Source organism: Microtus pennsylvanicus, chromosome 4 (genome assembly GCF_037038515.1).
Source record: "Microtus pennsylvanicus isolate mMicPen1 chromosome 4, mMicPen1.hap1, whole genome shotgun sequence".
NCBI lineage: Eukaryota > Metazoa > Chordata > Mammalia > Rodentia > Cricetidae > Microtus > Microtus pennsylvanicus.
This window is the reverse complement of record NC_134582.1, coordinates 108,901,862-109,023,757: the sequence shown is the minus strand read 5'-3', so window position 1 is coordinate 109,023,757 and position 121,896 is coordinate 108,901,862. Positions and strand designations below refer to the sequence as shown.

The 121,896-nt window shown below is 41.1% G+C and overlaps 1 protein-coding gene and 2 gene segments (V, D, J or C); 2 read left to right on the top strand and 1 right to left on the bottom strand.

Moving 5' to 3' along the window:
• Positions 1-13,182: 13,182 nt before the first annotated feature.
• Positions 13,183-31,413, top strand: LOC142848311 (T-cell receptor gamma chain C region C7.5-like). The segment is given in 6 exon segments: positions 13,183-13,342; positions 13,451-13,758; positions 26,087-26,153; positions 28,487-28,816; positions 30,262-30,303; positions 30,855-31,413. Coding segments are annotated over 6 exon segments (996 nt in total).
• Positions 31,414-47,367: 15,954 nt separating this feature from the next.
• LOC142848312 (T-cell receptor gamma chain C region 5/10-13-like) lies at positions 47,368-65,002 on the top strand. The segment is given in 8 exon segments: positions 47,368-47,679; positions 47,786-48,078; positions 54,219-54,285; positions 56,042-56,371; positions 59,107-59,154; positions 61,615-61,662; positions 62,615-62,659; positions 64,430-65,002. Coding segments are annotated over 7 exon segments (945 nt in total).
• A 4,355-nt stretch (positions 65,003-69,357) lies between these two features.
• On the bottom strand, positions 69,358-101,100 carry Stard3nl (STARD3 N-terminal like). Its single transcript, XM_075970138.1, has 9 exons — positions 101,001-101,100; positions 83,739-84,021; positions 80,539-80,616; positions 79,985-80,062; positions 78,166-78,219; positions 77,949-78,066; positions 75,155-75,250; positions 70,711-70,784; positions 69,358-69,824 (listed from the first exon to the last, which is right to left on the bottom strand). The coding sequence occupies exons 2-8, from the start codon at positions 83,961-83,963 to the stop codon at positions 70,726-70,728; spliced, it is 708 nt and encodes a 235-aa protein (XP_075826253.1). The 5' UTR covers positions 83,964-84,021; positions 101,001-101,100; the 3' UTR covers positions 69,358-69,824; positions 70,711-70,725.
• Positions 101,101-121,896: the final 20,796 nt, after the last annotated feature.

The window sequence follows — 121,896 nt, the reverse complement described above, 5'->3', positions numbered from 1 at the left end:
CCGTTCCCCTCCGCATCTGCCAAGCTGGCTCACTCTGAGTGTCTGGAGAGTCTACCTCCGCCTCCATCTTGCTGTGCTAGCACTGGGGTTACAGATGGAATATGTGTTCCACCTGGTGCCACCGGGGGTGGGAGTGGGGGGGGCTGGGATTCAAACTCAGGTCCTCGCACGTGTAAGGCAAGCGCTTTAGTAGCGATCGCTCCATCTCCCCTCTCAGTTTCTTCCCGTGCTCCTGGAGCCTGACATCAGGGAGCTGGCTCCTGGAACTCTCTGTGCCTGAGCTTTATCAGGAAAACCGCAACAGGTACCACCAGCTTTACTCTTGCTGGGAAAGGGGAATTACGTCCTAAAGAGTGTTTGTTATCACTTAATGGATCAAGAGTTAGTTCTTCAAAGAGTGCCATTAATTATTGAAATGTTGGGGGAAATGTCTACCGCTTTTTTGGGCTCCCATAATTGTCTACATGATTTGAGGAGACCTTGTGTTCTTTACTGACTTTTTTGTTTTGTTTTGTTTTTGAAAATGTCTTTCCATCACTCCCTCACACTGTCTAGTTTAGGACAGAAGTTCTGTCTGTACCAAATTCTTTATATGTTAAATGGCAGTGGCTTCTGCTTGGGAACTTGCTACACTTGTATTTAGTCCAAGCCTCCTTGTGTCTTAAGTGACCTTGGGCAGGTAAAGCTTCTTAAATTCCAATTTTCCTACCTGTCAAATGCGGTTTTTATCTCTCTTGAATGATTGTTATAAGGATTGAAAGGTTATAAAATTTTAAATGGTCCCTAAAACTAACCTATTTACTTCAGCACCAGTAAGTTGACATGGTTCCCAGTACATCATGTGCCGAGGGGAGGAGTTATGACTGCCCGCACAGGGGACTTTCCCAAGGACACACTCTTCTCAGTGTGACTCCACTAGTCACTTTGCCTTTTCAAACCAATCTGTCCAATGAGATTTAGATTCTCAGTCAAGCTCTCTAAAACGTCCTTCCAGAAGTCCCATTCTGAGAAGTCCCTGGCCCCAGGGCACCATGTGCGGATCACACTCTTGGCTGCCCTTTTCCAGTGAGCCCCACAGCCTGACTGCGTTGCAGCCCTATAGCCGGAGGCAGTGTTTGATCAGAGCTATAGGCTCCCTGACGTCCTTGTGCGCATCTAGATACTGTGACCGGGAAGTGGAGCTTTGGCTAAAGCACTCAGCTTCCCTGAATGCGGCCTCTGGCCCAGACTGCCCATACTTGCAGGAGATGCTACTGCAGCCCGAGAACCAGCAGGCACTGAGAGCTGCACAGGCAAGTGGACGTGAGCTAGGATCCCTCTGTCTGCCTCCTCTTCTGTCTCCTCCACTCTCAACTCCTGATTCAGTCTCCTAGGCCAGTAATGGTTTGTTAGTCACTGCTCCTGCCCAGGACTCAGCCCAGGCCGGCAATATAACTGTTAGTGACAGTTTTTCAAATCTTCTGTGGAGATGACACACAATTTAACTTCATTGATCCCTTATCTCTTGAAAGCTATATTATATGATGACTTCCCCTGTACATACATACTTAATGTCTGTGATGTTTCTTTCAGACGTTGTAATGAGTGTTCTTAGTCACTACAGACATTAATGATCTACCTCACTGTGCCCAAAATATAATGCAGGGAGATCACACACCTATTTACAGGCCATGAAACCATGGGAAATGCTATAATTATAATAATTCCTGGTAAATAAACTAATTTCTATTTCATTGCTAGGTAGAGTCTCATAGGGGCTGAAATAGAAATAGAAGATTAATGTGTTTACTAGAATCTGCTCCTCAGGACAGTGTTTATTTTTACAATTCTATCACGCTAGTGATTCAGCTCTGCTGAAATGTGACCTGTACAATGACGAGGAAAAGCAGAAGTGTATCTAGTTAACAAATTTGGACCTATCGGGAGGAACTGGCCAGACTCACAGTCTCCAGTTCACAGGCAACAGGGGAAAGAGGGGAGAAAAGTTAACAAAGAGAAAGAGGACAATTTGGGGGGCACAACTGAGAACAGAAACCAGCAGTGCAAAGAGATTGGAAGAGGCACAGGGGACGGAAAGACAATAGAGATTGGAAGAGGCACAGGGGACGGAAAGACAATAGAGATTGGAAGAGGCACAGGGGACGGAAAGACAATAGAGATTGGAAGAGGCACAGGGGACGGAAAGACAATAGAGATTGGAAGAGGCACAGGGGACGGAAAGACAATAGAGACTGGAAGAGGCACAGGGGACGGAAAGACAATAGAGAACAACGGAGACTGTGACATATGTGGATAAACTATAATGTAGAGGGACACCGCGATAGTAAGACTGAGAGGTTAAAAGAGAGCTTGATAAAAAGATGCAGAAAAGGCATGATAGTGTAAGAACAGGAAAAAGACTTGGGGAGGGAAGAAAGGAAATAGACTTGGAGGGCAGACATGGAAAGACTGCGAAAGGAGTGGGATTGGGGCACATGATGTGAAATTCCCAAAGAATCAATAAAAATTATGCTAACAGAAAAATAAAATAAAGAATGTCATATACTGGGAAAAATATTTATTGATTTTGTGTGTGTGTGTGTGTGTGTGTGAGTGTATGTATGTGCAGCCCATGTGTCCAAGAGCCTGCACTAAAGTCCCTGTAACTGGAGTTAGATAGTTGTGAGCTACCACGTAGTCACTGAAAACTGAACCCAGTTCTTCTGCAAGAATAGGAAGGGCTCTTAACCGCTGAGCCATTTCCCCAGCTGCACAGGCTCTATCACTGAGATATATCCCTAACGGTCCTTTCATGGTTTATTTTGAGACAGTATCTTGGTAGGTTTCCTAGGCTGACCTTGAATTTACTATGTAGCCAAAGCTGGTTCCTAATTGCAGACACCTGGATCAGCCTTCTTGGAAGTAGGATTACACTCATACCCATCATACCCAGCATGAAGGTTTTGTGCACACATGCTCACATGCTTACACACACACACACACACACACACACACATACACACACACACACACACACACACACACACCTATTCCTTTGGGCTTGGGAAGGTGTGAGAACCAAAGTTACATTTTAAGTTTTAGTTACTACGCCTAAGAGATCTATGAAACAAAAATGCCTCTGATCTGCCAGCCCCTTGCCCTAGGACAGATGGTTACTGAAATGCTGGTGGTTGTTGTTCATGGGAGATAACAAGCTGCCTGTTTTTCACTCCTCTTAACAAGTTCATTTGATTCATCTGCCCAGAATATGCTTGATGCCATGTGGGCGGGAGGTATGAAGGCAGGAAACTGGATACATGCTTGTCCCTAATTGGACCTGATGGGAAATAAAATGAATTAGTAATTTTATGTCTTAAGCCTTTGCCATACTTGATTCTGGGCCATTTCCTGAAAACCTGGGCATGGAGCTGGCCAGGGCCCATCTATCTGGCCAGTATTTAGTTAAAGCTTCTTCAAATTCGGCTTTAAACTGTGGTAGTGGTCTTACTCTCAATCAGTGGGATTAGCAAAGGGTCAAATGTAGCCATCGTTGAAGAGATTCTGGCAGGCCTTGTCCTTCCCCCGTTCCCTCTGCCTTGCTTCAAACCATTAGACTATATTCTTAAGATAGCTACAGTAGTCTATTACCTTATTTGGCCACCTCCTCCTCCTGAAGCAGACTACCAAGGTCCAGCTCTAAAAGTATTAAAGTTCAACAATCAAAAGCCCCCTTTTGGCTGCCTGAATTAACATGTCCAATCAAAAGTAAACACCTCATCCTAATATGGAATTTCTCTTTTTCCCTTTATAAACAGCCTTTTGTTTGTGGGCCATGTCTGTTTCCTCTCTATCCAGAGGTCATCCTCCAGGACAAATATCCCTTCCCCTTCCCCCTCTCCCTGTTCCTTTCCCCTTCTCCCTCTTCCTCTATCTCCTGCCTTTGTCTCCTATTCCCTGCTTTTTGTCTGTCCGAGGCAAATACATTGTGTTGAGAGTTGGTCTTGGCGTTTCTTGCGCCAATGCTGGCTCTTTCAAGGATGATTGATTCCAGTTACTTTTAATATACTAGATTCAACCTTATCAGATTTGCTGATGGTGGGTGCTTCAAAGTCCACTCACATGTGTTACAAAGATGACTTTTCTCAAGACAAGATCACAGCAACATTCATCTATGATATGGAGGGTCTGAGTTGCAGGTACTTTCCAGAGTGGGGCAGGCAATTTCATCCAGAAATCTGTCTCCAAATGCGTCTGTACTGAACCTGCTGCAGTTCTTTCCTCTCCATGTTACTTCTTTGAACAGTCCCTGCTCTCAGCCACCTCAAGAGGGTGCTAAATGACCACACAGAAGCAGAGAGGCTTGGCTGCTCCCAGACACCCACCTCTTCTAGTTGGACAGCTGGTTGATTCTAAGGGAGCTCTTCAATCAAGTCTCGCTGCCTGTGACGCCTGTGACTCATTCAGCAAGACCAGCTTTGAATCAGAGTTCTAGAGATTCCTGTCTAGGAGGGGTGTTTGCTGCACCTAGGCTTTGCCAACCCACAGAGCAGAAGGCATGCTGAGGGTCCTGGCTCTACTTTTAGCTTGCTTGCCTGCTGGTGAGTATATGGCATCGATGCTCATGAGATTTCATTTGTTTTTAAGTGGGAAGTCATGCTGATGAATTCCTATTCTGCTATTCTTGCTCTGTTGCTGTTACCGCTGTAGGCAGACAAACATCCCCCAACTTGGAAGAAAGAATAATGTCAGTCACCAGGCCAACAGGATCCTCTGTAATAATCACTTGTGATATTCGCACAACATACAGTTATATCCATTGGTACCGATTCCAGGAGGGGAGAACCCCACAGTACCTTCTCTCCTATAACATCTTCATTTCCACAATTGTGGTGGATTCTGAACTCAGTTCAGAGGAGTACCATGTTTATGAAGGCACAGACAAGACTTACAAATTTGTACTTCAGAATGTAAAGGAATCCGATGCTGGCCTGTATTACTGCGCAAGCTGGACTGGCACAGTGATTCAGCCTTGCCCTTGTATGTACTGAAACATTAGCCTGCAGCTGTCACTAGGGCACAAACAGACCAGCTCCCCTCTCCCCTCTTACCGCTCACCTCCTCTGTCCAGAAAAGGACATTCTGTATGCCATGCCCTATCATCACCTTGTAGTCATCCCTCTGGCCAGCTCAACCCTGGTCCCTAACAGTACCACTAGACATTCCTACAGACCAAATTCCCATCTCGAATCCTTGCTCAAGAACCCTTGGCTGAAAATATGTTTTCAACAGCTCTCTTAGGGACTGTTGGAGGCCCAGCCAGTTAGCAGTCTAGGATAGAGAAGTTTGCTTAGGAATGATATTTGCCACAGCATATTTATTTAGTAGAGCATTTTTGGGAAGGCTAGTTAAGTTGACCCAAATATGTGATCATGATACAGAGAAAATGGCAAGAACAACAATTTTTCATTACCTAGACTGAGAAATGGTAGAGTAAGATCTTTGGACTTTCTGATGTACTTTATGCTATTGTACATCATTATCTTATGAACAAACAGATTTTTCCATCACCATAACAGCCATAATATTGTTTGTGGTAATGATAGTATAGGAAAGTATATGTAAATATGCCAACTATTGTGTCTACTTGAAGAACACAACTTTAACACACCACGTTTCAAAGATATCATTGGATTCTTTTAGGGGCTCAGGACAAAGGTTTCCAAGCTACCAAACAAATGGGAGCACTGCTGGAGACAAGAGAGATGTCAGCATTTGCATAGCAGATTGAGCCTAACAGGAGACAGCATAGTTCATGGAGAAGATTGTCAGCATCTGATGTCTGTTGTTGCCTGGGTTAAAGTAGAGGATCTTGGTTACTGTGCTACCTCAATAGGACTGTTCTCTCCTGAATTTCCTTGCTGTTATTATCTTCAGGAATTGGAAAACTGGCTTATTTCTTTGACTACTAGTTGTCTCTGTTCCTGGAGAAGTAAACAATTTGGGTTTGGTTTGGAGACACAGAACCTTCAACCGACAGCTACATTTCAGTTTATCACGTTGGTCCAATGGAATCAGAACTGAATCTCTACCAATGGCCTCCCATAAACTTTATTTGACACACAAACTGAAATTCATCCCAGAGACAGATCTGCTGTAGAGAGCTGCGTGGAGCCACACCTGATAATCAGCTCTTGATATTGGCAAAGGCCTGATCACGCAATGATTGTCAGCTGCTTGCATATGCGTGGACCTATGGGCAGTGCCCATCTGGCAATTTGGGGTGGCCCGTGCCTTTTTAAGGGCTGGGAGAGATTTGCCCAGAGAGAGAGAGAGAGAGAGAGAGAGAGAGAGAGAGAGAGAGAGAGAGAGAGAGAGAGAGAGAGAGAGAGAGAAAAGAGAACAAGGTCCTGAATAAACTGCTAGTGAGAAGAGCTCCGGTGTCGCGTCATCCTTGCGGGTCGAGGTGGGCGTGACAATCTGCTTTGTTTTAAATAAATAAATCCAAGTGCTCTACCATTGAACTATATAGCAGTAAGTGCATGGTAGAATACTTAACTCTTGACCACGAGAACAGGCCTGCTGCATTTATCTGCTGTTGCCTTAGCTGACGTCTCTCCTTTAGATTTAATTCACCTCCTGGATGTTTTTGACTCACTCTTTTCACTGCTTCATTTACATACCAATCATTACTATTTTAGCCAAGTTTCATTGATTTCAGGTTTTACCATAGAAAAGTTGCAATTGCCAGAAATCCATACTTTCACCCTGAAAAGGGATGTATCAAAATTTGCATCCTGTAGGGTTTACTTGGTTTTTATTATATATGTTACTTAACCAAAACAAATTTGAAATATAGGAATATTTATACTGCAGCCTGGAAAATTATTCAATGTCCACACAATTGAATGAAGAGTGTTCTTTTAAGAGAATAAGTTCTGTAGGGGAGGAAAGAATAAAAAAATCTTCACGTAAAACTGCAGTGATAACAGCTGCTGTCTTCTGATAACTGGGCATTAGCTATGGCTCCAAGGGCTCTGTCTTTTAATCCTAATTAAAATATCTCTAAAATTAAAGATATCCATTATTGTTCTCACTGTCTCAATTTATAGATAAATTGGAGATAATAACTTGGTGCGGGAGGTCCTTCTGTCTATGTGTTGCTTTTATTGGTTAATGAATAAAGAAACTGCTTTGAGCCTATGGCAGGGAAGAAACAGAATGAGGTGGGGAAAGCTAAGCTGTATTCTGGGAAGAACTGGGGTGGAGGCAGAGAGAAGCCATGGAGCCGCTGGAGACGCTGGGAACTTTAGCTGGTAAGCCAGTATCACGTGGCGATACAGAGATTAATAGAAATGGGTTAAATTAAGATGAAAAATTAGCCAATAAGAAGCTAGAGCTAATGGGCCAAGAAGCTTTTTAATTAATACAATTTCTCTGTGGTTATTTTGGTTCTGAGCAGCCGGGATGAACAAGTGGCTCCTTGCAACAATAACTTGAGACTTTCATACTTCTTCGTTACCGATACTTGAGGCCAGTTTAAACTGAAAACTTTATTTCTTTGATTGTAGAGTCCTGAGCAAATGTGAACCAATAAACTAACCCCCCAATCCTTTAATACTGCATCACTTTGAGGTGAAATAGAGTATGTTTTTACCCATTATAAGGATAGGCTATACTTTCCTGAGTCACCTGACATCATGCAAATGAACTTGAATTCGGTGCCTGCTTAAAAATGATATGTAGAAACATTTATTAGGCATTCAGTTTTCCTGAACTTCAGTGTTTAAGATCTCTCTGAAGGAATGAAGAACACAGTGAGAGCATTGGTTTTTATCGCAGAAGAGCAAAAGAGTGAATCACTAAGATATGTCCTAGAGCCCCGTCTTGGCCGGGGCTCTTTCACTATCATTCTTCTGGGTAGATGGAAACATTATTGAAGGCACATGCAAATCGGGCTCAGAGTTTAACAAAACTACGGCCTTACCTGCAATGGCCACCCATGCAAACTTTGCACATAGCCATGCAAGGAGGACCTGTCATGTCTTAAGGCCAAGTGGGCATCAGATGTTGAAACTTACATGTCTCTTCTTACATATATAAAATCATATTCTTAGCTGGGTGGTGGTGGTGCATGCCTTTAATTACAGCACTCAGGAGACAGAGGCAGGCAGATATCTGTGAGTTTGAGACCAACCTGGTCTACAGGAGCTAGTTCCAGGACAGGCTCCAAAATTACAGAGAAATGCTGTCTCGAAAAAACAACAAAAAACCATATTGTTTTGTGTGTGCATTTGCATCTGTATATGTGTATAGGCGCTTACAAACACATGTGTGCTCATTCGTGTCCAATAGCATTGACGAAACTGTAAAGATTACTTAAGTAGATTTTCTGTCAAATTCTCAAATACCCAAGTGATATGTATTAGAAAAATGATATTCTATGTTTTCCAATCTTATTTGTGTATCTTTTATTTTTAAATAGAATTTTGTGTTAATTTTTCCAAGTATCTTCCAGGATTGAGGACTCCATAGTTCTCTTCTCATTCAGGATGCTATCAATAACACTTGAGCCAAAAAGTTACAGTCACACAAGAGCATACCACAAATCTACCTCAGGCATCCCCTGAGCTGTAGCTCTTCAAGAAAAGAGGCATAGGAGAGAAGAAAGAAGCGAATGATGTGGAGGTCAAGAGTTCTGAGTCACTGCGTACCCTGCTTTTCTCCTTCCTTAAACAGAGGTGGGGGCAGGAAGTTTTATTTGGTTTTCATAGCTGAGGGTCAGGCAGGACCTGAGACGCAAGGCAGCGGTGCTTCATGCTCCCTTCTGGACACCACGGACTCGGATTAAAGAAGCGGGACTGAGCTTCAGCATCACCCTTCACTAGTTCATTTCCTCTGGGATTATCTCTCTGCTTGAAGGTATCATCATTCAGATGAAATAAACCAATGCACAGTAAATGTTTGAAAAACTGTAAACAATCAAACAAGGAATTTTGGTTTTATTTTAACATTTTTATTCATTATTCCAATGTGGTCCATAAAAAGAATCATCCATGATTTATATATAAATGTGGAGAACTTGAAAGAAAGAATTAAAATTCGGTTTGATTCCACAGAAACACTTAAGCATCTCTAAAATAGCCCAGTACAGCTGAAGGTAGAGTAAGGATGTGGAAGTAATAGGGAAACAGCTGGTCCACAAGCATCAGTGTTAAACGCTGAGCGACAGTTATTGTGCAAGCTCCTCTAAAAAAAAGAGGTGGTCAAAAGATTAAAGGATGCTCTGGGTGAGAGGGAAATTTTACATGCTGGTTGTTCATCAGGGGTCTCATTTTGTCCCCATCTCAGCTAAGACCTTATGACAATCATGTTAGCATGTGCCTCTTCCTAAACATGTGGCTAAAACAATGATTCTCAGCTGAAGGCCATCTCCTCTAGGAGACACTGGCAATGTTTGTAGACATTTTAAGTTGTCACAAAAGGGTGGAGTCTTACTGTCCTCCACTGGGTAGAGGCTACAACTCAGCTAAACATTCTATAGTTCATAGCACAGCTCTCTCCTCATACCTCAGGACCAATGACCACAACCAAGAAGTTCACAGCACCAGGCCAAGAACTCTGGACTATTCACATGTCCCAAAGGCTTGGTAATCATTGAAATCAATAAAATAGTAATGTTGATGAAAACCAACAGGGTACCGAACTTGGTAACATTTGTCTCAATAAATGGAATAAACATTTTGGTGTCATGCAGAACTGAGCAAAGCTGACCAGTTAGTGATCTCAGGTCTGGCTGACCTGGGTGTGTCTATTTTCTCCCTAAACACTAGAGGATCCAACTCTTGCTCCGTCATCCTGGTTTGACACCTTCTGCTTCAGGAACCTGAAACATGACTTCAGGAAACATGACTCCCCATGTTTCTCCTTAGGGAGTTTAAGTCGAAGGCTTAGACACAGAGCCCAGGCAGGCTGGATGTTATAGCTACAAGTATTCACTTTTCAATCTAAGAGTGTATTCCTCTATTCCTGAGATTGGTTGAGGGAGACTTTTAAATGATGTTGGGTGGTTTTGTAATTTTATGGTTCTCATCAAATGTATTCCACTACAGAAAGGAGGCATACATTTTCTCTGGAGTTACCCACATGCAGTTTTTCATGTTTACTCAGTTATGGAACAACACCAAATGAAATTTTTTTTTGAGGATCTTATATTTACTTCAGAAGTAGAAACACGTTCCAAGGGCTGTTGAAGGTAACATGCGACACATGTGAAGTATGCAAACCCTCTCTCCCTTCCTTGGTCATTCATCCGCATTTCCTGGAGAAACAAGACATGATGGCATGCTGAGCCCTGGATGAGAATCACAGTAATGAGCACATACACCCTCAGCATGTCTGCAACCACTTCCTTCCTAACGTAGCGCAAGCCAATCCAGCCCTGGGCCCTGCTCACCCTCAGCCCTCACCTGCAGCTCGTCTATCAGGGGAAACCAGAAAGCAAGTCTGATGGCTATCGACTGTGTCAGGAACTGTGCCCATCTTTCTGGGTCAGCATCATTTCCTGTTGACTTAGTTTAGACATTAAGTGTATTAAGACAGTCTTACTCTCTCAGTGAGAAAGCAAGGTCCAGGGTTTCAGTTGCCATGGGCTTCCAATAATGTTGGCTCCTGGGAGAGGTGCTGAGAAGGAACACCGAGCAATGCATATATTTTCAGCTCCCTCTGCTCTCACAGTATACAATACATAAACTGTGTGTTTAGAATCTAGCTCAGTCAGCAGATCAATATAGTCAGACTATCTACAGAGGCATAACTACTTTTGATCAGTTGTACCACTAAAGAAATTAAAGTTTAGATAATTGAAGCCTAATAAATAAGTAAAGATAAGAAGCCCTGTTTCCCAGACTAAACCACAAGGCTACTGGAAGAAGCGTAAGGATTACAGTTCTGAAAGTGAGCGCTAGGATATCTCCAGTACATTCAGATGGAAGAAGGATCATTTACTGGGAGATGGGGCAGGAAAAATTTCAGGATGCTGAAATCAAAAACCAACTGGGGCCACTTTGGCCATTAGATGAGCCCACAGCGTTGTATGCTTGTGAAGGACAGGCGAGAGCTGGTGAGGCCCTGTTAATCCCGTGTGTGAGTTCTCTATGGGTGCTCTCAGTCCTTTGCATGTATTAGTTCCTTTAAGTCACGCCACCTAAATATCTATTTTTCTTTTTTCACTAACAGTATCAAATCAGAAAATATGTGAACATTCCGTGATCCAGGCATTTATTCAGGCAAGGGTTCATGATAGATCAGGGTAGAGACTCAGTTAACATGGAACCTTTGGGCTGTTACTAAGATACTTCATCTCAGGGGGGCATAAAAGAATCAATTAATTATTGCCACTCCATAGAGGAGACAAATTATAATGCAATTTTAATTGATGCAAATTATTACTGTACGTTGAAACAATCCTCAGGACTTGAGTAATTACATTGTTTTGTAGAATAAGTAATATGCCAATAAATTCCCAGTTAGTTTTTTTCAAATAAAACCTTGTATTTTTTTTTGTTTTTAACAATAACACTTATAGTAGTCTTCTAGAAAAAATTCTTCTAAAAAGAAGGTACAGAAAACATCTATATCTACTTTTCAACCTAACTAATCTTCAAAATTACATCAGCATGTTCATTCCTAATGTTCTCTGTGTCAAGAAACCATGATCTGTTGGTGAATTTAAGGAGTAGAGAGGGGTTTGCAAGGTAGGCAAACACAGAAGGTAGAATAGATAAATGATTCATCCATTTCCCCCCATCTCTAGTTAGGATCATGTTTCTTTGATTCCAATCTAGATCTACATGCAAGGAATATTATTTAGCCATTGGAATTAATGCCTTGTGCATTTATTAGTAAAAATTTAAAAATACAATGGAATATAATGAAATTTTCATATAGCAATAATCTCTGAATAATACAAAATTTTTCTTGACATATTAGAAAAGGAAATACATTTTCCCCACTTATTAAAGGGCAATTATTTCCAAAGAAATAGGTGTTTTAAATCGTACATTTATTAGTTTTACTTGTTCTTAAATGAGATATTGTGGTTTGTAAAAATGTTTAGGAATTTTATTTTTTACTGTTTGATAATAGTTAATGACATCATAGAAGACTTCTCCTGTGCAGGACATGCATATCTGAGCATTTAGTTCGGTGCCTTTGTGTAGCACAACATTATCAATTTCCTAACATTTCAAAAAGCATATGTGTAGGCAGGCAATGCACACATGCAGAAATCAAAGCCCAGAATGCTTAATTACCTCAGCTAGTTTCCTGCAAGATTGTGTACTGTAGAGGTCATTTAATTGTCATTGGTTCTTAAAAATAAAGTTCACATAAATATAAAGACCAGAACTATTACAGTATGGAAAAATCAGGAGGGAATTTAAAGTCAGCTGTGCACATCCACTTAAAGTTATATGCATACATATGTAAATGTAAATGATACTCAGCAGAATTATTTCCAATAATGAATACAAAATAAGTACAAAACATTCAAACTATTTCAGTGATTTTATTTGTCAGAGATGCTCATAACATTGCAAAGCTATTGAGAAGTTGAATTCAATAAGAATACAGGTTGAACAGAGTCTGACAAGAACCAAGTCTTCCCTGAGTGTTAGATACTAAATTAAAGCTAAAGCTCTCATTACATATTGAACTTTAACTGATTTAGAAATTTTACTGCACCTGACATCTGTTCATGAAAAGCTCCATTACCCACAAAGTACAAATATTAATTTCCACAGCTGGTCTGTGATCCCCCAGTAACTGTCATCTGATTAATTCTTAAATGGACCAAGAGTATTAATATGAAGTGATTTCTCTTGCTCACAGTTTGTTTAGGGAAATCCAACTGAATAAAAAGAACTTAGAAAGTACTCAGAGTTTAGGTATTTGGCATGTTAATTAAAGTCAACAAAACATTTCAAAGGCTTGTTTGTTGTTGGACAATTAAGGTCAGATTTTTTTTTTCCCTTCCAGGCCTGAACATATAGCAAATCACAGATAGGTAAACATGGTTATAGCAAGTATGTCTTCATAGCTTCTGCATAACATCTCGGCAGTAAGCAATGGAAAGGGGAACAGATGAGAAGGTTGCACCCACACTGCCCCACCCCTAGAAGAACAGTTACAACTTACGTGCTAATCTGACCAGCTTGTGTGGGCCAGGAAACCCAGAGCCATTCATAACTACAGCAGACCATGAAGAAATTTGGCTCACACGTCCTCTTTCCTTTACATCTTCGCTGGGAAGCTGGCCTGAGACATCCACTCCTGAACATGGTCGTTCTCTCATGCCTCATGACTTGTGAGTCACCACTGTCCTTCCCCTAAAAAGCAGAGACTAAAGTATACCTGTATTGCTCTTTCTTTGCCTGCCGGTTAATCACAGGAAATTTTTCTGCTTTCCTTGCAGTTGGACTTGGGAAGGTGGAACAACCTGAAATATCAGTTACCAGAGCAACGGATGAGACTGCCCAAATATCCTGTAAGGTCTCCATCAACAGCTTTAAAAGCGTAGCCATACACTGGTACCGGCAGAAACCAAATCAAGGTTTACAGTTTCTATTACATGTCATGGCAACTCCCACCCATATTCTCTTAGACGAGACCAAGAAAATGGAAGCAAGTAAAAATCCTAGTGCTTCCACATCGACATTGACAATATATTCCTTGAAGGAAGAAGACGAAGCTATCTATTACTGTTCCTACGGCTAAAGCACAGTATTTGAGCTTCCGGAATAGCCTACACAAGAACCATCCCCCAGCCATGTGTTCCAACCCACATCCTTCCCAGCATGAGCAGCCACCTGTTGTTCAGCTGGGGGTACCTCCCAATCTTTCCCTCCTTACAGCACTTCTGCAGCTTCCCCTGCAACAATGTGGGTCTCCTATCCAAGTGCAGCCCCAGGAACTATGTTGCAGTTGAAGCCTGGCTTGACACCGTTCCTACTAAATGAGAATATCTGGGAATAGTTCAATACGGGATGGCAAGCCTGCTGACGACATGATTTGGTTCTTTTATAACCGTACAAAAGAAGTGGACAAAGGGGTGGAATCAAGCTTCTGGTAATCTATGAGTTAAGCCCTTGTTACAGATGACTCACTTGATTCTCAAAAGAACAGTGGAAAGCCTCACAGCTTCAACTTTTGAATAGATGGATGGAAACTTTATGGATGCTCAAGCCATGGAGAGGAGAGGAAGTGGCACCTTATCTGTGGGTCTAAAGCGACAAACAACACAGAACCACTAAATACATTCTTTGAAGAATTGTTAATAAAGTGGAAAACATTCACTACATTTAGTGGGGAAGGAAGGGACCTGGACCTGAGATGGTTAAAAGAAAGGAAAACAGGGAGCAACCACTTGGGCTAGTCAGTGTCGTGTGTGTGTGTGTGTGTGTGTGTGTGTGTGTGTGTACATGTAGGCTAGCCTCATGTGAAAGGGCAGACTGATCACATCTCTCTTTCAGCCCCTTATTTCTGCCTCTATCCTCATTCTAGCCACTACTTCCTAGTACTTTAAAACACACAGGCAGAATGTATATTACCATATATAGGAGACAAAGATGCTAAAAATTCATAAAAGTCAACCTTGTGACATCAGCGGCCTCTAGCTTTTGTCTGGAGGTCTACAAGTGCTTGTTAGCATTGGAGTCTTGTGTTTTTAATTAAAAAGCCTGCGACATATTCACTAGGACTATCTTGGATGTAGAGATGATTTTTATAAAGCTTTGAGATAAAGGATCATATTTATTGATAAAAATGATTAAACAGAAAGGAAATTTCCCAAATTTAAAAAAAATGATTGTAAAAAAATAGTGATTTAAAAACATTTCTGGTGCTAGCATACTTTCCACATGCCAACAGAAAGCTTCTGTTACATAAACTATTATGTATCTATAATAGATTTAATTGGCATATGTGTCTGATGATAAACTATTTATATAATATAATCATATGCATCATACACTTGGAGCCTTTTTCTCTTATTATGTTTTCACACTCATTCCTGTTACTACTCTTTAGTTCTAAGGACAAGACCAAAACAGAATAACATGACAGGAACATTACAATGGTGACAGTCAGTCACTGAACTGCAGAAACCCCATAGATTGTGTCGTGCCCACAAAGGTTGATGGAGATACAGCTTCCAATTACTCACAAGGTAAAGATGAAGTTTCAGTGAGCAGCCGATGCTAGTGGTAGTAACCAATGCTCACACAGGCTAAGGTAGTTATTACTTGGCTATTTCAAAAATATATTTGTTCCAGCTGAGTCTATAGCTCAGTTAGTAGAGTGTTTGCCTGGTGCAAGAGCCTGAATTCCCTCTCCAGCACTACATAAACCAGGTATGATGGCATCCATTCTTATAATCCCAGTATTTAGGATGCACCAAGCCTGTCTAGAAATAAACAAGTAAATAAATACAATAGATTTGTCCTTTGCTACAGTGAGTGATAACAGATGAATAACACATATTATAATGGTATATTATTTGTCTTTTAATAAATAAATCTTGCCTGAAGACCAGAGGCAAAGCTAAAGCCACTAGAGGTCAAGTAATGGTGACACACACCTTTAATTCCAGGATTTAGGAGACAGAGGCAGATGGATCTCTATGAGTTCAAGGCTACCCTGGGCTACACAAGGTCAATGCAGAAGCAAATCCAAGTGGTAGTGGCCTAACCTTTTAATCCCAGTACTAGGGAGTCATGCCTTTAACCCCAGCACTAGAGGGAATATAAAATGGGAAAAGAGAGAGGCTTAATCTGCTTAGTCTATGGTCTCTCAGCCTTGGTAGAGGTAAAACTTCTCTAATAGTTTGGCTACCTTGCTTTTCTGGTTTTTGGGTTGAATCCCAATTTCTGTCTCTGGGTTTTTATTAATCATGCTACAATTTATGATGTTATTTTAATTTATGTTTCTGTTTGTCATCATTCACTTAATGATTGTTTGTTATACTTCCAACCTTCCAATATTAGTTGGTCAACTTTGGTTAAATTACTTCACCTATCTTTGACCCATTCTCTTAACTTCAAATGGATAACATCATAAAGTTAACTTGAACTAACTTTTGCAAGTATTATCTTAAATAATGCACAAAATTTTTACAAGTATGTAGGCCTGAGTGTACCTAATGTTTACTAATGGGAGCTGATCACATTGGTGATATTGCATATCAAAAAATGCAATTTCTATCATTTTGGTTCATATCCTGAGCCCTGGGCATCTGCAGCATGTGATTCCAAGAACTGTGTTAGGCATGAAAAAAAAATCAAGTCTCCATCTGGATGACTGAGTCTGAATCTCATTTCCCAAGAATCTGGATTTCTCTGGGATACTAACAATCTGAGTCACAGAAGTCTAGATGCCAAGCTGTTCAAGGGGTGAACCCACAGCTCAGGACAATTAGAATCTCATCCACCATCCATCGGCTGGTCTGGTATCTTCTTTGATTCCTTGATAGAAATAGTGCGTTGTTACTTGGTTTTTCTATAGCAACTTTCCAACCAATGCACGTACAATGTAGCTTGTAGCTCACATATATTTAGAAAATATGTAACTCACATATATGTACAAAATCACTGCAAATTTTCAGTAACTACTTTATGACCCAGAAACAAGATTAATTTTTGCTTTCAACACAAAATGCTTGTCCTCTTATCATTAGCTTCATAGTGCTAATGAAAAATCAGCAGGGATGGGGAAAGGAGAGTAGAGGTGACTACATTTCCATTGTCACCACCTCCTTGCACCCCAAGATTCCTAGGAGAAGACTCAGGACACAACTGCACTCCCTGACAAGGCAGGTTTCTAACATTTCCAGAGAGAGATTGTGTTGCAGCCAGTTCAAGTCCCTTGCTCAGGTTTCCTATTTTTTCCAAGGATTGTTGGGATTAGGTGATTTTACATGGAGGCCTCTGGGTTTGTGTTTATGAACCTGACCGTGGTGCTGTGCTCCCCAGCACCACCACTCACACCATGAAGCTGAGTGCTTTGTCTTCTTCTTCTGTGCTTTTTAATGATCCCTATCAAACATGCATGCATTTGTAATGGGGAATAATGGCCCTTCTTAAAGGTTGTATTTAATCTAGGGAGCCAGCTGCTTTAACATGCCTATTTAATTGATATATTCAAAAGTAGAATTAGAAAGGCATTTCCTGTGTCTTGATCACCTAGAAGAGCTGTACTCAAAACTGCCAGGTGCAGGGTGAAAATAAACAATGAACAGCTCCTCATGATCCACCCTGGAAGGAGATTTCACTTCTCTCTCCCCTCCTCTCCTCTCCTTCCTTCTCCACCTCCTTTTTCTTTTCTCTGTTTCTATGCCTCTTTTTCCCCTTCTTCCTTTCTTCTCTTTCCTCTTTGTCTTCCTCTCACTCATCACTAAATCTGTCTGTATTTTAGGAGTAACCTAACAAAGAATGTTAATCTTTCAACAAGACAATCAGTTTTGACCAGAAAAGAACTAAAAGTTCTCTCTCATACATGCAAGTTAAAAGTGTCAACCTGAAACTGAAATCATGATTCACAGGGCTTGAGAAGGGTGGAGAACAAACACTACACATGTCTAGTCTTCCATACTCCATTGATATGTACAATTGAGGCATGCTAAGGGGACAAGAAATTGTGTCTCTAAATTGATCGTTTGATAAACATCTTCCATAAGGACAATAGAGAAATCCGCTAATAAGTGAGTTAGGTAAACCAATTGCCACAAGCAATCTTGATAAAACACCATGTCCGCCCCCCTGTCAGTCCCCAGAATGCCACTTCCTCTTCCTGCACTAGTCTCTTTTATTCTGGGCCTGTGTAGCCTTAGTGTTCAGTTTCCCTCAGGACAAAGGCCGCAGAATGTGGCTTCTGCTGTCAATCTTCACACTGGCCTCTCTCAGGATCTGTGAGTAAGGTGTTCTTCACTCTCGGGATACAGAAAACAGGGACAGTCAGGTCACACCACATTTCCAAGCAGTACACTCACACAGCTGTTCAAATTGAACTGATAAATTCCACTATGATTCTGAATCCCTCAAGGCACATGAGGGGTGGGGGACCCACAAAACCCAGACACTGACTGGAATTGGACTTGGACACCAAATTTGTATTATCTTAACGGAATTCAAAATTCACAATTTTGGATTTTTTAAAGTTTTAGCTTTTGTTATCTTTCAGATACAGGAGGAAGCATTCCCACTTCACATCTAATGTCATATATCACCAAGAGAAAAGGAGATACAGCGTTTCTCGAATGTCAATTTAAAATCATTTTGAAGCACGATACATATATACACTGGTACTGGCAGAAGCCAGGCCAGCCTCCAAAAAGAATGCTGTGTCTTAATTCAAGAGGAAATATTATCTATGAAAAAGGTTTTAGTGAAGAAAGATATGAGGCAAAGCAATGGCAGAATGACTTATCTTCAAATCTCAGAATATACCGAGTGACAGAAGAGGACACAGGGATATATTACTGTGCGTACTGGGCTCCACTCTATTAAAATGCTGCTCTGTTGACAAACAAAAACCTTCCACAGGAGGCTCGCCTACACAGACACACACTAAACCCTCCACAGGAAGCTCATCTGCACAGACACACACTAAACCCTCCACAGGAAGCTCAACTGCACAGACATACACTAAACCCTCCATAGGAAGCTCACCTGCACACAGACACACACACACACACACACACACACACACACACACACACACACACACCTCCCCCTACACTGCATAGGATGCTCACCTGCACACACACACACACACACACACACCTCCCCCTACACTGCATAGGATGCTCACCTACACAGACACACACATGAAACCCTCCACAAGAGGTTCACGTGCACGCACACACACATGAAACCCTCCACAGGAAGCTCACATGCACAGACACACGCCTCCTCCTACACTCCACATGGACTAGACCACTGTCACTCATCAGAAGCCTTCTATGCTGATCTCACCTGGGTGCTGAATTACCTCCTCCTCACCACTCCCCAGAGAATTAGGACCAAGATTGCTGAGCATTCTGATGCTGTATTTTTGCCCCAAGTTTGACCCACCAGATGCCCGAGTGCAGTGTCTCCTTCCTCAGAACCCCATCATGTCTTCCCATCCCATCCCCGGACACCTTTCACCAGTGTCCAGGGTGGTTTCTGTTTCCCTTCATATGGAAAGCTTCCTGGGAAGGAGATAGAAGTACAATGCTCAAGAAAGCTTGAGGACTTTGTGATGAGAGAGATAGACCTGGATGCCCTTTCCAATTCAGTCACTCACTGAGGAGAGTAAGCAGAGCTTCTCAGCTCAAAGCCACTGTGGTAAGAAGAGCATAGGACACTCAGGACTTCCTGGCATCTCATTTGAAAGTTTTATGTGTGTCTGTGCATGTGAGCATCCTGTGCAGTGTAGGGGGAGGTGTGTGTGTGTGTGTGTGTGTGTGTGTGTGTGTGTGTGTGTGCGCGCGCGCAGGTGAGCTTCCTGTGGAGGGTTTCATGTGTGTGTCTGTGCACGTGAGCCTCTTGTGGAGGATTTCATGTGTGTGTCTGTGCTGTGATCATCCAGCCTCTGTCTTTCCATATCACAACACAGCATGTCACAGAGCTCTCTCGGCTCAAGTGAAAATACTCCCAACCTCAGCAAAGAACATCTTTCTTGTTTTCCCATCAAAATTAAGCAGAGCTGTAATTCTGAAAGTCTAATTATGAATGGGTCAAAGAAATGATGTTTTTCCTTAGCAGGAATAAAAGGTTGTTGTTTGCTGTCTTTCATTACACTGTTAAAGTTTTCAAGTCAAGCGGACTACTAGTGTATCAATTGTGCGGACACCTAAGATTGGAGGATCTCGCTCACTACGATTCTTTCATGTCCCCAAGATGATTCATAGTTACACTCAGTAGTTACCCAAAAAAAAAGAAAAGAAAAAAAAGAAAAGAAAAAGGAAAACAATTTAAAATCTAGTGAGTAATAAAAGATGTCAAAGAGAGGTGTACTGGAATAATACTTAAGCTTGACAGGGGTAGGGTTTTGGGGGAATGGCTCCCAATGAGAAAGCTAATATTGTTGTTGTAATGGGTGTTTTGATGACATTGTCTGGCACCTGATAGATCCTTTGCACCAGGAACACGATAAAGTGACACAGCTCACTGGGCAGGACCTTCATAAGCTCAGAAACTAGTATTGCCCTCCTCCCCCATCCCTTTTCCACAGAGCTGGGGCTGTGTCTTAATCTGCTTTTGCTCAGGTTCCAGTCACTGTCTCTGGTCTCCATTCCAGCTGCCACGGGAAATGCCAATCCCGTGGATTTTCCTTCTGTTTTTCTCTTCAGTTTGTAAGTTGATGTTGTTCCTTTCCCCCTTTCATTATTTTTTGTATACTGAGCCAAGTGAGAATAATAATTATTTGGAAATCTCTGATTTCTCTCCCTCATTATTCAGATGGAGACTACTGGATATCTCAGGATCAGCTGTCTTTTACACGAAGACCAAACAAGACAGTGCACATAAGCTGCAAGCTGTCTGGGGTCCCCCTTCAGAATACCATTGTGCACTGGTACCAACTGAGAGAAGGGGAGCCCATAAAACGAATCTTCTATGGCTCAGCCAAGACTCAAAAGCAAGACAAACTCAACTCCCGCTTGGAAACAGATGAGAAGAGCGACGGTATCTTTTACCTGATAATCAACAATGTTATCAGAGCAGACGAAGCCACATACTACTGTGCCTGCTGGGATCTCACGGTGTCTCATCATCTGAGGGAACCTGTAAGAAAACCTTCTTCTCCCTGCTCCTCAGCTGCACTCATGGTGGCTAAACCACTGAGGACCCTCAGTGTTCTCCTTCACAGGTTCACAGGTGCTGGGACTGGCTGGGTCCTTAGGACTCAATTTGGTCAGAGCTGTCACTCCAAGTGAGGAAGCTAGAGCCCAGAAAAGGTGAGTGGCTCGTCCCAAGCCACTGATGCTGTAAGGCAGCAACAGCCCTGTTTCTAGTCCCTTTGCCTGTTTCTCTTATGAGCACTACTAAGATAAACTTCTTTTAGCAAGATGGCATTTCATTCAACGGGATGTGGTGACAAGTATGCCTGGCAGACCGATGCCATTAGACCCCCAGTGTAGGCTGGGTGCTATAAGCTAGTTATGACATTATCACACAACTGAAAGGGAGAGGGATGCATTTGGCAAGTGTGCTCCATGCTCCTCATCCCCGTGCTATTTCTCCATATCTACCTGGCCATCTTCATTCCTGCAGCTTTCTCTTGTTTCTGGTCTCAATACTTGGAAGGGCTTCTGGGGCATAAATAAGGTGCAAGGAGCACAGCAAAAATCTTCTTCATGAATATATTGGTAAAGCCTTTGCCAGTTCTGGCACGACTGTTTGGCACAAGCGTATATTTCTTACTCTACACAGTGAAACCATGGACCTCTCGTTGCTGAGTCCATACGTTTGACTCAGATTTGGTAGCCATGGCCTGATACCTGTCTTGCCACAGAGATGCAGACTGTGTCCAACATCCCATAGTTCTTACCTGGAGAATAAGAACAGCAGCAACAAAACCTAGGCAAACGCTTCTCTGCAGAAGTCTCAGTAGCAGCCAAATGAAGTCATTCCAACTCCAGCCTGACTCCAGTGTCCAAAGTATTGGTTATTTCTTTTCAAACTTGTTTCCATGTCCTCGATGGCAAAGATATGGACGTGTTATGAAGAGGAAAACATGGCTTTGTTTAGGGATTTGTTTTATTTTATTTTTTAGCTTACACATACTATCGCTCCTCTGGTCAGAATGGTTGAGATAAAAAACACCAATGAAAGCTTATGCTGGAGAAAATGTGGAGTAAGGGGAACACTCCTCCATTGCTGGTAGGAATGTAAACTTGTACAACCACAAAGGAAATCAGTATGGTGGTTTCTCAGAAAATTGGAAATCAACCTATCTCAGACCCGGCAATACCACTCTTGGGCATATACCTAAAACATAGTCAATCATACTACAAGGACATTAGTTCAACTATGTTCATAGCAGCATTATTGGTAATAGCCAGAACCTGGAAACAACAAAATGCCCCTCAACTGAAGAATGAATAAAGAAAAAGTGGCATATTGACACATTAGAGTACTACTCAGCAGTAAAAAACAATGCCATCTTGAAATTTGCATGCAAATAGATGGAACCAGAAAACATGATTCTGAGTGAGGTAACTCTCATCCAGAAAGATGAATATGGTATGTATTTACACATAAGTGGATACTAGCTCTGAATAAAGGATATTGAGCCTATAGTTCATGATTCTAGAGAAGATAAGTAACAAGGTGTACCCAAAGAAAAACATATATAGATCCACCTGGAAAGTTGAAATAGACAAGATAGCCAGAAAAAATTGGGAGCACAGGGGTGGGGGGAGAAAGGAGAGTAGACAGGGAAAAGGAAAGAAGAAGGGGAGGGGTGAGGAGAATTTGAGGGAATGGGATAGTCAAGATAGAGGAAGAACAGAGATGAGTGCAAAGAAAGAGATATTTTGATTGAGGGAGCCATTATGAAGTTAGCAAGAAACCTGGCACTAGAGAAATTCCCAAGAATCCTCAAGGATGACCCCAGCTAAGACCCTAAAGAATAGAGGAGAGGATGCCTGAACTGGCCTTGCCCTGTAGTAGACTGATGAATATCTTAAATAGCACCATAGAACCTTCATCCAGCAACTGATGGAAACAGAGGCAGAGACCTGCATTGGAGCACTGGACTGAGCTCCCATGGTCCAGTTGAAGGGTGGGAGGAATGAGAATATGAGAAAAGAGATAAAGACCATAATGGGTACATCCATTGAAACAGTTTGCCTGAGCTAATGGGAGCTCACCAACTCCAGCGGGACAGGGAAGAAACCAGCATAGTATCAAACTAGTCTCTCTGAATGTGGGTGACAGTTAAATTGCTGGGGAAGACTGAGGGGCCACTGACAGTGGCACCCGGATTTATCCCAACTGCTTTTATAGGCTTTTTGGGAACCTATTCTTTTTGGATGAATATCTTGCTCAGCCTAGATATGATAGGAAGGCCTTGAACCTTCCCCAAAGCAATGTGCCTTACCCTCTCTGAGGAATGGATGGGGAGGTAAGTAGGGGGAATGGGAGGAGGGAAGGGAGTGGGAACTGGGGTTGGTATGTAAAATGAAAAGAAGATAGTTTGTTTTATTTTTTTAAAAAATAAAGTTGTGCCCTGTGGTGGTAGCGCACGCCTTTAATCCCAGCACTCGGGAGGCAGAGGCAGGCGGATCTCTGTGAGTTCGAGGCCAGCCTGGACTACAAGAGCTAGTTCCAGGACAGGAACCAAAAAGCTACGGAGAAACCGTGTCTCGAAAAATAAAAATAAAATAAAGTTGTCATTTTCCAACTTGAAAATGCAATACAAAACTTTGTATGTCAATGTTCAAACTTGAGTTTTATGATGCTTCATTTGCTCATGATTTACATATTTATTTATTCAATCTTTGCTTTGAATTAGGATTTAAGTTGTCTTCACTAGCCATCCTCAAGACTGTTCCATAATGGCTCCTTACTACCACCCCTGCAATAATTTTTGAAGTTGTTGACTCTTTTCTTGATGCAAGTCATTCTCACTAGAAGGGGATGCAATTTTTATTTCTGCTTCACCAGTGGCTAAGGATTTTGAGAGCACTTCAACTACTTACTGGTCATTTAGACTTTATTATTTAAGAAAAGCCTGCAATTCATTGACCGTTACTGATTGGACTGGGGAGTGTGTGTTTCTGTTATTCAGCTTTTGAATTTTTTATGTATCTTAGATACTAATCCTTTGTCAGATTAATTTTTGGCAGAGACTTTCTCCCATTCAGTAGGCCATCTCTTTACTCTAAGTAAGCCTTTTATTTTGATCCAATTCCATTAATCAAAACTTGATTTTGTTCCCTGAGCTATTTAGAGCTTTATTTTCGAGACAGGGTTTCTTTGTAGCTTTTTTTTTTTTTTGGTTCCTGTCCTGAAACTAGCTCTTGTAGAGCAGGCTGGCCTCGCCTGCCTCTGCCTCCCGAGTGCTGGGATTAAAAGCCTGCACCAACACCACCCGGCTCAGGAAGCTATTTTCTATGTGCAGAGGGGAAGTGTTTGTGAGAACCCGTGGTCCTCACCTTTAGTAAGAAGACTGGAGACTGGAGCGTGGAAGATGAAGCACTTTCATTTACTACGCTGCAAAGCTAGGTATCAGGCTGGGATCCAGGCTGCTCATTTAGTGCAGGGAAGAATAGATAAAAACTGGACCTGTAACTCTTTCCCTCCCTTTGAGATAATCAGGAAGATATACTTTTATATATCATCTAGATCTTAAGTTTTCTCAACAAAAAAACCATGTGTGAGGGCATCTCTATATTTTACATAGTTTATTTTAAACTTAACGTAGACATGACTTTGCTCCGGTACTTTTCTGCTCTGAACGACTTTGGGTATGGGGAAGGATTTTAGTTGGCAACTACTAAAACTTGATGCTGCTTTTTTATATAGTCCTTATATTTTATGCTTTCTTTTTTATTTACTTTTGAAATTTTAATTTAATTACATTTTTCCCTTCCCTTTCCAACCTCCAAACCCTTTCATATATTCTTTTCTCTTTTCTGCTCTCCTTCATGTTCATGGCCTCTTTTTCATTAACTGCTATATTTCTAAATATAACCTTCCAGTCCATATAATGTTACTTTATGCATCTTTCCACAGTTGATTGTTTGGCACTGGACAACCAACTGATGTGCTCCTCTGGGGAGGACCACCCCTCCCACTCCCAGCCTTACTCAGTTTCCTGTAGTTCTCTGTGTAGGGTTGAGACCTTGTGGACTTTTCCACTTCCAGTTTAGTTTGTTCGTTGGTTGTCATCTTTGCTCTGCTCACACTTGGCCAGGCATATTGGTGAGACTTTATGAACAAAACTTCTGATGTTACTAGGAGATACAATCTGACAGCAAATACACTGATCCTCTGGCTCCTACAATATTTCTGGCCGCTCTTCCATAATGTACCTTGAGCCATAGGTGTGGGAGATGTATCCTTGTAGATGTATCCACTGGGATTTTGTCCCATAACTCTGTATGTTGACTGGCTGTGATTTTCTCCATCTGTTACAAAGAGAAATTTCCTTAATGAGGGGTGATGACTACACTTATCTGTGGTTGTAAGGACTAATGTTTATAGATTGTTGTTAGTGATTATTCTGGTTTAGCAAATTAGTAGTTAGAGATTCTCTCCCAGTAACCATTAAATAGCTAGCTAGGTTTCTAGTACTAGGCATGGTACACTGTTTGTTGAGAGGTGTTAAATTCCATTAGAGGCATGTGTACCACTATTTTTTACAAATGCAATGAAACACTTTATAACTCATTAATTTTTACAATTATTTTACAGTAAGGCTTGAAAGATTACATTTTTTTCATTCATAAAGCTACAATAACAGTTCTTGATTAATGACAACTAATAATGGCAGCTTTTTCAAATATAGAAGTTGGGTCGCATTTTTTATATGTGTTGGCACATTTTATTTTAAATTACTAAAGAGCTTCCTCTTTTCAGAAATATTTCCCCTCTTCCTAAGAAGAAGCATTGGTGCTTGTGAGAACCAAAACGCATTCTTTTGATGTAAACACTGAGTAGTTTCAACACAACGGAACTCCTGGAATTAAAAGCAAAACAATTCTTAGAATAATTTTCCTAGTTACTTGAAAAAAAATGCAGTTGATGGACAAGTTAGCCCAGCTCTCTTCTTCTCCAATTGTACCTCCTCTATTTTCTTTATCACCACCTCACAGTTGGTGGACCAGTTAACCCACCTCTCTTCTTCTCCCACTGTACCCCCTCTATTTTCCGTCATCACTTCCTCCAGGGAAAACAATGTATGACGTTAGTTTCTGAAAAAACTTTCAAGTAACCAGATGTCACACAATTTATAATCAATGGATTTCTAAGGAGACCACACCAGTGTATCATGACAAGACTTCAGCCTGCCTGTCGTGTCAAGAAAGTTTGGAGAAGGTTTAGATTTTTGTAGAAGCTGTGAGCACTGTGATAGCTCGGGCTGGAGCAAGGTATTTGCAGAAGGAACAAAGCTCATAGTAATCCCTCCTGGTAAGTAACTTTTTCCTGCTTCATTCCAGTGATGAAAAGTATATATATATTTGTAGAAAAAGACCAGAAACCATGATGAGCTACTGTACCTGATTACAATGTTCTTAGCCTGAGTCATTTTCAGAATAGATTATTGAATATGACAGCAAAAACTACTTTATAAATGGTTTCTTCTTTCCACCCATAAGACATTGAAATTATATTTAGAATAGTAGCACATACAAAGAGTAAGTGGAAGTCATTCTGAGGATCATGTGCATAGACGATTGGGGTAAATTATTGCTTCGGGATAGTGTTGTCTTTTAGCTGAATCCTCAGAATGAAGGTTTGTTGATGGCTTGTCTCTGTAGTCTGGAATACAACTAGTGCTCCATTCTCCAGACAAACTGGAGATCATTATTACTGATTTTGATCATAATTCACAGCAAATTACTATAGAACATGAGTAAATCCCTTTCTTATTTGTCTGACTTCAAGTTGGGTCACAATTTATGTCACTCTGCTTCTTGAAATATTACCTGGAGCTTTCTGTAAGAATTTGTAGTTTGTGCAAACTGTTTCTGCCCAGTGTTTATGTAAATGGCCTTTCACGGTTTTACATCTTTATGTGACCATTATTTCCCTCAAGGAAGCTTAGGATAGTTTTATAGTCCAATTTTTTTCCTGTGTCTTTACTTTTTGATAAGAACACATTTGTTGTCTAATTATTAGTAGTTCTGCCCAAGCACATGATTATTGCTTTTATTTTTCTTTGAAAATTTCTCTCTGAAAAAAAAAGTCTCATATAACTTGAAATTGCATTCTAGACTGAGAACTGATTTATAAATGACAAACCTTTAAGGGAGGAAATAGAGAAACAGCTGGAAAATCTTGTAAAAAATAAAATAAAACTTCTCAACCTATGGGAACAAGACACAAGCTGCAAGGCAGAGTTAGATTCCTGGTTGGATATGGGTTGAATCACTTTGGAGTTCCTTCATGTTTGGTAGGAGAATGAAATATGTTGTCACAGGTAGATTTGGAATGAATATGTTTTCAAAGTAATTGAAGGAAGGCAAGGCATGGCCATAGTGAAGTGGAGGTGATGATGTTTAGAAAGAAGAGGGCTGTGAGCGGGATTTCCTGAAGCACTTTCCAGGAGATTGCAATTACAAATGTTGATACGAAGAACACTTGTGCAAACATCTTATATAATGCTTGCAGATATTCAGACTTCCATAAAACATTCATATATCATGACAAAAGTCATTATTAAAGCATTTGACACTGGTGTGGGGTTTATTATTACAGACAAGTCTATGATAGACTCAATGGACAGTAGCCTTCATGTTTTTCCAGGTCTAGTGTACTGTGAACAAGTCTAGGTTTTGAACACAGTTATGGAACTATAACTTCTCTACTTGTTCCATGTGATTTTTCACTTAGTGTTAGTTGTCGATACTCATACTCGGCTTTTCCATCCTCCTCCCTATTTAATCTCATTCTAGTTTTCTCTTTATCCCTTAATAGCATTATATTCTACTTTTCCTTCCTTGGAAGATCCCCTCTTTCCATGGCCCCTTACTAGGTAGTTATCCACTGAAGCACCTACATTCAACACACTAGGAATAATTTGGAGGTGTAGCTACAGCTACATGCTCAACTCCAAAACTAGGAGTGGTTCTCATGTGAGGCTGGGATGCTTCCTAAAAGTAGAGAGCAATTAGGAGATCCCTGAGAACTTCAAACTGAGAAAGTGATCCACAACCTCAGCTAGCAGATCTATTCAATTGATTGCAATTACACATGGAAGGATATTTCCATTACGTAAGGGACCTCATACAGCTACAATGAAAAGTTGAAAGCTACCTCCTGACATCTATTCCACTGAACTCTAAGGAAAGCAGGGCACATAATTTGACAGTGGATTGCACTAAATTGCCAGAGAACAAAGTCACAAAGGATGGGAAGGGAAGCATGTTAGGAATGACAAGAAACCTTCATCTGTACAATGACCATAGGAGCAATTTGTCTCCTCACCCTACCATCCATCCTCCCAGATGAATGGATATTTCACCACACCACGAGAAAACAGGTAGTGTAAAGACAGAAGTTGTTCCTAACCATTCAATATTGTGTTTATAATGATATGTAATAATTATTTTGAGTGACTGGATTTAGTGGTGCACTAGCACTTGGGAGGCAGAGGCAGGAGGACCAGGATCAGAAGGAGGCCATCCACGGGTACATAGCAAGTCGGATGATACAATGGGCTACCTGAGACTCTGTCTCAGAAATAATAACTACTATTCTCATGATTATTATTTTTATTGATTTTCCATTTTATCTTACAGACAAAAGGTTTGATACAGACATTTCCCCCAAGCCTACCATTTTCCTTCCTTCCGTTGCTGAAACGAATCTCCATAAGGCTGGGACATACCTTTGTCTCCTTGAGAAATTCTTCCCTGATGTTATAAGTGTATACTGGAAAGAAAAGGATGGCGATAAGATCCTGGAATCCCAGGAAGGGAATACACTGAAAACCAATGACACATACATGAAGTTTAGCTGGCTTACCGTGACTGCAGAGTCAATGCGTAAAGAGCACAGATGCATTGTCAAACATGAGAACAATAAGAAAGGAGTTGATCAAGAGATTTCCTTTCCTCCAATAGAGAAAGGTATGTGCACATAACCTTTGAAATATAGCTTTCTAGAAAATGTGTTTGAAAATATCCAGGTTTTTATCATGTATTAATAAAAATCAACATAAGACATTTAACAGGGCCACTGCATGCATTTTATCATGTACTTTACCAAAAATACTAAGACGGCAGAGGCTTTGGCTTAGGTTTTTCTAAATCTATCATTATTATCCAAAATATCCATATTTGATTCTTTCTTTCTTTTTTCCTTTCTTCCTTCCTTCTTTCCTTTCTTTTTCCTTCCTACCTTTCTTTCTTTTTTCTTTCTTTCTAGAAATTGTCGATTTTATTTAATTTAAATTTAATTTAATTTTAATTAAGTACATGATAAATGCTAAAATGGAGGCTCTGCTTTGGATGACTTAATTAAGAATATTCTGCCAAGCAAACAAAATCATTTACTTTAATCTTATTGTGTACAAAGTTCAGGTCTCCAACACTGATGCCTTAGAAACTGGTGCCTTAGTTAACGACATATTCAAATGAAAGAGTTAAAGCTTATTACAAAAAAAGAAGTGAACTTAGCAGCCTTGAAATCTTCAGATTTTGGTTGCTGCTGTATGTATAACTGTCATATAGGATATCATAATTAAAAATCGAGTAAGGATACTGGTTGCAAGCATGCTTCATAACCAAGGCATCTCCTGACATTTCAATGCATTTCAGAAAGCCCACATAGGCCTGAACAGGGATGTGGATGGGGAGACCAGGATTAGCATGTCAGTGTCCCAACATGGAGGGGGCTGTACAATGATGAATGCATACTCTTTCCAACTTACTCAGAATAAATCAGATGCAAGGTCCCAAAGGATCTCTTAATTCAGTGGGTACAAAGCTGCACGTCCAGGCAGAGGATTGAATGTACAAAGGGCCTAGAGCTGGTCTTGCAATTAATGTCACAACTGCTGGCATTGAACAATAGTCTCAAGTCCCACGGACCTTCTGAACTTACGAGGAATGAGAAATGAGAACATTTAGAACCTGTGAGCCTCTTCCTGGTCACTGTCTAGGTTTCTCCTCAGGGATTCCTTAGTCACCAAAATGATCAATGAACTTTGAGCAGTTGTTTTGGGAAGGTACTTGATTTGGAAGGTCATGGCTGTTTTTTTCTGAAGACCGTTTTAGACAGCTTGATATGTTTTTTAGGGTAAAAAGGGAAAAATATTCTTTCTGAATTTCTGCTTCTCTGTATACAGAAACAAACCAAGTGAAAGATGTGCACTGAGTAATATATAATGAGACTCTTTTCTATACTGTATACAATTATATGACTATGGAGCTCATATTTTAATAGACTTTTGTCTATGTGAGGACATCTATGTATTCATTGACATGTAGATATATACATATTCACAAACACAGCGAGAACTGTCAAATAATGTGCATATTAATTAACAAATTCTTACTGTTATTTCTTGTAGTTGCCGTGAGTGCTGAGCCTACACCTTGCTGGAATGAAAATGGTAGGTTTTTAGTATGCTTAGCTAATATTACAGCACTCTTCCTTTTGAATATAACAATATTCGAACTGCCTTGGATTAATTTAGAAATATCTACATGTCTGGGTGTTACAGAATAGACAGTGATATTTACAGCTACTGTGTCACTACACACATCACAGCCACACAGTGAACAACTAATTCAAGTAAAGTGTAATTTAATGACGGGTACAGTGATGTACCCCAACTTATTTTAACAAAGGAATTCACTTACTCATATGTCTATTATTTTTAACCACCAAAAATAGCAGGATAAAACTTAAGTCTAAGTCTAAGTCATCTAGTTACTCATTAGTTACTGGCATTGATGGGTTCAGATTAACTGACTTCCAAGTTCAAGGGCCCTCTTAGTGGTTCTTTTTGAGAACGGTGAGTATTGTTTTAGGTTTGAGTGAGGAGAGCTGTTAACTCCATGTAGGTCCCCAGCAATCAGTACTCACTACTCCCTCCGCAGTTACCTGTACTACGCTGTCGCTGTCTAACAGCAGGTGGGACTAATACAAAACCTCTTTTAGCCGCGCTGCAGCTTCAGCTCACGAGCACCTCTGCCTACTACACCTACCTTCTCCTCCTCCTCAAGAGTGCGATCCACCTGGCCATGGTCAGCGTCTCTCTGGCTAGAAGAACAGCTACCTGTGGCAATGAGAAGAGGTCCTAAGGAAGTGAACGGTGGCACAACCAGTCAGCTCCTGTTTAGCCTCCCTGTGAAATTGTGCCTTACGGGGCCCAGCTAGATTTTCTTGCTAACTTTGACCTCTGTAAAATCACATGCATTTCATTCTGTAATCACTCAAAAGTTTTCAGACTTTCATAAGCAATTCGAGCAACTTCTCTCTCTAACCAAGGATAGCTCCCTTCTGATTCTATCCTCTTCAGTAGTTCAGGGGTTCTCCTAGAGCCTGGAGCATCACAGCTCCAGTACACATAGCTTGCAGCTTCTACCCGCAGTCCTTGTTGCCCTTGAGCCAGCTAACTCCCAGAAAGCCCCCATGCCAGACACCCTAAAGAGCCTTCTTTACTGCTTGAATTCTTGTACTTCATATTAGAGACAATAAATTCTTTTGAAAATCAGAAGTCTGCTTTTGTCAGTCTTTCCTTTCATTTAATAACCGTGAAGGACACAGTATGATAACAGAGCCATGGCATTCAGTGACAGTTGGTAACAAGAGTCCAAAATCACGTCCCTAATCTTGGTCTACAGTCTGTGGTTATGACATTTCTTGTGACAGCGGGTGTAGGCGGAACCACAGGCCATTGAATGAGCCATGTTATTGCTCTTAAAGGCCATCACATTTTGGGTATTTGGTTTTAGGCTTTCTCCTGACCATGAGCAGATATCTAACGTGACTCAAACTGGGCATGCTCAACTCTGTGCCTGTTTTCATAGCAGCATGTTTGCTGACCCTTGGGCTGCTCCCTGGAAGCCACCAGAACTCCAGAGAGGAAAAGGGATGGAGGAGAGTGACCGCAGATACCGAACTCCAGTACCACAGCTTCCCTCTTTGAAATGAAGTCAGAATATTCTATCAGCTAGGGCTTTACACGTTAAATGAATTAGTAATAGCAACTACAAGCAAACTCTTGAGAGCTCTAATATAGGCCCTTGACCTTACCTTAGAGAGTGGATACCACACTCACACAAAAAAGCACCAAAATTATTTCTAATTTTCTCCATGGGAAGGGTGACAGAGTACAATAGGATCATGTCTTGTACTACACAACAAGCAACCCCTGATCCTCTAACAGTCATTTGCAATAGATACAATCATGGACCACAGTTTAGAGATTCCAGAACTAATCTCACTACTGAAGGTCACTGTTTTTAATCAGTACTTGTAACTTAAAGCCAGATTTCTCTGATCTTGTGTGTGTGTGTGTGTGTGTGTGTGTGTGTGTGTGTGTGCGTGTGTGTGTGTGAGAGAGAGAGAGAGAGAGAGAGAGAGAGAGAGACAGATATAGAGAGGAGTAGAGAGAGAACATCATTGTACTACATATCCTATATTTTTCAGTAATATTAAATCAAGACAACCTACAAATTATAAAAACACGCATTGTTTCCTTAGTAAAGTTAGTGATAATTTCCTTAAGGACTTGTGAGTTCATCTCTTTATTCCTCATGATCACTCCAGGTTACTGGTTTGTCGTTCTTTCTCACTCATCCTTCCTCTAGCTAGAAGCACAATCTGCTCTAGAATTGTCATAATTGTGCCACTTTCTGTAAGCTGGAGCAGCTATTCTGCTTTCCATTGAGCATTTGTCTTTGGTTTGAAACTGCTCTTCTAGGGAGAGCAATAATATAGTGTACTGTGAGCCTCAGGCACCGTAGATCCCTTAATGCTCTTATGTGGATATGAACAGCATCCTGAGACTCAGATTCATCCACAGACAGAACCATTTGTAAAAGGTTCTTGGAATCTAGGTAGTTTCTGATGCAGGAATGAGGTTATGCAACTTCCTTGGTCCATGACTTTTATCACAACATAACAGCCTCAAGCAGGTAAGTACGTGATTGATTTTGTGGGAGAACCCTGAACCAGGACCCACATTTCAGATAGAATACTGGCTACTTTGCCTGGCTGTTCTTAGCTTTATCAACTTCTTTTCTGAGTGATAAAATCCGTGCCTATTTATGGAATCCTATGTAATGTTGAGTCCATACACATATTGAGTATTCTTTAAATCAAGGTCAGCACAGCTTTTTATGCCATGAGAATATTTGAACGTCTTTTCTTTGCTTTTTGAGATATACATCATATTATTATTTTCTAATGCTTTAGTCCCACACTAAAATTTATGTATCCTTAGAACAATGCTTAAATTTGAGTAATTTCAGATTTGCATGCAAAGTTACAAACCAAGCAGATGACATCTGAATGAATTAATGGTGGGAATCACAGATGTTGGTATTTTCCAGGCAGGGGACTAAGTATGTACCACCTCAGGCAAGCAAACACAGTAAGATAGACAGAGTGTCAGTGTTTCGTACAGGGAAGCGATGGCAGGGAGGACTATGGGATCTCCTAAAGCTCCACACACAATGGCAGGTCTTGGACCTCACGAGATTGGTGTGAGCGGTTCTGCTCTTATCCAGCACAGCGTTTCTTTGTAGGATGGAAGCTAATCTTCAAGAAAACCTTCTTTTGCTTTTAGTCTCAGAGTGAATGAAGGGAATCACCTCCTTATCTACACACATGTCCTCAAATTAGAGCTTATATTTTTAACTTAAAATGAAAAGGCTTCAGGATTTGTCCAATTAACTTCAGTGTCTGTAAAACCAAGCAGAGGTTCCCATGGAGAAGGCGGGGGGAACAAGAAGAGTCAGGCCTTTTAAGAAGATTAAATTTAAGTTAGGCTTCCTCCCCAGTGTTCCTGAACTGACTAGACTTCTTTAGATCCAGCATCTAACCTCTAAACAGAGACACTATGTCTGCCCAAGGAAACAGATGTCATGACCGGAAACTGACAATTAGCAACAGCCTTGTGGAACTGACATCACTGGCCAATAGCACCAGGCCTGTCTCATTTGGTGTTAACCCCCTTACCCCCTCCTGCTGGAGTCCACCTGGGCAGCCCCAAGCCTCAGCAGTGTGCAGAGAGAATGCTGGGGCAGGGGGATGGTGAGAGAATGTCCTGTGGCAAATAGCAGTTTTACTTTCTCAAGTTTCTTTTGTTTACCTACTCTGTCAATGTGGTTGCTTCCTGGAAAATGTTTAAACACAAACCACCAATGTTTGGGGCAGCACAAGGTGTGGCTAAGGTGTTAGAAGACAAAATAGCAGCAGTTAAACCACAGCTAGCTCCGCTTGCTTTCAAAAGACCACAGCTATTGGAGAGAAAAACCTCCAACTCCACATTCCGGAAGTGGACCAGAAACTCAGTCTCTGTGCTGATGGACGCTGGGCTTGTGCTTGGTGCTCACAGAGCTCAGTTGCAGTGGGGATTGGAATCTGTTCCCAGAACTGAGTAGACACTTTATCCAGCAGAAACAGAGGAGAGATGTAGCCCCAAGATAGTTTTAGCGTTCCATCAAAGGTCTGTTCTTTTCTCCAGTGCTTGATTTAAGATTCCAAGGAGATTTTTGCTTCATTTTCTTAGTGGAAGAAAATGAAAAAGGCTGTGTCCTGATCCAAGTAGCATAGGAAAATGAAGATGTGGCAAGAACAATGTACTCTAGGAAGTCACAGAAGGCCCTGAGCTCAGTTGTGTTAAAGTCATCCACTGCTTAGTAGTTCCACCTCGGGAGAGAAACGTTATCAGAGTCACCTGAGAAAGGCTTAGTTGAAGATATTAGCATGAGTATTAGATAAACAAGAGAGTAGACTCAGATGCTCAGAAATATGAACTCAGAAAGAAAATATCTCCAACCCTGGCCACACAGGCTGGACACAGAGTGGGCAGCAGGTACTTGGCCTCATTTGTCCAGTCCCAGGAAAGCCTAAGTATAGATGGAACATCCGAGGCTAGCTTTAACAGTCTGATGTCATGGAACACTTGAATCAGATACTGCCATAATCTTGTGTGTAATCAGAGGCACTTTTTAAAGCAGGCTGGGTGCCCCCTAGGAGGATTAGCTTCATCTATTGGCTCTGCACAGCTGTCTAGGGAGCAAGCATTCATCTCAGCTTAAGCTGATAAAATGGATGATGTCTTGCTTAGCCATAGCTATGGGCTTTGAGTATGTGCAGCTCTATTACTGAGACAGGAAATTGTCATGGAGCCTAAGTTTCTGAACCAACACAAACACTGGGGAGGTCCCTCCACTCTTTTCACTATGAGTAGCCCTTGCCTGCCTTCCAGCTTCCCAGTGGGACTGCTGATGTGGGCTCACACACAGAACAGCAAAGACTCAGGACGGAATCTCCACCCACACATGCATCATCTCTGCTCTTCAGTTCTTTCTAGAAAGACAAAGCTAATGGTGGAGACTCACAGGCTGCTTCTCTGGGACGCAAGGGGTGAATTGCACATTTGGAAAAATAGTTCATGATGTATATTAGTTCCCCTTTTAATCAAATGAGTTAGACAGTCAGAAAACTGATAGTGCTTTTCTGGGACTCTTTTTTCCCAAATAACAGGACTTGGAAAACTACAGGACACATCATATGGTTTTACATTAAAAATAGTATGTTAACATTTTACATTATTCTCAATCTCTCTTCATCCCCATTTCATATTTCTTTTTTATTTTTGCATTTAGTATTTCTATTGTTTTTCTTGTGCTATAAATTTTTTATCTGCTCTCTTTCCTTCCTCCCCTCTTCTTTTCTACCCTCTTCTGTAACCCACATGCTCCCAATTTACTTAGGAATTCTTGTCTTTTTTCCCCTTCCTATTTAGATCCATGTATGCCTTTCTTAGGGTCTTTTTTGTTGTCTAGGTTCTCTGGAGTTGTGAATTGTAGGTTGGTTTTTCTTTGCTTTATGTCTAAAAGCCACTTATGAGTGAGCACATATGATATTTGTCTTTCTGGGTCTGAATTTACCTCACTCAACATGTTTTCTAGATCCATTCATTTGCCTGAAAATTTTAAGATGTCATTATTTTTACCTCCAAGTAGTACTGCATTGTGTAAATGTACCACATTTTCTTTATACATTCTTTTTTAAAGGGGTATCTAGGTTGTTTCCAGCTTCTGGCTATTGCAAATAATGCTGCTATGAACAAAGATGAGCACATGTCCTTGTGGTATGAATGAGCTTCCTTTGGGTATATGGCCAAAATTGGTATTGCTGGGTCTTGAGATAGAATGTTTCCTAATATTCTGAGAAATTGCCATAATGATTTCCAAAGCCACTGTATAAGTTTGCACTCCCGCCCCCCGCAATGGAGGAGTTGTCCCCTTTCCCCACATCCTCTCCAGCACAAGCTGTCATCTGTATTTTTGATCTTGGCTATTCTTACAGGTATAAGATGGAATTTCAGAGCTGGTTTGATTTGTAATTTTCTGATGACTAAGGATGTTGAGTATTTCCTTAGGTGTCTTTCAGCCATTTGAGATTTGTCCATTGAGAGTTCCCTGTTTAGGTCTGTACCTCATTTTTTCTATTGGATTATTTGTTGTTTTGATATCTAGCTTCTTGAGTTATTTATATAGTTTGGAGATCAGTCCTCTATCCATTGTGGGGTTGGTGAAGATATTTTCCTATTCTGTAAGCTACGATTTTGTCTTGTCGGCTATGTCCTTTGCTTTACAGAAGCTTCTCAATTTTAGAAGGTCCCATTTATTAATTGTTGTTCTCATAGTCTGTGCTACTGGGACTATATATAGGAAGTATCCTCCTTTGCCAATGTGTTCAAGTGTACTTCCAAATATCTTTTCTATGAGGTACAGTATGGTTGGTTTTATGTTGAGGTCTTTGATTCATTTGTACTTGGGTTTTGTGTATGGTGATAGATATGGATCTATTTGCATTCTTCTACATGTTGATATCTAGTTATGCCAGCACTGGGTGTTGAAGATACGATAGAAGAAATAGACTCATTCATTGGTCAAAGAAAATGTTAAATCTAAAAAAGCTTAATACAAAATATCTGGGACATCATAAAAAGACCAAACCTAAGAATAATAGGGATAGAAGAAGAAGTCCAACTCAAGGCACAGAATATGTACTCAACAAAACCATCGAAGAAAACCTTCCCAACCTAAAGAAGGGCATGCCTATAAAAATACAAGAGGCTTACAGAACACCAAATAGATTGGACCAAAAAAAGTTCCCTTGCCACATTATAATCAAAACACTAAGCATACAGAATAAAGAAAAAAATATTAAGATCTGCAAAGGAAAAGGCCAAGTAACATATAAAGGCAGACCTAGCAGAATTACACCTGACTTCTCAATGGAAACAATGAAAGCCAGAAGGTCATGGTCAAACGTTATGAAGACTTTAAGAGGCCATGGATGCCTACCCATTTCATATTTCTAATACTTTGTGCCAAATGAATTATACTAAGAGAAATACAGCTATCATTTAATATGTTGAACTTATCACATTATAAAATTATGCAAAGTGCATGAGCATGAGTTTTAAGAAAAGGGTTATATAGGGTTTTAAAAGAAATACTGGAGAAATTGAGGCTGAAAATCAAATAATTTATCCTTTAAAAGGGCATTTCACTTACATAAAAGTGGAATTTCAATACATTAAGAAACCTTCCAATTCCAAGGAAATATAAGATTATCAGGTACTCATTACCGGGTCAGTCTGAGTTTCACCAAACAGTTAAAAAGAAAAAAAAATATGGCATGATCTGACGACCACAGTAGGAACTGAGTGTTAGTGGAGGTGAGGCAAATGTCCATGGGGTATTACCATGAAGAAATTCATTAATTCACCAACAAAATCATCAATGAACAAGCGTCACCATTTTATTGGTCATTGGAACACCCCATTTCTATCAGCAGTCTTGTTCCCTTTATCTATTTTAACCCATAAAACTTAAAAAGTACCCCAAAACTATTATATAACCATATTCAGATACTGACAGACTCAAAACATGCATTCCAAGGGGCGGCAGATTTTTCTGACTCAACACACTTCCTGTTCTTAACGAAACAAGCAAACGCATCAAAATCTTTACTTATGTGTATAGTCAAATACACAGAATATTCTGTCGAGGGTGAAGATCATTGTAAATGGTTCAATGAGTTTAGTTATGATGCTCTTGTTTCTTAAGTAAGGCTTCTGTGGCAGATCAATGTTAATCTATCATTTAATCTAATAACCAATAGCATCTCAGCTTTATAATGAAAAGTTTTAGACTTTGACAAATGAAGTGACTTTATAGGTAGGATTTGAGCTAAGTTCTGTTTGATTATGGCCCACAAGCACTTGATCCCTAAGTGACTGTCAGAGAAAATAATTTGTAAATGAAGATGTTTGGAGGGGCAATAAGAAATTTAGCCAATCCATTTTATAACTGACTTTTTAAATTCTGCACTAATAGATTCTACTACTTGGGACTACATGGAAATATTTAAATTGATATAAAATAGATTGTTTATTTAAATCATTCTGCAAAATATTTTCCTCTTCATATTTGGGTTCTAAAGACTTCCTCGAAAAATAGAAATATTGACAACAAAAACTGTATTAAGCAACAAAAAGATGTTCAAATGGGACAGTAAAATAGGACTCTGACTGTGACTTTTGGCTCTGTCAGTCCCAAGTCTTTACCCTGGGGCCATGGAAATACTATTCAAAGTTTATGTAGAAGATAGACAAGCTGAAGTAGATGGCCATGCTCTTTCCTGTTCTGTGCTTCCACAGAGGGAGCATCTAACTTGGGTTAAGACCAACCTTAAGTTGACTGATGTGGATATTATCACCCCTTCAAAACATTTGGAACTGAGGACTCAAGAACTTTGAAGCACAAAGATTGTATGGGTATTACTAGTATCCGTGGAGTGTATTAAACCCAAGTGTGATCATCAGTAAAATATAGTTTGCCCATATCATACTGACCTAGACAGAAATAGAGTAAAGGACAAAGAAGTGAAGACAAGACTAGTCTTCTCTGCATCTTCATGAAGATTCAGAACATGTTTCTACAAGCATGCTCGAGTAGGAACTATGGCCGTTTAATGAAAAAGAGTGTAGCAGGGACAGCTGTAACTGATCAGATGAGGCAATGAAGCAAATGAAGAATGAGGCAATCTGGCAGCCTGAATACAGGGGTATCTGCAGAACCAGCATCCTGCCACTGGCTATGTACTCAAGGGAATAAAAGGCAAACCCAGTGTTCCTAGATGTCATGATGTCTACAAGTGTCCTAAATGAAGAGGAGGAATAATAACATAGAAGCAAAGGCAGCTTCTCTCCAAAAGTTCCTCCTTTTGACTAAATACCTGGTAGAGTCTAAGATAAACCCTCAGCCACTTTGCTCTGTCTCTGACTCTGTCTGGAAGATCAGCTCTGCCTTAACTTGGCAGGGATTATGTTCTTTGAGTTGAGAGGATTTTCTGCTTAATTGCTGCTCTCTTTCCTTCTGCGGTCCAGGAATAGAAGGCATGCTGTGGGCTCTGATCCAATTTCCATCTATTCTGTGTAGTGATATTTTGTTTATGTTTTAACAAATAAAACTTGCATGAAGATCAGAATGCAGAGCTAAGTCACTGAGAACAGGAGACAGAGGCAGAGGGAGCTCTGTTGTTCAAGGCCATCCTGGGTTATACAAGATTGAAGCTGTCTCAAAGAGAAACAGAACTCCCAACACCTGGGATCACAAGCCTTTAATCTCAGCACTAGGGAGGTGGAGACAGGAGTGATTTGGCTAGGTGGAGAGAGGAATTTAAGGATGAAGGAGACAGGAGTTCAGAGCAGTCTGAGGTTTGGTGGTGACAGATGGAGTCTGGAGATGCAGTCTGAGGACAGAATTTCCCATTCAATCTGAGCATTGGTAGAGGCAAAAGAACTCTCTAGTGACTGGCCTCTCTGCTTCTCTGATCTTCAGCATTAACCCCTATATCTGACTCTGGGTTTTTATTATTAACACCAATTAGAATCTGTGCTACAGTTCTGCCTCCTGGTAGGTGACATAGCTACCACACTAAAGAATTTCAATAGAAATTTGTTGTTTTGTTGTCATGGTTGCTGTAATCATTGCAGTAAACCTATTTTTTTTTCCAATTTAGAAGATATATTGGTGTCAGTCACCAGGCCAACTTGATCATCTGTTGTGACTACTTGTGACATTCATGCATAAAAGCAGTACATCTACGGGTACTTATTCCAGGATCTGAAAGCTCCTCTGCTATATCTTCTCTGCTATGATACATCCAAATCCACAGCTGTAGTGGATTTATAATTCAATCCAAATAATAGGATGTTTTTATGAGAATGTGTGTGTGTGGGGGGGGTATTCTCATTGTAGATGTGCCAACCACTGCACCTACTTAAACATACTGAGTTTCAAATATCTAATTAGATTCTTTTAGGCAAGAGGCTTGTGAATCAGGGGCATCTAATCTATAAAAGAGATGGGAACTCTACTAGACAGCTTTCCTTCCTCCCTCCCTCTCTCCCACCCTCCCTTCCTTCTTTCCTTCCCCCCTTCCTTTGTTCCTTTCTTCCTCTCTTACTTTTATTTTTGTGCCTTTTTCCCTTTCCTTTTTCTTTTTTCTGCTTTTATGTTTTTTCTTCTTTTTGCAGATCATCTTGCTTAATTCTTCGGCTTTTATTTCACTTAATAACTCCTTAGACTGAATATGAGACTGAATTCGGGACCACGAGGGGTGCACCCACCCACTGAGACAGTGGAGCTGATCTACTGGGAGCTCACCAAGGCCAGCTGGACTGTTACCAAAAAAAGCATGGGATAAAACTCGACTCTCTGAACATGACGAACAAGGAGGGCTGATGAGACGCCAAGGACAATGGCACGCGGTTTTGATCCAACGCAATGTACTGGCTTGGTGGGAGCCTAGCCAGTTTGGATGTTCACCTTCCTAGATATGGACGGAGGGGGGAGGACCTAGGACTTACCACAGGGCAGGGAACCCTGACTGCTCTTTGGACTGGAGAGGTGGGGGGAAAGGGAGAGGGGTGGGAGGAGGGGGAGAAGAATGGGAGGAGGGGGAGGGAAATGGGAGGCTGGGAGGAGGTGGAAATTTGTTTTTTTTTCTTTCTTTTCTTTATTCTCGTTTTATCAATAAAAAAAAATTAAACAAAAAAAATAACTCCTTAGAAATTTCAATCTTGCAGACACGTTTGATGGTTTGGATTTATATGAAACCTTAGTGTGAGTCCATTTGCAGTAGGTTGTTTAGATTCCTAGAGCCACAGCTTGGTCTCTAGCAATGGCATCTCCTGAACTCCATTCAACAACCGTTCCAAACCTCAGCCCAGCACCATATCTGCTTTCTATAAAAAATTAAGCTCATGTTCTTCTCTGTCCCATCCCTCCTATATTGCTACACTAACATTATCTTTGCTGTCTGTGATATTATTGGGTTTTCTCAGTAAATTGGAGAGCACATTGATGGCTGGATCCACCCCATTCCTTAGCTTTCTGAGAGTCTAGCCTTATGACAGAGGTATTGGCCAAAGCCATGTTTATTGCCACAACTCTATAGAGTTTCATGGTCCCTGACACCACCAAGAAGCATGCTGTAGGCTATTTATAAAACCATTTAAGTGTTTCATAGCAGGACCTCTTAAAAGAGCTGCAAACTTTTGCAGCTAAAGCTGAGTCAGGAAGCCTCTCTTAAATGAGATGTACTTGCCTCTAGCAAAAGAGAGCAAACCTGAGAAATTGCTGCCAACATGAAACCATGCTTAACACTGTTATTTTGTGTCTAGGATTACTTCCCAAACTCTCTCAGGTTTTAAGTGGATTTAGCTGTCTATGTAGGCACCATTTGTTGACTGAGATTTTTGTTCCACCTGGTCCCACAGTCGTTAAGTCCCAAAGAAATACACAGAGGTCTACATTAATTATAAACTGATTGGCCTATTAGCTCAGGCTTCTTATTAACTCTTATAACTTATATCAACCCATAATTCTTGTCTGTGCTAGCCATGTTGCTTGGTACCTTTTTTTGGCAAGGCAGTCACATCTTGCTTCCTCTGTGTCTGGGTTAAGAATGCAGACTGACTGTTTCCTCTTCCATAATTCTCATTGCCCCATCTCTGCTTCCTGCCTGGCTACTGGCCAATCAGCATTTATTTAAAACACAAGTGACAGGGTACAAACCATTGTCCCACAGCACTCTGTCTTCTCTCTTCCATTTGAAACAGCTTCAACACAGAGAATTTTTTTGGATTGGGTATATATTTTTATCTTATTTTAGTTTCTTGATTTTAAGGATGTCTATATAATTTCTAGATTAAAAAGAATCTTTATCTTTCATGTTCTAGTAAATTCTGTCTGTGATGGAGCTTCATGTTCAAAGTTCTGGAAATGCCACACTTTTTCCCCTGTGTAGAGGGGCAACAGTCCCAAACCTTGAAACAAAGACCAATAAGGATGAATTCTATTTTCTTATGTCAAGAGTAAGAAGAAAATTAGTTAGATATTTTGATAAATAGCCAAAGTCTAATGTGAACTGACATTATTAGCAAAGAAAGCAGAGAAGCTGACCCAAGTTCCAGATGCTCCAAGTCCATATGGCTACAGTTGGTGGTAGAACAGAGTCAGAATATCACTGAGCAAAGCCAAGATACCTTGGGCTGTTTTTAGTTCCTTTGAAGGTCATTTATTACTTTTTACTACTATGTCGGGCGTAACATCTTTGTGACTATCGAAAACCCCTTTAGGATGTATTCTTAGCAGGCCATTAGCTCCCACCAATACAAAAGCTAGGAATGTCGCCATGTAGACTATGAGAATAATACCAGAGATGTCCCTGCTTTGCTGCTACCCACCTGTCTGTTGTTTTCACCAACTTTCACAAATGTTTACCTTTATTTATTTGTTACTGTAACAATTTCTGAAGATGCTGGCACACTAGAGATAGACTTTGAGGTATTCTGAATCCATGTCCCCATATTTAGTTCCAGAATAAACTGTTGCTTATTTCCTTTGAGGTGAGTGAAATGCTTTTGTGTTGACATAACATCTTACTTTAAACCAGGCAGCTGTGACACATGCCTTTAATCCCAGGACTCAGGAGGCAGAGGCAGGCGGATCTCTGTGAGTTTGAGGCCAGCCTGGTCTACAAGAGCTAGTTCCAGGACAGCTCGGGTTGTTACATAGAAAAACAAAAACAAAACCCAAATAAAAATAAAAACAAACAAAACAAAAAACCAATAAACATTTCCCTTTTAGAATTGTGATGCTAGGGTTGTTTGTTTGCTTGTTTTGCTCTTTTGGAGGTATACCCTGTATGAGTCAAAAACTGGAGGGAAAAAGGCTGCTAATAATTATTTCAACAAGACTGTGTGTGACAAAAAGTGGTCTTTCTCATCTTAATCAGCAATAACTTTAAGAGAATCTTGTGCTCCATAAAACCTTCTCAGTGATCCATTAATTTCTGCAGTTTGGAGAGATTTACATTCATCATAAAATCAAAGAATACTGTAACTTTATTTCCTGAATGGCAGAGTGATGTTCTTATCACTATTTCCCCAAATATGCAATTGATTGTTTAATTTGTTTCTTCAAATAAGTTAGGATTTTGTATTTTGAAGCTTTATGTTGGACACGTTTGCAGAAATGACTTTTGTGCATCTTCACAGGCATCCACAGAAGCCTCTGCCCCGCTGTCTCCTGTTCTATGTTCTAAATGGTTTCTGGGTCAGTGATGGGGAAATGGTTAAATTTAAGTCATACTTGTTTTAAGTAATCCTGGATGCTTCAGAATCTCTATGAATCTTCAGGGGTACAAAGTTCATTGTGTGCCACTTACCTGAAACTTAGCCCATGCTCTGGGTGCTCCAGGCAATTACTGAAGAAGCAGGGCTGAACAGAGCCATCTGGCAAGGCTCCGTCCAGGCAAAAACTCTCCTTTCCATCAACCTTAGATACTATTTCTCTGTCCCTAACAAGATGAAAGCTGGACCACACTTTGTCAAAGGCGATAAACAAGGAGCTTATTGTAGTGTTCAAATGGAACCTTGATTGATAATTTGCTCTAAAATTAAATTTGGGATGACTTTTTATGAGATTTTCTTCATATGTAAGTGTTCCCTCCACAAACAGTAATAGCATCACTGGCAAAGATATGATGATGATGTGTGTGTATGATGTGTGTGTGTGTGTGTGTGTGTGTGTGTGTGTGTGAAGAAAAGAGGAAGAAGAAAAATGTGTTTATTATAGATATAAAGGTAGTACATTAGTTTTATGTTAACTTGTCACAAGCTAGAGTCCTTTGGAAAAAGGGACTCTAAGTTGAGAAAAAGGCTCCATGATATTGGCCTAAATGCAACTCTGTGGAACATTTTTGGGTGAATAATGGTTGATATGGGAGGGCCCAGCTCACTATGGGCAGTGCCATCCCTGGGTTGGTGGTCCTGGGGCCTAGAAAAAATCAGGCTGAGTGAACTGTGTGGAGAAAACCAGAAAGCAGATTTCCTCTGTAGCCTCTAATCAGTCTCTGCTTCCAAGCCTATCACTTCCTCTAACAAATTCCAGAGCTGCCCCTTCAAAATTAGGCATAATTTCTAGATCACTAGGTTCTTTTTTTGTATGTTTTTCTTTCTAACCCAGATCTCTGTAAGGGCACTTTGAAAAACTGCTCTTCAAAATCTACCCTTGAAGAGTTGTCTTTGGTTATCACCTCACGGACTCTGAACAGTCGCTTACCATCCTTGGCTTTAATTATCTTTGAGCGGAGGGAGGAGAGATTCGGAAACATTTCAGGACGGTTCTCTCTGGAGCTCCCTGTGAACATATGAGGCTGCCCACAGACTGCTGGAAGTTAAACACAGGGCCTCAGGTAACACAACGTGGGGTGTGTCTTCCTCTAAATCCACAGCCTATCTCTGATGTCTGCCTTGCCCACCGCAGAGACACGAGTGTCCGCTCATTCGCTCCTCACTATCTCACACTTTGGTTCCTAGAGATCCCATCCAGGGCATTTTTCACTGCCTCCTGCTTCCCACTCTGAGAGTCAGACCCTCCAACCTTGGTCCTCTACCGGTTCCCTCCACCTGTGACAGATTTCGTCTGCTCACATCTGCTTTCGAATTCTCCTGTTATGAGCCTGAAGTCAAGTTTCCAGAACCCTGGCACTCTGTAGCGCATCCCCTCCTCCTGGCCTTTTCATCTTCAGCAGCTCCCTACCCAGAATTTCATGTTTTGATCGTGGGGTTTGGCTGGCGGCTTTTCCTAGGTGCATGCTACATTACCAAGTCTTTCTGGTTAACTCCACTTCCTCTCCACGCTCAGATCAATCAAGGTCTTCCCCACGCAGCTGCTCTCTCCATGAAGTCAGAGGGAGAAGCCTCCAATTGCTGGATAGTGGCGCCCCCTTGTGTCCTCTTCTGTCACAAACTCTCCTGACCATTGTTTTCTATTAGGAACTGTTTCAGGAGATGGAGACCGTGGTTTGTGTTTGTGAAGTAGATGATAAAGAAAAGGAATTAGTGAACTAATGTAAGTGGAGGTATTTTTATTTATTCTGACGCCTGATAAACATAATCATTTGGGTGTAATTTTTGAAAAAAAACTTAATTAAGTAAAAAACAAGAACAAAGTACTTCATTCATTAGACTATGGGACCCCGTAAGTATAAATCCCATGGAAGAGGCTTAAAAGTAGATTAGTGTTTGGCAGCCCTTTAGCGATATCTTTGAGCCGATTTTGCCTGTCTACAAGGTCTGTGTCCTTTAAACGCTTCCTGGCTTCTGTTTGCTCATACATCTGATACTACTAAAATGAGGAACACCCTTCCCACCAATACACATGCGCGCGCGCGCGCACGCGCGCGCGCGCGCACACACACACACACACACACACACACACACACACACACACCACTCACTGGGTGTCTGTGACTCATTTATCAAGCCCATTTATGAAGCGTTCAGTACAGTGGCCTCTAAAAACCGATGGGGACTTCTGACAATGTGAGCTGCACGGGTCAACTGCAGAAGACATCCCTCTAAGCTGGTCATAGGACATCCCTCAGGCAGAGACAGGCAGCGGGAGGCTCCCTGAGAAAGGGGCAAAGAGAGTGAAACAATGGGGAACCATCCTTGTGTGCAGGTGTTTCTGAGCTGTGAAGGGTTACTGTGAAGGAGGGATACATTAAACCACGCTTGTGAACATGCCTTCAGCTTAAATTTCAAGTACAGAAGGAAAGAGGGAGAGAGGGAAAAAGGGAGTGAGGGAGAGAAGGAGGGAGAGAGAGAGAATCTGAGGGATTGGCTTCCTTCAGAGTAATTGGGTTAAAGATTTTATTTTACTGACTTTGTAATAAATGTCGACTCCTCAATTGGAAAGGCATTGACATACAACTTCAATATCAAAGAGTCTGAGAAAGTACTCCATGTGTGTTGTCTGTTGCTCTACGTGTATTTTGCATACACAGAGCACCAGAGGGCTTTGCTCCGTAGTGCAGGAAGGTAAGGAATGCTCATGCCTTTCTTTTATGTTTATTTGCTTACTTATTTGCTGTGGATGCTCATGTGTGCATGTACCATTGGAGGGCAGAGGACAATCTTTACTACTAGTCTCTATGCGCTGGCCATCTGAGTTGAGACAAGACCTCTCCCTAACCTGGAACATGCTCATTTATCCAGGCTAGATGGCCAGGAAGCCCCAAAGATTCATCTAACTCCATTTCAGCACTAAGATTATAAGGAATCTCATGTGTGGAGCAGAAAGAGCCCATGTTTACAGTCCGCTGAAGGAGAATTTCTGTGCTGCAAAGGGTGACAGCATTCCCAAGGACTAGACACACTGAGAGGGGGTGCAAGAGGTGACTCTCTTCAGCTTACTTAGATATTCATTAATAGATCTTTGCTTATCTGAATCATCATAGTTAAGAGTTCTGTATTAGGGAATGTGTGATTTAACCTCTCTTTACCACTCTCTCCATTTGTCAAAGGGAGAAGAACACAGCACCCACTGCATAGGGCTGTAGACAGGGTTAAATGAAGTCATGTAATGAAGCTTGTCAAATGCCTGAGAAACCTCCAGTGGGTATGAAGCACTAATGTTCACTAACATTAAAGCTATCATTGAATGTTAATCATGGCTGTTTCTACCTAATGTATTTGACTCCATGCTTCACTAAGAGGAAATGACACTTTGTATACATGGGCTTGCTTATACCTGTCAACAATTTTAATCTAGTTTTTCTTCAAAGTTCCTATATTAGAAATGAAATATAATTATCCAAGTCACAATCTACTGCGTGACTTTGGAGTAGATAGAAGAAAACACAACATATTTATGTCCTTATACACAGAGTGTCTGCCAAATACAGCATCTGAGGGTTTTTTTTTTTCCTTCCTGGTGCAGAACATCACAGTCAACTTTTGTATCTGGGTCTTGGATCAATAGCAAACCACAAAAACGTAGACGGAACATAACAGATGTCTCTTTTTTCTACCCAGGCAACATAATTACAGTAGAGTGAGGGACTGACCGGTGAGTCTCCCTACTCTGTCAGATGAAGACATACAGACAAAGGATATTTCTTAGGCCTTTAACCTACATATGCGTCTGACCTGCTGCTGTGGGACAGGAAACCCCAGAACTGCTCAGAACTGGAATAGATCATGACCCACCCTGGGGAATCCACGGACCCTGCATTTCTCTGAGGCACTGGGACAGCCCCACCCTCCTGCTTGTGACCTGAGACTTCAGCTCACAGACTACTTCCTGCCTCTTTCTGAAGCGGCCTGACAGTTGGGATGTTGCTCCTGAGTGCGTTCACCTTCTCCTGCCTCTGGGTGTGTAAGTAGACATTTCCACATGCAAGGGACAATGAAGTCCTCCTCATTTCTGTTTCTTCAAATGCCGCTTTTTTGCTCATGAGAATTTGCTCTTTGCTTGCAGTTGGACTTGGGCAGTTGGAGCAACCTGAGATGTCAGTCACCAAAGCCATAGGCGAGAGTGCCCAAATAGCCTGTAAAATCCCTCCAGACCATAGCGACACAGATATACATTGGTACCGGCAGAGAGAAAATCAACAGTTCGACTACCTAATAAATGTCAGGCAAAACTATAATCAACGTCCCTTGGATGGGATAAGCAAGAAAATTGAAGTAAGTAAAGATCGTCAAACTTCTACTTCAACCTTGAAAGTAAATTTCCTGAAGAAAGAAGATGAAGCCTTTTACTACTGTGCCGTCTGGACTTAGCACAACATTAGAGTCTCCAGAACAGCCTGCATAAGAACCGTCTCCCAGCTGTGCCAACCCACATCCTTCTCAGCAAGCACAGCCGCTTGCCACTTGATGCTCAGCTGAGAGGCCACCTGAGCCTTTCCTCGCAGTGCCCAGGGGCTTCCAGGCAACATCTTGGGTTCTATTTCTCCAGTGAGGTTTTGGGGACAGGATGGCCCCCCACTGTTTCCTACTCAGTTAGGGTGTCTGAGAGCTATTCAAATACAGGAAGGAAAGCTTGCAGCATGATTTGGTCTTTTGTTAATTCATTGCACAGAGGTTTGCTGCAAGTGAATGATTTAGAATTAAGTCAGGAGAGGGCAAAATATAAGGAAAGACCTGCATCCCACAGGGATATTTCCCTTTATGGTTTCCTAGATCCTTTGCAAGCACTGGAGATTTTCAGAAACTGAGAGGTCTGTCTTTAATTACAATCTATAGTTTATAGTGCAGAAAGCTAGTGGCCATTACATCTGAAAGTAAGTAATCAGTTTACAGGTGTATATTAGAGACCAAGTACAATGCTCGGGAAGTGGTTTAATGTGACAAAGCTTGGTCCACAGCCTTGGAATCACAGCTGAATCAAAGCAAGCTCTACCCCTATACTTCATTTGTCTGCTAAGAAAATAATGAAAAGAAAAAGCAATAGCATCAAGAAATGCAGTAGGTCACAGAGCAAAATAAAAAAAAAACAGCATGCTATAGTTGGTGGATTGGTAAGAAAGGAAGGGATTAGGATGAAGCAGATAATTGAATGGGTTGGTTAGTGTGACCACAATGTGTTATATACATGTATGAAAGTCTCAAACAATAAATTAACAAAAACACAGTACTACATCTCCTTGCATCTCAGAAATCAACAATATAGAAAACAATAGTTGATAATTAATGTTTATTCTGAGTTTAGTAGTGGGATCATTGAATACATCCAAGGAACAAACACTAAAAGTATAAAACTAAAAATTCCTCTCCCATGCCCTTGAAATCTACTTTCTATAGACTGAAGTTCCAAGGGGAAAACTGCTAGAATCTCCATCATGGTGGTGAGAATTGAAATGTTGTAGTTTTGAGGTCAAATTATCCTGGACTATCATTAACTACTTAACAATTGTTTTTTTTTAAATTTATTTATTTATTAAAGATTTCTGTCTCTTCCCCGCCACCACCTCCCATTTCCCCCCCCTCCCCCAATTAAGTCTCCCCCCAGCCCGAAAGGCAATCAGGGTTCCCTGTCCTGTGGGAAGTCCAAGGAACCCCCACCTCCATCCAGGTCTAGTAAGTTGAGCATCCAAACTGCCTAGGCTCCCACAAAGCCAGTGCGTGCAGTAGGATCAGAAACCCATTGCCATTGTTCTTGAGTTCTCAGTAGTCCTCTTTGTCCGCTATGTTCAGAGAGTCCGGTTTTATCCCAGGCTTTTCCATGTTAATTGTCCTTGATAGTGTCTGAACAAGTATCTTTGTAACTAACAGATAAATCTTTCTGGAATATGTTGGCAGATCACTAGCTGCCACTAACCCATTCTATAAGATATTACCTGTTGTCTATGGTAGAGATTTATGTGGTGATATTTTATTTGTATTTTAATAAGTAAAGCTTTCCTGAAGTTCAGAGAGTAAAACAGCTGCACCAATCAGCCTTACTGATCAGGCAGTGGTGACACACACTTTTAATCCCAGTAGCCACACTAGTTTGCCATAGAAACTGGGTGGTAGTGGTTCGTGCCTTTAATCCCAACCCTGGAGAAGAATGTAAAACGGGAGGAGACAGCTTTCAGACACAGTCTCATTCTGAGATTCCTGGAGGCCGAATCACCATTTCAGATTGAGGTAGAGGTAAGAGCCAGTGGGTGGCTGATTGTTTTGCTTTTCTGACCTTCAGGTTGAACCCCAATTTCTGTCTCTGGGTTTTTACTAATCGTACTACAGATTTCCCCACTTTGCTATAACCCACCTGCTTAATATTTTCACAAAAGTATTTGAAAAGTGCCTTGATTGATGACTTTGTTTTGTTCCATTACCACAAAAATTTCATTAAACTGTCCCATGTTGGAACACAGCATTTGTGATCATCTCAACCCATGTTCCTGCGCAATGATCACTTATAGTTCCCTCTGAAATACTTCATCTTTTATTCCCATTGAAGTGAGAGCTATGTTTCACAAAGATACTTCAAAGAATTAATGGGGGAAAATTCTGATCTCAGAAAGTATATTCTAATCACAACATTTGGAAGGTCAAGGAAAGAATGGCATGGTATTGTGGACAGCAACATAGTAAGATACTTAGTTCAGAGGGAAGGAGGGCAGGGAAGTGCAAGGCGGAAGAGAGTTTTTGATATTATTGATGTAATTAGTATTAATAATACATGTACTTACAATTTGGGCCTCTCCATGGTTTTGGTAAAGTTTTGGTAAAGTTGATAAAGATACATCTGCATCTTTGGCTTGTAATTCTCCTCCATCTTCTATACATATTTAGGCTTGTTCTTTCTGCATGTCCCAAAGGCCTCGCATGTTGCATTCTTATGGCTAAGATTCATTGTTTTCTTTGACCTAATGATCCAATTCTTTCACGTTGCCTCCAAGTGCTGATATTCTGTTCTCCACATGATCATGCATTGTTGACACTTTCCATTCTGCTTTTCACAATGTGACCGACTGAGTTCTACACTTCCAGCATCTTTTCTGATTGAATTTTCTTCCCTCTCTCTCGCTTTTGTCAGCTGTATTTTCAGGTTCTCAATTGTCTTCATCATTTTTTGTTTTGTTTTTTTCCTGAGACAGGGTTTACCTGTAGCTTTGAAGCCTATCCTGGAACTAGCTCTTTTAGACCATTCTGGCCTCGAACTCACAGAGATCCACCCGCCTCTGCCTCCCGAGTGCTGGGATTAAAAGAGTGTGCCACCACCGCCTGCCTTTCTCTTCATTATTTTATTCAGCTATTTGTTTTTATCTCTTAGAATTCATCCAGGACTTTTTTTTTTTTTGAGACAGGGTTTCTCTGTGGTTTTGGAGCCTGTCCTGGAACTAGCTCTTGTAGACCAGGCTGGTCTCGAACTCACAGAGATCCGCCTGCCTCTGTCTCCCAAGTGCTGGGATTAAAGGCGTGCGCCACCATCGCCCGGCTCAGGACTTTTTTTTTTTCTTAAATTCTCTATGTAGCTCTGGTTGTCCCGGAACTTGCTTTGCAGACCAGACTGGCCTTGAACTCAAAAGATCCACCTGCCTCTGCCTAACAAGTATTGGGATTAAAGGCATGTGCCACCATGTGTAGCTCAGGAGTTTATTCTTCTTTTAAATTTAAATGATTTTATTTTATTTTATATTCCATCCATAGTTCTCTCCCTGCCCTCCTCCCTCCTCCTTCCCACCTTCCCCCAAGTCCACCACCTATCCATTCCTAGCAACGGGTAAGGGATCCCATGGGAAGTCAACAAGTACAGTTAGTTGGGGCAGGACCAAGCCCCTCCCCCCTGCATTAAAGTTGAACATAGCATCCAACTGTAGGGAATGAACTCCAATAAGCTAGCTCATGCACCAGGGATAGATCCTGGTCCTATTGCCAGGTGCTTCACAGATAGTCCAAGTTTCACCACTCTCTCCCACATATGGAGGGTCTGGTTCAGTCCCATGGAGGCTCCACAGCTGTAGGTCTAGAGTTCATGAGTTTTCACGAGATTGGTTCAGCTGTCAATCTTGGGGCAGTCTATCTGAAGAAGGCTTGCTCTTGTGGCTGAGGCAGGTGGGAAGGCGGGCTTTTGCCCTGGGGCCTTGGGCCTAGAGACTGGGCTGTCCAGCTGAGAGGCTGGTCACCCACCTCTGGTCCACTCTGTGTAGTCAAGGGTATATTTTTATCCATTTGAGAGTTAATTCATATTAACTGAATTCTCAGAATGTATTTATAATTAAAAAAACATTTTTCTAGAGTTTTGTGTAAATCATTCTCACTGGGAACTGCATATTTGGTAATTTTGGAGGAGACACAGTCTCAGCTTTTCCTATTCATCATGTTTTAACACTAGATTTGCAAACCTGGAGGTAATTTGCTGGTTCAGGTTTTGGTGTAAGTTTCTGGCCTGCCTTCACTGTGAGTGGGTGTTTAGATCTCTATGCTTGATATTCCCTTGGCTTCGTTGGTTTTATATCAGTTAGATGATGCTGAAGGTCAGCAATGGAGGCACTCCATACGGATTTATGAGTAATGAAGCTGTACTAATGCCAGCACAGTTGGGAACTACACTACCTCTGACCTCACCAGTTGGTGTTCTGCTTGAGTTGGCATGGAAATAATGGGATGCCATAGTTGTCAGGGGTGTTGTCTTTAGAATTTGGGGAGCAGGCAATGTCTTCTGGTGGTGGGAGTTGGAGTACCAGAGATGAGTAGTGTGGTGTCCTACCTGAGGAATGGGCAGCTTTTCTGGAGGGTTCTGTACATGATGGGGTAGTTTGGGATGACAAGAGTTGGCTAGGTATGTTCAATTTATCTTTATTTTCCTTTATTTCTTAGTGCTTACTAAATCAATCTTTGTTACATACACACTCCCTGACATTGTGTGACTTTGGTTAAATTACATATCTTTAATTAATTTTCCTAATTTTCAATGGAGAACAAAACAATATTGACCTTAATGAACTATTAAGAGGGCTCATCAAATAACACACAAAGTTTTGTAATGCCCGTACTAATCCCTCATTCGACAATTGAGGCATTCGACTGATGTTCTGGATTGTTAGCACCATATTAGTGCAGGTAATTATTTAGAAAACTAAATATATGCGACTGTCTAAAATACACAGGTTTGTTTTTAATGCACATTAAAATGGTGCAAGGACATGTTATGTCATCTTTAAATTGTTCACTTAATGGAAAAACTTAAAAGCAAAACAAAGTCTAAAGCAAATTTCTATGGCTGGGTGGTCAGAAGCCTAAAGTTGAGATGGATGTAAATTCTCCCTGCAGCCTATCTCCCCAGTTCTAGCAGAGGTCCTGGTTGGCTCCCAGCACTCACACAAAGGCCCACAACTGACTGTAACTCCAGTTCCAGGGCATTCATGCCCTCTTCTGGCTTCTATTGGCACTGAGCATGCACGTGCTATGCAAAACATATATGCAGGCAAAATACTGACATGCGTAAAACTAAAATTTTAAACATTTACATTTAATACCATAATCAGGACATAATTTCTTCTACAGTTTTGTCCTCCCATCTGCATTGGTGACTGTGAGTGAACTGTTCATGGATGGTTGTTCTGATTACCAACCTCCATCTTTAGGGACAGAGTTCATGTCTGCTCATGTAACTTAAACGTGGGCTCCTGGACCTGGAGATGACATGGTGGCCAGGTATGCCTTTTAGGAGCTTCTCTTGTGCTCCAGGGGTTTCTGGCCATTCCTCTTCTCCAGAGGTGAGTTTCAGAAAATCACAGAAATGCCTTTAGGGTTTCCCCAACAGAATTACAGAGCACTGGGTATTAATTTGCTCTTTCCAGTGTAAATAAAGGATTTATAATTTTATGGAAGATAGAATTGTATAATTTTATTTTCCTATATGAGGGAGATCAAGAAATCATCAAAGAAACCATTTCCTAGTTGCCACCACCCTGATAATAAATCATTTTGGCAAGAGATCGTGTGACTTCCTAGAGCGTGGAAGGCTTGGCTCAGCATCCTCGGTTGCCACATTTCCATTGCCATGACTGGAGAGCTTTCTCCCTTAAGAAGTCCCCAAATTACTGAAGTCATAGCCTTGGTACTTCTGAGAATAGAGGCATATTTGATGAATTACCTTAGCAGTTTCAGCAATATTAAGCATCTGGGAGTTAATTCTCAGAATGTTTCCTGCTAACATAGGAAAGCTGTTGGTTTGTGGCATGGCCCAGCCTTCTTCTGCTTTTAGCCTTCCCATTGTTTGTTGGTACTTTCCAGTAGCTGTTGCCTCAGAAGAGAGAACAGTTTGTGAGGTCAGTTCACACAGAAACTTAAAAACTCCTGGATAACAGAAAACTTTCCAAAGGAATCCAGGTCAACTTTGTAAGACAGAGTTTCTAAAAGACTCATCATTCTGCAGCTCAAGAGAGGGCTCATGTTTTTGTAGAAGGTCTGAGCAGTGTGACAGCTCAACATGGATCAAGAAATTTTCAAAAGGGACAAAGCTCATAGTAATTCCCTCAGGTAAGGAAGCTGCTTTATTTACTGCTAACTTAGTAGTGAGTAACCAATGAGATTTTTCTCATTTTTAGAAATTGAAAAACAATTTATCAACCGTATCTGGCCATAACTTCGCAGTTATGAGTTATTGAAAATAGAAATAAAGCTACGTTGTAAGCAATTTCTTCTTTCTTTGTTGGTCAGCAAAATGCGATCCTGTATTTAAAATACATACACATAAGTAGAAGTTAGAATTCGGTGAAGACTATTCACTAATATTGCTACTATATAAAGCTACTTTTCTATAGAAGGTCTTTTAAGCAGTACTCCTCAAAGAGTAATTTGATTTGCTCAGAGACACAATCTGTCATACACCTATGTTGCCAACTGAACCTCAAGAATCAGGAACTTTAAAGTTGTTTTGTCTGTGTTGAGTCACTCTGGAGTTTTTAGCAGAAAATCTTCAGCCCAAGAACAACACTTGTCAGTGATTTTACTCTTTCTAGGGTTAGAGGGAAGAAAAAAGACAACCAAACCAGAAAATAGTAGGAGTACCAAGAAGAAATGAACATGATGGATATGGCTGTAGAAATTTTACAAGAATTTTTGATACAAACAATTTTATTAAAGAATATGAACATTGTACAAATAACATAATAGGATTTAGCTTTATGTATGTATGAACTATAAAATGCTCATACACGAACTATGTAATACTTACATGTAACAATCAAACGTATGTGACTATTAGTGAAAGCTTATTTGGACAAGTAGATAGCAAACCACATCATATTGACAAATTCTAGGAGAAGCATAGAGTTTAAACTTGGATGCCAGAGATGGATCAAGTGTCTCTTAAATCAGATAAATTTATATTCAGACACATTTGAGAACATATTCCTATTTTTTTCTTAGTAATGCTTCAACTCTAAATGAAACAAAAAGTTAAAGTTTTTTCTAAAGCCAAACAGAACATGTAAGTGTATAACTCTGTAAGATTGTTTAAAGAAGTCCCCAAATCTACAGTTTTAGACACTGTCAATCATTGGGAAGGGAAAGTTTAAAAACAGTCCGGCTCTCAAGCCTAGAGTGGTTTAGATGTAGAAATGAGATGCTGTGGGATGACAGAGAAAGAGTAAGAGCTGCAGAACTGGGCAGAGATCCACAGGCACAGGCAAGGGATCAACTCAGTGCATGTTATTGTACAATGGAGGAAACGGCCACTAAAACAGGCAACTTGCCTCGCGACGTCTCATATGTGAGATCATACAAAAGAAGCACATTTGAGAGTCATCTAAGCGAAGGGTGGGCTAATTGAATTGCTAATGCATGGGAGAGTGATTTAGCCAGACAGTCTAAGGGACAAGTGGGAGGGAAGCCTAGCCATTAGGGAGTGTAGATCCCAGTCCTCAGAGACATCATATAGTTATTCTCAATACTCCTTCATCCATCTTGAAAATGTGATCTAATCTGAAAAAAACACAGGAGATGTAGCAAAGAATCCGTGCTGGCTTGTGGAATAACAAAAGACATATTTCAATTAGGCCCCTCCAGTCAACAACTGACTTCTAGAAGACATGCAAAAAGCTCTACTAATCATGTATCTCTAAAATGAGGACAATAGTAAATCTCTGCAACCTAATGAAGGGTGAAAGTCTACAGTAGGTGCTAACTCAGTCATAATTTGTCTTCCTAGCACAGTGTTCCAGATTCTGCCAAATCCATGTAACAGTTGAATCTCCATGGTAATTCTCTTTTTATATTTTATATTTTCCTACAGGCAAACGCTTCGATTCAGACATTTTCCCCAAGCCTACCATTTTTCTCCCTTCTGTTGCTGAAATGAATCTCCATAAGGCTGGGACATACCTTTGTCTCCTCGAGAAATTCTTCCCTGATGTTATAAGTGTATATTGGAGAGAAAAGGGTAGTGATAAGGTTCTGGAATCTCAAGAAGGAAATACCATGAAGACTAAAGATACATACATGAAGTTAAGTTGGCTGACTGTCGCTGAAGATTCAATGAATAAGGAGTATGGATGCATAGTCAAACATGAAAACAATAAGGGAGGAGTTGATCAAGAGATTCTCTTTCCTCCCATAGATAAAGGTATGTATACATTAATGTAAATGTGTTTCCAGAAAACATATGTAAAAGGGAATGATCCTATTGTTATAATATGTATTGATAAAAAATGAATCTTTCTTAAATCTTACTACATATATTATAAACATAAAACCAGGCATGTCTCACAGAATGTTATAGGAAAAAATAGCAAAATGTTTGTTTTTAATTTACTCAGCCTCAGTTATACTATGTAAAATATGTAAATACTAAACAAAATATTTTTTAGAATTGATGCATGAATTAAATGAAACAACATGTCTAAAGGCGTTTAGCCATTCAGGGCATGAAATGTTGAAATGCTGTTTCCACTTTTGCTGTCTGTACTTGATTCAGACACAAGAACAATACACACCTTCCAGAAATGTCCCACCATGTAAAATAAACAAAACTTCCAAATTCAATGTAAATGCACTAAATTTTGTCTTTAAGTTCATTTAGTTTTTAACTGACAAGATAGTGCTCATATAAAACATTTATATTCAATAAAAAGTAGAACTATTTGGCCATTGAAGATTTACGGCAGTCCTGAGAGTTCTGATTTTTGCTTTACATGTCACTGTTGATAGCATTCCTAATTTAAGTGTGGATGAGGCTCACATATACAACACGTTTCTGTTTTCCATGGTGAGTTGTTCTCTTGCCATTTGGGTAAACAATTGCTCAGCCACCTGCATGCCAGCTCTGAGTGAGGTGTGGGTGAATAGGATGAGGTAGTGACCCAGTGGCTTCAGTGAAGAGCTCGTACTCTGTTTCACATCATTTAGAATTCTGCGTTATTCAGGAGCCATGTCCTAGACACAGCTAGGCAGAAGAGTGAGTAGGCAAAGACAGGTAATGGGACAGTAGCTAGCTCTCCATATGGGTGTGTTCTTATCCTGAGTCTTGAAAGCATACCGAAGGACCCAGAATGAAAAAGAAACAGAACCCATTATTTTTTCCCATGTGCTTGACAAAACCCTATTGATCTAGTAGAGAAATACACAAAGGACAACACATGGGGACATCTTTGCCATTCAGCCGTTACATGTTCTCACTAAGTCTTCATCCTCTGGAAGACTTTATTTCAGCAGCTGCCAGTGAAGTCTGTAAAGATGCCCACCTTTGCGTAGGGTTTTTATGAAGAGAAAACAAATTAGTGGCAATGAAGGAAGTTGTTGTTTGCCACAGCGTAGCAAATCATTACGAGAGAGTCCCCATGTTCAGTTTCCAGCTTAAAGAGATAAAGGCAAGACAAATATACAAACTGGAAGTTAGCATAGACATTATATTGGTTTAATTATGTTGGGACTTTTCTAGTGGTCAAGGAAAAATAAAGGGTAAAACCATTGGTGATGAATGCATGCAGTGGAGAGGTTCCCATTATTATAATTTACTTACAATGGACTCTGAAAAAAGTGTTTGCCGTGCGTGCCTCATGCAGGAAAGAAATCAAGGCATTTTTTTGGTAACAGCTTTCAGCAAAGAACTTCTAATGCTGTCACTGAGAAGACGTTTTGTTTTGTGTAGTTTGTCTTGATAAAAAAAATGTTAACGACATGATTATCAAAGGACATGAAGTTGATCGCTCTCCTTAGTCTGAGAGAGTTTAGAAACTCATAGATTATATTCTTATATTCTTAGTAACCCTATTTATTCTTTCATACCTCAATAAGTTCATGCTGGTAGAGATTTTATTTATTTTTTAGATAATAAAGTTACTAAAAGGATAAAAAATAGATTTTTAGAGCCATTAAAGCAAATCTTGAAGAGAGAAAACAAACATGACTGTATTTACATTTTTGCCAAACACACCCAAATCCATTTTAATGCACATAGAACTTATTCTTCAGTAACATTCCACAGTAAAAGAAATCCACACCTATGAGAACACTTTTAGCAGAAGAATAAGCTTAAAGAACGGGTGTGTGCTTCTCTAATACTATTTAAAATAAGCAAGCACATTATTTTTGTTTTTTGTTTTTTTTTAAAAAAAACTCATAGGTACCCCTGTCTCAAGTTCCACAAAGGAAACTAGTAATATAACTTGGATTATCTGTTCATCCCCAGAAATAACTGCACTGGGACCTTCAGACATTATAGTAAAAAGAATTGAAATCTTAGCAGGTTTTCCTTTATCTCTTTTTTCTTTCTTTCTTTCTTTCTTTCTTTCTTTCTTTCTTTCTTTCTTTCTTTCTTTCTTTCTTTCTTTCTTTCTTTCTTTGACAGGGTCCTACTCTGTAGACATGGCTGGCCTGGAATTTACTGGATAGACCAGGCTTGATTTTTTTTTTTCACAGTGCGACACATCAACACATCAAGTCAAGTATATGCAAGCCCACATGTCAACCAATATTTTGCTTATTTTTCTATTGAGCATGAATTTGTAAATCCTCTCTTTTGAAGCAGAAGCTTTTCTAGTACCTATGAGTACACAAGAAAAGTGGGTCTGGGAGAGAAGTTTTAGGAAGTTTTACATTGAGATTATGATAATGGTGCAATCTTTGTAAACTTCAATGTGTTTACATGTAGAAACATCTTTTATGAATGTCACCCACAGAATTACATGCAGTGCAATTAATGTTTCTGGGATTGCAAGGCTCATATTATAATGGATGTCTTTCTGTTGACATTATATTTAATATGCAAATGTGTACAAATAGGTATATGAATATATTCACACACATATATATTGTGAAGTCATAGCCATAGTTGACTAATGTTTGCTTTTTCCCCTTTAGTTGCCACCATCATTGATCCCACAGAAGCTTCTTTGAAAAGTGAAAATGGTAAGTTTTAGATTATATTGTCTTCCTCTTAATCATCTAAACATTTGAATCCACCTTGCTTTCAGTAGAAAAACAGAACAACTGAATTTTGCTGAACAGACTGAGTGACATTTATAGAAATCAGTCATTCCCTTGACATCATATTAACGTAGCAAATTAACAAATGAGAGTTCAGTGAGATGCTCTGAACAACTACAAAGAAGACCCTAGTCCGTCCGTCCGTCCGTCCGTCCGTCCGTCCGTCCATCCATCCATCCATCCTTCCATCCTTCCATCCATTCAATCAACCACCCAACCACCTCACCATCCACCCACCCACTCATTCATCCATCTATCCATCCATCCGACCACCCCACTACACACCCATTTGCTCATCATTTAATGACTGGGAAAACTGTGATATCAAGTTATTCTAGCATTGCTTATAAACATTGATGCCTATTATCAATCAACTTAACTATCATAACATGTCTGTCTATTAAAGCTATAGATATTGAGTATTTAAAACATATATGCTTTTATCAACAAAAATCTGAAAATAACATTCCTGAAGATCATATAATTTTCACTGAAAAGGTATTAATGTATGTTATAATTCTTCATAAAATTTTAAAGTACAAAAAAAAAAACCCAACACCTCAATTTCAATTCAGAAAACCAGACACTTAAAAAAAAAACTACACAGGCTTCTCTTGTCTATCCTCAGAATGTAGCTACAGAAATATGCACAGAAATGAAGAGAAAACAATGTATTCTTTATAGGATAGTTCATTTTGGAGGATAATAAATTCAGGGCTTGAGGGCAAAGGGTTGCTCATCTAGAAAAAGATGAAGTGCCACGTATCAAAAGGCATTGTAGCTGTAGTCCATGCCCTGCAATTACACACAATTCAGAACCCCCCTTTTTGTTAGTGTACAAACAATGGGTTTCATGACACCACTTTCATGCATGTGTACTTTCACTTTGCTCCTCCTTGCCCCTGGTTACCATCACTAACCCTTCTTCTCCACTCTTGCTGGAATCCACAATTCCTCCTTCATATTTATGTATTCATAACCTCGACAACTCAGAGACATCATGCAGCATCTGTCCTTGTAAGTCAGTTTTATTGTTTTACATGATAATCTCTGCATCCTTTATTAACCCTCAGATGATAATTTCTTCCTTTCAAAATTATTTTTAATGCTTTTACCTGAAAGGGAATTATATCTCACTTCCCATTTACCTTTCTTCCCTCCAGCACCTTCCAGTTATTCTCCCCCAATCTCCTCCAGTGCCCCAGACTTCAAAGTTGACAGCCTCTTTTGGAATATGTGTGTGTATGTGTGCGTGTGTGTATGCATGTGTGTGTCTCTGTGTGTGTGTGTGTTTGTGTCTGTGTGTATTTGCAAAAATATTTAAGTAGAACCTGTGGAATCCATTTTTATTGTTTGTGTGTTTTTGGTTTTAAAGCTGACTACTCAAATTGGACAATCAATAAGGAGTTTTATCCCTGAGAGAGGCTTATTCTCCTTTCAGAAGTCAATAGCTTCCTGTAGTTCTTTGTGGGACCCCAAGTTTTCTCCCTTCTACATTAACATGTCCACTGATATTGTTGCTGTTTCCATCTTGTTTATGCAGCCTTTTCTGGGACAGATTGTTTCACAGAAGACTTCCTGGTATTGTGGCTACAGTCTGTCTTCTTCCTCTTGCGGGATGTCCCCTAGTCGTAGGTGCAGGAACTGTGATGTTGATGTAAATGTATACATCAGGGCTGGGTTTTCACAGCTCATTGGTCTCTGCACTGTGTCCAGTTGTCCTGTTCTGTTTTGGTCTTCATTTGGTGAAAAAGGAAACTTCTTTGGTGAGGGGCAAGAGCTACACTTATTTGTAGGTATAATGTTTAGAAAAATTGTGCCGATCTAGTAAATTGGTGGTAGTAGATTCTTTTCCTAAGGCTTATGACTTCACTATGCTGGGAAGCTGGCTAGTTTCCAGTACCAGCTAGAGTTCCACCTATAGAATTGGCCTTAACTCCAATTAGTAGTGAAATAGTGTATCACAGGTGTGGTGAAAAATAAGTTATGTAAGCCGGGCGGTGGTGGCGCACGCCTTTAATCCCAGCACTCGGGAGGCAGAGGCAGGTGGATCTCTGTGAGTTCGAGGCCAGCCTGGTCTACAACAGCTAGTGCCAGGACAGGCTCCAAAGCTACAGAGAAACCCTGTCTCAGAAAAACTAAAAAAAAAAAAAAGTTATGTACACTTCACTAACTTTGAAATTTTTGTGTACAAAAACAGGTGACAACTGTTTTCTATGGAATTTCAGAGTAACATCAATTATTCTGGGAATTGCAAGCTTTATATTTTTTAATATGGCTTCTCCAGTCTCTGCATCAATTAATGCAAACTGCATTTGTATTAATACACACACTTTCAAATAATAAGCATGAATAACTAACTAGCACTTTAATTTCTTTCAGCTTTCACAAGTATTAATCCCAGAGAAAGTGTTCTGAGACATGAAAATGGTAAGTTTTAATTTATTTTTGCCTTTGTCTCATGAGAAACTGTTTTTCTACGCTCTATTATCTTGCCTTCTGGCCATCTTCGGATTAATGTTAAAAAGCAAACAAACAATTAAGCTAGACTGCCTGGCCAGTTAGCCTAAGGCAGCTCTTCTTTCTTTGCCTATATAGTACAGTGACTACCAGAATGTACCCAAGTCTAACATTTTTACATGTGTTATGAGGATCAAACTTAGATTGTTATGTTTTCAAGACAAGCACTTTTAGCAATGAATTTATTTCCCAAACAAAGAAACTGTCATAAAGAAGTCATGTAAGATTTTGACTATATCTTTAAAGCCTAATTCTTTCTTCCACATGGAGCCATTCAGAATTTAACTCATTTAAGTCCTACTGTGAAATTAAATACAATGAATGTGTATCATTTAATACATTGCCTGGTATAGCAATAATCACTCTACAAGTATGAGCTTTCATTATCACTTCTATCTGATGAGATTAATCTCTCTCCCCCCACCCCCTTTCTCACACACACATTTTGTAAACTGAGACTGCTTTTTTGTTTCCCAGCCACCCAGACCCAAATAATCACCCAGAAACGATATTAATTACAACACTGTTTGGCCAATGACTCAAGAGTATTCCTAGTTCGCTCTTATATCTTAAATCAATCCATTTCTATTAACCTATATATCACCATGAGGCTGTGGCCGATCAGTAAGGGCCCGGTATCCTTCTCTTTTGGCAGCTACTTGGCGTCTGCCTAACTCCATCTTCTTTCTCTATCTCTGCTTTGATTATCTGCCTTGCTATATTCTGCCCTGCCATAGATCAAAGCAGCTTCTTCATTAACCAATGGTAATATAATATATTCATGGAATACACACACACACACACACAAACATGTCAAATAATAGCCATGGTAACTCACTAGAACTTTTCTCATTTCTTCTAGTTAATAATTCTACTGATCTGGAAGCTTGCTTGGAAAGAAGAAAGGGTATGTCTTATTGTTTGCTTACCTTTATTTTATTAGAGAGAACATGACCTTAATCTTTGTAACTTTGAACTTCTCTGATTTAAAGAAAGTCATAATGACTGGAATTGCATGATAAACTGAGTGATAGTGTAATTTGACCCATTACTTCCTAGTCAACAACTGATCTTCATACAGTATGACTTTGATTAGAGGCTACAGACTCTTTAGGTTTTTTTTTCCTCCTAGTACTCATCACATTTCCTGCACTTACAGAGTTCATTTTAGACAAAAGGCTCTTGATTTGGGTGTATGTGTATATGTTGCATACTTCATTTACTTTTCTCATACACTGTAATAGTTTCCTCCATTTTTCAGTTGTGTAAGCAAACATGAAGTCCTCTGGACATGTCACAATCCATATCTGGGGGGTGGGTTCCAACTCGGATCATCAAATGGCAATTTGATCATTACTCAGTTGTGTATTTTCCCTCTAATTCAGTGTAAGGAATTGCCTATGGTGCAATATCACACGAATTGGGAAGAACATAGACTTCAGACTGACACCTATCAGACTAGTGGTCCAGTCATTTTAACAATCAGTGTGCACAAATATGCATGAATGACTTCCACTGTGTAAGCAAAATGTTCTTCATGTGACAATGGAGAATAATACCTCAAATTCACAGTTATTTCAATGAGTGTCTAGATGTCACATGTCCAGCATAGTTATCATATTTAATAAGCATAGTGAGTAGTAGTTTCTGGGTCCTTTATCCCTACATATGCACCAAAAGGAGACTCATATATTTATTATAGGGCTGACTGTTCATCCATATTCTCAAAGCCATGAGCTAAGAATCTGAGGTATCACATGAGGAATGGACCTGAACAAGGACAGAGTTTGCAATATTCAGTATTTGCGATCTCTTATGCAGAAAAAAAAAACCATGACCTTGACTCACTAAGTGGTTACTGTGGTTTTCCAATTCCATCATTGTTTTAATTGATGACAACACATATTTCTTATAAAACTACAAAATATTTTGGTTCCAATTGCCCATTATAAACTAATGAGAACATTGAGAGAGACCGGTGAGAGTCTTGGGAAGTCTGGATTGACAAGTTCCTTCAGGCTTTTCTGAAGTCTAGAACCTCCCATGTACCCTGCTGTGCTGCTTTTCTATGAACAGCGCCTCCTGATAGCACTGCAGGCAGTGTCTACAACGCTGCAGATGCTCTGCTCTGTATTCATGTTTATATTCTACATCTGGGGCGATAGTTACACTTGGAGATGTAAAAGTTCTTTAAAGTCACTTCTGTGGACTAAGACTTCAGCTGTACTTACTCAGTACCTTTTAGGCAAACTACCTTCCTGTGCCCTCTGCAAATGGAAATGAAAATAATTCCTTCACCAATAGCTATCAACTTATTGAAAAGACTAAAGTTTCATGGGCAAAGATGTCAGAATATTGTTTATAATTTGCTTTGTACATGATGGATATTATTTGCTTTATTTAGAAACACTGAAAGTGAAGAATTCTAAACGTATTCCCCATTTAACCTTCAAAAGGATCCATCTACCCCAAGTGCAATTTCTCTTTTCAGTAGTAGTAAGATTATAAATGAACTTATCAGGGGTTGTTATCAATCTGACTTCCAAGATGAGTCCTCTTGCTGGTTCTGGTAAGAGTGCTAGATGTTGTCACTCAATTTAGGTCACCAGAAAAAAGTCCCCTATCTGTTCTATTCTGTCAAAAGAGCAAATGGGAACTAACTACAGGATTCTCTTAGATCAGCTGCAGCTTCAAGTTACCAATACCTTGGCATTCTACACCTACCTCAGCCTGTTCTCCAAGAGTGTGGTCCACTTGGCCTTCGTTATCTTCTGTCTGTGTGGAAGAGCAGCAGTGCATCGTGATGGCCGAAGTTCATGATGGATGATGCAACAGGAGGGTCATGTTTTTTGCATCCTTTTTCTGCCCTCGATGTCTTATGAGGGTCTAGCTGGATGTGCTTGCTGCTTTGAGCTCCTCAAGGTCACATATGAGGAATTTAGTATCCTTACTATACAGATGTTTTCAACAGAGAGGGAAATGATCAACTTTACAACAAATAGTAGCCCATGAGAGCACCCAGCCATCCTGACCCATCTTCTCTCAGTGCCCAGTGCCCCCCACCCACCCAACAGCCCAGAGCATCACAGGCCCAATGTAGACAAACTGCAACTTTTAGTCAGTCCACTTCATGTCCTTCAACCAGATAATGCCCTAAAAGCTTCTACATCATATGCTCTGAAGAACCTTATTTGAACTTGAACTCTGTGCTTTGCTTGCTAAATACAATAAAAATCATGTCTACCTTTGATATGATGTGTGCTTTTATTTGTGACAGTGACTGAAAGTTCAAGGTGCAAAGCAACACGACAATCTAGTTATGACATGCAATGCTTGTTCATAACAAGGTCCAAAACTATATTCCTAAGTTTGTCCCTAAGATGGTGGCTGGGACACTGTTCTGGAGCTATGGGTCCAAGGAGCTGCGGCCAAGTGGAGAAGCCCAAATGATTGTTCTCCCAGGGAAAACTAAGCCTGGCTCATTTGGCTTCAGCCATTCCCATGGAAACAGGAAAAGGTCTAGTAGGATGTGAGCAATGTGGTCAACTCTGTCCCTGTTTCACAGTATCATGCTTCCCAATCCTCACACTGTTCCCAGGACAGCGGCCCAAACTCCACAGCGGAGTTGGGGAAGTGAGGCAGAGATGGGTATAAATTCTCCTACAGCCTATGCAGCTTATAAAAACAGCAGCTAGGTTTGAGCCCAGACTGCCTGGCTTCAGGAGCCCAACTATTTCCTTCTAAAGCATTTGGTTATAGAGCAGAAACAAGGTATTCCTCAGGAAAACCTTCCTCACCAGACTAGGAACTGCTCAAGGGAATTGTCTCTTGTAAGGAGGGAGGCAGCTTGTTGGTTCCCAGCTGCTTAGCCTCAAAATAATCATGCAGAAACCAAATGATTTAAATCACTACTTGGCCCATTAGCTCTACCTTCTTATTGGCTAACTCTTACATCTTAATTTAACCCATTTCCATTAATCTGTGTATGGCCATGTGACAGTGGCTTATTGGAAAGTTCCCAGAGTCAGTTTCTGGTGGTGGCTCCAGGGCTTCTCCTTGACTCTGCCCTACTTTCTCCCAGAATTCAGTTTAGTTTTCCCTGACTACCTCTGTTCCCCTATAGCTCTGCCATAGGCCCAAAGCAGTTCCTTTATTCATTAATGGTAATCACAGCACACAGAGGGAAATCCCACATTAATTGTCTGTCTACCTTTGCTCTCCTGGTTTTATGTTGGTCTTAAAATTACAGAGCTGAAGCCCAGCCTGTCATTGGGTTGTCCAAGCAAGGCCAACTCCAACACAGACTTTCTTTCCACCAAACATGCTGGTATTGAATAGCTCATGTTGGGATAAAATAAATTCGGGAGCGGAAGTCTGCACCCAAGTGCACTCAGTAGAAAATGAAGATCCATATAGTCCACACAAAGTCTGGTCTTAGTAGTAGCCTTTCTTGCAGAACTTCGAATATTTTGTGTATAATTATCCAGTGTCTAGCTCCCAAGGGCAGGCATTTAAGAACTAGCTGAATGTTCTGCACCCACCTCACAGCTGGGAAAACCTGGCTGTCACGTGTCTTTATGTTTTTCTATACACACCATTGTGCACAGGAAAGCAGTACGCCAAACGCCTCTCAACTATAAATACAAGTATCTTAGAAACTCCGTGTTCTAATTACAAATCAAAGTGAAAACTTTTAGGCAACACACCCCAGAACTTTCTCCAGTACTAAGGACTGTCAGTTTGTATTTCTTTTTCTCACAAAGAAAATTCACAGTGAGGAAGGCCAAAAGCCAAGGGCAGAGTGGACCCCCAAGCCACAGAGGAAGCATGACTACAGCAGAGATGCCCTCTCCCAGTCTTAACAGACAAGGTGGACAGCGCCTGAGAGTCAACACCTGCGGCTGTCTCCATGTGGACATGCACACAGCTGCACATACGTGCAATCATAGACCAAGAGTCTTATACAAGTTCTCTAGTGACACCGAGAAGGTCCGCCTAGTCACCCTTCATAGACAGTCAGCCCACTTAGCTCTGGAGACCAGGTGTATGTGAACACCCACAAGAGGCCTGTCAGATTTGAGCTATGCTAACTTTCCCAGTAGAAAACAAGGTCTCACTGAGGCAACAATTGATTTTTTTTCTGAAGACAAACATCTCATCTGGTTGAGGTCTGTTTATGACCTGTTTATGGGTCTGTTACATATATCTATTCAGGTCCTTTTCCCATTCTCTACCACCCTACCATGCAGGAATACCAGCAGGCATGGCACCAGTTAGCCATACCTGCATTTCTGTAAGCAGAGATACTAAACAAAATGTTCTCCATGCGGTAGTTGGATGAAAGCTCAGTGAGTATTCCACACCTTTTGTCATGGGCACGTGCAAAGTTAGAGCTTCTACATTTGAATTAAAATGCTATCTAACTTTCTTGTTGGAAAGACTGTTTACAATCAGCGTGAGTCTACAAAGCTGGTTCTGTTGGAAAGCACACAGAGCCACTGCACATTTGGAACAATACATGAACAAGATTCAGAGATTAGATTTAAATTACATTAACTCCTCGATGGAGGAAAAGACCTGCTCAGTCGTCCTCATCAACTTAGACCATGATACCCAATATGGACAAGTTCAACAGAACTGCCATATACGGGTTGCCCATGCATGCGTCAGCATTGTCAGGGCATAAATTGCATTTTGTTCAACTCCTTGACAGTCCTGAGTTGATCAGTCCTTTCCAGGCCGAGCTCCTGGGCCCGCTTTACAGACATGGAACTGTATCTGCAGTGGAAGAGCAGATGCAGAGACCGGGAACTGACAACAGGAGGCAGTAGCTTTGTGAGACAGTGGGTAGCCAGGACACAGGCAGTACCGCCTGTGGTCTCAGACCTCCCAGCACCCTTCTTCCGGAGTCCACGTGGGCTCTCACGTCTCAGCCGTGCCAGGTGCAGGGGAGGGGGGAACACTGGAGGTGGATGGTGTGCAGGCTGCTGCTCTGTGGCTGATGGCTTCATTTTCTCAGGCATCTTTGTCTACCTGCTTGGTCAATGTGGTTGCTTCCTGGAAAATGCTCAAAGTCAAACCCACCTACTCACTGACTGGGGCAACACAAAGGCTAGCTAGGGTGTTAGAAGAGAAAATACGGGCAGTTAAACCACAGCCAGTTCTGCTCGGTTTCAAAAGGCCATGGCTAGTGGAAAAAAAAAAAAACCAAACAAAAAACAAAACTAGTCTCACTATGTGGGAGATGGCTGGCTGTCAAACTAAAGAATTACACTAGGGGCAGCAAGACTCCTGGGGCGCATAGGCAGCGCTCATTCACTTCGGTGCAATCTGATGCCCAGGACCATACAATAGGTCTCTGATCATCCCCTTGAATGCCAAGGAACACAGCCGGTTCTTGGTGGCTTCAACACCAGCTTAGCCTCCTGCTGTGGCACTGAGGCACTTCATTTACAGATACTGATGCTTTAGTCTATTTTAGTCAGAATATAGAAGGTGTAGCTGTGCATTCTGATTCTGGTTGATGAAGATGTGGGCCACAGTAATGTGCTTTATGAACGAATAAATGGAAGTCAACTCGGTGCTACTTAAAAAGTCATCTTCCCCAAGTGTGTGTGTGTGTGTGTGTGTGTGTGTGTGTGTGTGTGTGTGCGCGCGCATGCGTGGTGTGTGTGTGTGTGCGCGTGCGTGGTGTGTGTGTGTGTGCAGACCCATGCGTTTACCTGTGTGTGATATCAGAAGCTGATATCAAGAACAACTGTAGGCTATCAGTATGCAGTAATGAGAGGTCAGAGAACAAACAAGATGAATGCAGAGTGGACACGCAGGCCGCAGAGGAGTCATGACTGCAGCTGAGATGCCCTCTCCAGGACCTCAGTGTCTGATCTCTTAGTCTCTGATTTCAATCACATACATATGCTGCCCACTGGTGTCTCATCAGTCAGCTTCTTCGCATGGCTGCACTGTTCCCAGGAGAGGACGGCCCACATCTACTGCTCCTGTCAGTACTCTAGGGGTGTTCTCCATACTGACTTATAGCTGGAAGCATATACTGCTCCACTCCTGACACAAGAAATTGTCGTCAAGTTTGTTCCATCAAGTTCCTGAGGTCTTATCCCAAGAACAGACCTAGAGCGTTCCTTCTACTATCCCTACCCCTGAGTACCCTTCTTGCTGCACCCCAGACTCCCTGCCAGACTCCTTGTGGCACTGCTGAGGTGGACATGCTCTCAGAACAGTGTAGATCCAATCTGTTTCCAGCCAAGCTTCAGCATCACCGAGGCATTCAGTTAACTTTCCTAGGATGACACAGCCAGTGATGGAGACTCATGGTCTGCCCCTCTGGGAAGTTGAAAGTAAAATTGGAAAAACAGCTGATAATGTAAATTAATTCATATTACACGAAGCTAAGTAAAAATCCAGGAAAGTGACAGCAAAGGCATCCATGCCCTTTGCCGGTAGCCGTGTATGTCGACTATCAGACCCCCAGCTCAGAACAAGATATTCCAGTAGGATCATACAGAACACAGGACAATGGCCTCACCTTTTTCCTCTCGTAACCCTACCACTCCTGGTCAAATATATAATATAGATAAAACAAAACAGTCAATTTCGTATGTTGGATTTATTATTTTAAAACTGTATAAAGAGCACATGTGCATGAGTTTAAAAACACAAGTGAAATGTAAGGAGTTAAAAAAGAAATACAAAAGAAATCTGAGACATGAAACAAAAAAAATACATCGTGTGAATTGAAATAAAAAGGTATCTCACTTACTACAAAATCGTTATTTCGATATATTAAGCAGTCTTTTGATTCGGATGCAGCCCAAGACTGAGTTATTCATTATCGGGTCAGACGGAGACTCACAGAAGAGAGCAGGCGCACAGCACGACCCAGCGGTCACAGGCGGGGATGATGTGAGTGGAGGTGGAGCACTGTCCATGAGGTATCGCCATAAATAAATCCATTAGCTCATCACAAGAGCAGTGAGCAGATCGGCATTGCACTGTCAAGGGAACCCCATCTCCGCCTGCTGTCCTTGGACTGCTTGCAGTGGGGGTTCTTCACACTTGGGAGAGAAAGGAGACAAATATTGAGCAGTGACGGGACCCAAGTGCTATGCTGCCTACCAGTTTCCGAAGTCTGTACTGAGGGTGACAGACACATAAAGGACGACATGACGACACAGCGCTTTAATGTAAAGGTTTCACAAAGGGCTGATTATTGCCTGTGTGTCCAGCTGCTCTGCTGTGCTGGGTGCTGACACTGAGGGACACAAGACTCTGCTGCTGTACGGCCTGAGCCAGCAACCTATCTGCTGCGCTGGCTTCGAGAACCACAGTCTGCTTCTTCCCTGGTGGCTACGGCCAGAAGTGCTGCTGCCTTTCTCTTGCTGCTTACTGTCCTTGCAGGCAGGATGTTGGAGACACTCACCAATGTCCAGGCAGGAGCTTACAGCTTTCCTATCAGAAGCACTAACACCCTTGAGAGGCAGCCCTGTAGGAGACTGCACAAGTCTCCAGGGTACAAGCAGGTGGACCCGAGTTCAGGTCCCCACTTCATGCTGTGCCACCGCAGATGAACGCCTCACTCACGCTCTCCACGCTAAAGTGTGACATGGAGGTACCAGCAATCCCATACCTCACAGGACAGCGGACCTGAAGACACTAGGAAGTGGTGGTTGCACCAAGCCAGCACCTGGCGCTGACATGCTGGTTAAGTCAATGCTCACTTTCTTAGAAACGTTGGGTCTCTGGGGATCTCTCAAACTATGCGGTCACAGCACAGAGTGTGAAGGCCTCCGCGTGAGGAAAGTGCAGCTGTTACACACGCACAAGCAGAACAAGCCTGGCCCTGCATGGCTGCACACCCTGAGACGCTTCCTTCAAGTCCATCCAAAGGAAATACCCACACTTAAACACTTGGCTGGAACAATTTCACTTATGAACGCTTACTTCATAGAGCAGAACTCATAGTTCTAAAAGCGGTTTCTCGCTGTCCTGTTTTTCCTCAGTTTCTTCTTCAGATCCTAGGAGGTGGGAAAGAAAAGGAAAAACAGGGTTTCGTATTAATATTACAATTTTTCACTGTAATGTAGACATAAAGCCATAAAATTCCATGTAAAAGATACACACTTAATCCTCAAGAGACTGAGATTAATAAATTGCCATTTTAAAGTTTGACCTTAGCTTCTGTAGGGAAACTTCAAATACCACCTATACCTGTAGCTTGGTGAAATAGATTCACTTACGTACTAGTCAAGGGAACTAACACACCAAGAATTATTATTGGTCGTTAGCCTTTATCTCCCTCTTGGTTAAGACTTGCGTGTATCCTTTAAACCCTATTTTATATGTACAGGGGTTTTGTCTGCATATATGTCTGCGCAGCACACGCATGCCTGAACAAGGTATTTGATCTCTGAGAACTGGAATTACAGACAGTTTGGAGCTGCTCTGTGGGTGCTGGGAATTGAATCCAGGTCCTCTGGGAATGGCAGCCAGCGAGGCGTCTCTCTAGCCCCACTGTGTAAGCATTCTTACGTGTAAATAATATTTAATCTAGATGCTTTTAAAAATCACTGCATGCATTGAACCGTGAACAATGATGACTCCTAATGCTTCAGAAATGCGGCCGGGTGGTCACGTGTCCATGGACTACTGAGCAGCTCTTCTCAACAGATGGTTTTTAGCCTTAGGTTTTTCAACAACTGAGCAAGTAGTCTAGTTTTGAAATCCCTTCCTTTGGATCTATACTAAATAAAAATACTATTTATCCTCAAGACTTTTTCTCTAAAAATCAGAAATCAGAGCTACCTGTCTTGAGTTATATTTCAGTGAAATAACTTGCACTCATTTAAAACTAATTTATATGTAATTTTTAACAAGAAAATTATTGCAAAAGCAAATTCATAACAGTTAGTAAAGTTTGCACATTCTAAGCTTGAATATGCCAAAACTTAAAAGCCAAATGAATATATACAAATGAGAAAAATAGAAAACAACCATATAACACTTACATATTTTTGAATATTTCAAAATGTCCACAGTAAAATGATAGTAACTAGTTTTTAACTCATAGATCCACAAACAGAATCTTGCTTTTACTGTAGGGCAGAGAGGCAGAGTGGTGTAAAATTACACACACTGCTGGAAGAGAACACCGTGAGCTGTGAATGCTGACAGTGCTTGTGATCTGATGGGCAGGGCAGCTCTGCGTTTTTATGGAAGTGTGTAGCATTCTGGTAATCACGGAGGGAGTCTAAGAAGGAGAGCGAGAAAAGTAAGGCTGAGGTAAGGAGGCGGAGCCTCGTGGGTTGCAGTGTGAGAGAGGCCTAGTCCAGGAGCTTGAGCCTGGCTTCTGTCGAGTGTCTGATACCACTAAGCACGGCAGAGAGCAGAGACTTCAAACGGAAAGCAAGAACGGAAGAGCCAGAGGATGGGGAGGGGTGGTGTGAAATTCTGCCCACTAGCATGAAATTTCACACACAGGAACTCCCAGCACTGCTGTGACCTGCACGAGGTCACACAAGTGAAAAGTGCTCCTGTGGAGGGCGGAGGGGCACCTATGGGCCTGCCCTAGAGGAGCAGTGGCTGCTGGGGCAGGAGAGTCACTCTTTAGGGTTGACCACTGGTAGGCTGTCCATGCCCCAATGGAAAGCCCCCACACCCCAACACCCTGCACATATAGACAGCACTGACTGGACTCAGTGGGTTAAAGACAAAAGAGAACACCAAGTTGCGAAGCAGATGCGCTAGAAGTGCTTACAGGGACCTAGAACGAGGGAGTGCAGATACATTTTATACACATAGGAAGTGTTCAAAGAATAAGTGAACATTTTCTTAAAATTTCATATATAAAAGTATAGGATTATCAAATAACGTAACTGAAAATATGAAAAAACATATAAAGTGAAAAGACATATCCATCATGTGGAACAGGACTGAGGAAAACGTGTCAGGATCACGAGGGACATGTAAGATCAAGCGCAATGGGCCGTCTTCCATCTCGTTAGACTACCAAACCCCCAAAATGGGCAAACAGCATCACAAAGATTCAGAGAGAATTAAGCCAACATCCATTGCTTGAAGAGCATAAGAAATGAAGGAATTCAAAGAGCAGCACATGAAACATTCTAGAGATATTTACCATACAGTTCACTAAATCTTTTAAAAATATCCATCCAAGAAAAATAATAAATTTCAAATTTCCGAACACATATGGGGTTGCTCACAATTTGATTACTTACAACTGCTCAAACTGAAAAACTTGAGGTGTCACTGGCTAATAAATGGTGTAGCGTCACATGGCTTGCTGGAGTACTACCACTTCCTAAGACTTTACACTGAGAAGGCAGCTGAATGCAGAAACCACACAGCATGACCACTGCTAGCCAATGTCCAGGAGACAAAGTATCAAGGCAGGAAGAAGAACAACAGCCACCTTAGGGCAAGACGTATAGTCGGGGGGTGGGCAGGAGCTGAGGGCAACCAGGCCTAGAAAGTTTACTGGTGTAAGAAAATGGCCTAAAATTACCATTAGCCATAACCTCATGGTAATCCCCCAAGGGACCACTAGGTGGTGGCAGACACCACAGACAGAGGCCCAGTGTCTACCTGGAAAGCTTGGTGAGGAAGGACTTCATTTAATTACACATTAACAAAAGATGAATCTATGTATAGTATGGAAAGTTACACACACCTCCATTGAGTTTAAAACATCTATTAAGTAATAACCCTGGGACTGAGTTTTAACTGCATTGACTATATTCCCTATAACAGGGGTGACCGCCTAATTTGGAGTCCTTCTGAGGGCTAAAGGATTCTAATAGTCATATCTGGCCAAATTTGCCTCTGTTGGCCTCTCTCACTCCCTGCCCACCTCTTGCCCACCTTCTCCTCTTCCTAACATTCCAGAAAGGCTGGGCTCCAAGGCCCCCAAGCTGTCATGCATCTTGCTGCTTCTGTTCTGAATATGCTAGCTCTAGCTGAAGCTCTGAGCATCTCCACTCAGCCTTTCCTCCCTGCCTACCCTCCTGCTCTCCTGGAGAGGGTACCGTTCTACACCACTCCAGTGTTTTAAGTTGCCAGGACTTTACAGGCACTTTTTATATTGTACAAAATAATAAAAATCAAGTATTTTAGGCATTTTTACCTCACCCACTATAACAATTTTAACCATTTTGAAGTGTCCCATGCAGTAGCATTGGGGTCACATTACTGTGTAACCATCAGCGCAATTCATGGCACAACTTCCTCCATCGTGGGCAGCCACTGTTACTGACTCTTGGGATCTGCCCTCAGATAACCACAATCAGGCTAGTGTTAGCTTTTTGCATCTGGCTTATTTTAGTCCACATAGTCTGCTCAAGGCTCACAGATGCTGTGGCATGGGTCAGAATTTAACTCCTTTTTAAGGCTATAGTACGTCTCAGCGTGAATGCAACATGTTCCGTGCTCGCCTGCTGATAGCCACCAAACACAAGGCTGCTATGATTACAGGGGCTCACTGTGTCTTGAGAGTTTGCTTTCCTTTCTCTTAGTCAGACAGCCAGAGAAGCAATGGCTGAGTGATAGCATAATAAATTCTAAGTTGAATTTTGCTAAGAAACACCACGCTGTTCTCTACAGGTACCATTTTGTCCTCTCATACAGGTTTGACCTGTTCCGTGTCCTCAGCAAATGTAGGGCATTTTAAAAAAAATACTTACATTAACAGGGTACACTGGTACCTTAGCATGGCCTTGTTTGTATTTTTCACAAAGACTATGGGTGTGGGCATGCTTCTACACAGAACTGGCTTTCTGCACACCTTCTTTGGAAAATATTTATTCTATTCTAGACCTTTGTGCATTTTTGGTCAGGGCCTGTTGCTTCTACTATAGTTAAGTCCATTGCTATTTATTTTTAAGAGCACCCTGGCAGCTGGTTATTGAGAAGCAAACCCAGTAGCTATACAAGAGAAGAAGTGACAGACAGTAAACCCAGGACAGTAAACCCAGAAATGCTATTTGTTTGGAACCGGTAGAAATGGTGTGACTTGAAGCAGAGAACACAGGCCAACCAAAAGCCTATGAATGGTGAGGTATTGGCCATGAGAGAGGGAGGCAGTCCTGAGACACTTCCGGATAGGAGCACTTAGATGGAGCCTCTCTCAGCCATGAGCAACCCTAGAGGAAGGCTGGTTTAGGGATGGAGGCATGCTATCCCAGGACTCCTCTTTTTAGATCTGTCTCACCAATGGTCTCCTGGGAGACGCTCCCTACTTAGTTTTAGACCAGTGCATGCTCAGTATCTGCTGAACTGACTGGGAAATAGACAGTGCAGGAGACAGAAGAGGGAAAAATAGAGAGGCTTCAAGACAAACCAAACACAAATGGCAAGGGACTGCTTTCTTTACCTGCTTCCGACTCAGGAGGGGAGTAAAACTGACCATCAGAAAGTCCTGCAGGGATGAGAACAGCCCTCTCCGACGCATCCTGAACGAGCAGGAGTCCTGGGAGAGAAGAAATGCAGATGCTAAGAGCCACACAGCCTTCCTAGTATCTTCCTGGCAAGATTAACTGCTATAAAAATGGTATTTCAGTACATCAAATAAGCTATCAGCAAAACAAGGTACTTTGAAAATCTTTCAACCATCAAATAAAGATTTCATTAATAAACTACACATCAACTCTGGGAAGATTAAAGAAAAAAGTTTTAATAATCATTTCCAATTACTCCTGGGTTGAGTATTCAGAGCTTCAATCCCTTGAATATTCTTATTTCATACAAACATCAACACCAATTTTAACATTAATTTCACAAAGTGAAAGCAAACCTAGTCGGCATGGACAAATGGTCTACCATCTAGACTTGGTTAGAGAAACGGCAGATGCCAACTGTGAAGCCCACATGGTCTTTTACCACCAACATGTAGAGAGTGCTGCAGACAATAGATTGCTATTTACTTATTTTAGTTTTTCAATATTTTTTAATTATGTGTGTGCATGCACGTGCTCCAGGATGCCTGTGTGTCTGCAACCATGTTGGAGTACGGTCATGTGGGTGCAGATATTCATAGGCCCAGAAGAGGGCATCTGGTCCCTAGGAGCAGGAGTTACAGTCAGTTGTGAGTCACCCTACTTGGGTGCTGGGAACCAGTCTCAGGTCCTCTGTAAGGAAGGACGCACTCTTAAAAGCGGAGCTATCGTTCTGGCCCTGCTGTTTATTTTATTTCATTTTTCTCATTGAAGAGTGGAGTGACAGAGCCTCAGATGAGGAGGGAGACCATCCATCCTTGAAGCTTTCTTGCTCAAATCAGCGTCAGCGTTAGCAACTGTGGTAGCAAGGACCTCATCACAGCAGGTGCCTGGTATGTGTCCTCTGTGTCACTACAGTGACGGAAAATGCTGCTTTGAACTTCATGGAATGTGTTTTCATTTTTAATGCAAAAATCACTTTACTGCAGTAAACTCACAAAACATCACGCAGTTAGATGAGTGTAGCCACTCAGCCAACACTTGCCCGGTACTGAACGCTGCATCTCTCTATGAACTGGTATACAGTTAGGACAGCCACTTTCCGTGTCAGTAACATTTTAACGCATTTATCCACCACCAGAAAAGAAGAAAAAAAGTTAAAAACCAGAGAGACAACTATCTTTATATCCTCTTTCATGAGTCATGTGTCCTTTACCTGCATCGTCCTTTCTCAGCACCTAATATTCCTGCTCATCTTTCTACGTGGTATATTGTACCTACAGATGTGTGTGTGTGTGTGTATTTAATATATATATTATAGACTAGACTCTATGTGAGGATAATACTGGGTGACTTTGCTTTACTTCTAATTTTGTTCATGTTTATTTTTTGTGTATGTGTGTCTGTGTGGTGTGAGCCTGTGCCACAGTGTCCAATCAGAAGACCATTTGTGAGAGTCAGTTCCCGCTGTCTACCATGTGAGTCAGCTGGCCCCTCAATCACTGAGCTGTCTCTCCAGCCTTTGTGTCCAGCTTTACCAGATACTGTGAAACAACTTTAATCACAAAGCCATTCAAACTTCAGTCATGTGAGCACTTGACACGCTTTCAACAATGTTCAGTTTGGTGTTTGTAGATAATAAAAACTGGCCTCCCTATGCTAACTCGATATTCCCCATCTCTGCTAGGACAATGAACACAGAATAGCAGAAGAATCTTGTTACACTGTTTAGTATACTCTATAAATTCACTCTTGAATTAGAATTCAGTTTGCCTCTCTCTGTGAAGAAAGTTTTTCAAATCAAAGTTCATGTAAAGTGATTCTTGATCCTGTTGCTTTTGGAGCTATAATTATGTTTAATTTTCTATAAAACACAAGTTTTTTTTTCCTGTTAGGGCAAACTGAGCCAGATTCTGGGAAAGGGTCCAACAGGGATATATCAGAAACAGCATGCCCAGCCTAACTCTCTCCCAGAGGGGCAGACAGCACTGTGTCTCCCTCCACTAACGGTTTCAACAGAGAAGAACCCAGGCCAGGAACCAACCACACAGCTCCCAATGGACCATTTGACCTTCCTCCTAAACACCCTAGTACACTAGATACCATGTGGTTATGTAATAACTTGGTTAGATTTTAGAAGAATATAGTGCCAGATGTCACTCAGTCACTCAAAGGAGGATAGCAGGAGTCTACTCTGAACTCTAAATGAACCACCATGGTCCCACTGCCAGGCACTTAACTGTCTGTTCTATCTGTGGCCCATCCTAAGCCTGCTGTATACACTGCAATAAAGCACTTTACAGAGCCACTGGCTCTGTTAAAACTGCTGCTCCCACTCACTTAAAATTGGCTCACCATTTTTTTGCCCCTGAAAGGAAGAGTTCTGTTCTGTATAAAAGCTTAGCGACCTACAAGGGCCCTTATAGTGAGTGAAGATAAAGTCACCCAGGGAGTAGGAAGGAAGCAGGGACTATTTTTGTTACTTTATGATTGTCTGTTGGACCAGGGCCATGCCTTCTAGGGGAAGCCTGGTCCAGCAGCCAGAAAGAGGAGCCACTCCGCCACTCTGTGCTCACCTACCCACCCTCTTCCCCAGTTCTGACACAGCCTCTGAGGAACAGGTGCCTAACTGCCTCAGTTTGGTCCCCGAAGCATCCCTCATGGTAAGAAGTCACAGCAGTTCCCTACAGTGTGGTGTGTGCAAGCCTGGGAGGCTGACAGGAAAAAACTTACTGTTTTCTTCTTCTGCCTCTTGAGGCAGCACTTTGAAATCCAGGAACCAGGTCTCAATCCAGGCGAGGATGAAGGAAATGATGGGGAGCACGTAGCCGAACGCCCCTTGAGAGAAGAGCTGGAGAACAGGAGTGTGAGGGAAAGGGGTCACCGTCAGCTCACACATGGCTTCACCATGGCAGAGGGCAACGGTGCAGGGAAGGAGGGCCACACATACCTTTGAGAGGATCACTTTTGCTAATAAAAAGGCACTGGTCACTGCTGTCGTCAACTGCAAGACACACAACATAACACTCCTGAAACAGGGCACTTCCTGCTCTGAGGGTTCCTCCCTCAATAAGAAATCTGGGCCAGGGGCAGACAGTGTCTCGGCAAACTGTGCTAAGCCCGGCTACTTCCCACATTATCTGTGCTCTCCCAAACACCCCTTCTGGGGAAAGTGGATTTCCTGTGGGACACGATCTGGGTGGATGTTTACTTCCCAACTAATGTGCTGGGACACTTCTTGTCAGTGCGAGGTCCAACTCTAGTACACGTCAGAAAGGATAGGTGACATGCTTAGAGTTGTGACTCCCAGAGCAACCCTGACATGCTGAGCACTGTTCCAGCTGAGACCTCAGCAGGGAGAAGCCTAAGGAGAGCGACCGGGCAGGATGGAGGCCAGGACACACTGAGTCTTTGTCTATAAGAACTAAGCAGACACACATGCCAAGTAATTCATTGCGAGAAACACTTCAATAGCAGACAATAATTTACTTTGAAGACTGATACTGATTGCTTGTCTTAGCTGATTTCCCCTTCCTACAAATAAATCAAATAATCAGAAACAAAAATAGGATTTGGCCATTCCTTATTTAGACAGTCTGAGATGAAACACAGCACCATTTGAATCTAAGTGGAAATCTATCTGAAAATAAAAGCAGGTGCTATATTGTGACGCCCTGCACAAGTCTGTGCCCATCTCTCCATAAGAAATGCCCAGACGGGCAGTCTGGCAAACATGACTCTACATGGAGACTCTGTAACTGAACGTCCCAAATGCAGAATGTTCTGGCAAAATGGAAAGGTATAATGATCAAAATCACCACGATGTTAGCTTAAGAGATAGGACTCAGACCTGCTGAAACAAAGGTCAGCTACGTCCTGGAAATGAGACTCCAAGTGACCGCGAGTCTGCCCTGCACCCTGTGGTGTGGAAGGCGGCACAGGCAGAGCTGTCCTGAGGACTATCGCCTGGGCAGTATTGCTTCCACACACACCAGCCCAGTGAAGACTGTTACTGCATTGCTCCTGAGCGCCCTCTAGTTTAAGAAGCTCAACAGCTCTGCACCTGTCCACCGGCCTCACTAGGTGTGTGGAAAGGGATGAGCACCACTCAGGACACCACAGACATGTCAAAATGATGCAGACAGCCAACTGACTCTAACATGCAGCTTCTTTGTATTAACTGAGAATGAAAAGAATGCACCCCGTCTCTGTGCTAGATGCAAGGGAAGAGACTGCACCCATCTCTCTGCTTCCTGACCGTGAAGGCCATGTGACCAGCAGCTTCACACTCCATGTATGCCTTCCCACCTCAAACTGTGAGCAAAAGAAACTCTTCCCTTCTCAAGTTGCTTACACCGATGTAGCAATTACACTGAATTAATTAATTCAGTGATAAAAGTAACTAATATAGACCATCGGGTGGGGATTGAGGGCGGGGGGGTGTATCATCAAAAGCAAGGCATTCTCCACATATCTCAGTTGGAAGCGCTGCCCTTCTCTTATCTGAAAGCTGAGAGGGAGAAGGAGGAGCCTGGCCGGTGTATCTTCCTTGGCTGCTAGACTCCTTACTACAGACCATGCCAGTAACTGAACCAACTGTCTTCACTGCAGCAAGGCCGGCAAATTAAACCTACTCAAGTGAGGGAAGAAGGGGATTTAGAAAAAACTGGTAAAATTAGAGCTCCTTAAAATCCTGTCTCCTCTCAATAGTCTGCTGGGAGCAGCCTGGTCACCAGGCCTGGAGATGACCCACAATGCCACACACTCACCGCTATTGCCCACCAATGGCGCAGTCTGCATACAGCATATCCAAGTATCAGCACTTTAAATCGAAACACTGCCAAAAGCTGAGGGGGAAATGGTAAGAAAAGTTACAATTTACAATCGTTTCTGTTGGCTGTGAACAGCCCAGAGAGACATCACATGGAAGTGTGGAACTGCAACCCTAGATCCTTCTAGCCAAGGTTTCAAATCAAGTCCTTATTATCAATATAAATAGGAAGACAGAAAAAAAAGAGAGGGACTTGTTCTTCCTTCCAGGGACCAGGTCCTGTCAGTGTGTTCTACTTCTATTAGGGGGAGGATAAGTGTGGGGAGGCTCCTGCTGCTGGCTTTTCTTGTCTCTCATTTACCTTGTCTCTTCTTGCACCATCAACTTCTTGGTGAGACAGAGAACACTGAGGGGGCAGGTAATTCAGGGAAAAGAAACAGGGCCAGTGCTCAAAGGAAGGAAAAACAGCATGGCATTTATGGCCTATTTCAAGGGACCTCGCCTCTTGGTGTTCGTTTTATTATATCTGAATTAAGATATAAAAGTACTCACGAATATATCAAAGTAAGAAGAGTAGTAGTCATAATGAATCACTTCCCTCTTCAGTGTGTTCTCGATGCCTCCATTCACCTAGGAGAAGGCAAATGAGGGTGAGAATCAAACAATAAGGTTTCTATATACTTCCCTGCAAACCTCCTTGGAACCCAGAAATGTCCAAAGATGAAACAAAAATAAATTCTATCAATTTGATTTGTCTTCACAGATTTCTTGGAAGAGCCAGGGACCCTAATCTCATAGTAACCATCCCCAAGGCCAGTTGCCATGACACAGGTCATATGTGCCAACATTTTCTCTGGCTAGTTTTGTTTTCATTTGCTCTTGACATTTAAAAATTTGACACTCATAGATTCTCTTGTATTAAAATAGGAACAGATTTGATCTACACTCATGTATAACACAGTTATAGTGAATGAGGACAATAAAATCCAACAGGATAAACTTATTTGTTATTCATACTACCAAATTGAATTTTAAATGGCCAAATAAAGAATTATATAGATCAAACTATGCAGAGCCATATTTAAGGTAATAATCAAGTAGGAGACATATTCCAGGCCAGTTATGCAGCCCAGGCTGGGTCTCTACAGCCTTGAGCTGTGGCTCAGCTGGTCAATATGAATTTTTGATTACAAATGCAGTCTTAAGGACAGACAGTCTGAAAGAAGGATAAAACAATTAAACAGGCAACTGGGTAAGAAGGGGAATTAATGAAGAACTGTTTCACAAGGTTCCAAAATTGTTCAACGTGGAATAAAAATAAATGGTCACAAAGAAAGAGGGGGCCTTAGCTATTTCACTGACTTGCATTTGCTACAAAAACGGAGGCAAAACATGACCACTATGCCATGCCTTACAACTCACGAGGCGTTTAGGGCTCTGAGTGACAAGTATTGGTCAGTTATAGACCTAATGGGCTACTGATCTGTACACGCGAAGCGTAGAAGAAAAGAGATCATATGCAAGTAGTCACCTACCCTCACGCTGTGCTCTGCAAACTACAGAAAGTTGCCGCCCGGAATACTGAAAGAATAGTTACTTCCAGCGGCCCAAGCAAAGAAGGTTCTCAAACACAAACATCTCCCTCCTGCTTCTGTTTCCTGGGTGCACACTTGTCAAGGGAAAAAGCTTTTCTTTGCTATCCGGTGCACTTTATCCTTGACTCTCTGCCTACAAGTAGAATTCTTACTGTTTATGTCTGTAATCCAAACTTGTACTTTAAATTTTCATTTAACAATCTTTGGCTCAGGATTTTCAGGAAGACCAGCTACAGTTCAAATCCCTTTCCAATCATCTTTCTAGAATAAACCGAGTATCCCTTACCCACACATCTGAAAACTGAACTGCTTCAAAACCTGAGGATGCCTAGAGTACACACATCCTACAAGTGGGAACTTCCACATCTGACCTCATGTGAAGAGTTACAGTTCAACTTCATATCCACTAAAGGGTATAGCCTGGTCATCAGACTATGTGAATAAAGTATAAATAAGTAAATTTGTTGTTACATTGGGTCTCATTCCCAAGATATCCTGCTATATCTATGTAAATATTCTAATACCCTCAAAATCTGGAGTCTGAAGCACTTCTGAGGCCAAGCGCCTTGGGTAAGGGACAGTGTGTCTATACTGTTCTGGGTTCCATTAACAAGTGGTCTTAAACACGGGGTGGATACAAATGGACTTTCAACAAGTCTGCCACCGCTTCTGACGGTGTACTTGCTGCCAACCTGCCTCTGGCTCAATCCAGCTGCTCTCCACTGCTACAGCAAGCTTCACTCATTCACAAAGTATCTGTCAGGAACCTACTGCATGCCCAGCATTGTTTTAGATACAGGAAATACTTCAGAAAGTAAAACAATGTCTGTCTTCAGGAGCTTGCCAGTGTGTAAAAGACAACAACAACGAAGAATCACAACACACAGATTCAGACAGCGGCAGGACAGACAGAATAATGGTGTCAGTTACATTGGCACCAGCACGATAGGTTCTCACAATCTCCAAGAGGATACAGGAAATGAATCAGTGTATGCAGAAGGAATACTGCTATAGTGGTCTTAAGGTGGGTCGTAGTCTGTTCTGGTGTGAAAGCAGGAGGCCAGACTGGCAGGAATGAAATGAACCACTGACAAATAAGGGAGACGGTGTGTGCACAGAGGCACATCTTCCAGAAGGGCTCGGGTGAGGAGTGGGCGACACGAGCAGACAGACCCAAGGCTGTAAGAATAACAGCACCTGGTTTACACAAGTGTGGTAGTACAATAACTCTGACCTGTTTGTTTTAATTTTATTAATGCAGGACTAGCGAATTTAAAACAATATATGTTAAAATTTGCATTATATGTATATTTGATAATTAATGGGCAACATAATTACATAGTTCTCCAAATTATTCTAGAATTTGTTCAATAAAATATGAAGAAGTAATCTCTTGCAAAATCTTAAACAAGTGAATTAAAGAGCAGACATAATAAAGAACGCGTATTTCAGAAGCATTTTATACTTATATTTTAATATTAAAAATTATCTATGTATACGGGTGTTTTGATGCCAGAATATATGTTTTTGCACCATGTGTTTGCCTAGTGCCCTTAGAGGCCAGGAGAGGGCGTTGGGTCCCCTGGGACTGGAGTTAACAGATGTGTGAGCCATCATGTTGGTGCTTAGAATAGAACCTGGGTCCTCTGGAGGAGCAGTCAGTGCTCCTAACCACTGAGCCATCTCTCCACGCCCAACATTTCGATTTGATTTTAAGAGGAAGATCTTACGGTAAATTTTCATGTAATAGGCCCAGGAAATGGTCATTTTTGCCTTTGAAGTCAGGTTTTCCTCCACTACTCAAGCCAGAGCACAGACGTGGATAACAGGCCTCTGTACAACGAGCAGAGCTGTGTCCCAGCGAAGCTTCCTACAGACAGACAGCTGAATCTGTCCTACAGGCTGTGTGGCTTCCAGCTCTCTATTACTAAGATAAGCACCAGGAATTCAAATTTCATAATCCCAGAGGAAGTGAACTTGAAGTTCACCAGGTGTGTTTGCAGTAACACTAAAAAGAAAAGATTAAGTCCGCTGGACCAGGTTACACTGCATCATTTGAAAAAAGATGGAATTCACTAAATAAGACAAAAAAGAAGAGGAAAAAATGTAAACTTTTCTATCTCTGGAAATAGGAAGTTATGAACAAAATCAACTTACATTTAACTCTATTATCCACAGTAATGTTACAAACAAGAGGTCAAAGGTGACAAACAGGCAGAAAGTCCTCCTGACGTCAGATATCCCCTTCTTTTCCCTTCCTTCATAGGACTCAATCCTAGCCATGAGCTGCGCAGGGTTGATGGAATGGATGTCACGCAGAGAAGCGTGTGAGCTCTGGCTCCCAGTCAGAGCATTTTCCATGTCTTCTGGCAGGTGGTTCATCCTGGAGGAGCATTGAAGGAGTCTCCATTCAACTCCACCATCCCTAGTGGGAAGCAACCTGCAGAGGACAAAAGAGAAAATCCATATTAAATCCATACTGGGGTCATACAAGCAGGCTATCCTCACCCCTGGGAGATTCAGTCTAACTGAGCCATGGTGCTTTGTCATAAGACACTTACGTTTGGAGAGAGAAAAAAAGAGGAAGTAAAATAAGAAGCAACACTTGTATGCCATATTACTAAGTGGCTGCTTTAGAAAAGAATGTCAGTAAAGGAGAAAACAAGGTTACAGTAGGAAATGATGAAGTCGGGGTATTAAGCACAAACGCTAAGCATTTTCCGGACCCTGGAGCCAGCTCTTTGCCACACCAGTAGATAAAACGCCATGGTCTTGTCATCATCCATGGGCCAGATGGTGGAAGCGGAACACAGAAACTAACTATAACATAGTTCCCAGTGAGGAATCGTTTTCTACCATAAAGACATCATTAAATTTGGAACTTCCCCATCACCTCTTCATAAACAAGTATGTTTTTCTGGACATCTTCTTAGGAAGGTAGGATTTATATCCCCCAAAGTCAAACATTATACAAACACCAGATTGATAATTACATAAGTTATGATTCCACATCGGGGTTCCCCAAGACCTGGAGTGACTCATTCTGGAATCAGACTGCAGGAGTCATCTAAATGAGCAGAGTCCTCAGAGATGGGGTGAGGTCACGGGATGGAAACAGTGGGAGGCTGCACGGCTGGGCACCCCAGCTTCCCATCCAGGGAAGGACTACGCTCATGCTTTAGGCCCCGCTGATACTCATGTTTTGCTTTGACCATAAATGTGGACAGAAAGCTGAAAGGTACCTTTTGTCCAAATTCATATGCCCACTTTCCTAACTATCACAGACTGACAGGCAGCATTCAGGCCAAGGTCATTTTTAGGAAGAAAGAGAACTTAAACAGGTGGCTAAGATTCCCCCAGGCAATGTGGTCTCATTCTGTCTAACTTGCTTCCCGCATTCTCCCCCCTTCCACCTGTCGCTGCTCTCCACTTTCCCATGCTCAGGCACAGATGTCCTCTCTGATACACATTTGTATCACATGCTGGCATGATATAACACTGTTTTTAAAAGCAATTTAATAATATGAACTGGTATCTTACAATATACTTCTTGGTATAGTAACTCTCCTTTCAGAGGTTTAAAGGAAATTAACCAAACCACAGACATTTAATGGAAAGCTAATCTACTGTATGGGAGGTCAGTTAGTAGCTGCCTCGAAGGAAGAGCTGGTGACTGGACGCTCAAAGCAGGACTGTGTCTAGGGAACTTGGTAAAGTTCTACCTTTTGACCCTGTGTTCACTTGATAGTTTTACATTCATAGACATGTATGTGTAGCCTTTCAATAAAATTGCCATTAAAATTTTTAATCATAGCCAGGCGGTGGTGGCGCACGCCTTTAATACCAGCACTCGGGAGGCAGAGGCAGGCGGATCTCTGTGAGTTAGAGACAATCATAAAATAAATATTTGTAATAGTTTCAATCAGAAAATTAACCTGCTATCTAAGAGAAAAGGAACAAGCAGATAAGGATATTCCTGGAATAGCCATGGAAGACTGATTCAAAAGGGTCCTTTATCAAGCCTTTATAATAAGTTAGGACAGTGCTTAGATTGTAATAACTATAATAAAACTCTAATGCTAAATGAAGCACATACATGTGTATATACATGAGTATAAAATTAATTTCTTAAAAGATGTATTCATGACATATCAGAATCTAGAAAATCTGATACGTAAGTGAGATTTTATTTTTCTCCTTTTACGTTTGCCTCAGTTTTCAAATGTACTTTGTACACAGTTTGTTTAAAAGAGGAGGAACTATGACCACATGTCATGCTGTTAGGATTCAGAACAGAATCGGCCAAGAATCTCCAAAGCCCTCCAAACTGGGTGATATTAGTTCACGGTGTTTGGGTTACTTTTCTTCTCAGAATCGGCAAATCAGCAAAAACATTCTGAGAATCTCTGTAGGAATCAACTTCAGCGTGTTGTAAAAAGAAAGCAATGCTTTAAAATTTGAAAATATTTGTGTATTTTCCATGTCAGTAGGGTCAACAACATTCTACTATTGGCTGAGCAGGTTAATTATATAAAACTTAAAACAACCTTTATTCATTCTGAAGTTCACAGGTCAAATTCACAGCTAAGCAACTCTGTCTCCCACACCTTGATTTCACACTATGTTACAGCTAGGTTTGCCCTGTCTGCCATCTCCTTGGACCATGTAAACCATAGGCATTTTCTTGTCATGAAAGGTGAAGGAGCATAAGAGACAAGGCAGACCATATCCACACATTTAAAGTCTCTATACTCGCTATTTTTGCTCTCATTAAGTCAGCCAAATCACATTTCTGAAAGTTTTACTAGAATTCTGCTATTCTATATGTACTGTCTTGGATACTGTAACACCAGGAATGAATATCAAACATCTGCAGAAGAAAATCGATGGTCTACAAAGCTGAAATATTTGCTTTGCTTTATTGCATTCTTTTTCCCCCAGAAAGGGTTAATGGTTTCTTCTCAAGGGAGATCTGGCTGAGACATGAAGTGACAGGGTCAATGTCTGTAAACTCTGAACAGGTTAAAAGTGACGAATGTCAGTTTCAAATGGCTATTCTGATTCAGGGGACAGCAAAACCATGTGAGCATCTATATTTTCCCCCAGGTTATTCTGTTAATACATGCGTTAAACATGGTGGTCCTATCTGATAAAGATACAATGCCAGCACACAAGTGCACCCCTCACCAAGGAAACATCTCTGCAACAGATGGAGACCACTGCTGAAAACCACAACCAATTACAATGCAGAGTTGTGGGCCCAGTCCCAGTGGATACAAAACACTCTCAAGGACCAATGCTAAAGAGGAGCAAGAAAGATTGTAAGAGGCTGAGGATCAAGGAATTGCTGTGAGATGGTGTCCCCCATGAATGTCAGAAGCTACAGCCACAAAGTCTAATGACTCTGACTACCTTGAGGGGAATAAGGACAATAACAATGGACATGCCAACATGGATAGCATGGATGGGGAAAGCCCACGAGGCATCAACCCTACACAAGTAAATATAGAAAACTAAAGACTGCTGAGAGCAGGAGACTAATCTTCCCCAGGGAACAGTACACCAACTGGGTATCCAAAACAAAATGGTGACCCCTGAAAATATACATACAAATAATATTATACAGACTGAGCAGGTTGTGTTTATGGATTTAGAAATACAAATACACACATGTTTATGTATCTAGAAATATGTATATATACACATAGGTAACAAAAACTAATGAAAAATCATAAATTTGAAAAAGAGCAAGGGAAGGTTTAAAGGTAGGAAAGAAAAGGGATATAATCTCAAAAAATAAAAAAATTTAAAGATGTTTTTATAAAAAAATGCAAAGATGATAATGCCTAAGGAAATCTTGAAATAGAACCTAACTAGAAGGCTGTGTCTCTTAAAGGTTTTCCATAAAGCTTCAGCAGTCAGAACAGTATGTCACTATGCTAAGGATAAATGAATAATAGATTATGAGATATAGTTGGGCCACATACAGATGCACATATATATTGGCATTTGACTGTTGATGAAGATATCAAAGCAATGGAATGAAGAAATAAAGCTTGTTTTCAGAAAAGTATGCTGGGACAACCATATAAAACTGGGAAAAATATAAATTTCAACCTCTAAATTTTATCATGTAAAGAAAAAACTAATTCAAGAAGGAGAATGGGCTCAAACATAAACATAAAGAATACAAACCATGAGTGTGGCATCAGGAGCTACAAGAAGGGCTGGGAGAGGAAGATCAACAACGTATGGCGGTGTAATAATAAAATCCAGTATTTTGTATGCCAACTGAAATAATAAAGAATATCTATGCATCTATTAGAGTCTGTGAACACTTTCACAATTTTTTATAATACAGATTTCTTAGAAAATAGAAAAAACAAAAGCTCATGACTATTCAAAAAAATTTGTGCAGCTATCTTGAAAGACCACCTACTGTTCAACTGGAGACAGTGTGAACATTGATGTAAGTCTGACTAATAACAGCATGGTTGGAATTCACGCTGGAAAAGAAAACCTAAATCTTAATAGGTTGCGGCTCTACTGTAAAAACAGCTAAGAGTAGACAGGAGATCAGATAAACATATAGGAGGAAGAAAACTAGAAAAGCCGGTTTATAATTTCAGTGCAGGTGTTCTTTAGGCAAGAAACATTAGTATATGCTACCAAGTATTAAAGTTATGAGAGAGAGCTTCAAAGTATTACCTCTTGAGTAAGTTCAGCTCTGTTGGGGGACAATATGCCTTTATAGAGGGGAGACCTGCAGTCAGCACCTGGACTGGTACTGGAACAAGCTCACATGATATCATTTATTGCGTTGCAATAAACATTACAGCATACTCCCCACTATAAATATTTAACCTGAATGTAGTTATGAGAAAGCAATCAATTATAAGAAAGTAATTAATCAGAGGCCAAAAAAAAAAAAAACCACCCAGTCAACAAAACAAAACAGTAAAGACAGCGGGGTGAATACTCTTCAAAATGAAAAGGACATAAAGAACGGACATAAAAAGTGATGAAAGACCTGGCTTAAATAACAATTTTCAAAACAACCAGGGTTGTGAGGTGGCTCCGTGGATAAAAGCACGTGCAGCCCAAGCACGAGAGCCTGAGCTCAGTCACTAGGGTCCTCAGACAGGTAGAGAAAGAAAAAAGGCTCCACAAAGTTGTCTTCTGACTCCACATGCACACTAGAGCATGGTGGTCCTACACACACACACACACACACACGTTTTTATGAGTTTTAAAGAAAATATCATTTTTTAAGAACAATAAAAAAAGGAAAGGCTACAAAAGAAGTTGCAGAATTGGTCAGTATTTTGAATGTCCTCATTCTTAGAGGATACACATGTTGACGCCCAGAGGCTAAGCATCTTCATACATGCCAACTACCTCAGAGTAGTTCCACAACATATAGGCTGAAAGCACCTTTGTGGATGGAGTTACGGTATCTACACTGTTCTACAGACGGTACATATAAATATAATTGACCACAAAATATTCCTTTAGCAATATTAAAAATATTACTGAACTTTTAGTTAACAAATATGCTGAGGCAAGTATTAAGATACAATTACTGGATAAGAATGTGATAGTATTTTCATCATTTATGAGATAGGCCTAAACTGAGAACCAAAATACAAATCTATACTATAAATTTCAGATAGATAATGCATGAAAATTCAGATGTTTCCAAGAACACTTTACCCATTCCTCAGTCACACTTGCATACCAGAGCACCAGCAGGCCATCCTCTGAACACTGGATTTCAGTGACTAACAAGCCCAGACCATAGCCTACTCTGGAAGGACTCACCTCCTAGAGATCACAGATGCAAGGAAAAGATAAGGGTTTGGGAACATTGTGATCTGAAACTGGCCATGATGACACACTGAGTAAGTTCACCTAGCAATACTAGAAAAAGATAAGGGAGAAGTACCTGGCAGAAATCAGAATGAAGATATGTAGAGGAAAGGCCCTGGGTGTGGTTGGTCACCCAGGAAGAAGTGTGGCCAACACGTCAGAGCAGCTGAAGCATGGGAGATAGCACAAGGGGATGAGACCTGGGAAGGGAAACAAGGCATGGGCATGTGGGACCACAGGTACTACTATGAAGACTTCCACTCCAAATAAGATAGAAGGGGTTCTCCAGAAGCCAATTATGACCAGTGTGTATAGTAAGTATGTACACTGTGAAGGAAGCAGAATCCAGGGTCCTCTCAGCAGACACAATATGGCAGTGACTCAAAAAAAAAAAAAAAAACACATGGAGTTAGGAGACTAGGCCATGGCAGCAGAGGTGGTAAGAAGTATCTGGCAGTTGGACATGAAGAATGGACTGAAATGAGAACCAGAAGGGAACATAAAGGAACTGCTGTGTACTGAGATGGAGAAGACAGGGAGGACAACTGGGGACAGAGCATCCATTCTGTTTGGATACATAGAGTAGAGGATATTTATTCAGATCAAATAAAAGTAAGCCATGAGGAGGAAGTTCAGGGAAGAGATACTGGCTAGATACATACATTACTGGATAGAGGGAACTAGAAGTTAAGGTTCCATAATTCTCTCTTCGAACTATAAAGATGAAAAAAATAAGAACTAATGAAGTAAACTTATTTGCAGAACAGAAGACAATTTTGGGTTAGGTCCTATGTGAATTTGCTAAGAGTTTCCATGTTAGTGAGCAAGCCCTGGTCATCATGAAAATGTAATAGCAGAGACATTTAAAAAGTTCAAAATGCTGAACCATAGATCCCTGCTGCCAGTAGAACCTATATGTAGTCAAAAGAGAAATCAAAAAAGGGGATGACTCAAGAAAGGAGAAACTTCCAATGCAAACTCAAGACAATACTGGTGTCACTGGGGATGCTGGTGGGCTACGGCTGGAAGACATCAGCCTACGTGCCTTTCTTCTTCCACAGACAAACTGGCAGGATGTCACAAAGTGGCCAAGGTCCTGTTGGGTGGCATCTAAGACTTGTCAGCTCACCTACCCTGCAGGGGTCAATGCTCGGTAGTCACTCTAGCACTGCTAAGCCATGTGAGTGAAATGTTACAGCCATACCTCATAGCTGCTTCAGCCAAAGCCTCTCTGGAGAAGAGCTCTGGGAACAAGACTGTTATTTGATCTCTTCCTCACCTTTTTCAGAAGCCGCTTTCAGTTACTTACTCCAGGATAACCGGAACAGGGTCTTCATAGTACAGCCTCCATTTCTACTGTCTCCTCCTAGAAAGGCCTAATACTCTATCATGTGTCAAGTTCCAGAAGCAAACCAACACAAGCCCTACATGTGACAACTCTATCTCACTCTTCCCCTCAAGGCTGGGGGGATCATTATGGACAAAAGAGTAGAAAGACTTTAAGAACAAAGGTGATAAATTCAAGGAAAGTCTTTCCAGACAGAAGAGGGAAGATACAAATATAAACTCACAGTGATTGTGAAAATATGCACTAACTAATCCCAGCACTCGGGAGGCAGAGGCAGGCGGATCTCTGTGAGTTCGAGACCAGCCTGGTCTACAGAGCTAGTTCCAGGACAGGCTCCAAAGCCACAGAGAAACCCTGTCTAGAAAAACCAAAAAAAAAAAAAAAAAAAAGAAAAAAAAAAAAGAAAATATGCACTAACGCTACACAAGCTTAATCAAGATAAAATCCCAGTTTAGAGGGGGGACATGGGCATGCGGTTCCATCCTTATTTGATGATCTTTTAGCATCTGATTGCTTTTTAGGGAAAGAAAATTCATTTCTTTCATGGTGTGACATTTGCTATATCAACCACACTCCAGGGCAGGCCTCACACTCAGGAGTAGGTGGCCATCACAGAGGTATCATGTTGAGGGTGAGGGGCAAGAAGCTGGGGAGGGAAGAGGGAGGATCTGAGAAGAGTTGGGGAAGGAGATGAAGATGATCAAAATACATTGTATGAAATTCTCAAATAATAAAAGCATTACTTTAAAAATTGAACCTCTTGTAGCAATTATCTTGCATCTCAAAGACCAGAATTGGGACTGGGTTTCCCACAATCTTCATGTTTCCCAGACCTATCTTTTCTATACATATAAACAAAAGCTTAATTCCAGAAGCAGCCTAGTAAGTAGCCATCTACTCTACAAGTCTCTTTAGAGACAGCTGAGTTCCTATTTACTTAATATCACAGGACTCTCTCTGAAGGTACAGTAAGAACTGCTGAGCATGTCACTCTAACTTACAGCAAATCAATCCACTGCATCTTTGGTGTCTCTGACGTAAGAAGTACTCAAGGAAAAATACTTGGGAAATCAAAATATCAAATTCCCCTGAAGTCACTTGAGATCACCTTCACCAACTAGAGCATGTCAATAAAGAATGAGCCATTTCCATCTCTGACGAAGTATTTACAGGCAGAATTGGCGTGTGCTATTTCCTACAATGTATTTTGCACACACAATGGCCACAGCTTCAAAAATAATCTTCTAATCTCTACCACAGATAAATATGTGCAGTTGCAATAGTAGTGAATGTGAGCGAGAGATATCAATCTTGAAATACCTAGATAGCTAGATTTAAACTGATACCTAGAATTTCTTTTAAAAAAGTATTACTTTCTCTTTTTTTCATTAGATTTTTTTCATACTTACACAGAAACTAGGTCTTCAAATGACAAGAATCAGGTACAATTTCCAGGATCATCTTTATCAGGCTAATTTGTGCCTCAGAAAATGAAATCACATGAAAGAACAAACAATGCCAGAGATGCAATGCAACTCCAGGCTGAGATTCCAAGAAAGCAGTGAGCTGAAAACACTTCCTTGCTTCCCTCCCTCTTTTTCTCTTCCTTCCTCCCTCCATTCTGTCCCCTCTCTCATTCATTCTGATACAGGGTCAGGTTGGCTTCGAGCCTGATCTGCATCAGAGGATAAGCTTGAGCCAAGAATCCTAGTGCAGGAATGACAAGCATGCTCCACCACGCTGGGCTGTAGCTTGACCTCTAAAACCTTACTAGGTGTCTGTAAAGACTTTAAAGTAGCAACGTTCTCAGAAAGTTTAATCTTGTAATTTTAGAAACAATCATTACAAAAATCAAAATTTTGTGACTAAACAAAGATCCTGACATATACACATCATCTATAAACACTCCCAAATATCTAGTAAGAACTAACCATCAGTAAGGTCTTACCAACATATACACATCACCTATAAACACTCTCAAATATCTAGTAGGAACTAACCATCAGTAAGGTCTTACCAACATATACACATCACCTATAAACACTCCCAAGTATCTAGGAATAGGCACTAACCATCAGTAAGGTCTTACCAATATATACACACCATCTATAAACACTCTCAAATATCTAAGAATAGGCCCTAACCATCAGTAAGGTCTTACCAACATATACACATCACCTATAAACACTCCCAAGTATCTAAGAATAGGCACTAACCATCAGTAAGGTCTTACCAACATATACACATCACCTATAAACACTCCCAAGTATCTAAGAATAGGCACTAACCATCAGTAAGGTCTTACCAACATATACACATCATCTATAAACACTCTCAAATATCTAAGAATAGTCGCTAACCATCAGTAAGGTCTTACCGATATATATACACACCATCTATAAACACTCTCAAATATCTAAGAATAGGAACTAACCATCAGTAAGGTCTTATTTATAGCTCTAATAAAAAAGCATGCTAAGATTGACTCTGCTGCTGGCATCCTCACTAGTGAAAAACAACCCCTATCAGTTCTCCCCAACCTCTTCTCAATCAGCACTCAACCAACAACCTGGCCTTTCCAATTTCCCAGCACTCCTCCCTCCCTCTGCTCAGAAACAAAACTTCCCTTTCCTAACACTCCAGCTGAGCTTACAACTCTGAGTTCCTCGTACAGGTTTGGCATTGCACCTTTGCCATACCTCAGCCCCTAGAAGGCCCATTCTGCCGAACACTTAACTATCAACAGCCTATCCACTGCTCAAGGAAGCTCAAGTGTCACCTCCTCAAAACACTCTCCTGATCCCAACAACTTCTGAGGGCCTCCCACAAAGGCTCAGGTGCTAGCATCTTGGTTTTCAATGCGGACAGCCATGCAACAGGTGGTGAAAGCAGTAAGAGGCAGGGCCTGGTGGGGATTGGCTCACTGGAGAAATGCATTACCGCAGTCCCCGGGGACTGGTTGGTTCTGGAAAAAGCACGAGGTTGCAAAAGAGAAGTTGTAGGCCGTGGGTCTTCTGTCTGACCATGTGATCCCTGCGCAGAGCTTTATCCTATCTATTCCTCTGCTATGCTGAGACACTCGGGGACCCTTGCCAGAGGCTGAGCTCTGGATTGCCTGACCATGGGTTTCCATCCTCCAAAATAATGAGCTAAATAGCCTCTCTTTTGACACTGGGGTGGACTTTACATAATATAAAATTATAAAAATTGAGTGTGCAAGTCAGAGGCATTGAACATATTCTCAATGTTGTATAATTTTCACCTCTAGTTCCAAAATATTTTCAGCACTGTCAACGGAAATTTCATAGCAATTACACAGCAGCTCCCTCTTCCTCCCCTTTGCCCTGCCCTGACAACATGATCTGTTTTGAGTATTTCATATGACTGAAGTGCTGTATATTGTGTGGAGTGTCTTTTACTTGTCACAACGTGCTCAAGATGCACCCATTCTACAGCATGTATTAGCACAAGGTGGCAGGCTGCTCTTTTGTTTTCTGTTGCATCTGCTGCATGTATGTCTAGGACCTACCAGCCACACAGACGGGCAGATTCACTGCACCGGCTGCATGTATGTCTAGGACCTACCAGCCACACAGACGGGCAGATTCACTGCACCGGCTGCATGCACAACATTGTGCTGGGTGCTGTAAGGTAAAGTCAGATGGAAAAGACTCTGTCTCTAGCCTCGTGTAAACTTATACAAGTAGTTTGAAAACAAAGAATAAAACAGATATAATAGAAAGAAGGCTGAGAATCTGCAACTTTTGACCAGAAATGCCATCAAGAAAAGGCTAACCTTAGAGGAAACAAGGCTCTGAATGACCTGAAAAGCTGTTGAAAGTATCAGTGAAGTGGACGGATGAAGCACAAGCATGTCTAGCAGCAGCGAGTCATCCTCTGTCGGGGGAGCCCAGGTGAGGGACCCGAGGGAAACAAGAAGTGTGTGCACCAGTCAGAGAGAGCTGTGAAAGACAGCCTGGGGCTGAATGCTCGTTCTGCGCTGAGAGCAGGATCAGCAGGGCAAACACCAAAGGCCACCAAGAGGTCAGTGTTTCTAAAACGTTGGCAGAGAACTTCCTTGTTCAAAGAAAGGTAAACAAGAACTCCAGGTAAGAGACTCTCCACAATGTGAAGTACGGCTGTGGTTCATTTCTCCAGGATGGAAGCACTCAATTCCAGAGTCCAGGTGTTCTCAGAGCCCGCGAGATGTTTATTTAAACACTGGGGTGAGTGTAAGTCATGAAAGACGAAGTTATGAACAATACCTGTCCCAGCTAAAAGCGGGCAGTTTAGTCTGCACCAGATCAGACTCGGGGCAGAGCATGTTAGATGACCAGCTTTACTGTCCACATTCCCTTGCCTTTAAAGAACACCAAACAATGCCTACTCACTCATCCGCACTGCCACCTGTGCCCCCCACTCAGCATGTACCCGACTTCCATCAGGTAGTGGATGCGCAGCCCCTTAGGTCAGCAAAGCACTACCATGTACCCCCAAAAGGTCCTCAGACTAACCGTAGAGGCTGTGTTTACTTGCTGGCTTACACACTTGCTAAACAGGGAATCAACTGTCAATATGCAGAGATGAACATTTTCACTAATGAAACAACCCAGGTTTCTAGTTTCTCTTGAAAACTCAGCAACTGGCAATATTCTCCATCTCCCCAGTTTGCCACCCACTCAGGGTGTTCACTTCTGGCATTAGCTGGCTCTTGCTGGCACTTAAGTTTTCTTCTGACTTACGGGATCTTTAGATTAATGACAGTAGTAAGTCAGAGGGGCTGTGCTGCGTAACAGTAGAGTAAGAGCCCTGCCTCATTTTACATCCCAGCATTGACACCTTGGCCAAGTCACTTACCCTTTCTATGTTTTTATATATGTTTTTCAAGATAGGGACAAAAATACTGCAACCTAACTCAGAGGGACGTTTGGAGAATGAATTAAAGACAACAGAGGTACCCTATGGGATAGGGCATTAGGGAGTAGAATGTGCTCCCAGCCCTGGGGCATTTGCCACGTGGTTGTCTGTCTATGAGTAGAGACTAGAGATGGCCGGGCCTCCTGCAATGCAAAGGCTAGCCCCATAACAAAGCCTTGCCCCATAGCCCCATGACACAGCTCTTGACACAGAAAATCTCGGCTAATTACTAGCAACAATGCCAAAGCAAGTCCTGGCTTGGTGATTTCACCTGTGCTGGAGAAAGTTCTAACACTTCAAGAGCTGCTGTTACCTTTGATGAATTTACAACAGTGCAGGAACAGAAGGCTCTCACTGGGAGCCGGAGTTGGGCACAGCAATTAAGAGCATATAATGCCCTTGCAGGAGACCTGAATTGGGTGCTGCTGGGCGTGGCTAACAAGCACTTCAACTCCAGCTCCAGGGGAACTGATGCTCTCTTCTGGACTCTGCAGGTGCCTGAACTCACAGGTGCATATGCCCACACCCTACTCCCCCCACCCCGCACACACAATTAAAAAATCAAAGTTTTAAAGAAATTTAAAAAGAAAAATGTTACTGGAATTATCTGATTCTGTGTCATCAAATTGACAAACAGGAAATGTTTAATTCAAAGAATTATGGAATATATTTTTCTAAAACAAAAATAAGAGTATACTATACTAAACAATAAACAATATTCAAAGTCTATTGTTCTGGGCGATACAGGATACAGAAATCTGTAACTGCTTCTACTTAAAAGGGTCTAAGCCAAATCATGCATTTAATAAAGTGAAGATGAACTAGTCAGAAAACATTCGGGGGAGGGGAAGACTATGAGAAACCAAAGAAAACAGAAGAGAGTTTTCAAACTCAAAGGACAGAAGCAGCCCTACCAAGTTCCTGACAGAGAAGACCCCCCAGACTTCAACAACCAGAGAAAGATCTGGGTGAGAACGGAGGCTTTGCTCTCCATTCATAGGAAAAGAACTATCTTCCATTATGTCAGTCTGTTCACAAAGATAGGGAACTATCAGCAAGTCCTGAGCGAAGAGCTTGCCCAGAGTTCTAAAGTGCAGCAAAAGCCATTACGTGTTCACCAGGCCCAGGGAAGTAGCCCAGAGTCCCTAGGCCACTCTCTCTGGACCTCAGCTCTCCACCTATATTAACCATATTAACGACTGTAACTATTTTACCATGACTTTTTCAGGAGCAATGTGCTCTCAACACCTAAACATTTTCACCTAAAGATTTAAGTTTCTCAAAAGGGACTGGCTGGAGACTACAGAAATCAGACTCAAGCTGGAACAGGAAGACAGCTCTGTGGAATCAAAGCCAAGAATCTCTTACAAGCACTCTCTCAAAGATGGCAATGAAGGTGCAAATCAACCTAGAGGACTCTACACTGCAAAAGTCACTGCATAGACAGTGGCACTGAAGCCATCAGGATCCGTGTTTGGGGCACAGGCTGGATGCCTACAACGTGGGCTCTGATTCTGACAGCCTAGATCTCTAAGAATATGGCTTATTCTTAGGAAGGATACAGGAGTATCCTTACAAACACTGAGACTTGTCTAAAATCCAGTTTTAATTATTTTGGGTTAAAGTACAAAAAAGTTCTTTTGTATAAATGTAAATATCTTCTGACATTTAAGAAAGATGCCAATTCTATTAATATTATTCTAAAATCATTAAACTCAGTTTCTATTATGATAACAGGTCAAAAGGGTAGCCAGAAAGCAAATTAAACTACTGGTTTTAATTTTTATAATATTGTTATTCATCTAATGTAGCTCATCAAGTAAGAGGACCTCACAGCTCTTTTTAAAATGTAGGACCACACGACACTATTTCTCAATCGTGTAACAAACTGGTTTCTCAACCACATAAAGTTTATAAACTGGTTTCTACTTTTTAAAAGTAGCGTGAGAAGAATTACATCACTGAGCTAACCCAAGTACTTCCTCAGTCATGGGAAGACCTCTACTTGGAACCAGAAATAATGAACCAGCAATCTATGCGCCACATTATCTCATATCTAAGAATAAGATCAGGCTGGGAAACTACTAGCAACTTTTTGTTTGTTTGTTTGTTTCCGAGACAGGATTTCTGTGTAGTTTTAGAGCCTGTCCTGGAACTAGCTCTAGCTCTAGCTCTTGTAGACCAGACTGGCCTTGAACTCACAGAGATCCGCCTGCCTCTGCCTCCCGAGCGCTGGGATTAAAGGCCTGTGCCAACACCACCTGGCTATTAGCAACTTTTATCTCTTTCAATTATCTCTGAAATTAAAACTTGTATTTAAAAAATTCTGATATACTGTGGTTTAAATCCAGGGCTGTTCAAGTATTCTTTTCCTGAGCTACAATCCTGCCTTGTTATTTTAATCAGGAGACAGAGTCTTGCTAAATTGTCCAGGCTGGCCTACAGCTTGGGATTTCTCCTTCCAGAGCTCTGCATATAGTTGGTGTTGCAATTATATACCACTGTATTCGGAGCCACTCACAAGCCCTATGTACCCCTATCTGGGAGCCACTCACAAGCCCTATGTACCCCTATCTGGGAGCCACTCACAAGCCCTATGTACCCCTATCTGGGAGCCACTCACAAGCCCTATGTACCACTGTCTGGGGTCACTCACAAGCCCTATGTACCACTGTCTGGAGTCACTCACAAGTCATAAGTACCACTGTACTAGGAGTCACTCACGAGTGATAATCTAACAAAAAGGAAGGGCTCATGTAAAATGCTAACATATACTTCCTCAGAAAAGGGAAGAAAATTAAAAAGAAGATTATTTTAGTGCAAGGAAAAGCACTGTCCTAGCCTTTAAACTGCCTTCTATGAGTTTAGGAACAATGCTTTCTAGATACTGACTTTGATATAGGCAGACACTCTTTGCTAAGGGATTTCCAAGAAGGAAAAAGAACAGAATAAAATACTGGCATGAAAATCTGGAGGTGAGCAATTGGTATGCTTGGCCACTGAACACGTCTAGTGTGGGCAAGACTGCGTACCTCGGTTCCAGAGCCCCTCTCCACGGAAAGGGTCCATTACGTGAGCTCTACAGTGACAGACATGTCAGCAACCCACGGACCCTGTTACAGGCTTGAGCGGAGAGCATGTGGAGCGGACTGGAGTAAAGCTAATGACCTCATCAGTCTAGCTGAGGTGACTTAGTGAATGTTTCCATCACTGATGAAAAGTTTCGTATTTGCAATAAGTCTGAAGGAACAGAATGCATGCAACGTGCCCAGAAAACCGCAGGAACTAAATAAAGACAGAGCAAACCTTAGTCGTTAATACAAGTTCTAATGGGAAAGGCTAACCCACTTACTGTTACACTTTCGTATATGTTTGGACAGAGCAGGACTGCCTGCCAGCGCTTTCTAAATGGGAAGCAGATAAAGACTGTGTGGGAAGCCAGGCAGTGACGGGTGCACGCCTTTAATCCCATCACTCAGGAGGCAGAGGCAGGCGGATCTTTGTGAGTTCAAGGCCAGCTTGATCTATTAGAGCTAGTTCCAGGACAGGCTCCAAAGCTACGAAGAAACTCTGTCTGGAAAAACTACACACACACACACACACACACACACACACACACACACACACACACGACTGTATTGGAAATGATTGACAACTAGGAGACTAGGAGGAAGGAGATAAAAGCTGAAGATATGCAGGGTGTTTGAGTCCTGCACACAGCAACAACGGGGAAAAAAAGTAACTGTGGGATACAGGACTAGGGAAAAGAGGGCCATTCTTCATTAAGAGGACCTCCAAAGAGAAAGATACAAAATGAATTCTCCATAATCAAAATAAACAGAAAGCTGCTAAGAGTCTGAGCATCTCCACTCAGGCCTTAGATTCCTGTTCCTTTTACAGCACCACCTCCAACCAAGGTCCACTCACCCACCGTTTCCTGTTAGAGCCATAGGACTCCCCTGTCACTATGCCAACTCTTCCTTCCCAGCCTTGTAACTGACAACTTCCTGATTTCCCCATGACTCACTCCAAATATTCAGGTTTCATCTAGACCATCACCTCTTCAGGGGCATTTTCCTGGATCACACCCCAGCCACACCAACGTGTCCTACTGCTCGATAGTCTAGCATTCGCTCCTATCTAAAACCAGGATTCTATTCGCACATACATTCTATCTTCACGAAATCTAAGGAATCTGAGCGCCAGAGCCTTATCTGGTGTTCAATCCTCAATTTCCAACACCTAAAACAGCATATGGCACAGACAGAATTCATCATATTAATTATCTAGTGATTAAAGCCAAATGATAATCACTAGCCTAAGAAGATAAGTCCTTGGGGCAGTTTTCATTTCCTTTCTTTGGTGCATTTGATGATGTAACTTTTCAAGGTCCATGTTTGAAACAGGAAGATTTCAAAGAAAAATGTATTCTTCCTAACAATACAAATTAGTACATATGTATGGATTTCAGGGAGTGGAAATAAAGGGAAGCACGGTATACACTGTCCCTTCACGGGCATGTTTATCCAGCATTTTACTGACCCAGAAATACAGCGATTACACAATAAAAATTGTTCTTTTTCATCAAATTCTGCTCTGAAGAGGATGGTGGTCAAATGAAGCAAAGATGAGAATTCCGTTTAGGACCCTTCAACAAAGACAACAGACAGGGCATGCTGGAGAAACTCTAGTGCACTGAGAAGTCCGACCTACCTGTCACTGTGTCCAGTCTTACTAACCTTACCCAGTCTAGTATTGGGTCAAGTGATGGATCCAGTGATTCCATCTATGAAAAGAGCCAAATGCCTTTACAACTGCCCTATTAAGAGAACACTAAGAAAAGTTCCACGATGTCCACTCATGTTCCAACCAAAAGAGGAAGAGAAAGAACTATACCGAGATTTAAAAAAAAAAAAAAAAAGGAAAGAAAAGAAAAAGCAGAATGAGGATGAGTGAGCAAACCGGAGAGCTAACACATTCGTGACTCATGCTTTAAATTTCGTTTTGTTATCTCAGGGCTTTTTGGGATGCAGGCCCAAGGCTGGTGACAGTAACCTGCCAGCCTATTGTAGCCTGTCATCCCGGTCTTAACAGGGGTGCACCGCACGGGCCGAGGCTGGACCGCCCGCCTCCTGGAGAGTGTGAGAGTGGGCTCGGGGCCCAGGATCCTCCCGCACTCCGCCGCATTTGCACCCACAGGTCGCACGGTCCTGGCCAGGCGTGGGGAGTCCTGCGAACCCCGAACCTCTACGACCTGCCCAGCAGGGCTCGGGAAAACAGCCTACCTCCTCTGCGGCGCGAGCCGCCCGCTGGCCTGCAGACCCGGCTCCGCGGTCCAGGCCCGCCGGGCTGGGGCGGGGCTGCAGGGCGGGACCCGCCGGTGACGTCAACACGCTGACCACGCACAGACGCTGCCGCTCGCCGGAATGGAGAGGAGGTGCTGCAGACGGCGGACTGGTTTGAAGAATTGTCAGTCTTGTCGTCACCAGTAGACGGCTCAGGAAGGAGGCAAGGGCGGGTGTAGAACTGGCCGAGCTTCCAGAGCCCTTTAGGCTATCCATATCACAGCTGAGAGGTTGTAGCAGATTTTATCTTCCCGTTGGATTCTGGAGACAGCTTCATTTAGTCGCTTTACAAGGATTAGACTGCAGCCGGTGAAAAGTAATCCTGGGGTGGATTTCATGCCCGTCCAGCTTGGTTCGATCTGTCCGCCAAGTACCTGACTTAGGACGCCACAAATAAGTTTCAAATCGCCCAGACTTACATAGGAAGCCTTTTTTTCTGCTCTCCCACTCCATAATGCCTTTTCTTCCTGATCATTGTTATACACGAAATTGAGCACAAAGTGATGATTATATTTTGCCCATTAGATGTCACGGCTGCATCCTTCAAAAATGTAAAGGTGTAAAGGAAGATAAAATGCCCCATCAGTTCTGAAGATGCTCAGCTTATTAAAAAATAATACTGATAATTAAAATACTCTTGTAAGACTATTTTAATTGGTTTTATAATATTTAAAGTACAGAACTGAATTTATATACATGCAAAACTTTTGAACATTACAAGTTGGGTGAAACCTGTGTTTATGAACTAACTAAAAGCTCTATCTTTATGTGATGGGTCCTAGCTCCTGGGCATTGACTTGTGAAAATATTTAACACTCACGTCCTGATCTTCATTTATCCTTAAGTGTGCCTCATTTTTTTAAATGCTCTACAATAGTCCTTAGAACCAATATGTATAATTTGCCACTTCTGTGCCCTCAGATATAAAGTATATTTCTTTAATTGCTAGTAGGAGAAATGCTACCTTAAACATGTGTGGATGCATTTTCCCAGTTCTGTCCAAGTACTGGTTTTGGTGGAGACACCAACAAGAGAACACATTGGGTCTCAGGATGCATACACCTTCAGTCCTAGCAGTAGGCGCCTCTGATGAGGTCCCTTGTGCTGCTACAGCCTCCTTTTCCACCCATGGAATTGAAATAATCCTTTGTAGTGTCCCTTTAAAGAGACACAACAGGCATATTTTGATTTTTTTTCCAAAGTTCAATATCTTTTTAATTCCTGTAGCAGTTTGCTTGTGCCTTTTCTGGTTTTATCTCTAAGGATATTTATTTTATTTTATTTATTTATTAAAGATTCCTGTCTCTTCCCCGCCACCGCCTCCCATATCCCTCCCCTTCCCCCAGTCAACTCCCCTTCTCTCATCAGCCTGAAGAGCAGACGGGGTTCCCTGCCCAGTCACCTTACTAGACCTGGAAGGAGGTGGGAGGTCCTATTTTGATTTTTTTTAACCTAAGTTGAAAGACATGAAAAAAAGGACAAGGTGTGTGTATATAAACAAACTAACTGCAGGGATTTTGTGAGAAATCATTTGGGTGAGAAGGTGAAGCAGCTTGTGTAATTGCTATAATGCAGAAGAAGCCTTCTTCATAGTAATTTAACTGTACACACTGTTCTGAGAGTATTACCACTGTGAATAGTTTTCCCGATCTTGGACTTTTCAGACATAGTACATACTCCAAGTGTGTCTTTTACCTTGATATCTGTATTGATTATCAACTTCCCAGGATCTAAAATCACTTAGGAGCCAGACTTCTGGGCATGTCTGGGAAAGTTTTTAGGTTGCATTAATTGAAATGGGAAACCCACCCTGAATGTGGGGAGCAACATTCATGTTCTGGTGTCCCCAAGCAAATAAAATGGAGCTAAGTAGTCGCATTCACCTTGGTGTTTTTTCCAGACTGTGGGTGCCTCTGACCACAGGCCTCACACCCTTGCTACCAGGACTTCTTTGCCATGTTGGATTGTGCTCTAAATGTGAGCCACGATAGATCTTTCCTTCCTTGTTTGTTTTGTCTTATACTTTAAGCAATAAAGAGAAAAGTAATATTTGTAATATTAATATATGTTAAAAGAATATTGTAGTACTTTAACATTCTCAGTTTTGTTTATAATTTCAAATTTTGTTAATTCTACTGTTTCTCAATATTGGGCTATTTAAAGTTTGAAGTGATTACTAATGATGCTGATATGGATATTCTTGTACCAGATCATTGGTGCCTATAGCTCTGCATTTGATCTTGGTATGATGTGAAGTGTCATATCACTGTGCCTCAGAATAACAGATGTGCTTAAGAGTAATGGATATCTCCCAGTAACTTTTTTGCTTCATCAATTTCCATGTTCATAAACAAGGAAAAAAAATCTGATTGCCCAATGTTTTCCAAAGATAGTATTTTCAGTTGTATTTGTTTGTACTTCTTTTTATCTTTTACACATATGTACACATATAGTTATGGACATCGCAATGTGGATTTAACTTGCATTTCTTTTTTTCCCTAGAACTAGCTCTTGTAGACCAGGCTGGCCTCAGACTCACAGAGATCCACCTGCCTCTGCCTCCCGGAAAGCTGGGGATTAAAGGCGTGCACCACCACTGCCCGGTTTAACTTGCATTTCCTAGATAAAAATGAACTTACACAACTGTCCCTCTTGAGAAGGAGAGTGGGTTAGGAATGTGGGCTCTTTTTATTTATTGGACTTAACTGCAGTAAGACAACCTGTGGGAAATCCTGCTCCTGGCTGGAAGTTTTCTCTCCAGAGTGCAGTCTTTCCCCCTTTCTCTAGAAGTCAAACAGACCTGGGACCTTGACACTCTAGTGCCAATACCTGAATTTCTTTTATTTTAAACAGACATTGAATTCTGCAAATCAATTCATGTGAGAGCTCTCTAGAATTTTGATTGCATATGAAAGGGGCATTCACAAAATTACTCCAGGCAGGATTACTGCGTTTGGGCAAAGGTAACAGATTCTTTATGTTGTGTTACAATGCAAGCAGTTTGCTCTGCCATGTACTGTTACCAAAAAGTGCACCACATGCTCAAAGTAACAGGTCCAGTGACCCTGGACTGACTCTGAGATAGTAACCTAATCTCACATCTTTGTAAGTTCATTATCTCAAATCTTATTACACTTCTTTATAGCCAAATAATGCAAGTGGCAACTGAACAAAAATCCCTTCCACAAACAGTGCTGGGAAAACTGGGCAAGCATATGTATAATTGGACCTCTGTTTCATTTCACATATAAAAATTAACTCAAAATGAGAAATGACCTAAGTGTAAGAGCTAAAGCCATAAAACTAATAGAAGCAAATATAGAAATAAGCATTTATTTATGTACCATTATCTTTATTATAAATTACCATTTACATAATTGCTTATTTATTCTTGTACATGCTTCCTTATTTTTCTTAACAAGGACGACACATTGAAAGACAGAGACCCACATTGGAGCACCGGACATAAATCTCAAGGTCCAAATCAGGAGCAGAAGGAGAGAGAGCACGAGCAAGGAACTCAGGACTGCAAGGGGTGCACCCACACACTGAGACAATGGGGATGTTCTATTGGGAACTCACCAAGGCCAGCTGGCCTGGGTCTGAAAAAGCCTGGGATAAAACCGGACTCTCTGAACATAGCAGACAATGAGGACTACTGAGAACTCAAGAACAATGGCAGTGGGTTTTTGATCCTACTGCATGTACTGGCTTTGTGGGAGCCTAGGCAGTTTGGATGCTCAACTTACTAGACCTGGATGGAGGTGGGGGTTCCTTGGACTTCCCACAGGGCAGGGAACCCTGATTGCTCTTCGGGTTGAGGGGGGGACTTAATTGGGGGAGGGGGAGGGAAATGGGAGGCAGTGGCGGGGAAAAGACAGAAATCTTTAATAAATAAATAAATTAAAAAAATAAAATAAATAAAATTGTTAATTCATATAAAAAAGAAAGAAAGTGAACGTGCTAAGTTGCTGACTTGAGTTCTTGTTGGTGACCATGTTGTGGTGTCGGTGACTGTGACTGCCCAGCACCAAAGTTCCCCAAGGTAAGCTCAGCTAGATCCAAGAAAGACTGTGTCACATTCAAACAGCACACATCTTTTTCACCCACAGAGAGTGTATAAATTGGGAAGGGAGAACCCAGGCAGAATCCGAGGAGATACCATCATTTGAAGAATAAACTAAAGTGGAAGGCATCTTATTCACATGTAGCAAATTGTCTCTAAGAAGTTGAAAAGACAAAGAAAATATGATTTATAAGCCCATGGCTAATGTTAGAACTTTGTAGAACGTTGCCAACCCAAACAGTCAGTGAATTTGGTCATTTCCATCCTGTTCTCTCCAAACATGAGGGATCCAGTTGCATTTTGGTGAAACTATTTAGTTCAATGTGGTCTCTCATGTAACTCAGGACCACAACTCCAATGAGAATTCTCTCCTGCTCCACTGAGTGAGTCAAAACGGCCAGGAAGGAGGCACCCTTCTGCCACTATGACTCACCATCCATGATACCGAGCTGGAGATCTGGGTAGTGAGCCACTGCATCTCCCTTACATGTGGACCCACTGCTAGCCAAGGTTGGTTAGACCACCAATTCCACATGTCAAATTAGGCCTTTGCCTTGCAAAGTACCGGGGAGTCACACAGAGGTCATGGGTCTATTCTTCCCAGCTATACTTACAAAGTTTTCACACAATGTTTACATTGGCAGGAAGAGGCTTCTGAAGGCTCTGGTGGTGGTGTGTGAGGAAGGGCCAAAATAATGGCGGAATATCCAGGAAAGTGATGCTTACCATTGTCGTGAATTGTTGTCAAAAAAAGTTATCTTGATTGCTTTTTTTCTCTTATTGGAAAGTTTTAGTTTTACTGTAAGCATCTGTTGTCTGTTGTTCTTGCTGTGATGACAGAATTCGACTAAATTGTTAGTGATCCCTAGTTTTTGACAGCCCTATGTTGGTGCAAAGTTTTCTCCACAAATTATATTCTCTATAATGTTCGTTGGAAAGCAGATAAATCATACCCTCCCCCCTCACACACACACACACACACACACACACACACACACACACACACACACACACAGCATTAAATGCTTGGCACTTGTTCCTGGTAAACCCGTTTTCACAAGCTGGAGCTGATAGAGTTACTGACTGGCTTTCTTTCTTCCTTCCTTCCTTCCTTTCTTTCTTTCTTTCTTTCTTTCTTTCTTTCTTTCTTTCTTTCCATCCACCCGCCTTTCCTCCCTCCCCCCTTCCCTCCTTTCCTCCCTCCCTTCTTTCTTTCTTTCTTTCTTTCTTTCTTTCTTCTTTTTTCTTTTGTTTGAGGGTTTTGTTGTTGCTTTTTTGTCTGTTTAGAAGTTTAGGGGAGAATCAGATCCAGCAGCAGCTGCAGCTGTCCATTTTCTTCTGCAGCTCTCCCTGTCTCCTCCCTCTTGCTTCCTGAAACAGGCCCCTGCTGAGGCTATAACTGATGGCATCATCCAGGTGCTCAACAACATGAAAATGTGCAAGTGCTCACTACCAGAAGTGAAGAAGTACAACAATGTGGGGATCTTCTGCTTGAGTGAAGACAAGAACATCATGCTGGAGGACGGCAAAGAGATCCCGGTAGGAGTTGTGAGGTGTACTGTGGACGACCCCTACACCATTTTTGTCAAGATACTGCCAGGCAAGGACTGCTGCTGTGTTCTCTTCGATGCAATCTACGAGACCAAGGAAAGCAAGGAGGACCAGGAGTTCATCTTCTGGGCCCCTGAGAGTGTACGCCTTACGAACGACATGGTCTATGCCAGCTCCAAGGATGCCACCGAGAAGAAGCAGACAGGAATCAAGAGATGGTAATGCCTCCGGAAGTACTTTTATTGTATAGGATTGTTTTGGCCATCCTGGGTTTTTTGTTTTTCCATATAAAGTTGATGATTGTCTCTCAAGGTCTGTGAAGAATTTTGTTGGGATTTTGATGGGAATTGCATTGAATCTATAGATTGCTTTTGGTAAAATTGCCATTTTTACTATGTTGATCCTAACCAATCCAAGAGCATGGGAGATCCTTCCATTTTCTGGTATCCTCTTCAGTTTCTTTCTTCAAAGACTTAAACTTGTCAAATAGATTTTTCACTTCCTTGGTTAGAGTTACCCCAAGACACTTTATGCTATTTGTGGCTATCATGAAAGGTGACGTTTTTCTGATTTCCCTCTCTGCTTCTTTGTTCTTTGTGTATAGGAGGGCTAATGATTTTTTTTTTGAGTTGATCTTGTATCCTGCCACATTACTGAAGGTGTTTATCAGCTCTAGGAGTTCTTTGGTAGAGTTTTCGGGATCGCTTATGTACACTATCATATCATCTGCAAATAACAAAAGTTTGACTTCTTCCTTTCCAATTTGAATTCCCTTAATCTCCTTATGTTGTTTTATTGCTATTGCTAGAACTTCAAGCACTGTATTGAAAAGGTATGGAGAGAGTGGACAGCCTTGTCTTGTCATCTCTGTGCTTTTTGCCGACTCCTAGCTAACTCTTAGTTATCATCCACAGCTCTGTGCTTACAATTGGAATGAACAGGTTTGTCTATTGATCAGCACTTTACCGTCTTCTGGGATGAAATCAGGGACCGATGCAAGTCAATAACAGATTATTAAAGAAAAGATGACCTTTTCTACCTAGTCCCTGTCCCCAGTCGGGAAGTGATTTCTGACCCCTTGAACCTGAAGCTGGTAGAACACGTAGAAGAGAGAGATGGCATCGGAAGCAGGTAGAAAGCAAGCGTGGTGTTGCTTTAATGCAATCTTTTTTTTTCCAGAGTGGCCACAGGGTTTCACACTGTTTTGATTTTATAATAAAGAGAAATACATAAAATGTAACTTTCTTTTATTTTAAGCGTATAGTTAATTGGTACTAATGATATTTAAATTGTGGTCCAATTAACTTCTAGAGCTTTCTCATCTTATTTGTAGAAGCTATCTACTGAACAGCACTCTTATCTCTTCTTCCAGCCCAGGGCCTCTGTTTCTATGGCTTTTCCTCTAAGATAACTCTTATCAGTGGGATTATGTAGTACTCGTTTATTTATGGTTGGTTTATATATGTCCTTCAGTGTTGTCAATGTCCACTCATGATGTAAAGACATCACAGGGTTTATTTCTTAAGGCTGAATTGCATTGTATTGTATACATATATGCACATTTTTGCTTTATAATGTTGTTTTTGGACTTTGTTTGAGGTTCCACATCTTGACAATGGTACTGTGATAAACATGGATATGAGAATATTGCTTGAAGATCCTGCTTTCAATTCTTTTGTGTATTTACACAGAAGTGGGGTTGTTAAATCTTATGGTAGATATATTTGGATTTTTAAAACAGTAACCTCCATACACTTCCCTGACAGATAATTTTACATTCATATCAACAGAGCACAGGAATTCCAGTTTTTCACATCTCAATAATGGGGCTTTTTCAGGGGAGGTAATATCTCATTCTAGTTTTGATTTTTTGATTTTCATTTCTGCAATGAGTAATTCTGTTGAGAATCTTCGATATGCTGTGATACATGTTTTCAACCTTACAGAAGTGAGAGTAACCTTGGAGACAGGAGATGGGTATGCCCATGGGTGATTATTTTGGTTACATTAGTTGAGGCCAGAAATTCTCTGGCTGGAATCCTAGACCATAGAAGCTGAGAAAGGGAGCCGAGCACCAGCATGCCATCACTATTGTCTTCTTCCTAGTTGCAGATGTCATGTGCCCGGCTGCTTCCAGATCTAGCCACATTGATTTCCTTCCCTGGTGAACTACACTGTTGAACTGGGAGTAAGAATAAACGCTTTCTCCCTTAAACTGCATCTGTATTTATCCACAGCAATGGGTAAAAACAAAAAAACACGACAGATGCTCTCATTCATCTGTGTACTTCTTGGTAGAGCAATCCCTCCAAGTCCTTTGCCGTATCAATCACCTTGAGTTGTTTTTTACTCGTTGCTGAGTTGCAGGAATTCTTTGTGCATTTGGGCACTAGACCCTAAAAAGGAATATGATTTGCAAATATTTTCTCCTTTATAGGATGTTTATTCACCCTGTTTATATTTTCCTTTGATGAGCATTTTTAAGTAGTCCCATTTTTTTGCTTTTATTTCCTATGGTTTTGGTATAGAACAAAAAATTTGCAAAATCTGATGTCAAAAAATTTGTACCTATGCCAGTTTTATCTCTAATGTTTCCACTTTTAATCTGCTGTTAGTTTTAATATGCATTGTAAACACTCACAATTATTGTTTTGCATGCTGGTATTTGATTTCTTGCTATGCCTTAAGCACTGTAACCTTTTCCTAGTATAGTTTGTGGCTTTTGTCCATGATCATTGGAATACAAGCCTCATAGGTGTTTTTTCTCAGATCTTTACTGTTCTTTTGGTCCAAATGCCTCCCTTCTTTCTGCAGTATCAGCTTTAATTACTCTAGCTTTATAATGTTTAAGTCAGGAAACATAGATCTTTAATTCTGTGGTGCTTGTGTGTGGGTTTGAACAGAGTGTTAGTTATTTATGATTTCTTGACACTCCATATGAATTTTAAGATTTTTTTTTAGCTATTTCTGAAAAAAGGGTATCATTAACACTTTTTAGTATTACATTGATTATATAAAAACTTCATTCAGTAGTGTGGGCCTTGTATGAACATCGTCCTTCAATGCACGCTATAAGATGGTCTTTCATTTACCCTTCTCTTTCAAATTTTTAGCAGCATATTGTAGCTTAAAGCTTACAAGTCTTTCTTTTTTCCTTTAATTTTATTTCTAATTACTTAATTTTTATTAAATTTTTGGTTGTGTGTACACACATGAGTGTGGATGTCGGGGTAACTTCTTATTTTACCTTGTGGATCTCAGGAACTAAATTTATGCTGTGAAACATTGAAGCTGGGACCTTTACCCTTTGAGCCATCTTGTTAGCTCTTATTTTATTTTATATTTTGTGACATTAGGAATAGAACCTATGGCCTTACACACGCTAGTCAACACTATCAGGGGGCTATATCCCCAACTATATTTTATTATTTTTGATGTAGTATATGATTACTTCAATGATGTTTTTATTTTAATTCTCCTGTGAATGTATAGAAATGCAACTAATTTGGGGTGCTGACTTAATATTTAGCTTTATTATCAGGGTAATTTCTGGTCTCCTGGACTGGTTCAGATGTTGCCTTTTTTTCTCCTTCAGTACGTATGTTGGAAGTCTTTAGAAGCGTTAGCATTAGTTCTCTTTTAAAAGTACTGTAGGATTCTGTGGGAAATCTGTCTGTGGGAAATCTCTGTCTCTTTGACAGAGATTTTCAATTTCTGGTTACAAAAATTTTAAGAGCTTTCATTATTCCATGTTTTAGTCTTTGTAGGTTGCATGATTTTGGAAATTTATTCAAATTCTGATTATCCAATCTGTCATATAATTACCTACGCCCTTAGAATTTTTTTTTAATTTAATGTGTATGGGGGTTTTGCCTTCATGTATGTCTGTACATCACGTATGTTCAGTGCCTGGGAAAAGAAGGTAAGAACAGGGCGTGGGATCATGTGCAACTGGAGTACAGTTGCTTGTGAACCACCATGTGACTGCAGGGAACAGAACCCGGAGCCTCTGCAAGAGCAAAAATCCACACTTAACTGCTGAGTCTATTTAGGCTCTTTGAGTCCTTTTCATTTATATAATATCACTTGGCAATATCTCCTTTTTCACTTGATTTTATTTTAGTGTCTTATAGCCTACTGCTGACTGGCAAATTTGGGAAGTGGTGAAAACGAAGGAAAGGGGCAGAGGCAGTCACTGGGGTCATCAGTGCCCAAAATTGAACAGGGTCTTTGAGTAGAAAAGGTTTTTACCAGATCAGGGGGAGAAACGCTTTGCATGAAAGTTTTACCATGTAGGGCAGATTTACAAAATGATGGCCCTCAGCAGGCCAGCAACCTTGACAGGAAGAAAAAGAAACAAAAAACAAGAAAATGTTTCTCACATGCTTCCGCAAATGCTGCTTGCTTATGATTGGGGCTTCTTCCTGGTATGCTGACTGTTGCTGCTTCAACCTTTTGTGACACCTGTTGTATTCACCTTGGTGTTCCTCCATCGCTGTGCACTCTTTGACTATATCAGCCGTTCCTGCTGTGCCTTGTGGGAACTCCTCAGTGCTATTTTTCATCTTGTTACCCTACACTGTCCACATTACCTTCATTGACATTATGTTGCATTTATGAAAATTTTAGTTTCATTTAAAAATCTTTTCCGGTTTCACAAGATTCTTCATGTTTTATGATTTTTGTTTGTTTCTATAGATGCTCTGAGTTTTCTACGTGCTTTTTAAACCTACCAATTCAAGAGTTTATGTCAAAAGCTTCTGACTATAATTTTGTTGGTTGCTGTTAGTTATTCATATGTTTTGGAACTTAACTTTTCGCAGGTTCATTTGTCTGGTTTTTGTTTGTTTGTTTTGTTTTTGTTTTTATGTTTTTTCGAGACAAGGTTTCTCTGTAGCTTTGGTGCCTGTCCTGGAACTAGCTCTCGTAGACCAGGCTGGCCTCGAACTCCCAGAGATCCGCCTGCCTCTGCCTCCTGAGTGCTGGGATTAAAGGTGTGCGCCACCACCGCCCAGCTCTGTCTGTCTGTCTGCCTACCTGCCTTATCTATCAGTTGCTCATTCTCTCGTCTCCCACTCTCAGATTGCAGCTTGACTCCATTGGGACCTCATGGCATTTCAGTGTGAACTAGATTTACATAATACCCAGAGCGGATACAGCCAGCAGCTGCTTTCTATTCCTGCTTGTGGGGATGTTTCTACATCATTTTTTTCTGCCCGGAGCTTCCTCAAAGTTCGAGCTCCTTGCTGCTTTGGTCAGTCATAGTTTGTTGGGCATTCCCCTCCACACCACACCCACACACACTTGTGAGCCTCTTTGTGAGCAACACCACTTCCTGGTATGAAGCCACGAGTGAGTGTGTTAACACGTTTTGTTCTCTGGTGGATGAGTGTGTTCTTCTGTTCTCTGGTGGTCTCTTGCTCTTCCCTGAGCCTCCTTACAGTCCCAGAGCTCAACAGCCTGTAGAGTCAGGGCTGTGAACCTCTTTGTGTTTTCTTCCGGTTTCTGTGTCAGAAAACGATTGTCTTGTTGCCAAGCTATAGCATAGCTTCTCCTGCACGGGACTGACAAAATTTCTACACTATCTTTCCTGTATTAATTTTAAATCTAAACACTTTCTTTCCATAGAGTTAGTTGCTGTCTCTAATTCTTTAGATATGGAGAAATAGAGCGTGTTTACAGTGGAGATTACATAGTCTGTTTGCTTAAAGTACAGTTATAAGGTGTCCACATTCTTTACCAACAGCAAGACCAAGGACAATAGCGTTAGTGCGTCCCTGAATTCATTGCCTGCTCCTCCCTCCCATTATTCCCTTTCCTCCTTTTCACGGCCAATCAATGTACGACACTTAAACTGCATTCTTTCTTTTTCTGCTGTTTTATTTTTTCTTTCATTGGTATCTATAAACAACTTAAATATTATGTCGTTTTGAATGTAGTGTAAAGTACTGCTTATACTTTGCTTCTGTTACTCAACATAGTGTTTAAGATTCATTTTTACTGATGAAAGTAAGCCCTGTTCCACTAATTTTTTAAAAAAATATAATTTACTTTATTTTATGGACACTGGTGATGAGGGTTTAAATACCCTGAAACTGGAGTTATAGACAGGTGTGAGCTGCCATGTGGGTGCTGGGAATTGAACCCTGGTCTTCTGGAAGAATAGCCAATGTTTTTAACCATTGAGCCATCTCTCCAACCCCTTGTTGCACTAATTTTAAGTCTTGCATAGTTTAGTTTTCCATTGTACGACTGCACCACACCTTCACACTTTCAGTGACTCTTAGGATTTATTATTATGAGCATAGTGCCAGAGAGACAGAAGAATGTGCCTTTTATATACTTACGAATGGTACAAAAATGCAAAAGGTTCAGAAAAACAAACAATGATAGATTAAAGGGGATATGTAGGCAAACTTCTTTTTCCTAGTGATTATTGCAATATGCACCAATCTATCCCAATAACCTTCTGTGGATGAAGACTCACTTTCCCTCACATTCTGTTGGAGAGGTTTTACAGTTTTTGTCTTTCTGTGGATAATGGCAGTTACTTTCCTTTTTTAATGCTTGTGTATATATGTGTCTGGGTAAGTGTTTGCATGTGTATGTGGGTGTCTGAGAAGGCCGAAGAGGGTGTCAGAATCCTTGTGGCAGCTACAATGTAGCTGGGCTTGTAGGAGGCTGTGAGCCTCGCAGTGTAAGTGCTTGGAACTCAGCTCCTCTGGAAGAGCAGCAACTCTAAGTACTCTCAGAGCCTTGCCTCCGGTCTCAACAGTAGTTTATTAATTTTATTATGTATTTCGCTGATAGCTAATGAGCACCTGTCTTCCTTCCTCTTTCAGGAAATTTGTATTTCTTGACCACTTTGTCTATTGACCAGAGTTTTCTGCACCACATTTATCCTTGTTCATTTGTGATTGGTATACTTTTAGACAAACTTCTGTAGTTACAATATTTGTAACATTCTTAAGACTTGTTGGCCATCTTTGTCTCATTGCTGTCATTTTCTCCCTGTGACTTCTTTTAATGCAGTAAATATATTAGTTCTTTCTTTTTTCTCTATGCTTTTGTTTGTTGTAGAATAGAGTTCTTCCTTATTCTTTTATAAAATAATCTTTTTTCTTCTGTTTCTAAGGTTTTATAGGTACATCTTCTACATTTTGCTTCGGTTTAACTCAGACTTTTATCAACTTGGAATTAAAGCATAAAAAAGAGCTCTATTTTCCTGAAGATGGCCTGTCAGCCTAAACAATGGTTTCTTCACCATTCATGGAGTTTCCTCATACATGTGTGTCTGTTTTATATTTTCTACTCTATCCTATTGGTCTTTTACAAAGCTTATTGCTTTGAAATGAGAATTTTTCTTACTAACTGAGAAAGCAGAAGGATCTTTGGCTTCCTTCTCTCGTGAGCAAGTTGTTTGCTGTCCATCTGCGCTCCCATAGCAGCCTATTCAGCTCCCCAAACTGCATTCATAGAACAAGCCCTTTGTGTTTTCTACAGAATTACAGTGGGCTTGTAGGTCATTTGGCAGAGTGGGCATAGTTTTGACATTAAGCTGCTCCCTCCACAATAGGAAACATGGTCTCACTACTGAATCACAAACATTCTCTATATATTCTCAACAGAAATTCTTTGCTAAGTTCTGGCTTTGCAAATAATCTTTTCTGGGATTTTCATTTCATTTTTTATGAATGATTTTTAACTAAACAGTGCTTTGATTATATCCCTATCATCTTTTATTTTTATTTTATTTTGTAATATAATCTATTTATCTGTTGTTGTTTCTAGATTTTGTAAAGCTATTTAAGGTATCTTTGCCGAACCTTAGGTCAAGAAGATTTATTTTCCCAAGAGACTTTCTAGATTGAGGTATTTTTTACTTATATACAGAAATTTAAATATCCATCATTATTTCTTGAAAATATTTTTTTACAATATTGAATTGTGCAGCTATCTTCATTGAAAATCAGTTAACTATCTCTCATTGTAGGTCTAGTTTGGAAAAATGCCCCCTCTACTCCTTTGATCATTGTGTCTACTTTTATATATGTGTGTGGGGTACATATAAATGCATATATATATATATATATATATATATATATATATATATATATATATATATATTTACACACACATTTATATCAGTGTCTCACTATCTGTGACTCTTCAGCATAACTTTGAAGTAGGAAATTATAGCTGGAATAGTTGATTCTAAATGTGTCTTCTTTTTTCAAAATTATTTTTTCTGTTCCTTTGGCATTTACTTATTTCCATATAAATGCATAATCAGTTTCTCAAATGGAAAGCCCACTATTTCTATGTTTATATTTGCATGGAATATATATTAGTTTAGAAGGATTATGGTCATAACATTGAGTCTCCTGTTCTGGGGATTCATTCAAGTTTTGCACATGGCAAAAGTTTGTTTCTGTATACTCCCAATCGCTTTTCCATTATATGATTATCCTCTGGCTTATTAGTCATAGCTGGACATCTGGTTTGGTTCCACGCGATGTTACAAATAAAACTACTTTAAAGAATGATATAATGACTTTGTGTGCACATTATTTCTTTGACTTTAAATGATCTGGAATTTGCTTGGTTAAAAGGTAGCTGCATGGCTGATTTCTAAAACAAATTGTCAAATTGTTGTCTGAACAGGCTACATGTTTTCATTCCCAAATGTATGAGCAATCCAGTTTCTCCATATCCCAACCAGCATATGAGTGACCAGGTTCCATTGTGCATTAAATGTTATTATTTTTATTTTATACATTCTGACAAGTATGCAGTGATTCTCTGGCTTAAACTCCTACTCCCACTGGCTAATGGCATGACCATCTTTTACTTTTCACACAGCCATTTGCCATTTGCATGTCCTTCTCTGCAAAATGTCATCTTCCTGTTTTGTGATTGAACTGTTCATTTTTTTGTGGAGGCCCAAAAATGTGAGCCTATTTCCATGTTAATCAAAGGACGGAGAATTGGAACTTACTTCTATTCCTTCAAGGTTATTGTGTTTCTCTGCAAACAAAGGTTCCACCAAGTTGTACCTGGAGAGCTCTGCTCTCTCAAGGTTATTGTCAACAGGTGTGGCTAATAGCCAGACCTTGTACTCCGGGAATAGACAGGTAGGCGTGCTCCTAATCAAACAAGGATCCAACTAAGTTCCAGTTCCCTTAAGGAGATAACTTTGGATTCCATCCAGGGAGTGATTTGACTACAGAAAGTTTTGGTCTAGGGTGTGAGCGTGGCTTGTTTTGTTCTAGCAACAGAATGTTTAACTGTGGGGGTAGCCTGTGACCTTCAGTTGGTATGTTCATTTCCTTGTATCCTGTTAATGTAGTTTTTCGTCTTACTCCTACCTTTTGGGGTCAGGGGTATTTTAAGCAGTTGGAAATTAAACGTGGGCAAATCTCAGTACTCACTGAAATTCCGTCCCGATACTATCTTATATGATTCTCCATTTTATTATTTTCATTCACGTCTTCATATTCTGTACTAATATTTTCTAAATCCCAGTGCCTCTACCCTGGCAAGAAGTATTTTTGTCAAGGCTGGTCCCTGAAAATTTTATTCTATTGTAAGAATTTTGTGTTATTCTAAATACTAGTCATTTGGAATATCTGTAGTTTAAAAATTCTCTTCTGATTTGTAACTGTAGTCTTACCTTCTTAACATGACTGGAATCCATCTTTTAAAGATAATGAAGTTCAGTTTAATGGCCTTTCCAGTCCTAGTTTGGTTATTCTGATAAATACCATGACCAAGAACAACTTGGAAAGGCATGGTTCCTTTCAACTTAAAGGTTACAGTCTATCTTCCAGGGTAGCCAAGGTAGGTAGCCAAGACAAGTGCTCAAAGAGGTTTGCCAACCAGGTACATCGAGGCAGAAAGTAAAGCAGAATCCAGGTAAGAATGCTTCTTACTGACTTACTCAGATACAAATATATACTGTCTTCTTATGTAGCCATTTCTGGCTTGGAACTTGCTGTATATACCATGTTGGCTTCCAACTCACAGAGATCTGTCTCTCCCTCCAAGATCTTTGATTAGAGACCTGTGCCACCACATCCAGCTTCAGCTCCCATTTTTATGTAACCCGGGCCTGTGTGACCATGGATGGTACTACCCACAGTAGACTGAACCCTCCTATATCTACTAGGAATCAGGAATGCTCACAGGGACCAGAGAAAATGGCTCAATGGGTAAGAGCGCTTACCCCTTCAGAGGTATCTTATCCCTTCAGAGGATCTGGGTTTGGTTCTGGTTTCCACACGGTAGCTCCCAGCTGTCTGTAACCCCAGCTTCAAGACAGATATGCTTTGCCTTCTACTGACCTCAGAGGGTACCAGGTCTGCATGTGATGCACATACATACATGTAAGCAAAACATTCATACATACAAAACAAAGGAAATCTTGGGGGGAAAATGGAGCAGTCTCACAGCGGCAATACTCAACTGACGTTCCCTCTTCTTGGTGTGTCAATTCGAAAACAGAGATTAGCTTTTGTATTTCATCTGTGGACTATGTGTTTTGGCCAAATCCAAAAGCATCCTAAGGATCTTCTCTTATGACTCTGCCCCTCTAAAAGCACTCCAGTTTTCTTCTTATATTTAAGTCCATCGTGCATTTGGCATTACTTTCGAACAAGGTATGAAAGGGAAGTGGTTTGTTGTTGTCATTTGTTTTCTGGAGGAGTTCTTGTTGCCTATGGTTAGCCAATTATACTAACACCATTTATGCTAGTTTAGCAACAGGTTATATAAATGTTCTAGAACACAGCACACACACATACACACACAAATGCACACACGTGGTGGGAGCAGATCTAGCCATCAGAACAAAGACAGAAGTTGACTTCCTCAATACCTAAGTAGACTATTGGCTACAGCAGTAAGAGATGCTGTAGATGGGTGAATTTCTCCAGCTACGTTACTGGGGTAGAATGGAGAGAAAAAACTTCAGCAACTGGGATCCAGGTAGACACAGTTAGTCAGGACATCATGACTTCACATTTAGTGGTGGGGATCACTTTTTGCAGCCCCCTCAAGCCTAGAAAAATGTGAAACCAGGCCGGGCAATGGTGGCGCATGCCTTTAATCCCAGCACTCGGGAGGCAGAGGCAGGTGGATCTCTGGGAGTTTGAGACCAGCCTGGTCTACAAGAGCTAGTTCCAGGACAGGCTCCAAAGCTACAGAGAAACCTTGTCTCGAAAAACCAAAAAAAAAAAAAAATAGTGAAACCACTGTGTTGTCCAGACTATTGCTGAGCAGCTGCAATGTCTGCCAGGACTTTCTAGTCTTTTGACAAGACACATACAATGCTTATGCACACGTCACTGACATGGGGCAATGAGACAAAATCATTGCATAGAGCATGTCACTGAGTGGAAGAGGGGCAATTTGATTTTGACAGAAAAATATGAGAATCCTCACAGAAAGTGAAATAAGATGTGAAGGAAGGATCAGGCTTACGCCACAGACTGCTGTCAGGGAAGCTTCCTCTTGTTTTCAAATTTACTTTAACCTGCTCATCTTACAAAAATGCCTAGTTTTAGGGTCTTGGTCCAGAATTGACAAGGTATGGTCTCTCTCATAGTGGTTTCTACATTAAAAGAGACAAACTATTTCAAGTTTTAAAACATACACGTGTTGTCACCGTGAGTTCACTCAACTTGACCTGCTTGAGGTCACTTTAAAAATGCTATGCACATTACATTACTACTTCCGGAGGGCACCCGCACTCAGAAGACAGGGGGTATTGTCCCAGTCACTGGTTGTTAGTAAACTGTACTTTCCAGCATCAAGCCTAAACTTGTAGAAATATTCCTTTCCAGAGAATGTTGTTCCTTGGAGCCGTTTACCACCTCTGGCTTGCATAGTCTTTCCACTTCCTCTTCATAGTTCCCTGAGCCTTGAGGGAAGGTGGTGATACAAACCTTCCCACATAAGATCTGGGAGCTTCAAATCTCTCATTCTCTGCGTGCTGTTCCATTGTGGGTTTCTGTGTTAATTACTGTTTACTTCAAAAAGAAACCTTTCTGTTGAGGGTTCAGTGATGCCCTGATCTACGGGCACAGAAGGCTGTTGGGGATTGGTTTTTGCATCTAGAAAGAATGCAACTGATGCACACATGAAGAATACCAGCATACATCAGACCTCTACAAGTTCAAACCTAACAAAATCCCAGAATGGAGAAGAGGAATGGGCACAAATTTTCTTTTTTTCTTCCTTGTAAGACAAATTTATCTTCTGCCAAAAGCTCCTCTGGTCTTGTTCTCTGTTTTAATGTTACTCTGGAGTTGGGGGAGGTAAATTGGGGTATGAGGAAAGTCCTAAGGTACCAGGGAGAAATAGTGAGGGAAGGAATTGCTACAGAGATTAACCCAGAAATACAACCCTGCCACAGAGGACTGTGTGGCCAAATAACCTTCGGTGTAATTAACTTTTCAGCCCTGCAGGCTTCAGCCCACTGCTAACTCTGAGAAAACAGTGATTGAATTTGGTCATGTTATGACTTAGAAAAAAATGTAATTTTGTGGTTAGTTTGCCTATATACACTTTCCCCAAGTCAGCGAAACAGACAGTTCATCTGATGTTCTCTTTCCTATACTTTCCTGTTCATAAACCACCAGAGGCAACAGATGGAGCCCAGACTCCTGCCCTGGACCCCCATCACCCATCTCTACAGGGGAGGGGTTCCGAACACGTACCAATTTTTAAAAAATTTCTCAAAGGAGCTCCATAATCAAGGCAGTTTGCAAACACTGGGGTAATTCAGCTTATAAACACTGTAGCATTTATTTCCAACCCCTCCCGAGAATAAACACATTGGTAATGGTATGGATGCTCAATGCATAGCCTGGGTTTCTGGTTCAAAATACCGAGTTTTCCCCTAGCCCCAGCTTCTATGATATACACCAGCCCACTGAACCAACATCGTTAATTAAACTAGAACTGTTGTCGCTTATAAGTTACTATGCATTTCTATAAAAATAATACAAGAGGTTTACAGAGGAGAAACCTGTTTCTTACGTAATGGGAGGAAATGCTCTTTTTTGAGGTGTTGTCATGAATCTTACGCAAAGACGTTGTATAACCATTTTGCAGAGCAGAGCAGGAGAACCCATTTTACAGATGCGTGCACAGCCTTGGGAAAGCTAAGCAACTTTCATCTCATCCATCTTATACATGCTGTCGGGGATCCAAATCTAGATAGTTTCTTAGGACGGCAAACTCACAAACCATGTGGGAATAAAAATGCTGCAAGTTTGTGCTGTATATCAAAACCAAAATCCCCTCAAAAGAAAAAAGATTACAAATGCTAATTTCGATGTCTTGAAACGAGACCCGAAGACATTAGATTGAGGTTCTATACAGAAAATGCAGAGCATGAAGTCTTCTCTATTGTAAGCAATAAATGAAACTTAGCAGTGGTGCCTGCCTTTATTTCCAACCCTGGTGAGGCTAAGGTAGGAGAAGTCTGGCTAAGACAGTTGGAGTCAAACATGGGCTACGTAGGAAGATCCTGTTTTAACAAACAAAAGGAACATACAAAATCATTCCTAATACTGCCACAGGCTCTCTTGAGACAAAACAGTGACATTCTTCTACAGAAACAATATTCATCGGAAGATGAGGGAAATGGCAAATCTGTACATCAAAGTCTTGAGAACAGCACAACAATGTCATCACCTCCCACAGTCAGCTCAACTCATGGCTAGTTTCTCCTTTAATGTGTCTACTTAGCTGCTGCTTCTCTCCACATACATTATTTTAAGCAAGTCCCACATAACATATCACTAAATGATGAACCTGATCCTATGAATAAAAAAGTTTCAACAACATACAAATCTGTTTTATGGATATTAATCTTATAAAATGACTTAAACAACAGAGACATAGATAAGTCTCATACTGTCAATTTTAATTTCCTATAAGTAAAAGTATGCTGAAAAGATGACTCAGTACTTACTGAGTATATATGAGCCTTCCAGGGGTCCAGTTCTCGGTTACTAGCACCTACCTGTGAGGTGGCTCACAACTGATTACAACTCTAGCCCCAGGGTATCTGATGCTCTCCTCTGAGCTCACGCATTTACATTCTCACAGACATGTACACACACACACACACACACACACACACACACACACACACAATTTAAAACAAATAAAATTAGATCTTTAAAAAAGAAAAGGCTAGTGAGGACGTGGTGATATATGTATTTAATCCCAGCACTTGGAAGGCAGAAGGAAGCGGATCTCTGTGAGTCTGAGGTCTTCTCAGTCAACAATGCAAGTACCTAGGCCAGCTAGGGGTACTTAGTATGACCCTGTATCAAAGCAAAGAAAACATTTTAAAATTTAAAACAAATAAGTAAATGAAGCTAAAGACAAAGCCCAGTGGTTGGACATTTGCTTTCTGAGTGCTTGAGACTCTGAATTCATATTTAAGTATAAAAACCAAGCAAAGGAACTCACTAAAAAGACTCAACAAAACAATAAAACATATAGAGGAAGAAAACCAAATAAAGCTGAAACAATATGAAGAATTCTTCTTAAATAATAAACAATAAAAAGTACTGAAAGTTTTAGTATTTCTTTAGCAGAGCTGGGAGTCAAACCTTAAGCATGCCTTAAGCATGCCGGGCAAGATTTAAATTAAGCTTTTCGGTGGCACGTATAGTTTCTGCTTTGTTTTATTTTGTTTAAAAGCAAATAAACAGAGGCATTGATTTTGTGACTGATTATTTTTCTTGCCATTGCTGATGCTGAAAAGCAAAGGTGCCATGCCACAGCCTTCAAATTTTACATACACATATTAGTTACGGAGAGTTGTGTTTCGCTAGCTCTTCCTAGGAAGATATGAACAAAAGTCTCTTTTCCCTAGACAGAGCACCAATGGCAACCCAGAGAAACAGTGTCACCCATGTCTAGCTTGTTGATCCAGTGAGTTTAATTGCGCTTACTCAAAGGAGTATGGGCAACTTACTACCCACTGCACTGCCAAAGAAGAGTGCCTCCACCCCGGTCACTGCTGCCCTTAGGAGCAGGACCTGTGAGCCACCTTGTGAACCAGAGGTGATGCCTCATGGACCCTCCCTCCTGTCTTCAAGATAACATTGATGAACCCAACACTGTGATGATCTTCTGAAGATAACCACAGCTGCTCAGACTTTGGGATAGCACAATCATGCTCTCACAGGTGACAGA

Excerpts from the sequence above, each read along its gene's own strand:
- Stard3nl (XM_075970138.1), bottom strand. The coding sequence starts at position 83,963 with ATGAACCACCTGCCAGAAGACATGGAAAATGCTCTGACTGGGAGCCAG. Across the intron at positions 78,220-79,984 it reads GCCATTGGTGGGCAATAGCG|TTGACGACAGCAGTGACCAG; the intron begins GTGAGTGTGTGG and ends TGTGTCTTGCAG. Across the intron at positions 75,251-77,948 it reads AGAGGCAGAAGAAGAAAACA|GACTCCTGCTCGTTCAGGAT; the intron begins GTAAGTTTTTTC and ends CTTCTCTCCCAG.